The sequence below is a fragment of the Prinia subflava genome, chromosome Z (genome assembly GCF_021018805.1).
Source record: "Prinia subflava isolate CZ2003 ecotype Zambia chromosome Z, Cam_Psub_1.2, whole genome shotgun sequence".
Taxonomy (NCBI): Eukaryota; Metazoa; Chordata; class Aves; order Passeriformes; family Cisticolidae; genus Prinia; species Prinia subflava.
This window is the reverse complement of record NC_086283.1, coordinates 72964820-73108998: the sequence shown is the minus strand read 5'-3', so window position 1 is coordinate 73108998 and position 144179 is coordinate 72964820.

Genomic DNA, 144179 nt, shown 5'->3' with positions numbered 1-144179 from the left:
AAATGAAAAGTTGTAATAGGAATGAAATTTTCAGTATGCTGGTTACTTTAAAATATTTCTCAGATAAAAGATTGCAACTCTCAGAATCCTTATGTGAACTACTCAATCATGTAAGTTTTCTAGAAGGATTGAATAGTCTGACTATTGAAGGAATTTTGATTCATGACCCCATTTGAGTATATTTATCTTCGTCCTTCTTACCAGTTACTTACTTCTCTAAAAAAACCCCACAACATTTCAAAAACTCTAAAGTTTGGAAGAATGAGATTGCAAAACTTAAAATAGGATTAACTAGTAAAATGTGATTTTCTGTCCAAATAAGAAAAACTGGGTTTCCTGTAGTCAGAAAGCAAGACTAAACAGACCACTGACAATATTCTCCAACAAGTAGTATTCCTTCATTGTTGAACAGTTTCACAAGAAAAACAGCAACCACAATATCTTCATAATGTGAAAGAAGGCTTCTACAAGACAGAGTAATAGGAAATACACTATACTGACAAGAACTATAGTGATTAAAAAAATGAGAAGCACAAATATAGCATTGATGAGAAAATTAGTCTGAATTGGCAGGTTAGGTAGACAAGATGAATTATTATTTTTTCTTTGATGTGCAAGTTATTATTTTGGCAATTGAAAAACATTTGGGAGTAAGTGTTGAAAGCATTTCAACAGATGTATATTTTTTCTTAACTGCAGAATGGAGTGTATTAATGGAACTAGGGCATACATTCTTATCATGCACTCCTGCATATTGTTTATGTACATTTTTAAGAGAGTCCTTTGTAGCTTTAAAACAAACAGTAATTTTTATGTTCTAAAATGACCACTTCACACCTGCAAAGTTTATTGAGTTCTGTTTGTCTGAAGGCACTTTGTTCTCTATGCTTTTACCTTGTGTGTACAAAGAACTCCATAAAGAAATAAATGCATCCATAAATACATCCACCTTCATTCACTATGTTTTCAGGAGTCTGAAAAGGAAGGCAAAAAGAAGAGACAAGTTCTACAGAGTGTTTCTCTAAAGCCAGCAAAACTAAGCAGGGTGTTTTGGGTGGAAAGCAGATTCCTAACGGCAAGTGTCTCATGAGGTAAGCTTTTCTGAGGAAGACCCAGCAGGAATGCTTCTGCTCTTCACAGCTTTAACAGTGTGCTATGGGCAAGATGTTGATTTTTCAGATTATTTTATCCCCGTCCATAGAACCCTTTCTAGATTAAAGCTGTCAGGAGGGAAAGGTTGTTCTCCGATTACTGCCTATAGGGCTCAGAAAATTGTGTTAACAGCCCCACCAGAAACTGTCCAAGAAACTCCCCAGATCGTGTGCAGTTCTCAGCCTTGAAGAGCAAAATAATTAGTCTCCAGTCAATCACAGATATTTTAAGAGGATAAAAATAATAATAAAAAAAATCTTCTGCATTACTAAAAGTCTATTGAAATATTTACACAGGGAGAAACAGCTCTTCACAGTTTTCTATCAGCCCAAGAGTGAATTCCACTAATGAATGTTGAATATATCCTTCACAGGTTTCAGTTCTATTCATCTCTTAAATAACCAAACAGCTTCATATTCCTTATGAACTCTTTCCTAAGATTCTATTTTCCACATATTTCTTTCACTAATTCCCTTAGAAAGATTCCTTTACTTTTTTAAAATTAGGACAACATGGCCTACCTGGCATGTGAAGCAGGGTGAATTAAGAAATATTTGTGTCCATGGATCTCAGCCACAGTTATAGCTCTCTATAACTATAGCTCTCTATAGCTCTCTGTATATCATTCTACAAAAAAAAAAAAAAAAAAAAAAAAAAAAAATCATCTGAATTACAGAAAAAATGTCCTTTGTTAAAAATCCCCCAAAACCCATGAAATTTAGTTTTCCAGTCATAATTATCATCTGTTATAAAAACGAGTTTATAATATAATCATTCATAGATTACTTACACATTCATTTTACTCCTATTTCATTCTCCTAGCAAAGTAATTAGATATACATTGTAGCTGGGAATATGTTTTTAAATTTTGACTTTACTATCTAACTTTTTTTTCCCTTTCTTTTGATGCAATTTTCCGCTGGTTTCAGCTAGAGTAGGGTTACTTTTCTTCACAGTGGCTGATACAGGGCTCTCTTTTGGATTTGTACTGAACATAGGGTTGATAAATGAGATGTTTCTGTTGTTGGTGAACAGGGCTTGCACACAGCCAAGGCCTTTGCTGCTTCTTGTACTGCCTCGCCAACAAGGAAGTTGAGAGTGCTTGGGAGGCTGGGAGGAGACACAGCCAGGAGAGGTGTCCCCAACTGACCAAAGGGATATTCCAGACCATGTGGCATCATATCAGTATGTAAAGCGCAGGGAAGAAAGTGGAAGTGAGGGAACATTTGCATCAATGGTGATGGGTTTCCCAAGTCACCACGGCATACGATGGGGTGCTGCTCTCCTGGCTGAACACGTGCCTGCCCAGTATTCGAATTTAATTCCTTGTTTTGCTTTGCTTTTGTGCATAGACTCATTTTTCCATATTAAGATGTCTTTTATGCCAACACATGAGTTTTCTTCCTCTTTCCTTCTGATTCTCTCCCAGGTCCTGCTGGTGGGGTGAATGGCTGCAAGTGCCTTGGCTCCTGGCTAGGGTTAAACCATGGCAAACTGCTACAGAAATGTCATTGTCAACTTCAACCACAACACCAACAGCAGACAGTGGGATTACAAGTTACCCCTGAAATCATCCCAAAAAGTGAGGTTTTGAAGAGCCTGAATGCTTATGTGCAGGAACCATTTTGAATGTCCAAATGGTCTTTCTGACTGATATTTTCTTTTATTTCTTCCCATATAATTTCCTTGAATTACAAGTGTCTGGTTATGCACTCACCAAAAACCTTCCATTGATTTAGTTGGTTTTAACATATACGTGAAGAGCCTTGTAATAGTGAAAAGAAAAGCTGTCCAGTGAAGACAATTTTTCTACAATATCAACATACATATATATATATATGTTGATGTAAAGGGTAATCTCTGCCTGACTCTACACTTTGCTTTTATTTCTACTATTTTTCTTTAAATATCTGACTCACCCACTGAATAAAAAAGCTAAAAATTAAATTATTTATGTGACAAGCAATTTTATTTTTTGTTACCCAAAAGCTCTTCTAGGAATTTCTTCAAGCTCCATGAGCCACTGCTGAGGGTCATACATTGATAGATACCCATAGATTGTATTCTGTATCATGTCAAATACGTGTCTCAATAGTACTACAACCTTTGTCTCTAAAACACTGTAGAAATGGCCAATCAGCCTGAAAGACAGCTTGCTAGCACAGGAAATAAATGGGCTTATCAGTGCTCCTTCTAGTTATAACAGTACATATGATCAACTTCTATTCTCATAAAGTGTATTTTAACTTTGTAGAACTAATTTTAAAACTTAAAAAAAGAAAGAGCACCCTTTCCTTTTAATGTTTGATTAGAATGAACTTTCAGTTCTTGTAATGCATTGGATCTGCACATAAAATGTTTACATTTAATTTTGAGGAAGATAATTTACTTCAGGATCAAATTACAAAATTTATATATATACAATTATTATAATTTTAAAGCTGTGGTCTCAGACTTTTTGTCAAATTCCATATAGCTTATTCAGTCACTTATTCTAGAAAGGTAACATTTCATAGTTCTTGTAAAAATAAAGTAGCTTCTTTTAAAAGCAAATTAATTCTAATATTTTAGAGATGTACTATGCCACTATGACTAATAATCACTATGATTAATAATAGCAACATCTTTCTTACTGAGAAAAAAACAACTCTCAAAGATGATGAAGAAAGGTAAGATATTTCCAAATAGTTTTCAGTTTCTGAGAATATTCTCAGAACAGGTCATGAAGTTCTCAATTCCCATAAATTGTTCTGAAAAGAATAAACTTAACAAAGATCATTTTAATGATCTCTGGACTAAAATATCTGAGTAAGAGCATTAAAATAAATGTGAATGAGTCTTCACAGGTATTTATACATTTTATTTTTATTTTTGTAACTTGTTAAGATGTTGATTATTCTTCAGACTGAAGAAATGATTTTTTTATACTTTTACCAATATAAAATTATGGACGGCTTTTCTCAAAATTAATGTAAGGTGTTTCATTTAGGGGACATCAACATATAAGAACATACTTGGCTTTCATTAGAAGCCCATTAAGGAAATATTCAGATCTTTAACATAAGAAAAAGCAAAAGAATACTGCCACAGAGTTTCAGCACTCCAATATGTTGATGACTGCAGGTTCTGAACCTGCAGTCATCAACATGTATTGGTTGCATCTAAGGCACTAACTCCAAAGTGAAGTTTTCAGTGAAGAGAGCATATCTCTCTTCAGATAAGAGAGAAGGTAGGGCAGGACTGACCATAGCTGCACAGTGGGTCAAAGTAACTAAAACATTTATATTTGAAGCAATGACTTTTTCCTGATATTTTCCTTTTCCTTCCCCTCCCCCTTTTTTTTTCTTTTCTAATTTTCCCTTTTTCTTTCCTTTCCCCTTCCCCCCCATCCACCCCCTAGGGGCAATCAAACACTGGTAGCCTTCCTTTAGAAGGAATCTGGACTTTAGAAGAAAGCCGTCGTATATATATTCCAATTACATCTATTCATAAAAATTATATCCTTTTATTTACTGTTCATACTGCTCCTCTGTAGCAGTATGAACAGTAGTGAGATGGAAAGGTCCAAGAGGCCTTTTCACCCTAATATTTACCATTGGCTTGGTCTTTCTGACACACGTTTGTTACTAAAACATAAGAATTCAGCCAGCTGAAGAAAATGAATAATAGTTCAACACTGAAAAAAATAAACAAAAATAAAACTATAAAAAAGAAAAAAAAAAAAAAAAAAAAAGAAAAAAAAAAAAAAAAGAGGAAAAAAAACAAAGAAAAAAAAAAAAAAGGGAGAATTTCCACAACTGTAAGCACTCTCAAGATAGGACTGGTTTTAAATGGGAAAAGACTCCTGATATTTTTAAATATTAAAAGATATAACAAAATTTAAGCCAAGTTTTAGATGAAATCTAACAAAGGTTAGAAAAAGGAAAAGGTCAGAAAGCAAAATTGTTTGCCAAAATGATTAAAAGATTATAGGAAAAAGATAATAAGGACATTGATACTTGACATATTTGGTTGAAGGATTTGAAGAAGTATATACTACTGGAATCCAGTTTGATCCCTGGTTAACAATTAATGGAGATGATTGCATCCAGTCTGTACAAGTTTTCATGTTTACAGGGATGAAATGGTTTATTAAATGTTTGTTACCATCTATACATATATATATATATATACATACATACATACACACATATCTATATATATATACACACAAAACCAATATGTAATGCTTGGATGTGAACCTCATATTCATAAACACACAGTATACAAAAAAGCTCAATAAAGAACAGAACAGCTAATTCTTTCAGATTCTGCTATGACATTAAAAGCTCGCTTCTCTTTGTGATAAAAAGTATAAAGTAACAAGAATCAAGGCAGAGCAGCTGATTTATGCAGCTGCTACAGCAAGTGTTTCAATCACATTTATTCATTGTTTTACAGCAATTCACTTGTGGATAACATTGAGATTTACATGCTGAACTGCCAGTTTTTAGGAGGTTTTTTTCATCTTATGAATATCTAATACAAATTGAAGACCTTTCAAAAAATGTAATTATTTTCTACAAAATGATAGATTATATAGTTGGTATCATATTACAAACTTCATATACCAATTCAAATAGCAGATCTAACTGTTTTAACTGATTTGGCTTTGCTTCAAGACGTAGAATGTTCCATAAAATTATTGTTGGAAATAAAAAAAGGGAGAGAGAAGAGAAAATAGAGGAAATAAATTCTTAGAAATGAAGTGGTTAGGAACAAAGTGAAGTAGCTACAGATTCACAAAAGACCACCGTGACAAAATGAAGATCTATGATGTTAAAATATTTGAAAAGTTTAACAGTCCAAATACTGCACAGGTTTTTCAAACAAAGCAAAGGAAGTCCAGTTTGACCCACATTATAGAAGGCCACATTCCTTAGCATGTTGTTTATAGTTGCATTTAAAAAAAAAGAAAAAAATAGTTTCTCAAACATTTTAGACACATGACTTGCAAAACCATCTGTATCTTGGCACTAATATATATCTCAGTCTATGTGGCTTTAAAGCATCTGATATTGTGGTCAAAGGAACTTCTGTAGCATCAAAGTTTCACTTCATTATGTTAGTAAATGTAAGATAGCAAAAATAGCTGTTGACTAAGCAGAGTACTATATTTGAATAGCCACAGTCATTGTGCAACTCCAAAAATCATAGAACCACTGCATTTCTAATTGACCTTTATTAATGTGGCATGGCTCTCAGTATCAGAGACAAGTCTCTTTATAGCTGTGACATTTTTGACCTCAAATTCCTTATTTTGAGAGTAGCTCAAAATACTATTTTATGTTAGTCAGAACATGTGATAGCAAATAATCCAAATCATAATGTGTTGAGGAAAACATTTTTTGCAAAAGTAGCTGAAAGTACATTAAAAGTTGCATGAGCTGTAGAGACAATTTACCTTCATCTTTTATGAACCTTTCTCTTTTTTAGGGTATTTCTACAACACATTCGTAAGAAAACCTTAATATTAAAATAGTGATACAGAATTCATTGGAGTATGAAGAGAATGGAATCCAGTTGTTCTTCATATTGCCGATCATACACATCTGCCAAAACCAGATGCATGTTCTACCTTACCCACAAATAAAAACATGCAAAAGCATGGAGTACAATCAAGGCTAGAGACTGCAACACAGAGAAGAGAAGAGAAACTTTCTGCTTCGATTTTGCAAGTGTTCAAAGTCTTTTTAATCCTTATTTTTTGATTATTAAGTTAACATTTTGCCCATTGGCTATAGTTTGAACTTCTGATAGTATTTCCAAAAGCTTGTGTTCATTAGAAAAGCATTACAATTGCTATTTTAATATTTTAGTGAAATAAGTATTAGCAGTAAATAAAAACACAGTTGATTTTCAAATTAATGCAGAATTGTTTCTAACTTTATAAACAATAAAGGGGTTTATTTGATTTAAAGCTTATCTAATTTTGCTATCATGTACTTTACCACTAAACCTGATTTTAAAAAGGATTGCCTTGGGCCAATTTAACAGTCAAGTGAAGACAGAGAGAGGTGATTTGTACCGTGTCTCAAGTAGTGTTGAGCTGACACTGAATAAATCTGTCTTTTAACATTTAATGATTTTTTTTTTCTGTGCTTAAGTACTTTGTAATTGAAGTACACAATGGCACTCTTAAAAAAGCTTCCTAGCCTAGATTGCTTCAAGAGAAAAAGGGAAAAGACAACAGTTATTTAAATGTTGGGAAGAGAGTGTGAAGAAACAATTCATTGGTCATTTCTTTGCATCAAGTTCTTAACTGGAACATGACCTTTTTCTACTTTCATTGCAATATTTGCTATGGCATATATTTTTAGTTTTGCTCTTACTATCATGACTGTTGGAGCACCAGTGACTAATAAGCAGTCAAGAGGTTTCATATATTAATGCGATAGATATAGCTTTGAAAGTCAGCTTGAAAAAGCTAAAGGGAAGTTCTGGGAAGTTACCAATAGACAAAAAAAAGTATAATAAATAAGCTATATTAGAAATTCAAAAAGCAGCTACGTTTCAATGGATAATGACTAGAGCTAGTGTAAAGTTTGGCTGATTTTCAACTATGTGCGGTGGTTTGTCATCCGTGGTCAAGCTATGAAGTCATGGCACTTCACATTTGTCTGTATATTTGGACAGTATAAAGCAACTACTCAAGCCCCATGTGATGCTCTAGAATTGACTGGATAATACATGCCCATCTCTGAAGCTGGGCATCATTATGTCCTTGTTCCTGAGAAGATTGACAGCTCCCTCTGCTGTTCTAATTGTGAGCTGAACAAAGTCTTCCTAATTTTTCTGTAGACAATGTTGGACTCCTGGCAGTATGTCAATTAATGGCTATAAGACTGATACACTTTCAAACACTGGCAGGCATTCAAACGCTTCATAGCACCTTTAGGACAACTGCTTGGACAACCAATCTATTTCAAAACAGAGCTTGATTGTGTTATTAAAGCAAGGTATGAGAATCAAAACCTTTTATTTTTTTTCCTCTGGGTTGCTTGCTTTTTTTGTTGTTTGTTTGGGGTTTTTTTGGTTTTTTTCCTCCCAAGCTCTCCATTTCTGTTTGTACACATCTGGTCTATTTACCACAGATGCACACTTGTCAAAGCTGTGCTGCTTGGCAATTGAGTCTGACCAAAAGAACAGATATTAAAGCACTGCATAGATGCCACAATATGCTACTCCAATTTTCATTAAAAACAGAATGATATTCCTACTTTCCCCTGATTTTTATGTCTGCTTCACTATGTCTTTTCTTTTACATACTTTGTAGTTCATGAAGTTAAATTGGTAAAGTAAGTGTCTCGATTTAATTTCTCTGATTTCAGGTGTCATTTGCTCATTCCTTATGATAAAATGTTTAAGCTAGATTAGACAATATACTCCACAAAAAAAAAAAAAAAAAAAAAAAAAAAAAAAAAAAAAGGCAGAAAAAGAGGGTGAGTGATGCATGTTCTTTAGCATGATGCTTAAGCAGTAGTGTTACATGCTGGACCACATTTCTCAGCCTGCAATAATCTATGAAAGTTCAGACAGTACTGAGTAAAAAAAAGTCCCTGCAGTGATTGGGAATTTCTTTTTATTCTAACAAATCCTGAGCAAAGAGTAACAACAGCATGATTCTAAAGTTTGTCTGTTGAGAAATTCATGTATGATTTTTTTCCTTATCAAACTTACATATAATTATGCATAGTTCGAAAGTTACTAAAGCACTCAGCAGACACAGCAGGTTTAGAGTACTGCTACAGATGGCTCTACACAAATATACGTGCTGTGTAAATCTGTTGTACTACGTATAAGATTTTTTTGTACAGGAGTTTTGAAATAAAACCTCCTCCTTTTCTAAAAAAACTCAAGATGCAGGTCAGCTTTTTCAAAAAGTATTGTCTGAACAATCCTTTCCATGGACAAGTTTATCCTTTCCTTACCTTATCATGCAGAATCCTTCATGACGTTGACCATAAGAGAAAATAAGTTAATACAGCTAAGAACCATTAACATTTCTATGAGTTTTTTGCTTTAGTGAAACTAAAAGGCAGAACATTAATACAAAATACTACAGACACAGGAAGGGGTTGCCGCCTTCCTGTCTTACAGTCTCAGTCAATGAATGTATCTGGCAGCATATCCATTTAAAATATCAATAATTTTAAATTTTTGATCATTAGATCATTGTCCAAAGCATTTCAGGTTATTTGAAACATTATAGGAAATTTCAATTTTTCTTTTTAAGTTTTCTGTTGGAGATGTAAACTGGGCATTCATGGACTGAAATATGTTAACCTCGCCATTCTTTTTCAACAGTGACTTCTACGAATTAGGTATTTTGTCATTTACAGTGAATGACAAAAACGTTTCTTCTGGCACCCTGGAGGGTTGGTCTCTCCACTTGTTTTCTTGAGACCCACTGCATATAGGTTCACCAGAAGAAAGTATTATTACATCTGTTAAAGTTTTGTCTGTTTCCTTGGATATCACTGCTTCTGAGGGATACTTATGGGCAAGCTCTGTATTTACTGAATATCTTTTTCCCCCAAGCACAGCTACTGTTTACCAAAGAGGTGTTCTCAGTACCACTGCATCTCAATGATGTCCTAGCAGAAATGCTACGTTAGTTCTGACATCTAATGTAATTGCCTCTTTCCTAGGGTGAAAGTATAATCAGTAAAAGCCAAAACCTTTTACCATTATGTATTGCAAAAGAAGAGATATTACAATTATTATAAAACCAGAGCAGTTTTAATTTAAAAAGTTGTTTGAGTTGTTTGGGTTTTTTTGGGGGGCGGGGAGGGAGTTAGTTTGGGGTTTTGTTTTTGTTTTTTGGTTGGGTGGTTGGTTAGTTGGTTTTTTGTTGTTGTTGGTTTGTTTGTTTTGATAATGCATCTTTTTAAAAACTCCTTTTGGGCAAAAAAATTACATCTGTCAATAACTTTAAATATTTCCATAGATGTTAAAAACGCTGCATTAATCAAATAGCTGAATTCCCAGAACAAAAATTTATGTTCTTCACCCTGCTGCAGAAATTGGTAAGTTTAACATGCTCAATATATGCTTTGTCTCTATATGCACAGAGTGTGGATGTATACCCACTCATATACAGACATTCTTCACAAGTGGCACTGCACAAATTGCCTTCCATATTTTAATATTTTGGAGAGATCTTTTGTATAGAACTGTACCTGTAAACTCAGGTGCGGACTGACTCAGTGCTGAACCACTGGCTGATCCAGTTAAATTGACATGTTGCATATTCAAGAAAGCTGATTGAAAATGCTGTCAACATGGTACTACATCTCTGAAATTATTTCCTGAATTTTATTGATAATTTAGTAACTCGATGCTGTGCAGTTATGGCTTGTGTTATACTTTACGACTGCTTCTCGTGGTCCATGGTAAAATGCCTATTTCCTTAAAAGGCAAGGAAAACACACAGAGATCTCTTCTACTCTTTATTTCACTTTATGATGAATTCAAATTTTACACTGCTTTCCACTTTTGCAGGTTTGTTTCCTGTTGTAGCCTCCTTAGTTCGCACCTCTAGATAAGTTATGATGTGCTTGTATTTGATGAATACTTATTTACCCAATTATACTGAGTGATTCTAAACCAAAAGTGAGAGAATTATGCTTTTTAGATATGTCCCCTGTACCCCAAAATGGATCACTCTACTTTGAATTGTCTATTCTAATATCTAGTTCTGCTTACTCTGTTTTTGAATTCCTAATATTTTCAGAGTAGAAATATCTGCTGACCCCCTTTCTAATATTATGTCTCATTCTACTAGACAATTTTGGGTTTTTTTTTTTTTTCTTTTACATGCTTTTTCCTTTTCTGTAGTGAGATTACCTTGGGCTTTCTTTTTTTTCATTAATAAGGCTCTGGATAGTAATTTTTAAGTAGGCATTGTTAGCAAATACTTTCTTTTCAAAAGTACAAATTTGAAGCAATGAATACTCTCAGCCAACGTCAGTTTGTATCCACAGTTTACCATTATTGCTGTGTCACTATTATGGGATTATCCTGATTTCTATTCTGCATTGTAACTCTCATTAAGCCTTAGGGTCAGCATAAGCTTCCCATTAATCATGTTTTCTCAAGAACCTAATAAATCCTCTTTAATTTGCCTCTGGTTAAGTTTCATAAAATGTGAGGTGGCCAGTGACACATACATAATGTTGAAACCTTTACAACTCTTTATTAAATTTTTTTTAAGTCATAGTTAATTTGAGATCTCCGACAAAGACATCATGTAAATGCAAATGGAGACAATTGCAATATATAGCATCAGTATTTGAATTTTTTAGCAATTTGCTTCTAATTTAAATAAATAAACATAGGCAACTCTGGTTACACAAACAATGTTCTCTAGATGATTCGCTTTTCTTTAAATGGAAGGGCGTTTCAAAGTTCCCTGAATAAAACAGACCGACATTTATAATCCTTTTCTAACACAATGAAGTGTGTGTGCGTATGTGTTATGATTCTTGTCCTACTCTCCCTTACACCTCTGTTCAAAGTTGCAAAATTATCTTTTCTCTTTTCCTCCCATTTGCCTATTGTCTTAGGGACAGAGACAAGGAGGTGGAGTTTTCAGCAGAGGAAGAAGTAATAGAGAAAGAGTACTTAACAATTAGAATGTTAACATCCCTTACTGGACATTTTTTACATCATCTGTTTGTGTAAGATTTGTCACAACATATTGTTATTCTTAATGTAGCCGAAGTACTGAAGGAGAATAAATTTCCAGTCATGTGTCTCATTTATATGGTATCTCATTTTGTGTTTCAGTATCTTAGAGCGATACTTCAATACTTTTATACTAATGAAAGGAATTTGGGGATATGGGCAGGCTGATTATCTTTTAGTCAGTTTTATTTTAATCTAGCATGCAGAAACATGAAAAGAAAACCTTCTGTTTTGTCAAGGAAAAACTGCCTTTCACTGGACAATGTTAATTATATTACGAAAAAAGTAAGGAAAAATATTCCCATTCTAGAACCTGTGTCTAGATATGGAAAGTGATATGACTGGGAAGAATTTGAAATAAAGATTTAAAAAAAAAAACCTAACAAACCCCTCCACCCCCCAAATTGTTTAGTCATATACTTAAGAGAATACTGCCTTCTGTGGTAAAATGCTTCCATTAAATATTTTTGAAAAATTTATAGGTATGAATGAATGTCATTCTTAAATACTGATCTGTTATAGCAATGTTCAAGGATTTAGCATGCAACCTGTGATCCTTGCTGGTAGATGCTTTACTACAGCAAAAAGAAGACACGTACTATGTCATTTATGCCTTTCTATTTATTTCAATTTTTGATCTATTAAAGATGAGAAATAGGATGATATAAGCAAGTAGGACCCAGGCTAATGGAACAAAGTTTATTGAAAACACATTTTGCCTTTTGACTTAAGTGTTATGTCTCATTCCAATTGCTGGCTTTAGGAGAAGGTTGTTTGATGCACTCTGGGTGATGTGCATGAGAAACAATAAACTCTAAGGAGGTTCCATTACAAACTTTAGTTTGTAAACTTTAGAATACTAAGGTAAAATAAGGTATTTGTCAAATTTGAAAACAACATCCAAAGTAGAGGCGCTTCACCACCTTTAATTTAGCTAACTTCAACTCATCAATCTTTAATTTATCTAGATATAGCAAGGCACCTAATAAGGCATTGATTGGAATTTTTTAGTCAGTCTTACAATATATTTTGAAAAGAAGTTAGGGAAAGAAACAATGAGAGAAAGAGAAAGAAAAGATTTTGATAGAAAGATATTATCACCTGTGGGTCTGGCAATGAGACTTGATTGTGGCAACTTTGAAGCCATCCATGTTCAAAGCAATGGTCACAGTCTTTATTCATCAGGGTGTATGAAGCCCAGGAAACACATACCTTAATGAGTTAATGTACACGCAGGCTAGATGGGAATCTCCAGGTACCACCCCTGGCATGGGGAGTTACACTGCCTCATGCAACAATGTGGTTCACCTGCACTCCTCTGGTGGAAGGCTCACAAATGATTCTGGGTGTGCCTGGGGGGGTCTTTGATGGTTTATGACACCTTCTAAAATATGACAACTGTCTCTTGTGTGACCATCTGCATAGCCAAGCCAATAATATACATTTCTGTTTGCTCCATTTACAGTTTTGTACCTCTCAATCACAAGTGTCCCCAGAAGTCTTTCTTTCAGCTGTAGTATCCTGGTTTACTTACCCGTTCTTCGTACAAAGCCATTCCATTATTCTGAGCATCTTCAATATTTTTCTCTGGAAATTTGTCTGTTATACAAAGAAATTCTTGAAAGAGGACACAAGACGTGCACTTAGTGTTCAAAAGGCCAACAACAAAAAAATATTAAAAGCTATCACAATGAAGTCCTCAGTTATGTTTCCAATGATTTTCCTAATGATTCTCACAATTTCTCTTCCCCCCTGTTTTTTTTAAAATCATTATTCCTGCTCACCAAACCTTACATTTCCACGGAAGCATTCATTATACTGACAAGATTTTTTTGAGTGACTGTAGTAAAACAGAGATGATCACTTCCTACAGGAGATGTTTCGATTCTTGGCAAATCCATGATGCTGAATTTAATTTGCAATTTAATTTTCCAGCAATTTAATTTTTAAGATTCTTTTATCCTGAAGGAGTTAGTGTCTAAGCTGAAGTCAGTTCAGTTATCAGAATTTTCTAAGAAAACCGCTGGACTTTCTTGCTTGCCCTTTTCAATTCTCGTAGACCAAGGTACCTCTAAGTAAAATCTTATTTAGATTCTACACAGTCATAAGCAAAAAAAATAACCTACTCTCATCTTAGGAAAGAAGTCAAATAGCTTTTTCCAGCTTTTCTTATTTAAATATTCTTGATTGGAAGAATTATTAGTCCATGTTTCTTTTAAGCTGCAAGTGATATATACAGTTCAATACCATTCACATGTGAGGAAAGAATGACTTTTAGCTAGCCTCTGTGCATTATTATTACTAATTCTATTACTATTCGGGCATTTTTCCACTTTTTTTTTTTTTTGACATTGCAAATATACTAAGGAGTGAGTTAAAGTATTAGCTCCATGGTATCAGTCAAATATGGCTAACTACTGTTATTGTTATAAAAAGCCTTTGTTTAAATATTACATACTAATCTTAAGAGGAAATAATAAGTTGTATTTCTATTCAAATCAGGAATACCAGAATGGATACGAGATAATCCTATGCATTGATTTACTGAAGTAACAGCTGTTCCCCTCAACTGTGCCCAGATTTTAATGACTCTTCTTTGTGGAGGAACAGTCCTAAGTCCAGCAGGAAACAGGGAAGATCAGATAGTTTCATACCTATCTCTTCCTCTCATTACAATGGGATGTGTGATTGCTCATTTATCATAAAAAATAATTTTTTTTTTCCTATTCAGGGAATGTCCAGTTTAGAAAAGGCACAATACTTTGAGGTTTGTCATATAAAATTGAAATTTTCACGACCCATTTTTCATCCAATTATTCTTTATTGTTTCTGAATGTGGGGAAAGGGAAGTATTCCACAATAACATGACAGATATAACAGCTTAAGGGCTACAGGTTTTCCAACAGGAATTTATGAAAAATCAACCCAAGTTAAGTTTATGCTATCATTTTCATGTATTACTCACAGATCTTAGTCGTCAGCTTGTGAACATCCGCAGAAAAAATGTATGTGTAGAAAAAAGGAAAGCTGTTACAGCTAAAGCCCAAGTGACAGATATTCTTGTAATGAAAAGGAAATTGAGAGACTTTACTGGATTTTAGGAGTGTTGAAAGTGAATATTTGAAGTTAAATTCCTTGCTAATATAGCTCCAAAGGATTTAGTGGACTTCTGTAGATAAGTTATTTCTTAATCTACGGAAGTGCTTCCAGTAGGAATGGAACTAAACCACGAAAAAAATAATGAAACATTTTTAATACCTGCAAAAATTATTTATACAACTTAGATGTTTGATACTTGGGTTCACTTTCTGTTTTGATTTGAAATGAAGATTTTAATTATTTTAATTAAATGTATTTTTAAGCAATATTATGAAAACCAGACATAATTTCTGATGGGAAAAGAAAATTTAAACAAAAAGAAGACCTCCAAAATTTCTAATGTCACACTTAAAAAAGGAAGAAAAAAAGAGATAAGTCCCCAAAAGTCTTTAGCCAGTCTTGGTGAAAAGGTGTTTGAAGTCCTTTTTTCTTGGTTACCACACTTTCCTGATACACAGCATCTTTCCATTTAGTAGACAAGCTGCACAGGAAAGGATGTTCCAGAATAAGAAGTAAATACAAAGTCTGATGAACATAAAATACATTACTGTATTTACTGGCAAAATGCTGCAAGATACAATATTTGCCTTACAGCTCAAGATGTTTTCCATACTAAGGACTGTGTTTTTTTAAAAACATGTAAGATCTATATGTGAACTACATGTGAACTAATTATAAAAAAAGCACAATATTGATCAGGTTTTGGGGTTTCTTTCTTTGAAGAAGATTTTAAGAAACAATATTACTTCACAAATCAATGTGAAGACAGATAGTCAAATTGCTCATTACTCTAATGATCCCTAACTCTTGTTATCTAGTGATAAGAAGATCTTGAGGGACCATTGTAAACCAAGTTGTATATTAGCTATAGAAAATCCTGTGAGGTCTGGCTTACAGATCAATATGTACTCCTTTGTTATGGCTCTGAGTTAAGTGAATAAATTTATTGATTTGGAAAAATATGTGTTCTTTCACATTCATATCGGTAATTGGACACCAACTTGTCCAAGAGATAAGATGAGGTAACATGTTAAGAAAGTATTTTAATGACTGGAAAAATCTTCAACAATTTTTCCCATGCTCAGTGATGAATTCAGGCTCCTAACGAGAGTTGTGCATAATTACTTCTTTTTTCTAAGTTTTATTGTGAATATTGATTTCCAAGAGAAAAGAGGAGGAAGATTTGATACACTTCATTCAATTTTGATCCCAAATTTTGCACTTTTCTGCCAAGAAAAACGACCATTCATAAAAACCCCAGAACATAATAATGAAAAAGTAATATTTATGTATGTACATGCATATGCATATACATAGATGAAGAATGAATGCTCATATAGTACAATTTTTAGATAATCATTGGAAAACAACGTTTTTGGGTTTTTTTTACATTCTGAATCATTTCTGATTGATTAATTTTCGGAAAAAACAATGGATCTGATTTCTTACTTCCAGGATAAGAAAAATATAATTCTGTTAAAGCTACATGGTGAGAGTATGTAGAAAGAAGTGGCACTTGAAGCTTGGTCAAAATGTCATCACTTATTTAAAAAAATCTGATAAAGAATCATAGAACCATAAAATCATTGAGATTGGGATCATCAAGTCCATCTATCAACATTGCACAACCATCACATCCACCACTAAACCACATCCTCAAGTGCCAGCCATATCTACATATTTTTTAACACTTCCATTTCACCACTTCCCGGGGCAACCTGTTCCAATGCTTGACAACCCTTTCTACAAAGAAATTTTTCCTAAGGGAACAACTTGAGGCCATCTCCTCTTGTCCTGTTACATGTCACCAACCACCACCTTGTCACTACTTCCTTTCAAGAAATCTTTGAGAGTGGTAAGGTCTCACCAGAACCTCCTTTTCTTCAGGCTGAACATCCCCAACTCCCTGAGTCACTCCTTCTAAGACTTCTGCTCCAGACCCTTCACTAGCTCTGTTGCCCTGCTTTGGACACATTCCAGTGCCTTGATGTCGTTCTCGTAGTGAGAGACATGACACATTAAAAAAAAAATTGACTATTTCAACATTTATTAGAGCATTCTGTTGAATATCTTGTTTAAAAAGATGGTAAATTCATAAGGGAATTACAGAAGGTTTGTTATAATTTCTAAAAATAATTCTATTCTTGATACTAAAATCTGAAGAGGCAAGAAAAGCTCAGATGAGAATAAGCTAAACCTAAAAGATATTTTTTCACTGATACTTTTGCACAAAAGACATGCAGTTTTTGAATGACATAAAATATTTTACTTTACCATTGAATTATGGTACAAGGCTACATAAATACTAGAAGATATACGTCAAATGCTGCCACAGAAAGTTACCTGAGAAATCTATATGCAATAATTTTGTTTCTGTTTGTTTAATTATTTTCCTGTAAGAGGGGGAAAATCCACAGCAAAACAACAAACAAACAAACAAAATTTCTAAAACCAAAACAAGTATACTAATTCTAAAGTGAGAGAGAAGTAACAGCGTGTTAATGAGATTCAAACAATAAAGTTATGATGGACTGTGGATAAAAGAAAAATGGCAGTTTCTCTGCATTTTAATCAGTGAGATCACAATTCAGATGAACACACCAGAGGGACAGTTTTGTGCTCTGCTTCTACAGTGAATGATAAGAAAAAAATGACCAGTTTTTTATTGAACATTTAGTGACAGATGATGCATCCTTTGAGGTTAAGATTGGAACAACAGGGAAGTAGATGCTTTTGCAGCAAGAGAAGTGCTGCAATATAATTTGAAGGAAAGACAGCTATCCATCCAAGTGTAGTTATCAGCAACATTTATTAATACCTTTGAGAATCAGAATTTCTCATTTATAACTTTAAATCTGTTGTAATTTTGAGTGGTGAAGTGCATTTGTGCTTAAATAATTATGAAACAAGGGTAGAAAACATAGATGGGGGAAAAAAATCCTCATTCTGCCATTCTTCCCTGCATATCCCAGTTCATCCATGAAAAACATTCTGGATTTCACAGGTATGGAAAAACTTTACTTTAATAAGGGTAATTTGGATACAAAAAGGTAAAAATTTGTTTAAAAGTAAGCAGGTTAGTGTTTTAAGGAGTATAATAAAAAAATCTTTACATAGTAGTTGTCAACAAATGAGGAGAATATTGTTATATACTGAGAAAAACTCCATAGGTTCACAAGTATTGCTTGTTGTAAAATTCTACAGAGTATACTGAACCAGTATTCCCAAGAAAAAAACATATTTGTAGTTGAAAGTTAGATTAAGAAGCAGTATTTTTTATCAATTCACTACAAAGAGATCATACCTCTGCTCTGGAATTAGCCATTGTGCTCAGTAATTTATGGCTTATTTTACTAGGCCAATGTCTCGCTAAAAATAGTTAAAAAAAGGAAAACAGATCTGAAAACTTGAAATATAGGTAGAAGAAATGGAGTGATGAATAGTCAAAGCTCTGATATTAAGAAGGACACTAGCAAAAATCTAAACTTCAAAAGTAACACCATGACTTTGACTTTCTTGTATAAAAGTGAGGGAGAGCTTTGAAAATGACAGAGTTGTTTTTAATAAATGGCACTGCAAGAAACACTACTGAAATAGGTATTTAGTTGACATACTTTTAAAATATCTGAAAACATGGATGGGAAAACATGGAAAGGGAAGATGGATATGAGAATGATATTAAGCTTCTTTTACAATAAGATAATTAGAGAAATTATTAAAATATATTTTAGCTTTTTAGTGTCTAAGGAATTTATAATGAAAAGTCACTTCACCTATCATCAGTGTAGTGCTGCTTCTGAGGTAAAATAAGGCTTCATTTTAACAGCATAAGAAGTGTTATAAATCAATCACCTAATGACTTTGGCATGCAATCAAACACTTCACAGATGGAAATGAAGGGAAATATTTCAAGTTTAAGAGGACAGCTATGTCTGAGGCTAGGTGAAATTATTCAGAGTTTGATGTCTCTGTGAAACTGAATGGTAGGTTTCATTTGTGTCAATATAATGGAGATTACTTTATCTCCCTACCTTAAAAGCACGTTATAGTAGTTCAATACAATCCCAAAGAAATGTGTAGCACATTAGAGAAAGATGCTAACCTGAAGACTTAACTATCAGGTTTCAATTTTAGTTTAGTGTCTTTGGTTAAGGTTCTTGAAGCCCTTTGATAACTAAACAGTTGCGTGTACTATAGCAGTACAAGGTATTAGATGGTCAAATTGTAACTATGAATACTGAATTTTGACTGGGATTTCAGAGTTAGCACACTTTTTCTATGGACTAAATATTTTTGTATCCTGAAGAAATAAAAATAGCATGTTTAGTGTAAAATCAAAAAACATGTACTGTTAATGCAAGAGTGAACATGAACAGAAATTTGATTGTAAGTATTTTTAATGGGGAAAACAGTTGTTCAGGTGTGTGTCACTAATAATGTGGAGACAAGACAACATATATATATATATAATGGTGAAAAATACAAATATTTTTGCCATTTTAATTCATCAAAATTTTACAAAATGTAGTGGGTTTTATCCCTGTATTGGTCATTCACTTAACAGTTGGACTTGAAGATCCTCGTGCATCCCTTTTAATTCAACGTATTCTGTGAATATTCTGTGAAGTCAAATTAAGTATTGATTCCAGTACTAGAAAACTAAGCCTTGGGCAAAAGGCACAAAGTTCCCATATTTGCAAAATGTTCTGTGAGGTGTTACAGATTACTGAGAGATCATAAACTTACTCATAGATCTTGTTTGAAAGGTGGCCTCTCTGTTTGCACTGTGACTATCACTTGGCTTGTTTACTGATTGGCAGGGAAGTGTGTCACTAGCTGAATCACCCACACAGATGAGAAGGTTGCAGGAATGGAAATAATAAATTAGGTTGACCTGCAAGAATTGCAAGAGCCAACTAGACTGTGAAAATAAGATTCATATGAATTACAATACATTTCTGGTTACTTTCTGAAAGAACCTTAACAGAAGAGTTCCACTTGTTTAATGCAGTTGCTGTTATGACTGAGTAGATAGTCTGAACCTGTGAGCTCTTTAATGCTTTTCTTTTGCTGTTTCTTTGTGCTATACAACAATACTTAAAATTGTAAACATTAAGGAAGATTGGGTCAAAAGGTTATTTTCTGTATCATTCTAATTAAAACCAGGTTTTTTCTACTTAAAATGGCACCATAAATTTTCTGCATGAAAGAGGAAAACAGATTTTTAGGTATTTTAATTAGTAGTTCTGTTTGTCATATAAAGGGTATACTGACTAACTACTCCTAAAACATTTTAAGCAGAAGGGTAGTCACTATGGAAACAAATGATAACAAGTTAATCAATTAAATTACATCTTGGTGATATAAAACTTCCCATTCTACACATTTTAATGCTTGCATTTGTATGGTCCTTTACAATTATGAGGAGAAAACTCTTATTAATTTGGAGCACTTAGAATACAAAGACATAAAAATGTTTACTTTAGCAGCCATCTATGAAAAAATTCTCGTAAGAAAATCCTGTAAATCTTAAAAAAGGCAATGCCTGAGAATATAATGTTTAATATTTGCACTTGTAATCAAATCACTATTAGACGACCCTGCGTAAACTACAATCTTAACACAAATTCCTAGCACTATACCAATAAAGAGATCTTCAAGGGATCATGACAATAACCAGCATCCTATCCATAGAATAAAATCCCCTGGGAACTAATATGAAGTGAATCACTGAAAACCTCTGCAAAAGAAATGTGAGACCTGGGAAAGAGTCATATCTTTATGTTACATGGACACTGATGTAATCATTCACAACCTATCAATACAAACCTTCCCCCAAACAATAAACAGATGTTTACATTTCTGTATATATGTATGTCACTATATATAACTTAGAGAGATAAATATATGTATTTCCTCTAGCTGTTGAAAAACTGTGTGCATAAATACTGATCACATTGATGCTAAGCTTTGATTTTTTTTTGAACCACCACACTGCTTACTGTGAACCAAAGATAAATAATGAATAATCAAACAACTCTTTTATTATTGTCTTGTGAGGAATTAATTTAATGAGTTATAAACATACGGTATGTATGGCTGCATTTTCAACAAACCAAACAGTAAGTAAGAATGTCATGTGAAGAAAAGACCTTTACCCTTTCACCTGGGGGAAATTTGAGTCTCAGGCATAAACTTCAGAAAACAGAAAAACAGACGTTCTCATTGCTCAGATCCATATCAACACATGCGCACACACACACACACTCACTTTCTGAGTTGGTAATACTGCTTGTATTATTTACTTCACCATGATTGATTAGCAAATGTTGCTGTTTCAAGCTCAGTGTATTTTTGTTTCACCAGACTAGTTAAAAGCATTGCTCAACAGTAAATTATCCTGTCTGGAGGGAAAGAGGCTTGGAAAAATGAAGCCAGAGCTATTACAATTATTTGTACTGGTTCTTTTCCTCAGTAGCCATAAAAATATTTCAGAATTGACTAAAAATCCTTCACCTCAAAGGTATCTCTTCTTATAGATTAGAAGCAAGTGATTTAGTTCTTATGAATTATCATAAATATTACTTTTGGATTTGAAATCCATTATAATGATTGCCCAATTTTTTTTTTCTGGAGAAAATAAACTTCTGAGTCAAATGAGTCCCCATTTGCTCATATATGATGCTCATTTTCTTCTCAAGTGGACACTCCAGAATTCCCTCAGAGAAACCATCAACTAAAAATCATAGGATTGTTTCACAACAAACTGTGAACGGTTTCTGAAGAATTAGAATAATATGTGGGCACTCCACTGATAACTACTGTTACTACTGTCTGAGTCAGAAAAAAGAGCATATGCATACAAGAGCTTTCACTCATTCCTTTTCCCAAGTACTTTCTTTTTGCCGTTTCAGAAGATGTTTCTGCAGTCACATTGGAAGGTTGCAAACACCCTGACTCAAGTCATGTCCCTTTTGCATCCTGGAGTGCCTCACTCTAGGTGTGTTTATGAAGAACCTTTTCAAAGAAGCTGTTTCTCAGAGGTTTTACAGCACCTTCCTTCCTCTTTGTACTGTTGCTGTCACTATTGGAATGCAAGTGGCTGCATTTTTAAACAGTATTTTTATTTCTACTTTCTGTGTTTTAAAATTTTTTGAAAAAATTGCATAATAATCTTCATTATTTTATGTCAATACTCAAATACTGCTACGAAATAACATCTTTATAAATTATTACCAGTTGCCCCAGATTCATATCAGTAGTGAATTTTACAATCATGCTTTCATAATTCTATGGAAACAGAATCAGAATTTGATCAGTTAAACTTTATAGATTTGCTAATTTGCTACTGAACACTGGCAAGGTTAAGAACAAGGAATATTTTCATTACATTGACTACCCCATGGTAGTCAATGTAATATTACATGTTACATATTGCATATTACATATTACATATTATACATCATATAGATAACATATATAATATTTTATATAGATATAGATTATAGATATAGATAGATATAGATAAAATGTACTATACTTAGCACATAGCACAAACAATGGAACTAAAAAATGCAAACTTCCGTATGTTTTTCACCAGTATCTCCCTGGTAGCTGTACCACAGTTCCTCCTATATCGATGTTGTTGCTTGAAAATCTGCTGTACTAAAAGGAGATAGAAAATATATTTAAGCTTACTTACCCACAGCATTCTAGGATAGTTCACATTGTAAAAGTTACTCATAGGCTGTTTGCATCTTCATTAAATCTCTGAAATGCCAATACACTTTTACTTTTTATTAAATATATGTTTTACTTAAGAATACTGTAAGTTATCTGACACCCCACCTAAGGATAAATATAAATTTAACACCTGTGAGTGGCTCTTGAACAGTAGGTACCACAGGGAATGGACAGGCTGACAAATCAATTTCCTGTTTTTCAATGTATTTTAGTCTACAGTCTATATTTAATATATTTTATATAACAAATCTGCCAATTCGAAAGATATTTCATTACATCTACATTTGTTTTAGCAGTTTTTCAGACTAGTTCCTTATTAATGACTTTTTTTTCCCCAAATATAGTCTGGCTATCATAACTTATTTTTCTCTGATCAACCACTGTTTTAGCTTCAATGCTCTTACATGCAAATTTTGAAAGTGTGTCTCATTGTAAGCTAAATTTCTGGATATGCAGGATTTCAAAACTGAACTACTACTGAGCTAGGCAGATAACTTGCAATCCACCCAAAGTAGCCCTGTACAGTCAGTTCTACTGGTATCTGTTTTTACCTTTTCCTTTCCTGATCTTTCTCACTTCACAAAAAGTAGTACAGCACTGGTTTTGTTTTTTATTTTAATCTGCATTCATTTCCCATTGGAAGATTTGATGGCTCTGCTGGAGCTTTTTTTGGTATTCTTAGTTTTAGCTCATTGATTTGTTTCTTTATTTTCTTTGTGTTACTGACAGTATTTTTTTTCAGCGTACCAACCACACATTTATGTGTCAGATTATTCAGCAATTTGCAGACTATATTCCTGAAATGGAACATATACCCAAGCACAAAACAGAATCCAAAAATACAAATACAGTGTATATATACACGGATCTAAACGGACAAATCTCATTCCTGCTATTCAATGTTTTAATTAGTTTTCCTGGAAAATAGCGACACCATTTATTACTGATATTCATTCCAACTGGCTTTATATATTTTCTGACACTGGGCCTTCCTTTTGCCTCAGCAGGCGGCCCCAGCTGGCTCCAGACCCAGTGGTTGGCTGGGGACACTCCTCAGTACCCTGGGGTACCAAGGGGCGGCTACAGGCATTACCCCGTGTCACAGGAAGGACAGGTCCACAGGAGGTAAAGGAAGAGAGAGGACTCTTCAGAGGGGCAGGGGCCCAAGCTTTATCAGAAGCTCCACAGAGCTCCCAACTCAGGGGATGCAAACTCAGAAGAGTCCCAAATAGCAGCTGTGCAGGTCTTCTTGTTCAGGGGAGGTTACAGGGGAGGGGAAAATCCAGCTGCCCATGAGGTGAAGCGAGGGAGTGGTTACAACACAGGATTGGCAACCGGGGAACACCAAATAAGGGAAATGCAGGAGGGGTCTCTGACCCTCAGCCATCACTCCACAGCTCTCCCTGAGCCTTCTGAAAGGAGCAGAGGAGGAGCCGAGTGACAGACAGGGGATCAGGGAGGAGACAGGAGGATCGACAAGGAAGCTTCTAGTCGGGAAGGAGTGGTAAAGGGAGATTGATACATAAAGGAGTGGTACAAATTAGGGCAAACCCATCAGGGAGAGAGAACATAGGAACAAACTATGCAACGAGAAACAAACCACAACAATTTTCCTTTTTGCAAGGCTCAGAATTTTGAAAACGGTTTTTGGTAGAAGGTTTGTAAATTTAAAAATGCTGTTGTAGTAAATTTTTGGTCAGTGATCACCCTAACAACCAGATTTCAATAACTAATTCAAGTTACATCAGGATAATTTCAATTCTGTCAATTCATTATATTCCATAGGTTTCAAGTCCCAAAGTTCACTTACTCTCACTGTAGTCTTTCTGGTGTTTGCCCTATTCCATTATGGCACCCTGTACATACTGAATTGTTGCAATGGATAAAACTTAAAAGTCAAGTAAATGTGTTAATAAAAATTAACAATGAAAAAAGAAATTGCAATCCTACATTTGAAAAATAAGTAATACTTCACTGTAAAAGTGTTCTATTAGGTTTAAGGATTCTAATGGTTAGAAAACAATAAAGCATAGTTCCTTTTTTTTTTTTTTTTTTTTTTGAGCTTTCCCTTGACTAAAGCAGTAAATGACTTGATTTTAGTATAAGCTGATCCTACAGTCCAAAAAAATAAAGAATTATGTCTTATCCAACAAGGGTCTTTCAAGATATATTCCTACTTCAGCAGAACAATCTAGTTTTAGGCAAAACCATGGACAATGTTTCTGATCTTTTACAGAGTGACATGGGTTGAATATACTCATGATTCACTCCATTAGTTCAAATATATAGTTTGCAGTACTTAACTGTGCAGGGTTTGATGAATTTCATCACAGAATTTTAGCTGAAAAAATGCATGATGCAAGCTATATTTGCATAACAACAATTTCCAATGCCTTCTTCATGACCTTGCTCCTCTTGGTCTTTTTCATTTCTGCTGGACAATTTTTGCAACTCTGCTTGCCCCAACTTTCTGATGATTTTGTACTATTCAAGATAACAGGACATATTGTAAATGCCCTGACTCACTGACCCACTCTAAATGTCAGCAAATACAGCTGTTTTAAATGTGTTACCCAGTACCATTTGCTTTAGATGGGCGTTCTCCAACAGCATTGCCACAAAATGAAATTTTTTTCCCTTATGGAAAAGCTCACATTTGTGCAAAAAAGACTCAAAAGAGATTGAACACAATTTCAGCTCAGGGATAAATGTCTTCTCTTCTTTATTCTGAAGAATTTGAAGTTCAGGAGTGCATGACTAAGGCTTCAAATTTAATTTTTGTCCCTTTCCTAGAAATAAAAGAATTATACTTGTTTAATGAAGGAACAAATCTGTTTACTGATGTGCAAAAGATTTTCATATTACAACTATTGTGTAAGTTTTTTGCTATTCTTTAATTTTAATGAATGGTTAGGTAATTCATACTTAGCAATTTCCATATTTAGCTGAGTTTACAAATTTCAGTGTTTCTACAACTATTCTTGTTTTAGTCTTCAGTGATGAATTCATCTTGGAATCTTTATTTTGGGAAGGGTAGGGCTGGGAAGAGACAAGTAGTGTTTTTTAGGGTTGGGCAGAGGGAGGAGCAGATGTCAGTTCTGTGCCTTTACTGATTGATTTTCATTCTCTCCTTGGTGAATATTCACTTTTCTAAAGCTATATTGTTGATAGCAATGTTTGTGTATTTCACCTTTGAATTGTGCCTTACTATTTTGATCTTTCAAGAACACAACAAATTAGGTGACATTTGTCTATTCATAATTTGGTGAGGATGAAATTTGCTCCCAAGGTTTACAGCTGGATCAAGGCTTATTCTTCACTAAGATATCAGAAAGACTTTATTGTTGCTTGACTGTCTGCCTGCAAAACTCTACTTTCAATTTCTGTATAGAAATTATGTCTTTTTTTTCTTTTTCTTTTTCTTTTTCTTTTTCTTTTTCTTTTTCTTTTTCTTTTTCTTTTTCTTTTTCTTTTTCTTTTTCTTTTTCTTTTTCTTTTTCTTTTTCCCCAGTAAAGGCTGACATGTAGTATGAATATCCAAGGTGCTACTTCTTCAAATCCAAGAGACAGAACAATGTTACCTCTGTTAAGTCAGTCTTATTCAACCTGAATTATATTAACAATGCTACTGGTATGCCAGGCATGTGGATCAGGTGGTGCTGCACCGTATTTTTTCATCTGCAAGAAGAAACAGGAAGAGTGTTTATCTTAGAGCATGATGTATATTTCAAGATATTTGGCTTGTCCCCCTGCATTTACACTGCTGCGTATCATTTCTCCAGATGCCCCATTTTTCTTCTTTTTTTTTGTTTTATTTCTACTATATTTTCATAAATCAAAGTATCAGACTCACTTTCAGACGTCATACTCTTTACCATCTAACTCAAGGAGTTATGAAAGTCAGATATACAGATTACTGATGTAAGCAGATGTTTCTTATCACAGAAGGCTTTAGATTTGCAATAGATTTCTAACACCTTAAAAGTCTTACTTTTCAAGGCATTTAGAAACATTTCCTAATCATAAATCTAGCAACTTACTAATATTTGTAGTTAATGATTATTATTATGAACTGTTATATGGTCACTGAAGTGACTTTATTGTTATTTCAAGTTAATGTCGCTTCTAGTTTAATTCCTCTCTAAATATGTTAAAAATTTATAATGATCCCCTATTGGAATGTCATGACATACATATATTTATGTTTATTAGATGCCTTGATAAAAGAAAGCATTTCTTTTGAATTTAACTTGTTGTCAGCTTCAGAATGAAGCATTATACACAATATTATGGTCTGAATAGACAACTGTATTAATATAAACCAATCATCTTCTTCATTAGAAGATCTGTGCTATCCTGTGTGTGAACATTTGGAAATTGCAGCATCTCTAATATACTTGATAAATCACTAAATTTTAAGCACAAGTATTTTAATTTGTAAAAAAAAAGTGTTAACGAATTATTATAAATAGTGCTTAAAATCTATTCCTAAAGAAAAAAAAATTAGGGCCTTTAGGAAACAGCAACAAAAAACCCCCAAATATATGGTTCAATATAGGCCTTATTTAAGCCCCAGAGCACGTTACCAAATCTAGTGCCTTAAATTAGCTAACCATCTGGAACTTAGATTTTGTTTCTCCAGGAGATATGGCTACTATGGCATGTTTGCAATTTGCTCTTACCTTTTCAATTGTGCAGGTTGTGTCTAACTATTTCTATAGTAAAAGGTTTTAAAAAAGTCTAGACAGTGATTTCTGAGGAGCTGACCCAAGCTGCCTCAACTATGTATTTCTCAGAGATGATACTGAGTTCTACTCAAGTCCAACACAAGCATCAGGCACAATCAACATGGGTTCAGAAAGGGAAAATCCTATCTAATTTGATATCTTTCTATAATAAGATATCACCATCCTGCTGGTGGATGAAGGGAGCACAGTGAATGTAGTTAATCTGGATTTAAGTAATGTTTTTCATACTGTTTGTCAGTCGTCTTCTGAGCGACCGGTTGTCCACCAGTGAAGAACTGGCTGCATCTGGCCAGCAACTAGCCAGTGGTGTTTCTCGAGTTTTAATTTTGAGGACAGTTCTGTTCAACATTTTTATAAATGGTCTATATGCAAAACAGGAATGCTCCATCAGCAAGGTTATCAATGATACTTACCTGGAAGGTGCTGAAGGGACAGGAGTCTTTGCAGAGAGCATTGAGTAGATCAGGACATTGGGTAATCATCAATGACATGAATCTTTGTAAGTTTCAGATTCTGCATTTAAGACAGAGTAACACTGAACCCAAGTTTAAATAGGGAGAGGAGTGGCTGGAGAGCAGCCCTGGAGTTATCAAATGCAGCATCCCCAGCTGATCAAAATAATTGATTGTATTGTAATATGTAATTGATGTGTCCTCACCTTGAGTGCTGTGTGTACTGTGGTTCTGGGCCTCATAGTTTAAGAATTACAAGATCTTTGAATGCATCTGGAGAAATGCCACAAAGCTGGTGAAAGCACTGGAAAAGCATGTCCTGTGAGGAGTGACCAAGTCTCATCATTTCAGCTTGTCTAGTTTGGAAAAAAGAAGCCTGAGAGGTGACATCATTGGTCTCTGCAGCTTCCTCAGAAGGGAAAATAGACAAGATAGTGCTGATATCTTCTCCCTTTATCCAGGCACAGTACACATGAGAGGATCCGACTTGACATTTGGAATCATCAAGGGAGTCCTCAAATACTGGAAAAGTTTTCAAGGAGAAGTGGTTGATGGCCAAGGCCTGTCAGAGTTCAAGAGATATTTGGACCATGTCCTTCAAAACATGCCTTAACTTTGATCAGTCTTGAAGTGATCAGACAGCTGGAGCAAATGAAAATCCTAGCTCTGGAACTATTCTATTCTATTCTATTCTATTCTATTCTATTCTATTCTATTCTATTCTATTCTATTCTATTCTATTCTATTCTATTCTATTCTATTCTATTCCATTCCATTCCATTCCATTCCATTCCATTCCATTCCATTCCATTCCATTCCATTCCATTCCATTCTATCCCAACTTTAACCCAACAGGATAAAGTCAAGTCAAAACAGGGAGCCCTCAGCAGAGCAGGCTGTCTAAGAAGTGTTTGAAGAGTAATTAGGTAAGTAAAGCTACAGACATCCAATTCTTCTTCAAGAATTCTATGGTGCTCATCCAGGAACACTGTGATAAAACACTGTTTGAACATTTCTATCATTTTTTTTCCAAGACTACAAGGAAGTTTACTGTATTCTCATATTTTGTCTAATGAAAACTTCTCAAAGAAGGTAGGTTCAGTGTATTTAATTATCTGAATGACCTGTGCACAAATCAGAAGTCCAAACTTGTAACAGGATACCTGAAATAATTTTTCTGGGTGGGAAATAGAATGAGGAGGGTAGTAGAGATGCTGTGGGCCAGATGCCAAGCTCCCACGAAAACCACTCCCTTGCTCCCCTCTGCAGCAGGACAGAGGACAGGAAATTTAATGAAGGATTCATGGATTGACAAAGGCCAGGAGGGATCACTCATCAATTACCATCAAGGGCAACACAGGCTTGACTTAGAGATATGAAGTAAATTTATCGCTAACAACATCAGAGCAGGATAATGAGATAGTAATGAGAAGTAAAGTAAGCTCTTAACAACACCTTCCCCCCACTCCTCCCTCTTTCAGCTGTACCTTCTAGCACAGGGAGATGGCATGGGTGTTACAGTCAGATCATCACCTGTGGCTTCTCCTGCTGCTCAGGGAGGGGAGTCATTCCCCTGCTGCTCCACAGGGTCTCTCTCACGGGAGACAGTTCACTGAGAACTTCTCCAACATGAGTCCATCCCACAAACAACAGTCTTCCTCAAACTGCTTCAGTGTAGGTCGGTCTTCCATGGGGTGCAATTCTTTCAGGACAGGCTGCTCCAGAGCAGGGCCCTCTCTCCACAGGCCAGGATCCCGCAGGGTCACAGCCTCCTCTCAGACATCCTCCTGCTGCAGGTGGATCTCTGCATCCCTCTGGTCCTCCATGGGCTGCAGGAGCACAACTGCCTCACCATGGCTGCACCACGGGCTACTGGGTCAATGTCAGCTCTGGCTCAATCTGGAGCACCTCCTGTCCCTTCTTCTCCACTGTTCCTCTCATTTGTTCTCACTTTGGTCTTCTCAGGTCACAATTTCCAATGCACAACAACTATTTATTTATCTTTCTTCTTAATTATGTTATCACTGAGGCATTGCCACTGTTTCCAATTGGCTCAGACCTGCCAGCAGCACCTCCATCCTTGGAGCCACCAGGTATTGGCTCTGCTGGATATCGAAAAAATTTCTAGCAGCTTCCTACAGAAGCCAGCCCTGTAGCCTCCCTGCTACTAAAACCAGTAGTCATGCAAAACCAATATGGGAGAAAGGAAATATTTGAGACAGACTTTACTCTGGTGAGATTGTTTGTGCTATTACACAAAGACTTCTTTCAAACACTGAAGTGTTGTTCGTGCTTTTATGCTTAGTGTTTTTAAGTACATATCAAATAAGCAGTATATATGAAAATAGGAACTTACAGTTTCTTCAGTATATTAGAAAATATATTATTGAAAAGGTAGTAGGCTGCACTTTTGCTATGCTTGGGGAAGGACAAATAAAAAATACTGTGCCATATGAGTACTGCTATTAAATTCTGACTAGCAAAATAACAGAAGAAAAAGCAGAAAAGGAAGGAGTCCTTTCAGATATGGATAGCTAAGAGTTATAGCCTAACTTTCAACAGGAATATGAGTTTTATCTTTTTTTTTTTTCTGAACTTGGCTAGACAGAGAAAAATAATATATGCAATGACACCAATTCTTTGTTTCTCCTATTGTACTCTTTGCATCCTGGATAGAAAATAAAATGAGTTACACTCATAACTCAAAATTAACTGGCAAAGCCATTATGACTATGACATACAGTAAAGCTGTCTAACTAAATAATAATGCTAAGTATTTCCATAAACATATAAGACCCTCCTAGAACTGAAAGTTTAAAAGGAGACATGAGCAGTAAGACAAAAGAAATTAAGAGAATGTCTTGTTTTATTTTGGTTTTGGGGGTTTTGTGTGTTTGTTTGTTTTTTAATTGTATGAAGTTTGAATGTGTTTTGAAGGGTAGGGTAGGCAATATCATACAGAAAAAAAACTTTCTAGCATCTGCCTCAGAATTTGTCATTATAAATTTCTGTGTTGGTTACATCTCTTAATGTTTTATTTTTAAGTGATTTCAGCTGAAATTACCTGAACTTGTAATTTACCTAAGAAACATTTGCAGGAAATGTGTCCTGCAGTGAATTATGAGAAAAAGGAAAAAAAAAATGGAAAAAAGTAAAAAGGCATTTCCAGCTTCTTGTTTCCTTGCTCTAACATTTTGAAGGAAATCACAGAATATTTGCGTAACTACTCTAAGTCCTAATACATTTGAATTACTTCTCTGTCACATTTCAGATTGAAGGCATATTTTTTAGTGTAAAAATTTGAACACCATATTTTTTTAAATGTGTTTTTTTAGTACTTCTGTTGAAAGCATTCCAACATCCCCCTGCCCCTGTCTACCCACTGTTCGAATTGGAAGCATGAGGATTCCCAACTTTTTTTCCCACAATTTCTGCAGTAGTACAGCTTGAATTAAAGTCTGACATGGTTTTAGAGGGTGCAGCATCCAAAAGGAAGGGTCTTTGGGCAGAGGAAGATGAGTGACAATTAAAACTTTTTGTTAACCTTTTGGTTTGTTTTCTTTTCATTGAAGGACAGACAGAGAAATTATATTTTAAAAGGCGAATAGAATTGAATTTCACTATTTTAAGTGTCTTTTCACTGTAATTTGCCTGATTTTGGGAAATCCGTGTTGTTTAGTCTAAAATGTAAATTCCTTGTATCTTTCCTGCTCTATGCCAGAGCCACAGTTTAGCTGAAGAAGGTCACCCTAAACTTAGTTAAAACTGAGTTTAAATTCTATAAAACTTACTTACAGTGCTTTGGGAGGGACATTATTTTTTGAATAATGTAGAATAAACAATAATCTGTAACTCTTGTAATGCTCAAGCGCATAGAATAAAATCTGTGAAATTTATACTCCATTTACTACACACACTCAATCGTCTTTTGTGCGTGTTTTAGGGCATCACATTGACTATGTGTCTGAAAGCCCCGGGACTCTTGACAGTCAAAGATATTTTAAAGTCTGCAAGTGTCAGAAGAACATCATTTAAGTTCACTTAAAACAAGAGTACATGGTAAAATATGCATAAAGGTGTACATGCTGGTACACAAGGGATGCTTATTTCAAAATGGATAGATTATGTGAAGGCTCTTGGCTGGCAGAGGCATGCAAGGTGCTTTACAAAAATGACATGCACATGGTCTGTCGGGTAATATAGGTCAGATAACTCTCTTGGTTTATTGCGTATTCCAGTGCACTTTGGTTCTGAGGACAGAGAGTGGCATGTTAAGCTTGCCAGATGTAAGGCACAGCCAGGACTGTAATGAGAGCTGGGAGCAGGACTGCATGTGAAAATGAGAGAGCATTTATCTTTTGGGAGGAAGAGAAAGTAAGGAAGAGGAAAATGGGCTAATGCCATATACTTACAGAAAATAACAGGAAAGGGTACACTTCTCTGCTACACAGGAAACATAAGAAGATAACTATGAATTATTTTGTGGGAATGACTACATTATTTTCTGGACTAATATTTTCTGGACAGGAGAAGGATGTCCCACTTCTACCCACAGAAACACATCAGTGAGTGTCCAGGTTCACATTCACAATACCCAATCTCCCACACATGCACCATTTGAAGTACAGACTGTATCTAAATGTTTGCTCACTGTTGCCTTTAGAGCCCATCATGCTACACCTTATAGGCTTTCAAATGTTGTGAATATCTGAATTTCTGATCTTGCTCCTGCTTTTTGTCTATCAGTTGACACTGACATTTGTCTAGCAGAAGACCCAGAAGACCCCAGTGTGTTCTATTAAGGTCTTTTTTTCTAAGGCTCTCCAGCAGATTAAGCAGCTATATCAAAGACACAGTTACTTGTCACAGGACAGAGCGTAGGTATTTCTGACAAATAGAATTTGTGCAAAACTGTAAAACAAATTTTTTATTCCTGCATGTAAGAAAAGTAGACATCTAGACAATGCAAACTTAACTAAGCATTATTTCTGTCTCAGTTTCTTAATGATGATAGAAAGTCACTGGGGTTTAGCAACGAATTTTATAAAGTATCTGTGACATTTCTCTAATACAGATAGTTTCTCTTTGGAAATGTGTAGTATGTCCCTGCTCAGCTTGCAGTCACTATTTTAAAAGAAAATGCTATTCTACATACCATGATAATGCAGTCATTCTGCTTAAAAAAAATACCTGTTTTTGCTAGGATTCATTTTTTGAGAGTTTCCAAACAACTGCTGTTTTTTACAGTACACCATGATTCTCCTCTCTTCATCCAATCATCTTTCCGAGTGTTCTTCATCTGACTGCATAACAATTAAGATCTACTAAATGAATAAGCTACTTTTATGTTCATTTGAAATACCATGATTTAACAACTCCTGAGTGGGAGACCCTCTCAAATTAACTGACTGTTTTTCAAAAATTAGCTGTGACCTACATTTCCTACATTCCCTACATTTTTTGAATAGTCTGATGATAATTCTCTAGGTTTATGTTTTACTAAGCCAGGATTCATGGAGGAAAATAAAGCCACAGAAATGTGAATATGCACTACAAATTGAAGAGTTTACCCTTCTCCTCTGTATTAAGAAATTTTTAATAAAGAATAAATGAAAATGGACAACAATCTTTTGAAAATAAGGTATATAAAAATGTTTCAAGCATTTAATTTGTTCTTTCAGTGCAAATTAAAGGCAAGCTTTACAAAGTCAAATCAAAAATGGCTGATGTTATTTGGTGTTGACTGGTGCAAAATAGTTAGCTATTTCCCTTCTACTTCTGAGAATGTATTGGCAATTATGAACTTAACTATGTATTTCACAGAAATCAATCTATATCTATATCTATCCAAATGTCTCAGTGACCTGTTGTCCTGGTCCAATCCCAACTGGCAATGAAGCACCACCCAGATGCCCCTCCACACAGTTATGCTGCATTCTTATTAGAACACATCTTGTAACACAGAAAAGAATCGAAGGACTTGCAAGGTAGGAGTACTGACAAATTCTCTTGATTTTGTTTACAAGCAGGTAGTGATGCTGGTACCTTTTGTTAGGCAGTGGTATCTCTTCCTAAACAAATCCTTATGTATTTTGATCTACTCTTTCTTTTGTAAATCATTAGCTGAAACTTAACTTCCATGTCTGTAAATTTTAATTGAATAAAGCTTTCTTTCATTAATCTCACTCCAGCAATGAAATAATTATTAACTGCATAAACTTAACTGTATTCTGGACATGAGCTATCAAAAGCTTATTCACAATTCAGTTTGGGTTTTTTCCTGTGGCAATTACTCCCTTCTAGAGAGCAATACTGCGCACAGGAAAGGGTCTTCAGCTATACTGGTGTAACAGTGAAAGCAGGATAAAGAATTAACCTGTCAGAAAAGGAAAACAGCAGCTAAAAATGTCCACAATGCCACTGTATTTGCTATGCTGGCTCAATAAATTCTTATTCCAGACTACATTGACCTTACTGAAGAATGATCTTCACCAGTTTCTATGACACTTCGCCAGGTCTGAGCCTTAACTGGGGAGGAGGATGCTGCTGATTTAGATTCCAGAATATTCAGTCAGTCTGCTTCACTCTGCATTACCCTGCATGTACTGTATCTAATCTGTTACTTTGGAAGGACCTGCAGCTGCTGTTAAGTGATTTATCTCAAGTAACCTCTGTGCTATGACAGCTCTGAGATACTAGATGGTCCCAGCAGTGATAAGAGCAGCCACACTCAGCACAAAGTGCACAACTGCATATTCATGTCAGAGTGGGGTTTGCCAAATAAAATCTGCAGTGCTGTGATTAATCAGAAAATTTCTTTTCATACAAAAAATTCATTAAGAGAACAATGCAATCTTTAATATCTTTTGCGGTAGCATAAATGTTATTTCATGAATGGGCATAAATTTATAAGACATATAGAAAAAGAGAGAAAAGTTTCCTTTTTTTGGTTAAACATATTGTTATTCAAATGCATAGGCTTGTACTAGGAAAATTGATCTCAGTTTATTTTACAGCCTTGAGACATATCCTAAAAGCAACGATGTGAAGTAAAGCATTATTAGTTGAGATCCCAGAGATCCATGATCCTTGAATATGTTATTTCACATGACACACTTTTTTTTGGTGAATTTCGTATCTCATGACCATGTTAAAATAACCTTTACTGCATTAGAAAATCTTTCCAAAGTTCTTAATCAATTAAAATAAAGGGACATGATGATAAGAAGATACTAAAAATTCCTCAGTTGAATATAAAATATTGAAAAAAAAATTAAAAACCCCAAACAGTTTTCAATATGTCTGAATTCCCAAAGAAAATTTTTTTTTTTTCTTTTTTTTTTTTTTTTTTGGCTCAGTTGAAATGGATGTAAGGGATGGTTTACAGTCGATGTTACTTCAGGATGAACCTCCAAGAATCAGTTTGTCCCTTAACTAGAAGTACTGAATCTAGTACTGTATCTGTTCCATCAAAACTAAGTAGACCTGTCCAGGTTTCTGGGAAAGTATATCCTTGCAACATTAAATGCCAAATTATGCTGTACTTTGTGTCAATGGATTAATAGCATTTACAAATGAGCTGAAATTATACTGAAGTTTTTCTAGGAATTATGATCTGGGCTTTGAACTGATATTTAGACTAGGGAAGAAATTTACATTTAGCCTTTTATTGAACATCACATCTCCCTGCTTTCCGACTTCATTGATGACTGTATTGGGTTAAATGGCAAGGTTTTCATGGCAAAGGACTGCAGAGGTGGCTTTTGTGAGAGGATGCCAAAAGCTTACACTGTGTCTGACACAGACAGTGCTGGCTGCCTCCAAGAAGGACCGATGACTGGCTAAGGATAAGCTATCAGTGGTGATGGTAACACCGCTGCGATAACACAATTTGAGAAGAGGGAAAAAATTGCTGTGAAGCAGCAGCTGGAAATGAGGTGTGAGCATATCTGCGAGAAACAGCTCTGCAGACACCAAGGTCAGTGCAGAAGGAGGGGGAAAGAGGTGCTCCAGGCAGTGGGGCTGAGAGTCCCCTACAGCCCGTGCTGAAGACTGTGGTGAGGAAGGATGCCCACCCTGCAGTCCATGGAGGTCCATGCAGGGGCTGACATGCACAGAATAGGCTGTTACCCCGTGGAGAGACGACACTGGAGAAGGTTTGCTGGCAGGACTGGTGACTCTGCAGGGCGTTCACACTGGAGCAGTCTGTTCCTGAAGGACTGCATCCTGTGGGAAGAGACCCTCACTAAAGCAATTCCTGGAGGACTGCCAGGAAGCTGCACAGGAGGAGGGGAAGAATGTGGGAAGAAGGACCAGGGACAATGATCTGACCGCAACCTCCATTTCCTATTTCCCTGTGCCACTGTAGAAAAAGAAATAGTGAAATTGAGAGTGAAGCTGAGCTTGAGAAGAAGGATCCAGGAGGGGAGGACCATGTTTCTAGATTTGTTTTTACTTCTAATTACCCTGCTCTGGCAACAAATTAAATTAATGTTTGCAAGTCAAGTCTGTTTTGCCTGTGACAGTAAATGGTGAATGATCTTTCCCTGTCTTTATTGTGACTTTTTTTATTTTCTCTCCCCTGTCCAGCTGAGGATGGAGCAGTCTAAAGGATATTTGCCCTCCAGCCAAGGTCAACCCACCACAATGTCTTAAGCAAAAATTCTGAAACAGGAAACTTTAAGTTTTTAGTTAAAGTTTAGTAGAAACCTAGGGTCAGATTTAGTGAGGTGGTATCTACTGGTACAGCAAAAATACAATAACTTTAAATCTGAAATACTAAGACAAAGCAGCAGAGTTCACAGATGTCTTTAGGCTTTCTTTTTAGATAATGGAGAAAAACCTTGCCCATCAAGAAAGAGAGTGCATTCAGTGAAGGGTATAACTTCAAGGAAAGAAAAATAAAAGTTTTAAATCCCGTTTCTATTCTGAAGTTAAGCATCCCCTGCATTAAGCATCTACATGAAAATAGAATTTGCAACCTAAATCTACTTTTTTAGGGTATATGATTTTGTCACTATTTGTGAAACAAATGCCTCAGCCACTGTGCGAATCAGTTGCCTCAAAACTTCTGTGTGTCCAGGTCTCAGTTTTCAAATGTATCAATACACAAATTCTATTCTGCATCAGTCTGTTTGCAGTGATGAATATTTTTGTCACTGAATTTTGTGAAGATACATCTTTTTCTCTTTGGTCTTTCAGTTTAAAAGTGCTGCAGATTATTTTCCTCATTCTCATAAATGTGTATATTCAAAAATTGTGATGAATTATTTGATCTCTTTCAACAGCAGTTGCAGCAAAGAAGTGATTATGCAAAAATCCATTTGCTAAAATGATAGAACTCTACTTGCATATTTCAACTAATTAACTGCATTCTTTTTTAGTGTCTAAAATGCCCTCTCAATGAAAACATTTTTTGAAATGAAAGTGTTTTTAACTGTAGCAGACTGAAATTTCCTTTTCTGTCATCTTTAAGTCAGCCATCAACTTAATTTTTTAAAATTTTTTTTCTGGCAGAGTTCCATCTCTAGCAATCATGAATGTTAATTTTAAAGCTAAGTCAAATAAAAACTGTAGAAAGAAAAGTCAATAAGTAAATAGCACTGCAGAAAATGTTGTGAATTGAATGTCTGACTTCTAAAATTTTTCATGCCAGACATCTGTGGCTCAATCTTTCTAGATATACTACAAGTTCAGGACCCTTGTCAACTTTGTTTGTGTACATTTAAGTGATGAATGTTTAAATAGAGAATTTCAGTATTGCTTGGTAGTGGTAAAAGAGGCTAAGTTTTGTTGTTGAATCTGTCAAAAGGCACTAGATACCAACCCAAATTGCAGTATCATTCTTTCTGCATATACATGCCTTTAAAGTTTAGATAAAGTGAATTGTTGTAAAGATGCTCTGCCATAAATTATAGTTGACAGTGGAAGTGATTAAGGCACATAGTTTGATTGCATGCATTAATCTCTACAACTGTCATCAAGTCTAATTTAATTACCTACAGGTATAAGTTTCTTTTTAATTCATTAGCTTTGTCAGTAATCAGTTGCACTGTATGCTATTGCAAAATGTGAAACCCAGCTACATTCATGGAAAAATCAGAAATTGAACAGCAAAACAAAAAAAGTTAGGTGTCACAACCACCAAGTGTACAGTAAAAATGTTAAACTCACATATGAAATGAGACTTTAATCATAAAGGACTGACAGAGGTCTTGATTGAGACCAGTGCAAGCTCCCGGGAAAAAAAACATTTGAGAAGGCTGAATTATTTTCAGAATGCTGAAACAGCTGCTGTTGTTAGAGTATGCTTCTCAGGTATCATCAAACACACAGATTTATATATTTTTAACTAATTTTATGCCACTATTTGGACCTGGCCATTTGTGGCTTAGCTGACAGTGTTTTCCTCATGATCAGGTGATCTTGAACACAGATGTTAATTTTATTAGACTATTATTAGGCACCAAATATTCAGAATGGCCATCATTTTAGGTCTAATGTACACACAATGCATGCTATCTTGAATTTTATTTGTAATGCAGATCAGATGTTTTAAGGATTTTTGTACAACAAAAATGTACTCTTTGGTGTTTGTAGACAGTAACATTTGCAACACTACTCAGAAGCATTGTTCAGTCAGTCCTTAGAATTTAATATTACACAGTCTCATAAAGATCCATGTCTTTTACTTACAAAATCCCTAACCAAAAGGAAGACTGTATGGGTTTTGGGTTGGGAGATTGTGGGGGGATTTCTTTTAATGGTTTTTTATTTGGTTGGGGTTTTTTTGTGTTTTAGTGCTTGGTTTGTTTATTTGGTTGTTTTTATTTTGATTTTAATTTTGATTTTATTTTTTTTCTTTGTTCTGGTTTGAGAGTTTTTTGTTTCCTTGTCTTTGGAGGTTTTTTGGGTCTTTTTTGCTTGTTTCCCTCTGCATTCTACTCTTCTAATAACATAGACCTGCAGGAGATTTGTGTGTTATGTTATTAAAACGCATTTTAATTGTGATTAAAACATTGGGGAGAAGATTGGTTCATATTATTGTGTCCACAATGACACGGAGAAAACAAAGGAAACACAAATCCCTGTGTACTAGTATGTGTATAACTGTCAATATCTTAGAGCCAAACTCTGTTTCCTTTACGTCAATTCATAAAATTTTATACTGTGAAAGTCCTCAAATAAATGTATTGCTGACAGAGGAACTACCTCTTTTTTTATATAAGTCAAGAATTTTTTAGTGCTTACTGGCCCTTAAATAATGCACAGTAAACCATTTCAAACAAATATCATGTTGAAAAGATACACAAGGGAAATAAAAGAGTCTTCCTAAATTGCGAAGTACATGCAATTATTATTAAACTTGTTTAGTAAAACATGAAAATAAACTGCTTACTCATGTCAAATGGATTTAATTACTACATTAGCTGTCAGACAAAAACACGCTTTCCTATGAAGTAAATATGTTGTACTGCTATGGCTATAAATTTAAGAAAATATTTTTTAATCTAGTGCAGGTACATTATTACTTTGATGAGCAATAAGCGCAGTAGGTCCCAGTGTCTGGGAAAAAATACAACTAATTAGGACTTGCAAAGGAGTGCATGAGTGCATTCTGTGGCATGCCAAACCGCATAAAAGAATATGTGGCGTGATTCTAGAGTAATGCACGCACAAGGGCTGAAGGGAAGCTTTCAGTATGGAAACTGTCCACAAACCATACGATGTACCCAGCAAATAGTAGGGAGTGATATGTCTATACTTTATTGTTTCTTTCTTTACTCTTTTTTTCTTTAATAAAGACATTATGCCATGGAGCTTACTCTAAAAATGCTGTTACTTTCTGTGAGGCTAAAGGGTGTTGAGTATTGTGCCAGACGGAGTGAGAAAAGAGCAGTTCCAGGCAGGGGCAGGACAGGCTTTCCCCTGTTACTCAGAAGGCAAATCCCAGGCCAAGTGGAAGTGCAGAGGAAGGTGCCATGGGGACAACAAGAATTCATATTGGACAACCAAATTAAAGAAAATACTCATGAAAGCCAAAACACTCATTTGGCCTAGGGCCCTGCTGCATAGGAAGAGAATCCATAAGTTCAGAACAAGATAGAAAGTCTAAAATGGCTAAAACTGGTGAATGGACACTACCATTCTCAAACTAAAAATCAGCATAAGACAAATAAAAGTACATAAAGAGGAAGGTTCTTCATAAACCCATATAATCCTGTAATAACTTGCATTTCTATATTTTTTAACTGTCTCATGCAGAAAATTAGTGCTGCATTGGGACACCAAAAAAAGAAAGAAATATTGTTTATTCATGAAAGCTTTTAATACTTTTAATCAATTTACAGAAGTCAACTTGCAATATTGCAAGATATTAAGAGACAACTTTAAACCTACCTGAACAAGAAGTTAAAATGTTTATATTGATTGGCATAGCAATTAAAAGCCAATATATTCTACAATAGCATTTCTGTTCAATTTCTCCATGTAGTCCAAACATCTAAATCCATTATCTTTAAGCCACCATGGATTATGTGGGTTGTTATAAAGCTGTACTGTTGGCCAAGAAAGTTTTTCACAATTCAGGTATCTTCTCTTTATCTCTTTTCCTTTCTTGTCTGTACAGAATGTTGCCAGGAGCATTGTGGGTTTTGACATTAATATTAATTAAAGGCAAATAATGAGGGATAATGAAAATAAATGTGAGGGGAGAGGGAAACTCTCTGTTTTCTGCAAGAAACTGCAGAGCTTTAAAAGACACATCTCAAACTTTGCAATATCACTGAGAGAAATAAACAATCTGTTCACTCAGACAATAGAGTTGTGACTCTACAGTCACAATTTTTGCTCTCATATTGTGCTGGTTTTGGCTGCAGTAGAATTTTTTCTTCACACTGGCCAGTATGGGTGTATGTTTTGTGTTTGTGTTGGACACAGTAATGACAACAGAGATATTTTTATTTTCTCTGAGCAGACCATTTTCTCTGAGCAGACCGTTTTCTCTGAGCAGACCATTCTTCTGAGCAGAGCCAAGGCCTTTTCTGTTTTTGTTTTTTTTTTTTCTTTTTCCCTGTACTGCTACACTGATGAGGAGACCAGGGGTGCATGAGAAACTGGAAGGAGACACAGTCTGGACAGGTGACCACAACCAACCAAAGAGTTCTTCCAGACTATATGACATCATGATAATTATATAAAGTGAGGAGAACAAGGGGAAAGGGGGAAACAATTGGAGTGATGATGTCTAACATCCCAAATCATTTTTAGGAGCTAAGACAAATACTGTGTAATACAAAAATTGAATAATGATTAAAATTTGAAGTAGAAAGCTATTTGCCCCATCCCTGTGCAACATAAGATGTTCTTTTTGGCTAGATATATGAAATCTTCAGCATGATGGAGGTCCTGCTGTCCTGGAGATGGGCTGAATACCTGCCTCCCCATGGAATGCACTGAATGAATTCCTTGTTTCGTTTGGCTTTGTGTGCAGCTTTTGCTTTCCCTATTAATCTGTCTTTATCCCAACCCATGAATGTTCTTCCATTTACCTTCCGATTTTTTCTCACTTGTGGAGGAGTGAGAAAAAGGCTACATGAGGCTTGGATTCTGGCTAATGAAGGTTTAGATTAGGTTGAATACATGAATACAGTATAAAGAATAGGATTTTTACTCTTCAGGTATCAGAACTGAATAACAATGAAGAGCCAGATGAAACACTGCTTATTGGATCAAGTTATTGCCTGTTTACCAGAGATGGGCTTAGATTGGTCTCATTTTACATTCAATGGAATGAAATAGGTGATTCTCGCATCCAAGAAACAGATGAGGAATGTTTACTGTGATGCAGGTTCTTCCTTTCTCCTTTGCATAGTTATTTAAACACCACAATAAACTAACTGTACTGCAAGATTATTTCTCAGATTAAATACCACTCAGAAGTAACATTAATTATAGAAGAAAAGCATTTCACATACTGAAGAGCAAAAGTTTTCTTGTACTTTTATTACTCTAACAAAGTTTTAAAATAGAAGGAAAATGAGGATATGCAGATATTCTAGCAAGGACCCACATTAGCCATCTAACTAGTACTGCCAATTCTCTTCAGAGACCTTCCCTGAATCAAGACAGAATGAGCATCTTATTCTGTACAGTGCCAAGTCAGGTTCTGTTGTCTCATTCAGAGACAATGCAGTGATATCTCTCATCCCTCTAATGTATACATTCATGCTATAACGGTGACAATCTCCAGGTCAACGTAGAAAGGTCAGTAAGAGAAACTAGATATAGGTGACTAGCAAGTTAAATACTGACACTGTATGTACAAAAGGAATATTTTTAATTTACCATGTATTTTGTACCTCTAATAAAAAAGAATGAAAAATAAGTCATTTTTTAGGAGCAAAGGAGATAAATAGTGTGAAATACAGAATCTGAATAATGCTAAAACTCAAACGTGTTTGTACTAGCTCTGTGCAGCACAGTATGTTCTTACTGGTTAGACATATACAAAAATTTTTGCTTCACTGAAAATAGAAGGAGGTGCTTTGGTAACTGACCATATTGATTTATAACGGGTAAAAACTTTTAAGAACTCTTCCCCAGAACAACTGACCACTCTCTATCTTAGTATCTCTTAAACACATCTTCCAGATTATTCTACAAATAAGATACAATACCTTCATTTGAAGTATTAAAATATTTTCTTTATAAAGGAAATTGATGTGTTTAGAAAGGATGAAGCACTCTCCCATTAAAATGGAGGCCTCATGGAGAAGTGTGTGGATCTTACTAAGCATAAAACTTCCTCTTGCTCAGAGTAAATGTCTATGGAAATAGTACAACTCCTACGTAAAACATAAAATTAGCAAGATATAGACTCATTAAGAAGTTTCTTTTTTCAGTTCCTTGCTGTAACTTCAGAGGGAATGAATGGTCTTTTTCCATCACCATTCTTTTCCACTGCAGAATTTTAAATCTGCTCAGTTTTCAGGATGCCTTGTTGTTGGCACATGTTTTCAAATCACTGTGTTCTCAAACAGGTTGTGCACTGAAAATGGAAAATATGAAAACTGGAAATTGACATGCTTTACAGAAGCCTGAGACAGAATGTTTCTCTGCTTAGTAGCTCAGACAGAACATGTAATTATTTTCACATCTTCCAGGAACATTGGTTTAGTGTTAGATTGCCATAGCTCTGTCCATGTGCACTGCACTTTAGTTCTGTCATTCCGAACTAGCTTAGTGAGTAGGTTAGATTTACTTTGAAATTTCATATAAGATTATTGAACAATTCTATTCATGTAGAAAACAATTACTTTTCAGTTAAATTTGCCATAAAGTTTTCTCGCTTCTTGTCTCCCTATGCTTTACAGGTTACCTTCAAAGAGAGTATTGCTGCAAGGGTCAGGAAGTTTGGTTGCTGCCCTCACAAAGCTGTTTAAATAAATCCAATTGTTTGGATATTTTTCAGAATATCATCTTTCACAAAAATTGGATATAGATGAATATATTCTGTAAGCAGTCATACTTCTGCTGGGAGACTACAAAGTTAATCACAATTTCTAAGAGAAAATTTGTTTTACCAATGAAATATTTAAAATACTAGATTTTGTATTAATGGCTATATATTCTCTTCATAAGCACTTACATCTACTTTGTAATTCATCTGTGATGAATGAAATTTTTTATCTAAAATTTATAGACAGAAAAAGGCAAATGGAAGATTAAGGTCAAAAAGTGAAATGCCCTTAGACGCTGTCAACATTGCAATGCTGTCATGACAATACACGTTTTGGTGCCTATCTTTCAGAAAATATCTTTCTGGGATAGCTAAGTCAGTCATGAGGCACAAAGATGATAAATTCGGAGAAATAAAAATAGCTTCTGGCACATAAAGGATGAGAAATCACCTCGAAAGTTTAAAAAATGCAGAACAAGACATGGATGTCTACATTCCCTATGTAATTGATATTACATGTCCTTCATGGGACCCCTTATAAAAATACTTAGAAGTTCATACTTCTACACATATTTCATGAGCATTCTATATCATGATTTTTATATTTTTCATTTTAGCTTAACTTATTGTTCTCTCTTAGAAAATGAGGGGTTTAACAAATATAGCATCCTGCAGTATTTAATATTTTCAATGTAGTATCACAGAGTGACTTTTAAGTAAAGTGCTGAGGTATCATTAGGTTAGATAGAGTGTAATGTGAATTGAGAATTGGCAAGACTATGAGGATCAAAGGTCTATGAACAGTGGCACAGTCCAGCTGGAGGCCAGTTACAATGGGATTCTGTCACAGAGCTGATCTGGGATCAGTATTGTTTCACTACTCTTTAATTATTTGTCTCATTGTCTTAATTACAACCTAGATGGCTGGATAAACTGCAGCCTCAGCAAATCTGTGGGTAATACCTAGTCTGGAAAAGTGGTCAATGCACTGGAGGAGAGAGCTGATATGCAGAGGGGCACAGAAAGGCTGGAGAAGCAAGCTGAAGGAACTACATGAAAATCACCTACAGCAAACAAAGCAAACAAAGCCCACCCCTGGGACAGACAAAGCCCTGCAGCAGAACAGGCTGGGGCTGACTGGGTGGAAGCAGTTCTGCAAAACTAGCTCTGAGGACAGCAGGTTGGCAGTGTCACCGTGCAGGAATGTAGCCTTCTGTGTGGGGCTGCACAAGCAGGAATGGAGCCAGCAGGCCTGGGAAGGGGTCTTGCCCTGGCTGGATCACCCCTGCATGACACAGACATTGACATATTGGTGTGTGTCCCTCAGAGACCACTGAAGCAATCAGGATGGAGCACTGGACATCCAAGGAGAGGACTGCAAGATCTGGATGTGTTCAGCCTTTAGAAAAAGGAAAGGTGAGAAGAAACATTGCTAACCTCAGGTACATGTGAAAGTACAGAGAAGATAACCTCTTGTTCCCCATTTATCGAGCAAATGAACAGCAGAATGGAGACTGCAGGACCAACATTTTTTCCACTGGGAATAAGTCAAGTTCATGACCACCTAGAGAACATGAATGTATGTAAGTCTGTGAGACCCAATGAGATGCACCCCAGAATTATGAGGGAATTGGCTGATTTAGTTGCCAAGTCACTCTCCATGATATTGGAAAAGTCATGGAAGTCAGATGACTGGAAAAAAAAAAGGAAAACTTTCTCCCATCTTTAAAAAGGGTAGAAGGGAGAATCCTGGAACCAATGACTTGTCAGCTTGCCCTCTGTGCCTGGGAAGATCATGGAGCAGATACTCCCAGATACTATGCTAAGGCACACGGGGGACAGTGAGAATTATGGATGTCAGGTATCTGTATTCTGGTAAAGCCTTTGGAATGGTCATCCACAACCTCCTTCGCTCTTAAATTGAAGAGATGTTGAGTCTGTGCCACGACCTCAGAACTGGACCAGCCGGGAGTGGCAAAATGAAACAGGGACGGGAATGATGGAGTAGCCCGAAAAAGTAAACTTTAGTAACAAGAAAAATAACAAAGGGCATGCATACAGGACAATCTCCAAAGAGCCCACAATAGGGTGAACTCAACAATATATAGGGTTACATCTGAGGATAGGGAACCAATCATAAACATGAACTCGGAACATAACCTTTTAATAGCAAATGTTACAAACCAATCACAGACAAGAACTAGAAACATTGCTAATATGGAATCACCTGATCAATATTTCTAATCCCATAATCCTGTTCTTCTCTCTGTAACATAGCTAGATGTTTTCCCTCTCAATATCTCACTTCCCATAGCCTTAAGTTGATGCCTCTTGTGTTACCTGTCTAGGCCAGCCCACTGTCCACCCCAGCCAGCTGACCCCCACAGAGATAGGCATTTGATAGGTGGATTGTTCATTGGATGAGAAATTGTTCAGAAAGTGACATCCAGAGGGTGGCAGTCAATGGTTCACTCTCTAAATGGAGATCAGTAAGAGGTGGTGTCCCACAGGGGTCTGCATTGAGAGAAATCTTTTATGACATATTTGTTAATGACACAGACAATGGGTTTAAGTGCACCATCTGCAAAATTGCAGATGACAACAAGCTGAGTTGTATATTTGACATACCCAAAGATGGTATGCCATTCAAAGGGACTTGGACAAGCTTTAGAAATTGGACCATGAGAATCTCACAAAATTTATGAAGACCAAGTGCAAGGTCCTGTACCCGGGTTGGGGCAACCCATGGTTTTGCTAAAGCCTGGGAGATAAACAGATTGAGAACATGCTGATGAGAAAGTCATGAGGGTGACAGTGGATGAGAGGCTGGACTGAGAGGCTGGACATGGGCACTCGTGGCCCAGAGAGCCAAACGTGTCCTGGGCTGCATCCAGAGCACCCTGGGCAGCAGGGCCTGGAAGGGGATTCTGCCCCTCTGCTCTGCTCTGCTGAGACCCCACCTGCAGTGCTACATCCAGCTCTGGGGTCCAGCACAGGAAGGACAGGGACCTGTTGGAGAGGGTCACCAAATATTATTAGAGGGATGGAGCTCCTCTCATAGAAAGAAAGGCTAAGAGAAATGTGATTGTTCAGCCTGCAAAAGTGAAGGCTTCGGGGTGACCTAATTATGTCTTGTGGTATTTAGAGCATGCCTACAAGAAAGATGGAGAGAAACTTTACAAGTATGTGTAATGACAGGAGAAGGGGAATTGGTTTTAAACTGAAACAGGATAGTTTTAGATTAGATGTTAAGAAGAAATCCTTTACTGTGCATGTGGGGAAGCATTGGAGCAGATTGCCCAGAGAAAAACTGGACTCTCAGTTTCTGGATGTGTTCAAGGCCAGGTTCAATGAGGCTGTGGTCTAGCAAAAGGTAGCTACACTCCTGTGGCAGGAGTGTTGAAACTATATATTTATTTAGGTCCTTTTCAATTCAACCCACTCTATGCTTCTTTGATTCTATGAACACAGAGCTGTACAGTGAAACCAGAATAGAGGACATACAAAGGTGAGGTTTTCACCTAGGTATAAAAAGAAATTATTTGCACATTACAGGTAGTCAGAGATTTGAAGACGTCAGTCATGGCTTTGAAACAGCCATCTTTGATTTTATGCAAAAATCAGTGGGAAAAAAGTGCTAAAGAACTTGAATGAGTTGTCCTTTCTTTGAGCATGGGACCAGACGACCACCAGAAAAAATTCCTGAAGTGTATTTTTCCATGGTTCCGTATTACAAAAAAGTTATCTCCAGTGTGGTTATTTTCTTTGGCTTGTTTGCAACATATTGCACTGTCTAGAATTGCATCTACATCTGACAACCACACGAAAATTTTTTATTTTCAAATAACAGGTCTCCAAGGCTTACATTTCTCTTAATTCTCTTTCAAAAGCTACTTGGGCTGTACACACAAATCTGGGACTAAAGTCACTGATCATAAAGTGACGTGATATGGATTTACAAATAAGGGAAGAGATCCTTTTGGAGATGAATCTTGTCTATTTTTTTGCATATTTTAAGTGTTATGGGGTTTATTCCCATATTATACTTTCTCAGGTATTCCTGCCTGATTGTTGCTAGCTCAATGACACCCTAAATACCCAAGATGTTTTCTAATCATGTGAATGCATAATGAAACAGTAAGATTACTGCCTTTTGAAATAGAGTAAAATGCATTTATTTTTTAAGAGACAAGACAAGAAATATGTACCATGCTGCAAATTTTCAAATTTTAGGCATCTGAGCCTGACACTATGTTGATAAATTATTAAGTAATATAATCAGATGATTTTCTTGTTACCTAAACTGGGAACTAATTTAAAAAACAATGAAACCACAGATAAACTTTCAAGCTGGAGAAAATTAGGTCCATTTTGCAAGGCATGTGGTCTGAAAAATGCCATCTATATTAAGAAGTCAGACTCACTGCATAACATAAAATGAATTCCCCAAGTTATAATTAAACACTGCACTCATTGGTGATTTCTGTATTGACAGCTCAACAGAAATATGACCACATAGACTCTTGATTCCTGTGATTACCTTTGGGTGCCCCTTTGCAACGTAATTTTAGAATACTGCCAGCCATTAATCAAACCACATCATGTCAAGGAGCTTTTAAGTATCATAAAACAGATGAACTTGAAAATGTCAGTATTTGGTGCGATATGGGGATATGAGGCCTTAAAGGATTAAAAGATATTAAGCAGAGAAGAATGAAAGATAAATGGATACATGTATGTGTGAAGAGACTGAAGCCCCTGTCTATCCCACTGCATACAAGTTATTTATGTATTATATTAACTCTTCACTATTTTTTCTGCTTCTGCTAAGTTTGTTTTGGGAGAAGTGTTCAGCAGTATTAAACTATGCATATTACGATCAATCAAATGTAAGATATCATTGAAAGAAACACTGACAAGGCAATTAATGATTTAACTCTTTGTGAGTTTTCAATAATAAATAATAAGTAGAACTTTACTTCTCTTGCAGGGGAAACACACATTGACAGTTGCATTTTGCTGCTGCAAGTTGAAAGACTGGGCTATTTGCTCTCTCTCTCTCTCTTTCCTTCTCTGGAAATAGCTTAATGAAATGAAAACAGCAATGGCATGACTGTTCTCTGACATATCAAAATGTGATACAGAAAAGTTTGCTTCTGGGTATTTCACTACTTATTTGGCTGAAGAAAAGATGCATGATGTCAAACACAAGACCTAATCACCTTGTGCTCAGGTATCTTCTCTTCTTACTGATCAGCATCCTATGAGATAGAAAAAAAGCTTTGAGAGATATCTGCTGAAAATTATTTGTGGCAGAATACTGTTTCCTCTGGTGGATTTGCACAACAGTTTAGTAACATTTTCAAGCATTTCCCTTTCCTTATGCAGAGGTTCCTTCAAAGCTCTGGCATTGCATTGTTCTTACTTTACAGCAAGGGACAAACCTCTAGTGATTTGAAGCTGCTGACATCTTCTTTCAGCAGCCCTGTGATGGTGATTATTTTGCATCACAAAGAAAGTCCATATTCATTATAATTTATACAAAAGGCTGCATCATTGTCTGTGGATTTGTGGAAGAATTTAAGAATTCAAACTGCATATAGGAAAAACATTTCATGGACTTAATATACCATATCCATAAAGGGGAAAATCTTAGCACTTTAGAGCAACTGGATATTTTTAACCCATTTTATAAGAAACCAATAGAATTGCCTGCCTTGGGGAAATGAAAAAAATAGAGGACAGAGGAAAAGAAACCTATCAAAGATGCCTTTTCAATACCTGAACTCACACAGTATTTTTCATAGTATTTCTACCCCAAAAGCATAATCAAAGTTAAAAGTATTTCCTGTATTTCTACATTTTAATTGAATTATATTTATAGTCTCTGCCTTCATCAACTATAAAAAATACTATATATCAAAATAAAATAAAAATGTTCCGACCACCTGAAATGGCATCAGTAGCTGGTGGTCTGAAAACAATCATCTTCCTACATAAACTTTATACTGTTTTAAATTGTTCCCCCATGCTAGTCTTTGTTTTGTCTATAAGATACCAATTGAAACATCTTATATAAGCAGCGCATTCAAAGAAAAGAAAAGCCATGAGAAAACTAGAGATTACTCTGCTGGGCTGAGACATTTCTTAACTACCAATTGACTGTTTGTTGAATATGGGGTAGGAGTAGGTTGCTCACCTCCTTATAATTTGAAGAGACTGCAGTAGCAACTAGTGTAAATAAAGATATGACCTCTATTTTAAAAATTTATATAGTACTATTGACGAGGTCATTTCCATGGTGTTTTCTTCAAAAATAAATGTAAGGCTTACAGATGTCATCAAAATATTTACAACAAATTAGTGCTAATAATCAAGCTATTAAAACTGCACATCAGCATAGTATTTGCTAAAGGTAAACAAAGCAGCACTTTATTCCAACACTATGATTGCCAAATGTTTATCTGAAATTAATCAAAAGTAAGCTTCTGATAAATACTGAAAAGGGAAATTACAACTATATCTTATGTTAAATGCGTATTTTAAATTCTCCAGATTTCTAATGCTGAACACTTCACCCAGTCTGACAGCATAGTATAAAATTCTAGATATCCTGTGCTTTTATAATAAATGCTTACAGATCATCTGTTCATCTGTAATGCTCTTTATTTATCTTTCTTCCCCTACTTTTCTGCATCTCAGGTGCCTATACATATCAAGAACCAAGAAAGCAAAACACGAGAATTTTGAAATAAAGAACAAAAAGAAAATATGTAACTTTACACATTTTTAAGAAAGTTTATTGTAGCTCTAACACAGCAAACATGGCTGAGGAGTCTCAAAGTCAGCTGAGAAAATGAAGATAAATCAAAAATGCTTTTATCTGGCCAAACTCTCCATTTTGTTTAATATTTTGATGCAAAATATTGTTATCACTCCTTGATCTGAGGAATTCCTTTAGGCTTGTGCATTTTCTGTCTCTAATAAAAGAGTATGCTGATGGTGGAATATGTATGTCTCTAGATAAGGTGGAAAACGATGAAGTGCGAATAAAGACTTCCTGCTCCACCAACACATGAAGTACCAAGTGGCATTTACTTCACTAGTGGCTCTATCTATATCTCATAAAGCAAGAAATTTAGAAGTCCTTTTTTGTCAGATTCATGAAACCATGATTCTATGTCTTGTAATGCTTTACACTTTCTCTCTCTGCTCACAGTTATTCTTTGGTGGTGGTTTTCTGATAGACCTATCACAGAATGGCTGATACTGACCAGCACACCTTCACATTGTCTAGACACTTCCAGGGAGGTTTCAGTGTCTCCACGGACAGGAATACTACACCCTTTTGAGGAAACTGACTCCATTGTTTGATAACCCTCACAGTGAAATCCATTTTTCTTCTGTTTAGAATTATTTCAATTATTTAGAATTATATCTCAGTTTGTGTCACTTGCCGCTTCTTGTCTTGTCTCTGGATACCACTGGGAAGTTTGGTTCTTTCTTCTTAATGCAGTCCCCTAATATGTATACCCCTGAAGAAGAGCCTCCTAAGCCTTGCATCCTGGTTGTACACATGCGGACTCACAGGTCTCCCAGCCTCTCTGCCTTGTAACAGATGATCCAGTCACTTCATCATCTTCATGGTTTCCCAGAGCCATGGTTCCCCAGAACCCCATACTCTCTCTGGTCTAAAAGAATGTAGAATAGTTTCAGGCGGAAGGGAGCTTTTAAAGGTCATCCAGCAGTGATCAGGGACATCTTTGACTAGATCAGGTTGCTCAAAGGTCAACCTGAACTTGAAAGTTTCCAGAGATGGGGCACACATCTGAGCATCTGTGGTGCCACATCTCTGGACAACCACTGCCAGTTCTTCATCATCCTCATTGTGAAATACTTTTTTCTTATATTTAATTTAAATCAAAATTGCCTTTTATCCTGTCACTACAGGACCTTGTTAGAAGTTCCTCTCCAGCTTTCTTTTAGGTCCCCCTTAAATTCTGGGAGGCTGCTATAATGATTCCATCACCCTGGAATCATCAGTTCTCCAGGCTGAACAACCTTAGCTCACTCCATGTTCAGTAAGAAGTGCTCCAGCCCTCAGATTATCTGTGTGGGCCTCCTCTGGACTTGCTCCAGCTGGCCCATGTCTTGTATTGGAGATTCAGGACACAATGTTTCAAATGGAATCTCCTGATAGTGGAGGAGGAGGGGAGAATCACCTCCTTCAACCTGCTGGCCAGGCTTTTTGATGCCTAAGTATGAGACTGGCTTTCTGGCCTTCGAGCCATACAATGCTGACTCATGTCCAGCCTCCCATCCACGAGCACCCCCAAGTCCTTCCTGGCAGGACTGTGCATAATCTGTTCAGCCTCCAGACTGAGTTCGTGCTTGGAGTTGCCTCAACCCAGGTTCAGGACATTGCACTTGGTCTTGTAAAACCTTGTGATGTTGCCAGAGGTCTCCTGTCCCTCCGGTGTGCCAAATGCACCACTCAGCTTGGTACCACCTTTGAATTTGCTGAGAGTTTCAGCAGATCTCTCTGTGTCATTGATGAAGACATTAAAAAGTACTGGCCTTGAACTCCAGAGGGACAACCCTTTCCACTTACTTCCATCTGGATATTGACCCACTGACCACTAGCCTCCGTGTATCATTTTCCAAACAATTTCTCATCCAGTCTATCTGAACAGTCTATCCATCAAATACATATCTCATCAATTTAAGAGAGAAGGAGGTTGTGGGGGATCATTTCAAAGGCTTTACAGAAGTTCAGATATATGACATCCGTAGTTCTCAAATCACCTCCCTGTCACCCATGTGCCTTAGCATAACTTCTAGGAGTGTCTGTTCCATGAATTTCCCAAACACAGAGGGCAGGGAACAGGTCATTGGTTCCCAGGGTTCTCCCTTCTACCCTTTCTAAAGATGGGTGAAATTTTTGGGTTTTTTTCTCTTCCAGTCACCTGGGTTTTCACCAGACTACCATGACTTTTCCAATATCATGGAGAGTGACTTGGCAAATACACCAGCCAATTCCCTCATTACTCTGGGATGCATCTCATCAGGTTTTATACAATTGTGTATGTTCAGGTTCCTCAAGTGGCTGTGGAACTGATCTTGTCCTACAGTGAGAGGACCTTTGCTCCACCAGTTCCTATTCTGAGATCCATTCATTCTAGAGGTGTGGGAAAAGAAGCTGCAATTGTAGAATAAAGCAAGAAATGTGTTGAGTACCTCATCCTACTCCATGACGGTTTTTACCTGTTTACCTGCCTTGCTCATAAGGGGGATTATTTTCTTTAACCTTCTTTTTCTGGCTAACATACATGTTATTCTTTGCATCCCTTACCAAGTTCAGCTCCAGCTTCACCTTGACATTTCTCTACCTTATACATACACAACTGCACTGCCTCCCTATACTCTTCTCAGTATACCTGTCCCTACTCCCACTGCCTGTGCCTTCACTTCTTCCCCTTTAGTTTGACCAATAGGGATATCCATGTCCCTCTTGTGTGAGGGACATGGAAATACCAGCACTGAACACTGCACCCAGATGTGTCTCATTTGAGTGGAGTACTGGAAAAGGACTGCCTCTTTTGATCTGCTTGCAGTGGTCTTCTCATGTGTCAGGGTGCTGGTGTTCCACTTTGCTGCTGGAGTATATTGCTGACTCAGGTTAACTTACTGATCCCAAAGACCATATGTCTTTCTAAGCACAGCTGTGCATGAGCTTAAAGGCCACCAGCATGGGTTTATTTCTCCTCAGCTGCAAGGGGTGTCCCTATATTTTGTTGAATTTAGTGAAGTTGGTGTCTACTTGTCACGGGGCCTGCTTGAGGTGCTGTCTCAAGCCTGCCTGGCTAGCCCTGGCACCAGGGCGTCTTTAAGTACAGTCAGCACGTGTGAGCTGAGTCGATCCTGTGAATCCTTGTCCTGGGCAACACTGGAGGACACAGATGGAGAGCTACAACAGCGGCGAGAACAGAAGGAAGGCCTCTGCAGAGTTGCCACAAGGATTTATTGAGGCTCCCTGCAGAACTCCTCACCACCTGAGACCTGCTTCAACCACAGCACCCCAAACTGGCTTACAGCAGCTTTTATAGAGGGGGAAGGGGGTGGAGAGAAGGGAGGAGGCAAGAGGTCAGCTTATCGGAAATAACTTGGGTGGGGGGTGCTCTGAAGCGTAAAGGACACGTCTAGAAACCAATCACTCAGGAGAGGAAGAGACCTGCCCTGGTTCTGGCCTGTCATTCGACACCCTCTGTAGAACTTTCTAGCTCCAGGGAAGGGCCCTGAGATGACAGACAGACCGGCAAGGCGGGGAGACAGGGGATTGACAGGCAACTGAGGGAGGAGGAATTCCAGGGAAAAAACATAGGGAAAATTGGGACAGGGCACATGGGACCGACCATCTAACATCATAAACATACATAAGAAACATACATAATGTAACTGAACAAAACTGCACCACAATATCTACTCATGTTCCCAGCTTCTCCTGAGTTCTCTGAGAGACAATGCATGCATCTGGGATATCATCTTCTCCTTCCAGTTTTGTTCATTCCAAAAGAGAGTGCCTTTCTAATATAATCAGTGACTTCATCTCAGTGATTGTTGTGCTGCTTCTTGCAAAAGCTTGTGGTACTGCATATTTCAGCTTCTACCTAAATACATGAGCTTGTGTTCTCACTTATGGCTATTATAGTTTCGTCTGTCTCATTACACAAAGGCATTATATGGCTTCTGCTAGTTTACACTGACAGAAAGACAGCTGTTATGCTACCAGCTCTGAAGAAATCAAATCCAACTCATTCCAAATCACAATCCACTATTTTACTGCAGCCTTTTGAAACTGACTTGTATCTTCTGTTCAAGACTGTCAAGAATGACACTCAAAATCTTGGCTTTAAGTTTGCTTGCATTGAAATTACCAGACATCTTACCATTAATTCCACTGGAACAACTAAGCCAATGGTGAGGGCTTAGGAAAAATCCTACCATATGCGACTTCTAAATATTCATAACGGACATAAGTAGAAAGCTATTTTCTCTTCAAGACTGTGTTAGTGGGGTATTTCCTGCATGAAAGCCTAGTTTGCTCCAATATTCTGTATTAAAACAGAAAGATTTTCACCATTCTAGAAATTCTCAGAATATGACCATTTGTTTTGCTTTTTAAAAAAATATTTAAGAACAGAAAAAAACTTTTTTATTTTTTAAAGAACAAGCAAAAAGTCTCGGGAGTTTTAGATAAAATGTGATGTGAAATTTGAGCATGAAACTGCAATTTATGCTTTTATACAACACATATGATTGTACATGTTGGGAACACATTCAAGATACAGTTGCTATTTCCTTCTCTATCTGAGATTTTTAGAGAAAATCTAATCATCTATCATGTCTTAAGAATACCATTACCTATGCCCAATTCTACATACAGCCTTTAAAAATATTCTTTTGTAGTATAATCCAAATAAAGAAAAATCAAAATTTTAAATAAAAAACTATAAGCAGTGTTTATCAATTTTAATGCTTTATTCCATGTTACTTTTGAAGCATGTTTCACACTTGAAGCAATAACTACAAATCTAATTTCTAAACATTAAAAACATTTGTTAGAAGAATATATTTACTTTCAACATATGAACACCAAAGTAATTTTTCAGTATCAGAATACCTCAGCTTATATTTTGGTAATATGATTTTATCAACTTATTGATGAGTAACCAAAGTATATGTTTCAGTCCTGTTATTTTCCTGCATTTTGGGGTCTGCCTTATTTTCCTTGAGGAATAGGAGGAACAGCAACTACACATCTTATTCAACAGGTATTTCACAAGCACTTTAAAAACCACTAAAACATAATTAATAAATTATAAATATAATGGAATTTTACTTTATGAATTTTACATTCTCAGACTTGGATTAGTAGATTTTTTAACTCTCAGTTAGGAGAGAAACAGAATGTCCATTAAGTTTATCCGTACTGCTTATTATTTTATTGCATTGAGTTGTGACAGTTTTACCTATTTTTGAATGTCATTGCAGGTCAATCAGTGTCCAAACAGAGTATTGACAGTAACTACATTCTTCTTTTTCAGCATCTATCAGATCCTTCCAAGGAAAGGTCACCCTTTGCTGATTTCTTCTTACTATTTTGAAGAAGATGCATTTATCTAGAAGCTGAGGTAAAATACTCTTTACTAATAAAACAAGAAATTTCTGATAGTAAGAAGACTTTGTTCCAAACACTTTGTTTTAGGACCAGTGCCTGGAGTCATTATTTACTCATAGTGTTCTAAACACTCAGCCAAAGTAACCCCCCATTTTGTTTCTTATAGCCATAAGTTCAAACTGGTGCAATCTCTTTATATAAAGTATTGCGAGTTTTTCGCATGTATTAAGGGGCAGAAAACAGCTGCACTCCAGCCTTACTGATTTTAGAGCAATGTTTCTCTTTAGTTTTGAAGTTTTGAAGAGAAAATCACTACATCAAACTCATATTTATACAATAGTGCAGAATTGTTCAATATTTTTGCTTTCTTCATGCTTTGCCTCTGCTTATCTCAGTTTTAGTTTTTCTGCCACTTGAAAACATACGATTGACTGATACAAGGCATGAAAGAATGTGACAAAGAAAGACATCAAGTGCCTTTACATCAGCATCTTTTCCAGATGACGTGCTAAAAAAGGTTCTGCGTCAGGAATAGTTTCTTGAAGAGAGTATATAATCCATATTTACACTTTTACTCACATTTTAAGTTCTGCATTTTGCAGAAGTAACATGTCTTATTTCCTTTCACTACTTTCCATGCCCCTCCCTTCTTTTTTTCACACTCCTGAAATTAGAAAGACAAAAAAATACATATTTGTTATCTTTGGTTGATAAAGACATACAATTTGGATATATAGGGAGTGATAATTTAGCTGTCTTTGTGTAAACTGGAAAACAGCAATTTCTTTCTTCAGAATTCAATAAACACCTCAGACTCTTAAATGCAGAGACAATTTTTTCTTTTTTATATTTGTATGCTATAGATTGTTGTTTGTTGTTTAAACTAAAGCTTTTGCAAAACAAACCTCTATTTTAAACTCTAGATATAAGGAAAATATATTTGAATGAAAAAAAAATTGCAGATTACATGAATTTGACAATGTTCTTTTGTATCCTTTATGAGTAGGTAACCACAAAGTGGATATATTTTAGTTACCAGCAGATTGAAGTCTGTGCCAACAGTTAGTGTGACAAAGGACTGCACTGTAGGTTGCATTGGATGGACAGCAAGTACCACCACTACCAGAGATGTTCAAAGGGTCATACAGAATGGAAAGATTCACTTTGGATTTGGATTCAGACAGGATAGATAAACAACAAATGGCAGACATTTTTTGGCTTTACTGCAGAGTGAGTGGCATGTATAGGCCACACAAAGTACCCACCACAGTTGAAAAATCAGGGGTAGATTTTCTTCTTTCATGTAGATTTTATTGCATTCAGAATTTCCTAAGTGATTGGCTGTCAGATGGCACACAAAACAATTACTCAGGACTACTTAATGATGTCCTGTTACTTGGGTGCATGTTCCTTTTCAAATGTTGCAAAATCTTGCGTTATGAATTGCTTATGGAATGATGAGCTCTATTTCTAGTTTACTGATTCATCAATGTTGCTTTGTATGTATGACCTTTTACTTTTACACTGTTCACTTGCTTTTAAACTTGTGTTTCTTCATACTAGGGATTAGGGTTCAGCAGATGGCTGAGTGAATCTAAGATGTTTGCAGAGGGAGGTTTTTTTATGCTGCTTGTGGCTTGGTAATTCGAGTATTCCTCTGTCTTTACTCTAGTACTATGTTAGCCAACATAGCTCATTAATTTTTCAGAATTCTGTGTCAGAAAAGACAAAACTCTACTTTTTCTTTATTTCTTTATGAAATAAAGAAATAGTTGCATATATACTATCAAGTATATTTGCTTGTTCTGATTATATTATTTGCATATATACTTGATAGTATATATGCAAATAATATAATCAGAACAAGCAAGAGACCATTGAGATAGAGAAGATTAAAAAAAGGGAAAATTCATACCTATGTCTCTTAACTGATATGAAACAGATTCATGAACATAACTGACCAAACTTACTGAAGATCATGTGAGCAGAAAGGAGAATGCCTTACACATCCTACAGAAAGCATATTTTAGAGTAGAAAACCAGCATCACACAACTTGAAGTGGTTATATATAATCTATCTCTGTGACTGGTGACTTTCGTTTTTTCCTCCTTACTGATTTCCAGTAAATTAAGATTTTAAAAGTAATAGTTTAATAATATCTAATTTCCAAATAGCAAATACGGATTAGATGCTTGAACTACAAGTATCAACTTGTAGTTCAACTATACAACTATACTTTACCAACCGATCAGGATTGGAAAAAATCATATTCAAGATTTATCTATTATCAACATGGGTGGAATTATACCCTTTTATCTCAAAAAATTTTAAAGCATATTAAAAAGTGTTCAGTACTGATTATAAGAATAGAATAAAACTTACGAGTGTTCCACAGAAGAAAGATAATTCTACTGTTATTTACCTCACCTTGTATTGCATTTTTTAGTTAGGAAGTATTGCAAAGGGACTATGTACTGTCATTAGGTCAAAGAGAAGATATTCTGGTAATGACCCGAATTAATATATTTCTGTTTAATAACATTGTCACTGCAAAATCCACTAACATGAGTTTATCACAAATATCAGTTAAATAATTTTTTTTCAGAGGAAAAAGTAAATACATTGTCTAGTTCTACACATAACTGTTGTAACACTTCCGTTGGATTTGGTATATTCTAATTTTATGAAGAGACAGTTATTAGAAAAGGAGTTGCTTTTCCCTAAAGCCAACACAATGAACAAAAAAAATATTAATAATATTTAAGTAATCAGCAACATTTTTTTGAGTCAGCTGAAAAACCATTAATAACACAGGCAAACCGTGAAAATTAGATACCAAAAGTGATAACAGCTATATGACGTAAAAATAGTGTGGCAGATCAAAACTATACTGACTTCTCATTAAAACTATTTTACTGAAACACTTATGTTTCAACAACTTTTTTCAGTAGTAATATTCTTCAGCTACACACTGGTTTTACTTCAAGACTACTACTTATTATGGAATAGCCAGTAAATATGGATGGAATATTTAAAATTATGATTCCGAACCAGAGAATAAACTCTATTAGTCTACTGACACATTGGATGCACAGGTATTACACATTCCTTTAAAATATTTTAAAGTGCTTTCCTTGAGTTTTGGTTGGTTTTTTTTTTTAAATAGACCAAGAGCTATTTCAAAACCTTAGAGGGTTTTATTGAGGGAAATGATGTTTCATGGTGGTTGCAGGGCACAAAACCTAAATAAAAATAAAAATGAGTATGAATATGAAAATTAATAACAATAACAACAAGAACAACAACAATAATAATTATTATTATTTTTATTATTATTAGAAACAGCCAAACTGCCAAACCTACCCCAAATCCTGATCCAATATAAAAATCAGCAGCTAATTCTATGCCATAAAATTATTATTGCTAAAATGTAGAGATAACTGAGAGACAGACTCCTTTGAATAACATACAGAAAGCATACACAGATACTCTGAAAAGTGTGTTAAGCCACCAAACAGAGATAGAGTAAATAGAAAACCAAACATTAACACAGCAAATGGTGACAAGATGCTGGAAGAACAGCGGTCAGCTATGGTAAAGGTGATCCCTCTCTGACGTATAAGTAGGAGCAAGTAACCTTTCACCAATTACTTTGGTGCACTGCAATGGGCCAAAGTGGTACTAGAATATCCAGAATGAGACTATGGAAAATAACTGAAATACCCAGTAAGGCATTAATATGCTCAGTGCATATATGTGTACAAGGTATTCTACATGTACAGTTTCTGAAACCTGTATTGTTGAACAGTTCATCTCTGTAGGTGTTGGTCTCTTGTGGATGTAAATCAAAGCTAAGTCTCTTACTAGCTTCCATAACATGGAACTTTCCAGGGTTTTTTAATATCTGAATTTTATGAAGTGCCTGTACGTGGAGTATAATGATCGATGTGCCAGAAAAAAGATTAAATAAGATAAAGGAGTCTCACAGAGATTTTTTTATAACTTTCAGTTGTTCAGGGGTTTTTTGTGTTTTGTTTTGGGTGTTTTTTGGTTTTGGTGGGGTTTTTTGGCTTTATACCCATTTGTATGCTTATGTGAATAAAGAAAAGGGATAAAGAATTCCAACATTGAGATTACTTTAACTAATCTCATTGCATAGCTCCATAAAATCTGTCAGGATTCCATCAGAAAAGGCCTGAACACCTGTGCCATGTGGGCACAGAGAGGCTGCTGTGGACCATATGCTGGGAAAATGGCCTGGGAAAGATTACCAGTCATTGGATAGGTAGCATTAGAAGCTGTGCAAGAAGAATGTCTATCAGCCACAGCCTCACAACCCAGAATTGTCAGCATTTGAGCTAACTGCTGAAATAATCTAGTATGTACAGCCTGGTAAGGAAGAAAGACCTATTGAACCAAATGGTATCTGAATACATAATTCATAGACTTTAATCGTGAAATATTAGTGCAGTCAAAGTAATTTATAAATAATGACTTTTAAACTAAAATCAACTACACATGAGCTAAATGACCAATAATTTTCTTACAAATTATGCAACCTATAAAATATTTATATTACTCAAGGAGAACAGGAAGGGTGAAGATAAGGCTGTAAGGAAAATAGTAAAATTCTGATGCAAAGACTGCAAACTCTTATGCAATCTTTTAAAATGTAATCTGTCAGTTCTTTGCAAATGCAACTGAAAAGGTAAGATCCACTTATTTCTTTTAAATATGGTGTATTCTTATGCAATAATTTCAGGGAAGTGTGAAGTTCTGGTAGCAGGAATTTCCTGTTTCTGAAGCCTAACCCAGAATAAAGCCTGTGTCCTGGCATCCACATAAGCTGTGAGACCTAGATCCAGAAAAAGCAGCTGAATGACCAGCTGCCACTGCAAGTTTAAGGAGATTTACACCTTTAAATTAGTTAGGTTTTAGGAAATTCTATATTCACTGAGTTTAGTGACCATTGAATGACAGCTCTTTCCTTGAGAAAATGAAGGAAATGGTCTCTTCATTTGATACAGAAATAATAATTTAATCCTCTGCCAATGTGTGGATCATTATAGAGGGAACGGAAATGTATTTGCTTTCATTATGATCATGCCAAAGGGAAAGTGTCTAAAAAACCCACTCACCTCACATTATTAAGTAGCAGAAGGAAACTCATAAATCACTATTCATTTCAAACCACATAAAGTAATCATGTCTAATTGGGACCTTATTATTTCATTATTCATCTTGTTATTGGGAGCAGTCCAAAACATTAAGTCATAACATATAGTCTATCACAAAACACTCTGCTATGTGCTGGCACATATACTGGTTTCAAAGAGTTCCTTCCTGTTTTTCATTTGCATAGTAGAGAAGTTATTTAAAAATAAGTCACTGGAAAAGTACCTCTGTTGTGGGCAATAGTGTGTTCTGTGTGTTGTGTCAACATAAATGCCTTTTGCTTTGGACTTTAGGATTGTTTGATATTGTATGAAATTTCCATTAAATTGTTCTTAAAAGTTTGGAATCCTAATTAATAAATATTATTTATTTTTGTGTATCTTTTTTTCCCCTAAAAATGTATAGTCAATTTTGTAGCCATTACTGTTAGCATTTGAAATAAGTGATTGAACATGATTCTTTATGAAAAAGTTATACTGTCCTTCTCATTTGGCTGTGGCTTGGAGTGAGATGCAAGAGTTTGTTTCAAAGCTCTTGACTCCTGCCATGGTTTCTGAAATCCTTCATCTGTATTGCAATTAGATAGTGCATTTCTGAGAGGCACCATTCAGACTCTTTAAAAAGTCTGACCTATGTTCTGTAACTCAAATGATCCTTTTGAAGTCTGTTCCTCAAGATCACCAAGGTCTAGTGTCTTAAGAGAAATGTTTTCTTATGGTTACTGCTTACAAATTATTTTCCTCACACCATATTTTCTTGAGCATCAAAAATGAAAAAAAAAAGAGAGAAGATACAATAAAAGTGCACAATAATATTCAGCTAAAAAGGACAATAAGCAGTATTTCAGCATTCACAATGGGAACTGAAAATAATCCCTGTTTCATTCACTCAGTAGGAGTGTAGAAAGTATTTTCAGAATTGATATAAAATTGGCAGAGCTTCACTGAAATCAGTGGAATTTTGCCCAATTACATCACCTAAGAATTTGCTTTCCTGGCTGAGGGGAATAAAAAGTATTTTAAACTTAAAATATTAATGGATGGGTTTTCTTAGAAAGGACAGTAGCTTTTCAAGAAAAATCTTCTATCTTTTTTTTTTCTAATACATGTCAGCTGAATCAATCATGTGAAATGTTCTAACTTGTAAAAAATTAAATAAGATACTGAGGCAAAAATAGGATAGCTAGTTATAGAGCAAAATGTAGTTGTCCATTGGAAAATCTAATGAATGGATTTCTCTACCTGAAACATCCTTGGTTAATATAATAAATGTTGCAAAAAGAAAAGAAAGAAACTACAGAACTAATGTCATGTAGAGTGCAAACTCTTCAGATCAATTAATAAAAACACCATGAAAAATGAAATTCTCAGGTGAGGTATAAACTTCCTAGTGATGACAAAAAATCTTCTGCTGCATCTAGCAATTACATGCTGTATTAAGTCATCAAATGCATCCAATATTATTTAAAGCAAAGTTAGAAAAGTTAAATAATTATAAAGATGAAACCATTATATATGTTTCAAATTCATCTTCAGGAAATGTCATGTTGAAAAAGATCACATACCATATTGAAGTGTTGTATCAAATATGTCTGTAGGCACATTTGATTGTTAAAATAATTGCCTGATCTTCCATGGTAACATGAATAATGTACTGTATCTATATTTTCACAAAAAATCATATGCTTCTGGAAGATCTCTGTAGCTGTCCCTGACTTTTAGTAGTCAAAAAACTAGTTAGTGCAAAGCCAGGAACTTATGCACAAATGTTCACTGGAGGAATGTTCCTTAGTCCTTATCAGCCTTTGCATACTGCTTTAAAATATTGCTGATATTTGTCACATGTCCAATGCAGCGGTATTTTCAGGGGCATACTTACTGTGACAAAGACTTTTCCAAAGCCACAGGAGCTTCAAGATGTTCTAGCGCTGATGTTTTAAATTGTACTGGTTCCAATATGAATTTTTGCTTGCTCCACAATCCTTTCAGGGCGTACTTGCTGTGATGTGCACATACCCGTGGCCACAGATGCTTTGAAGCATAGCTCTTCCCATGTGGACGTACATCACAGTTCACATCAGCCTGTCCTGTACAGCAGCACACAAAAAGCAGTAGAGCCCTAGTCATCTGTCAATCAAGGCAACAACTTATTAAAATTATCCCAGTCACAGTAGAGCAGGTAACAAGGACTACAGCAATCAGCAAAAGCAGAAAGTATCTGGGCTTCAATATACAGTCCAGCAAGCAATCCCCATGGCAAGTACAGGAACCTTTCAGTTACAAGCTAAAGTTATAGATTTGGGCTAGTACACTCCAATCAAATCTGTTATCTTTAACTCTTAAGCCCTGTTGGGTTCCTAAAATAGACTGCTATGGTTTAAGCTCCATTGAGAGCTTAGCACCACACAAATGCTTACTACCCTAGCAGCTGGGATAGACAACTGGAAGGGTAAAAGTGACAAAACTCATGGGTTGAGTTAAAATAGATTAATAGGTAAAGTAAAAGCTGCAGAGCAAAGTAAGGAATTCTTTCACCACTTCTCATGGGCAGGCAGATGTTCAGGCATCAGGAACACAGGGCTCCAGCATGTGTTAAAGGTGACCTGGGGAGGAAAATGCCATGATTCCAATTGTGCTCCTCTCTCTTCTTCTTCCCTAGCTTTATTTATTGAGCTTGATGCCATGTGGCATGGAATAATAGCCTTTGGGTCAGTCTGGTCAGCTGTCCTGGGTCTGTCCCCTACCAATCTCCTGTGCACCACCAGTCTCCTTGTTGCAGGGAAGCATGAAAAACAGCCTTGATGCTGTGTATGAATTGTTCAGCAGTAACTAAAGCATGACAAAACACAAAGCCATGTAAGCTACTATGAAGAAAATCAGCCATATCCCACCCTTAAGTCCAGAACAAGAAAGAAAGAACAGTAGTGAAGAAAAGAGTGTAGAGAAGAGAAGGTACCATGGATTGATGATATATATTCCACATAGACCAATTGAATAGAATATTTATTCAACGATCTTTCCCTACTTTGTTTTCCTTCATTCATCACTTTCTTCCTGATGCTGTGTTTATGTTCATTTTACAGTTACTGTTCAATGTACGGTCCTTCCCGCCTCCCATCCATGCTCTGTAACCTTACCTTCTTTTTCCTTACCATTTCTTTTTTGTTCAAAATGCCACTGAGAAAACTTCACGGGCAATCTCATAGACCACTGTGTTTAATGGATGCCAGGAAAAGAAGGCTTCTCCTACTTTTCCTACCAAAAAAAAATTTTATTTCAACTGAAATATCCTGTGGATGTCCTCATGTTGTCAAAGAATGTGCCTATTGTGGCCTTGGATATGACTAATGGTAAGAAGTTTTATTTCTTTTTAAAACTCAAGTAAATAGAACCTCCTCTTCTTTATCTCCATTTGAAGGTGATTCCCCTGGTAAAAAAGGCAAGAAAATCTTCAAAATTCCTGTAAAATTTTCTTTCAAAAACAAAGATGGTAGTGGTGGTTTGGTAAAAGAACCTAAATTGTGGCATCTTTAGTGTTTCATACTGTACTAATTTAGGCTTTATTTGCCAAATATCTATTTAATATCTTTGGAGTCCACTAATGAATATGAAGTCTGAGGGCATGTGATCTTATTTTTGGGGTTAAATGAACTAGTTTTTTGTGGCTTCTACACCTTCATTTCCATGTGAGGGATTAATGAGTCTTTTATCTCCTCTGACCTATCTTTTTGCTCATCATTGATACTCATGACTTCCAATTTGCTTCATTCTCTTTAAATGCTTTATTATATATATGTTACTAATTTATCTAGTAATATATTTCCCTTCTTTTATTTTATAGAAATTATTTTATTCCTTAAGGTTTATTTTACTGTTTAAACGTCAAAACTTTTTTCCCCCACTTGGGACTCATAAATACACTTAAGAATCTCAATAAATTCATGAAAAATAGCTCCTAAAAAAGCTGGATTTCCTTCTTTTTTTCCCCATCAAGATGTTGCTTTGTTTTCAACTTTTGTACATACTCAAAAACATTTTCTGTGAAACTCTGAGAATTAAAGTAATTAAGGAAAATATCCAGCTGAATGAGAAACTATTATGACCATTGTCAAATCTCAGTCTTTGCATTGCAATTGATCATGATACTGAAGAAGGGAGTGAAGTAACACTGCAATATTCACATGTGGGGTTGGTATTTTCTGAGAAAAGTTTAATGTGTAAGATGTGTTTGTTAAATTGTCTCTCAGTTACAACCAAAAGAAAGTAGTACGAAAAAAGTGTGTCTGGCTGAGCTGGAGTTCATTTTCCCGTAGCAGCCCTCTCCAGCTTCACATTGGCAGCTGAAAGAATGTGGGCAATACACCAGTGTTTTGGCTACTGCTGAGCAGCACTGGCACATCATCAGCTCTGTCCTTCCAACAGTGCATCAGTAGGCAGGAGTTTGGCAAGATCCTGGAAAGGGACACAACAGGGAGAGCTGACCAAATTGACCAAAAGGATATTCCATACCATATTATATCTACTCAGCCATAAAAAGCCAAGAGAGAGGAGTGGGGGCTTTGGGGAATGGAATTGAGGGTTGCATCTGTTACTGACATTTGCCTTCCAGAGCAATTAATATGTTTACTCACGTCCTACTTCCCAGGAAGCAGAAGGACAACACCTACTGATGGGAAATAGAAAATAATAGTTTTATTTTTCTTTGCTTCTGCATGCATCCTTTATTTCTGCTTTGTTAAACTGACTTTATCTTGACTCATTGGCTTTTTCCATTTTATTTCCTCCCTGTCTGTCCTGCTGGTAGGCATATGCCAAGGAATGCCAGGAGACGCATACAATAATTTATTAGCAAAGAATTTGGAGTGGTAAGCACTGCAAGGATAATACAATGTGATATTCTTTTCTATGCACTATCATAAGCTGCCTGTTTAGTTTTCATTCCAGAATCGTTATTGTGGGTGATGAGGCAGGAGACAAGAAGAAGTCAGTTTGCTTTTTAGAGAAAGGACAAGCATGTATCTCTGACAGTTAGAAAAAGGTGGATTTAGCTTACAAATGAGTGAATTTGATAAAAATTCAGTGAAGGAAACAAACAGGAAAAGCAGGATCTCTTTTTAGAGCTGCTGTTTTTCTCCCCTCCCTCTGTCTCTACCATGCTTGAAGAGTAACAGTAAAAGTTTGAATGAGTGTCAATTTATCCTTTTCCCTCATAGCCATCTGATCAAAATGAAGAGGGCTGGGCAAAAACATTAAGAAAGTGACATAGTGGAAATTGAGTGACAAATACATATGCTGTTATATCCAAAGAAGAAATTAAAATAGATGCAACTAGAAAGAGTTGGGAAGATACAGACCTCATATTTAATAGTCGCTGATGGTTTAGAGGTTTTTAACTTTGTTATTTAAACTAGAAATTAGAGCACCTAACCAGAGCAGATAATATTTGTGAGGAAGTTATGTATCTACCAAGTGGACTGCAGTTTGACAGTAAGGTTAGCCAGCACAGCTTCCACAAGAGATCTAGCTGTGACAACAGCCAGATGAATTAGTCTGTGTTGCTTCTTCTGCACTGCCTCCAGTACTAGAGCTGGTGTGTATGACTGCTTTGGATACATGTGCAATTTTACTGGAACCTGAAATACAGCGACCTTGAGAGCACACACACAGGGAATAATGGCAACTCTTCAATTCAAAACATAAAACCAACCAAGAAAAGACAATCTTCCCTTACTACACTTGCAAAGCCTCCCCTAGTCCAGTGCAATTAGGACAGAAGAGATATTAGAATGAAATAGATATTTTTCACAACAGTGAAGACTTTCTTATAATCTTTTAATTATAATTCCCTGATGTGAATGTTTCGCAATTTTATTGTGAAAAATGTGAATTGGGAGCAGAGCTCCTTAATATAGAAGCTTTCATTTACATGTAACAGCTAAGATAACTATATGTGTGAAGGCATCTTCCTCTTCTCCCCATTGAAAGCCTGAGATTCCACAGTGTTACTGCTACCTAAATTAAGACAGGTGTTCTAAAAATACATTTCTAGGTCACATACTCTTGCTAAGACCATTGCTGTGTGAATTCTTCAAGTTTAAAATTCTAGAAGCTCAGAATAAAGATGGTGTAATTAAGCTTGTTAGAGGCCTGAGATATAGAATTAAATATATGTAATTGTTATCATAAGGCAAGATAAAAAACCTTACTCATAACTTCTTGTTTACACGCCTGTTTCAAAATACTAAAATATGAAATTACAGGTTGGGAAGCACACTGATTTGCAGAGGTGATTCATTTCAGCAAGTGTCAATTTCTTAAGTGGTATTTCATTGCCTTTTCACTCTGGGTATCATAAAAATAACTATTTGTGGCAGACATGTTAAGGTAACTTACACATGCACACTTAACCTACCTATTTGGGACTTTCTTGATAGAGTCCTTTCTGACATGATAGTGTATAAATATTTAACATATTGTCTTTGATTTTTCTTGTTTTTCCTCACACAGTAACCTGAAATGTCCACATTTCTGCTAGTCATCTAGTCATTCACACTAAGTCATCTCTTCATACATAAATATTCTTCTTCTGAATATTACTGAAGTACTAAGAAACCTATAAGTATAAACTACAACAGAACTGTGGAATTCCAAAAGTACTGGAAAGTAGCACACAATAAAATTGCTCTCAGAAACCAAATAATTAGCAAAGCCATTTAAGTTTATGGTATCTAGCAAACAAGGGTTTTTCTAGATATTTCTGAGCTGAAATTTTTGTCTCAACAACCCCTCATCCTTCATGTATTTGCTTTCATTGAAATCTACTTTGAAATATTCAGATTTAAAAAAGACTGCTGTACAACAGCAGTTTAGAACCTCTTTGTGAGTCTTTATTTTTATTTGCTTGTTTAAAGGTAAATATCAGAAAATTTTAAATAACACATAAAACAAATCAAGTAAAATGACAGTAAGCATTACTTAAGGACACCCACTGTTAGATCACAGAATGCCAAGGTAACGATAAGATGTTAATAGTTTCTTCATGCTATGGCCCATCCATGTCCCACAGAGATAATGAAGAGATTTTAAATTATTCCTCTGTTATGATTTAAATCTATTCCCCTTTTGTGAGAAAATGTTATGATTTCTAAAAAGTGAAATAATATCAATAATGAAAATTCATGCAGAAGTAGTACATGAGATCAAAAATCCTAGCATGATTTCATTTCAGAGATGGCATTCATATAAGTACATCCTAATTCTTCTACAAATATCAAACAGATTATGAAGAATTTGAGAAAATTAGCCGTCATCACCTAATGAAAGGAGCTGAGAACTCCAATTTAATTTAGAAAGTTGAGACTTAGTAATGAAATAGTGGCATCATTCTAATGAATTCTGATATAACACTTGACATGGAACACTGGAACTACCTGTGAAATATCAGACTTGTCATTTGGAAAGCCAAATAAGCAATTCAAAACTTACTGCTTTTTAAAGTTTATTTTCCCTAATTTGAAGCCAGTTTTTAAAAGGAAAGGTTATAATCACTTCTTGGTTACTTATAATTTTTACATAGATTAAAATAAATTTTATTTACTGATTAACAAGTTAATCATTATTTTCTGAAGTTATTACTTGCAAATAGGTTTCAAGATTTATATTTCATGTGGATGAGTTCTGTAGAAAGACTCTGTTACAAACTGTCCAGAATCCAATAAGAAAAATAAGTCTTCTGTGTATCACTTATGGCAATTAAATCTGGGACACTAGAATGAAGGCTTTAGCCCTTTAATATGAATATGAATTCTCAGCAGCAGCTCAGCAGCACTTTCACTAACAACACACACATACATACACACACACACACATATGAACAAAACAAGCAGTTAAAAATAAATAAAGCAAATACATTTCAGGTTTACTCCAGTCATGTATTATCAAGTACAGGCTTGACTGATATGGAGATTTAGGAAGAGTTTGTGACGCTTCATTATGGAAAAAGAGTATTTTATTTTTATCTCTTTTTGAATAAACATGACAATCTATTCCCTTTTAGGAAGCTTTTGTATTCCTGGAGCGGGGCAGGGGAAGAGAAGTAGTTATAAACAAAGAAAAAAAAATAAGTGAATACATTTGAAATTTAATTTAAAAGTGAATTACTGGTAGTAGCAATTGCTGGACCTAAGTGTTCTGTTTCTCAGAGCTTCACAGGTAAAATAGAGAACCCTGGAGACAAGGTGGTACAATATACCCAATATTTTAATGCATAATTATTTTTGACACTCTTACATGCATTAGAAATTATCTACATTGCTATTTAACTCACGGGGTTTTTTTTTTTGAGTAACTGATTTAACATTGAAGTTAGGCTACATTGTCGTATCATCAAATCTCAGTAGGGAAGCATTCTCATTGAAATGAATGCACATTCATTCAAGATAAGAATGAGAAGTGGCAAAAAATTCATGCTTCATGGTATTACTGCACTGAGGGAGAAGAATGGGACTCAAACGATTTTATCACAAATTTGGCAAAATCTTACTGCTGGCAATATATATACAAATCCTGCAGTGAGAGTGCAAATGTCTGAGACAACAAAACTTAAAATAAAAAGTAAAATTAGATAGAGAAGAAAAAAAGGAGTATAAAATCACAGTGACTTCTTAAGATTTTCTCCTCTTTTTGCCAGGAATCAGCAGATCTTCATAAGCAACACCCCCGAAAAAAAGAAAAAAAAATGCACTTTTAGTGCTTTTAGTAAATTTTAGCGTGATAGTCAGATTCTAACTTCTGCAGTGAGATGGCTGACATGAAATCAATACATGGTTACAAAATACACCAGATGTTCAATTTATGGGAAAATATCCGGAGATGAGACTTTTGACCTCCTAATTCAATAAATTAAACTAATAGAAGACTAAAATTCTGGCATGCATAAAGATTATCACCATCAAATAGTCACACTAAATGTATGGCACTGAGAATTACTTCAATACTTAGTTGATTATGAGGTGTTGAAATATCAGTGGTTAAACAGTTTAAGACTCATTTGATTACAGCACATATTGGATGAAAAAGCATATGCAAGTGATTCTACAGTAGCTTCACAGAACTGGTGGGTTTTGGCTCTCCCAACAAGAAATTGGATGACATCCTCTCTCAGGTCTGAAGATGATATCCTTCTCTGGGAATAAAATGTGTTGAAATTACACTTGCCCTCCTATTTTTGTCTCAGAGACTAAGAAATCTGATGTCTTAATGCCATTATTTTTGCAGCAAACTTGAATTGGATTTTTCCAAAACAAATGATTAATGTATAAGAGTTTGCAATTTAATACTAGGTTTTTTTTCCCCTGCACAAGCATCTTGGATCCTGTTTTCAGCAACCGATTTAACATATAAATTGGCCAAACTTGGCAAAAGTCAAGAATATTTAATAGGATACAGATGGTACGGCAGAAAGCAATATCTAGAGATTTGGGTGACTTGAATGCTCTTTAGCCCTCTACCAGCTGCTTTGGCTCAAGTGTGAATGAAGACCTTTTAAGAATCAATAAGTGTATCTTATGTTGTGCCTAAGCATTGCCCACCCAACTAAGCTGACACCAAAAACAAAAGCAACCATATGGTTTTAAGTATATTAATGAACAGGGCACTACAGCTTGATACTCAAGTTTAAATATGTTAATTTAATACCATTAATTCCTTTCACATTGCTAATTTCCATCGGCCATCTAATACAAAGAAATGTAATTCTCTCCAGATTTTCAGTTTCAATGGTAACAGAAAATAAAATAGACAGCAATTGCCTGGGGCTAGAGGAAAATGGAAGAGACACACAATTTCTTTCTTTACAAACCATAATAAAATCACAGTCAATAGATTTTAGTTATTGGAATCATAAAACAACACTAGCTGCAGTTAAGAATTAAGTCCTTTGGGGCTGTAAGTGCTCTATATGGTGTTTTCAGCTTGTAATGAATGATTACTAATTACAAGTCTCAGATTATATTGCAAGCATTTAAGTGCTGATGTCCCACTATAATAAAGCAGAGAACCTCGAGCAGTGTCCTCTTTTCTTTTTTATGCAGCAGCACACTGCGTTTGATGAATTGATCTTCAAGTTCCCAATAAAAGCTAAAACATAAGTGATGGAGTGGATTCCAATTGTAAATGGATTCCTAGGGCATTAGATGCTGGAGGCAATATCCAAACAATACTCCATGCTTTCCTCTAGCATTGACTCATTATTACGTTCAGAGGCTCTTGTGGTTGTGTATATCAAGAGCAGCATTACTGCCACAGTTCAAACTATATACAGCTGTGAAATCTTCTTGGCAAAAATAAAAGAAAAAAACTGGAAGACAAAAAAGATACTAATCTACCCCATCACCACAGTACCAACAATCATGATCAAACAAGCAAACAAATAAATAAAAGCGGGAACATGGAAAATTATGGCTTAATTCTAGAAAGAGAACTGCAGAGGTGATTAAAAATGGCAATACTCAAGGGGGTAAACTGATCATAACCCTAACCCACCTGCTATCATTGGACCTGCTTCAAGCAGGTTACTGACCTAGTTGGTGATGTGAAGATCCCTTCCCACCCACATTATGACTGTGGTGAAATTTGCAAATTTCTGTTACAAATAAAGGCCTAATAGCTTGGATTATGGACCAGATATCATATTCTTCATCAGTAGGTCTGTGTCCTCACCATAGGAAGGGGGCACAGCACTCAGATACAACTATGTACACAGATATCTCTGAGGTAACAAACAATGCGGAGGTGTGCCTTTCAGCAAGCAAGGGGGTACTTTGCTGCCTGGAGGCATTCCTGCCTCAAGTCCAACCTGGTGCCCTGAGGCACCAGATCTATTTATTTATAGAACAGTTTCTGACTGGTCAGCACCACCTGACAGGCTGCAAGGCTTTATTCATCCCAGGTATCAAGCTTTGCATTCAGTTTTCGTGGATCTTGTAAGGTTCCTGACTACCCACTTCTCCAGCCTGTTCAGGACCCCCTACAGTCCTGCCTTCCTGCATATTAACTCTTTCTATCAACTTGAACTAATCACAGACCTTTACATGAACTCAGAATTTCATTATTCATGCTGTTGTCAACTTGTCCCACCCATATCTCACTAATTTGGTTATAACATTCTAAAATATAGAAGATACAGGATGCTCACTACTTTTAATCTCAATTTAGACACAGTCACTTCTTTTATGACAAAAGAGAGAGAGTGTAGGCATGTTTGCATATTTTAAAATGGGTTCAAACAGAATGATTGTAAGATAAAATAAACATAAAATATTATTTAAGAAATTTTAAAAATCATAAATAGATCAGTAATTTTGAATTTTATTAAGTTTCTTTTATTAGACATATAAGTAATTTTTATACAAACATTTATACAAACATATACAAACATATACAAACATAAAGACATTTTTACACAAACTAGCTTCAAAGAGTAAGTATTAAACTTTTTCAGAAAATGTGATTGAAAGCATACCATTATAATCACAACTCTCAAATTTACATAGATTAGTTAAAAATGTCTGAGCAGTTAAGCAAAGACAACTTTTGATAGATAAAGCTGCAAGAGACATTTCTGCATTGTTTAATTTTTTCCTCGCATCCAGCATGAGTGTCTAGGGTTATTCCCACTGCCCCTCATTGTCATGCCCTGTACCACTACTACTATGCAATACAGCTAAAAAAAAATCACATGAATTTCACAAGAAGTACCTTCATCTAAAACATCTAATATACATTTTAAATAACTAAAGACACAGAATGGGCTTAAACACATTGTGTCCCAGATGAAAATCCATTATAAAATCTCGTTTGTAGAAGCTCATGTTTAAACTTGCAATTCCTAAGGGACTGTTTTTGTGTTGGTGCCTTTCCAGCAGTCACCATTCATGGATGAAAGAGGATCTAGGAATCCTTATGGCTCTGTCAGTCTATTCAGAATAGAGTCAGGTAACAGAACTGTCAAAAAAGTCCAATGATTCTTCAGATCACAACTGTCATTATGAACAGTTGTTGGTGGCTTATTAGCCCTGGTTTTCCTAGTAAAAATAGAGGCATTATAAAGTGCTGCTGATAGCACTGCATTCATGTTGACACTACATGTCAAATATCATCAACACACCTGCACCTGTCATGAGCTACAAAGTGTGCTTCTCGAAAGTTATGAAAAAACTTTTCTGATTTCATTACATCATACATTATATTCTGAAAACAAATCTTTGCAACCTTTTTTTTGTCCTTTTCATCATCTCTTAAATCAAAATTCACTTAAAGGAAAATTTCTTTCATTTTCCTGCCTTCTGTTTTCTGTAAGTCCTCTGATTTTATTTGAAACATCATCTTCTCATCTACAGTATTTAATTTATTTCATTTTTTAAAATTAACTTCTTACTCTCTGCTTCTCTGTTGTGTTCTGCTTGATCTGAACTGACTTCATCTAGGCTTCTCCCTTATACCACCAAAGATATTTGTGAAAACAAATTCTGAAAGCCCTTTTGTTCCCAGCTAAAGAAAAATCTACTGTTGTTGTCTGCTCCCCTTCATCTCCTAATAATTTTTGATGTTCAAAATAATTTTAATTTTAACTTTTTAACCATTCTTCAAAATACAGTGAAAATCACAGACATAAACCTTTGTATAAGCTAGCATTGCCATATGACTAATACAGCTTTGAAAAATAAAACCTTGCTATGTGTTTCACTATTGTTTCCTGATCACATCTAGCTCACACTTTCCCCTTTTAGCCATGGCCATCACTGGGGATATAATCAATGGACTAGCCTAATATAACAGAAGGGAAAGTTTAGAATTTTGCTGGTGCCAATATCTTTTAATAAATTTTTATTTATTTTTCTCAGATTAAGGTTAAAAAAATACAGAAGAACAAGCCCATGCTAAAGGATGTTTAAATATTCCAGATTAAATATTGTGAAATTTAGTTCACTGAGCCTATGTAGAGCCATCTCTGAAATTAAGAGGCAGGTCAGCTACATTTTAATACATATATATATATATTCAGGAGATGTAAAGATTTAATGGCCAGATCACCTGTACTCTTTTGTTGTGGAAATAAAATTGCAGATTAAAAGATATATTAAGGATAGAAAGAAACTTCCTTCTTTGAAGAAGAGCATTCACCATTAATGGAAGCAAATAATGATTACCAAAATATTAAACCATTCAGCTGCAGATATTTAGGAGGTTGTGTTCATAAATACTTAGACAAATAGATATGCCAATTAAATAGATATGGTAGGTATAACTACTGGTATTCATCACATACTGTGGCATTAGTATCATATTAGATATGCTAATTTGATACAATTAACCTTTTGTAATTGCTTTAAAGACCTTGTCTAACCATGCAGAATATTACTTCATTGAAGAAATAACTGATCAAGTACAAAACAAGAAGCAAGACTTCAAGAAACTAATTACACTGCCTGTATATTGAACACTTTTCCTGCTAAGGTTTAAGTCACCTTTATATATTCATATATTCTTCCAGACAATCTTAGTAATGGAGAATGATTGCTCAAAGTTAAATATTTGGCTTTCATTTCTGTCTTCTGAATTTGAGCTGTGAAATGCAACCGAATACTTACATGGGTTAGGGCAGAGGGAAGAAAGATAACAACAACAGAGTTTAGTTTACAATTGTGTATTAAAATTAAGGATACTATTTGCAAATTTTGTGCTTCATTGCCCAACATATGCTGATGCAGACAAAAAGAACTAGCACAGATGTTTTCCCAGTAATAGGTTCTGTAGTAACTGGCCAAGTGGCAGAATGCTAGAGATCAATCACTTGAGTCAAAGTGACTGTGTGCTAGTATGGGTTTTAAAAGATGTAAGCTACATGGATCAGATTTCCTGAATCAGAATCTTACTCTGTATAACCAAAAAGGGAACACAGTTATTGAAGAAAGTTAGTCTGAGTTTTGCTTTTTTATAGTACGTCACAGCTTTATTCATTACTAGACTGTTATTATTGAGGGGTAGCTCTGCTCTTTAATCTGTGGTAAAACCTTTGACATTTAGATTCTTATTGCCTGAATAATTTATTAGTTTAATAAGCAGACAGTTCATAATTCTACTTCTGCACATTTTGTCTAAAATGCTTTAGACTATTTCAGTGCCATGTGCTCACTTGAGAAATGAAGAAATTCATCTGAGAGATATGTTCAGACTGTAAGTATAAATTTAACTTCAGAAGTTGGGAGACTTCCACTTTTCTAGGTATAGTATATACTTAGAGAGTATCCATTGAGTGTGTCTATGTTTGCAAAGACAGAAGACTAATAAAAGATGTGCAACATTAGTATGAAACACATTTCCTATCTATTATTAACATTATTTAAAAACTTTACGAGGAATGTCATATGACCTTGTTACTGAGCCCTTGCTCTGCTGGTAACTACACAAACATGAGTAAGTGCCAGTACTGAATCTTGAGCCCTAATAAAAGTAGTCAAACAAATAAGTGCAAAAGTACAACAGTAAAGCAAGAAAAATGTTTTTTGAGGTTTACTGTTGCATTGCTATTTAATTTGAGACACATCTTGCTAAATGCAGAACAAACTTTCACGAGAAAGTGGTAATATTTTTCTTGGAAGAAGATTTCCAAGTAACTTTTCTGTTAAAAATTTCATATGACTCACAAGAACCACCTGAATTTATTTGTAACATAAAGCATAGCACAAAAGCAAGCCCAGCTGGGTGAACTGATACTTAGTCATTCCTCAAGAGTGTAATTGAACCTTGAACTGACATTCCAGAAAAAATTAACCTAAAATAAAACATTTCCATGAAACTTTTAACCTGTTCTAAAGGAATCTATTAAAGACAAGAACATGCTGAAAAATAGAAAAGTAGCATTCACAATGTAATTTGAATTCTGAGAAACCCAAACTTTTCTGAACTTTTAAATTATTTTTTTCAGCCTTGATTGGTGTTGCACAGAAGATAAAACTGTTGCAGCAAATCTGTTCTTTACATCATCACTTTCTAGTGGTACATCCAAATGAGCAAATAGGAAAAAAATATGATTCATATGACTGTTCACTTAATCTTAATCTTGTGTACTCATATTTCAACAAAAATTGGTGAAAATAGCTTTTCAACCCATCTATTCCTGCAAGTCTACAGCTGCCTTGTAGAGACATGAAGAACAGGGATACAGTGTACAACATCTGCACAGCTACTTACTGTGTAATAGTAAGCTTGGAAAAGTACTTGGAGGAGTAGATCATATTCCAGTTACACTTACAGGTTCTCTCTCTGTGAAGAGTCAGTACATAATTACCTTTAGATTTCCAATACTGACGCCATGAGCGAGCATCAGAATTTCAGAAAATTTTACTGAAGAGCAACATGCCATTGTATTTGAAAAGTCACGGCAATCAGATAAATTCAGTGCCTGGAAAAGAGAAGACAATGCCCATTATTATAAGGGGTATAAAAAGGAACTTTGGAAACTACTGATTAGTCAGTCTGACCTGCATGCCTCACAGCATCATGGAACAGACCAGCCTGGAAGCCAGGCAAAGCACTTAAAACAGCTAATATGGGTTCACCACAGAAAATCATATCTGAGAAAGCTGGTGGCCTTCTGTGCAGAATGATGGAGCTGGCAAATAAGGAAAGAGCTACTGATGTCCTCTATCTCGATTTGAAGTGATGCCATGCACATTTTGTCATTGTGTTGGAGTGCTATGGGTTTGATGGAAGAACTGAGAGATGGATAAGGAATCGACAGGATGGGCCTATCCAAAAGTGTTGCAATCTCAATGTCCAAAATGAGTCAGTGATATATGGTGTCTCTCAGGAGTCTGTACTTGGGCCAGTGCCATTCAATGTCTTTACTAATGACACAAACAGCTAGCTATACTTATCACTACATTTCTTCCTTGATATTTTCCATACTTTGTGAAAATATTTTTTCTGAAAATTTAAAGTATTCAATGCAACATAACTTTAATATTAAACAAATCAAAGTTAATTCAGTTAGGAGGTTCACTACTAGAGTTCACCATCATGTATTGAATTGAAAAATATACACACAAACAGATGAGTCAGAATTATATTTTCAACTGCACCAGTATCTGCTTAAAGGAACTTGAAAGGGAAGCAAAAAACATTAACAAAACACTCTAAAATTTAAAAAAGAAAAATGAATGTGATGAATTATCTGGCCACAGGCTATTCTAATTTCTTATTATGCTTTGGACAATGTAGCATAGAAGATAAAGACAGGGCATATAACAGAACTACAGAAACTCCAGAAACTTACCAGACTGGATAAAGCCAGAACACTTCTGCAGAAGTCCTGACTTCAAGGGCTTTAACATATGGCATCAGAGTCAGCTCAAAACATGGGATTTACTGACTTAGCTGCAATGTGAGTTCTAGGTGCAAGATAGTTCTTCCATGCCAAAAGTCCAATATTTCAAACATAGATACTAAAGGAAGGTTTATGATGTGGGTACTGATGGTTTCTAATTTACAGCACTTTACAAGAGTGTATTTTTGCAAAATCAAATGAACCATAAACACATTTTGGACAATCTTCCTAATTCATTCACTAAAGTAATCTCAGGCTGTACACTTAATAGAAATAAATGCAACAGAGAATTATCTAATATTGCAATATTAAATGTAAATCTGTCATTAAATGAAAATGTGAATGTAAATCTACCAGACCTCCTTAAAATTCAGTACTTTTTAAAAATCAATGTTTCTCTGACAATGCAACATATATTTCCTGCCTTTTGTGATGCATTAAAGTATTCACTAAAAGTATTCAATATATTCAGTTAGAGCAGTCTGGTTTTGTGTTTGATAGCTGCTTATATGTGCAATTCAATTTCTTTTAGGATAATAGATTTCTAATTTCTTGATTATTGATACTAAAGATTCTTCTAATGGCAGCAACTGGAAGAATTGCACTGGGTGCAGCCAATGCATTTAGCTGAAAACAGATTCTAACAGGCTTCAGAAGAAAAGAGGGGATGGAAAGTGAAATGGAAGTTCATTTTGTGAGTGGCGGGTTGTGGCACAAAATGATAGGCGACAAAGGCCAAGGCCAGATTTCTGAGAAAACAGGTTCTGTGGCGGGTAGCACTCAAAGATAATAGTCTCTAATGGTTTGCTCTGTGAAATGTAAGGCCTGGTTTTCAGAGTAGTTCAGCATCCAAGGAAGAAAATGACCCTTCCTTTATTCTATATCTCAAAAGTGTAAGCCAAAGCTTATGAAAAATCTAACTTTAGTGATGAATCCTGACTACTTTATCAAATCTATCTCCATGTCACTTTGTACAAGGTCACATAAGAAGTCTATCAAAGTGCCTGGAACTGAACCTACATCTCTAGAATTTTGGCATAGTACTTCTTTTTGACATGCACAGAAATTCAGGGTAAGCACAACACCATAAACTACTCTCAGTGAATGCATTATTTTGCTATGAGACAGTGAAAAGATAAAAAATCAGACGAGTGATGTTGCATCAGCATTTTTAAAAAGAATTTATGCATCTTATTTTTATTTTAGATTCAATTTGCCTTTACAAGTTGGGGTGAAGAAAATGATTTTTCTTGTTTGTTTTCTAAGAGATGTGCTAAATGGCCAGGAAATATGGAATACACTAGAGAGTATGGAGACTTCTTAATTCATTGCCCTGCTGTACAGTAAATCTATTCCTTCAACAGCTTTATTTCTTTTATCCAGCAGGATTTCAGCTAATGGATGGCATGGATATCAGATGGTGACTGTATAGTGAGTGATGTTACTAGGGGCAAGACTTATCACTGTGATTCAATGTAAAGAGAAGCAGCCCTTTACAAATAAGTGCTTTGTAAAGAAAATGGGTTTTAAACCAAACATGTCTTTCATACCTGCAAACAAAGTCATTGCTATGAAGGATGTAAACTTACAACATTGCTTTGACCGAGTCATTCCACTTCACTCCTACCCAACAACTCCAACCCTGGGTTCATTCCAGCCCTGAGTGGAGAAAGTAGAGGCAGCAAGCTAGTAGCCCTGACATGGTAGTGATATCTATAAATTGTTTCAAATATACCTATGTACTAGCCCAAACTGAATTGAAGGTTAGCTAGTCACATTTTAACTGATGTGCTCTTTGATGGCATTTGCCTTCTAGTTTAAGCTAAGACATCAGGCTTTAAGAATAAGATAGGTGTTCAAGAAAAATGGGAGGATCAGGAATTCTTTGGGGTTTTTGTTTGTTTGTTTGTTTGTGGGTTTTTCTTGTTTTGTTTTGTTTTGTTTTTTCTCTAGACAAACAAGGGACATTCTGCATGTAAATACAATATAAAAAAGAACCAAGATATTTGCCTCCATCTGTAAATAGGAAATTCTGGCTCTGAATTCTCAGCATCTTTTTTTTTTTTTCTCCTTGAAAAATTATTACAATTACAAAGCTTCAAAGTCAATAATACTAACTATTCAAAAATAAAAGAAGAAAGGTAGCACGAACGATGCCTTAAAGTTTACAGTTTAGAACTGGCTGAAGGAAACAAATTCCAAAGAAACATGGGGCAGAGAGGGCTGTGGGGAAAGAATGGATAGAAAGACAAAAGACAGTTACAGTAGAAATGAAAAGGAAAAAGGGATAAAGAGATGCTAGATGGGCAATAACGGTGGTTATTGCCTGGAGGACAGGCAGGCAGGCAGGTACTTTTTACTAGTCAAAGCTTAATGTGACATTGTCATATAACCTAAACATACTGAGATAATTCAAGAATTACCTTCTGCCTTAGTGTGTAAATCTGATGACAGTCTCAGAAGACTATCAAATCCTCAATTTTATTCTCAAGAAACTGTAGAGACAAGTTGTCCTTGAAAGAGGTTTTATTTCTTGTTTAGTGACAATGACATCCATGTGATTAATTAATTTCTGGGCTAAGTTTAAGTTATTGTAACAACCTGGCACCTCCCTCAGTGCACACACACATACACACATACATAGAAAGCATAAGGTTTTACTGCTTGCACTCAAGGCCATCTTTGACAAGGTAAGGCTGCCTGGACCTGGTTTACAGCTGTGAAAAAAGGCTATGAATAATGCCCCCACTCCCTCACCCTGTGTAGGAGCTTTTGCAGCTGTGCCAGCACGTGGTGGCCTACTGTGCTGATCCAGACTGTGACTCACAGATTCAACTCCCTGACTCGACCTCTTGGTCTCAGTGAGAGTCCTGGCCATCCCTGGGTCACCATGAGGGACCTGGCTTAGTCATCCTGTTCCCTTGAGAGTGAACTGCACCTGCTAGGGTCATTTCCTGCCCTGCCCTGCCCTGGTTGACAAAATCTCCTCTGCCTTGGCTGACAAAAAATTTGTCTTTCTGCTTGAAATATGAAGCATGAAATATGTTAGCATATGAAATATGAATATTGGTTCGTCCCAGCTTACAGTATTTCTTACCCAGCAGGAATTTCAAGGGTTGGTTTTGCTTCACAGTGTACTTCAGCCTGGTGAAGAAATTTATAAGAATCATAGCATGTATCTCTCAAAGGTTGTCCCTGATGGTAAAACATGGGCAACATTGAACTATAGTCACGATAATATGAATTCCTAAACTCTGACAAAAAATGGCAGGCATGCTTGAAAACTGACTACTCAGACCACTGGAAAGATATTGAAAAACAAAGAATCCAAGAACAGAAGAACCCAGGGATGATTTTAAAAAAAATCAGTATATTCACAGTAGAAGTATCTTACAGATGAATATAATTCATGGGCTGTAATGTTTTCATCAGTTTTCTGTCATTATTCAGTTCAACAAAACTTGCCTTTTATAACATGTGATAAAAACAAGAATGGATGCTAAGCTGTTGTGGTAACTATGAGTTTATTGACCTTAGTTTAAATCCAGAATAAATGCCATGACATATGTATCCACTGAAATCTTATTAAAACAAAGTCACCAACAGTGAAATTAGGAACAGTGATGCATAAGTTCCCAAATATCCCTTCATGAATGTGGTCATCGGAAGAATTCAGAAGGAGCTGACTGGTGATAGTTATGGCTTTTGGCACATCTAGGGTGCCTTCATCTCCAGATTTTCAAACAATATCTCATACGGTTTGTAAAACCTAATTTAACCGACCTTTATAGCTTTATAACAGAGAGCTAAAGTATACAGAGAACATTTTAGCCATCACACACAGACAACAGCTGCCAATCAGTAAACCAAACTAGTGCTTCAGAACATCTCTAGACCAGAAATCCATGAAATAGTGAGGAAGGATAAGATGAAGAAGGAAGAAGAAAGAAAGAGGCAAAGGGGAAGGGGAAGGGGAAGGGGAAGGGGAAGGGGAAGGGAAAGGGAAAGGGAAAGGGAAAGGGAAAGGGAAAGGGAAAGGGAAAGGGAAAGGGAAAGGGAAAGGGAAAGGGAAAGGGAAAGGGAAAGGGAAAGGGAAAGGGAAAGGGGAAAAGGTAACAGTAAAAGGAAGGGAAAGGGGAAGGAGGAGGAGAAGGGAAAAGGGAAGCAGAAGTGAAACAGAAAGGGAAAATGGAAAACCTAATATCCTTCCACAGGTTCCTGCTTTCTGGAAATACTTCTTTGTGTTGAAGCCATGTGGGATACACTTGCACTCTATCTATTGTTTCAATTTCACTGGTAGTACAAGTACAGAGTCTCAAAGAGCCTTGGCTTGTCAGACACGAGTATCACACAAAATTGCAGATATAATGCTGGCTAGTGAGAACATCAGAACATAGATCTCACCTGGAATATTCACACAGATATAATCAAGAGTTGAACTGGTACTAGTGACCATTACAGCTATGGCTAGAAATGTCACATAGACATTGTCACATTCCAAATATTTACATCAATGGCTCAATGGAAGGAGTTTTCCTTTTCCTGGTGTTTTCAGCAATTTCACTTTTTTAAATTACTTGGCAATGTCTAGTCATGACCCCTTAACCTTTCCTTTTCACATGGGAGACCCTTAGAGAACAATCTTCCTCCACAGATTTTAATTAAGTTTAAAATTTTAAGAGAAAGATCAGTCTTATGCTGTGTTAAATACAGAAAATTCAGAAAAGTACAGGAAGAACAAATAGGTTCAGTAAAATAAGAATGATACTTTGAACACTTGGGAGAGGGAAGGGTCATAATGGATAGGACCTTAGAAATCCCTTATCTTGCTTTCATTAAAATACCTTTCTCCCACCTAGTTACTGGATGGAATGGTGCTAACAATCTGGGATTTCAAATCTGTTCTTTTACAACCATCAGCTTCAATACATTTCATGCCCTTCCATAACTATATTCCTGGTTAATTAAAAGCCTTTGAAACTGATCCCTTCCAGTATAAAGTTAAGTAATATATTGACAATAATTTACTCTTCCTGTCAGCATTGACAGGAAGAGTAAATTATTGCTATTATATTACTTAACTCCTAGGGTAAAATTATGTACCCTTTTCCCAACATCTGCCCACAGAAAACTTGGAAAAGCCTTGGAAAAGGGCTATATCAGAGTAGTACCTTCCCAGTATGACCTGTTGATGAGTCCAGAAAGTCCTGAATTTTACTCAATGCATTGTTAATAAAGCTCTCCAGGTATCTTTACAAATGAGAGTCACTTTGCCTATGGAAAGGAAGATTTCTATAGCAGTACGTTATTTTTCAAAACTGGATGTAAGAGAGCTTTTCAACTGCAAAATATTTGTCATTAGGATTTGTGTTAGCATGAAACCTTCTTGGAAATCTTTGCACAAAAAAAGCCTACAAAGATTCTATTTTTTCTTCTTTGTTCTGTTTTTTGTTTGGTTCAGTTTGGTTTTGCTTGGGTTTGGTTTTTTGGGTTTTTTTGTTTGGAGTTTTGTTTTCCATTTTTTTTTTTATTTTAAACCTGAACAAATGTGTCTATTTCTCTAATATATTGCTAGAAACTTTTTCAGGGGATTTTTCCTCTTGTGGTGGTTTTTTTGGGGGGTTTTTTGGTTTGTTTTTTTTTTGTTTGTTTGTTTGGTTTTGGTTTTGTTTTTTTTTTGTGTGTGGTTTTTTTTTTAATTTATTTTTCTTTTGTCTCATTAAAAAAAAAAGGAAACTTGCAAAAGAAGATACAGGTAATCTTTCACAGTTTCATTTTGCTATACGAGATTTTATTTTATCTTTATCCTTTTTTTTTTTTTTTTTTTCTGATTTTCTTCTGGAAAATAACTCACAAACCTAAGAAATCCATATCTTATATCTAAAATACTGAGGGGCTGTCTCAGTCCAGTATGTGAGTTATTTGGTGGATTTGGGTTCTATTAGAAATGGTTATATAAGGAGTTTATTTACCAATAATAGTAATATAGGATTTGTAGTTTCAAATACGTATAGCTCATAAAGATTGCAATGTCTAAGGGCTTTATTTCCTAGAATTACTGATTAAATGATTCGTTGTTTCTAGAAAATAATTCTACATGTACACAAACCAAACAAACAAAAACCCCAAACTCAAGTAACCTTCACAATAATACCACAAATTTTAGGTGATTTTTCAGTATTTTTTCTGGAAATAATATGTTCTTTTATATTTTTATATATCTGCAGAAGATTTTATAATTCAAATGACACAAAGAACGGCATAAAATGGTGCCTCCAGTCATGTAGGCAATTGCTCAGTACTAGGCCTTTCCTTGTGGGATGAAGAATGCTTGAGGTGTTATTCTTATGTACATTACAATAAAAGTAAATATGGAATAAAAGTTAAAATGCATATGGCATATTAAATATGTCACTAAATATGTATATTACACATACCAAATATATAAATTACTGGAATCCCTAAAAATAATAAAAATGGTGTTGTTTGAAAGATGTCTATCTATTGAAAGCACATTCTGGTCTTACAAGAACTTTCACTGCCATTGCACTTGCTGATGCTTCTCTAGGCAAAAACCAAAAAACAATGCCACCACCAATAAGTAATAATTACTTGAAAGCAGCTGCCTCAGTAAGCACTCTTTCCTAAAGTTACTATAATTTTGCCAGACGCTTAAGGTTAGTTTTAGCTTTTTATAACCTCAATACCTGATAGATGCCTTTTATATTATTTATATTGTTACAGATGTCTTTCTATTTGACATAGAAAAGGGAGGTATGTCTTCATGAAGTTAGACTGCCTTTTTGCCAATCTAAATATAACATGGTACTATTAACTGGATCTCCTCAGTATTTCGCATACAAAGCAGAAGGTGTTACTTCACAATATATGTCCAAGGGCTAAAATAGTTAATAAATTCTTATTTGCTTTTAGGAATTGGAAGGGAATGTAATATGTAATGCAATGTAATGTACTCTTAAGAAACCTAGGCAATCATTATGCCTAAACCAAAGTTACTCTGAACCTGAAATCTTTAGCAATTTAAAAATGTTTATTTTCATGCAAATCCTAGTAATTCTGGATAAAAGTTTGCATTAGCTAAGGATTTAGAATTAGTTTAAATACACACAGATTCTGGCATAAAGAAACGAACCTTAGGTGATTTTGAGATAAAATATTCTGTCCTTAAGTAGGCATAAAGTTAAAAAAAAAATAAGCAAATAAAAAGTAGAGTATTTATCTTGATAAAGGCACAGTTTTAAAATATTATCAAGCTGAAATATTGTAAAACAGGATTTACTGCAACAATAATTTAAGGTAATAGCAAAGATGTCATTTAAGCAATTTGCAAATCGTATATTTCCTTGCTGTGTTTGCAAGATTACCTTGTGAATCATCAGGAACCATAACTCAAAAAGCTTTTGATTTACATTTTCTTGAGACCTAAAGGCAAGAAAGGACACTATGGATAAGATGAATAACTTGATGATCTACTAGCTTTAATAAAAAAAGGCTGCCTTTTCCCAACTGGCTCAAGTTAGCACTTGATACATTCTTGCAAACTATCATATAGATATACTGCACGATAAAAGACTGTCTGTATCAGTCTAGGAGAAGTTTTTAAATTATATTTATGAACAAATATAATTATGGTCCTGAGAGTGCAAAACCTGAGACCTATAAAAGATATGGATCATTAATGCACTGGTTAAAATAATTTCAATAATTAAAATATGTTTTTCAAACCAACTTTGTTGAGTATTTCTGTCTATACCATGGGTTTATTTCTGTGGAGGCTGCACGATTCTGCTGAATGTCTGCTTCATTCCATTCAGGTTCAGCTCTGTCTGCAATTACTGAAACATCAGCGTGCCTTCTTGTAGCATATTAAATAGTGTGGCTAACATCTGTTCTGTACTTATTTCTTCTTCTGTTTTTTAGTCTCAAAGAGAAAGAAAATGAACACTGGAGGTTTATTTATTTAATAATTATGTAATTTCTCCCCTGTCTTTGTGGAGATTTCCAGAATGTGCTACTATGGATTTGCATTAGAAATCAGGTTCAGGAAAGAAAGCACCCCTGTACCTGGATTAGATAAGAGTAGGGATCTTGTTGATCCTCAGTTCCCAAGGGACACTATTTATAAGAATAAATAAACCCCAGGATTCAGTCAGAGAACAAACATACACTGTGCTAAAGCTATGGAAGTGCTGACATGAGCTTTCACTGTAGGATTAAAGATTATTTTTTCAGTAGTTTTTCATAGTCTACTGAGTTCCATAAAGACAAGGAAAGCATCTGCAAATTTGTCTATCTTCCATATGGCAACCATGTAAAAAGGGAAAGCCAGGTGTGATGCTTTCACGTAATTTATGCTGTAGGGAAATCTGTTATGTGGGTACATAAAGCCCAACAATTTGCTTCAGGTAACTGTTGCAAATGTACACATCACAGAAAAAGCACAAACATGTTTATTCTGAAAAATAGTCCAAAATTGGTTTTGATAAAAACCTGTGCTCAAGAATACAATCTATGTGAAATACCTATGCTAGCAAATGTCAACCAGCAGTCTTCAGAAAAGAGGTTTCCGGTTGAGATTTAGAATACTTTTTACCTCTGGTTGGACTAGAATAATCTTTGAGTAACGTATTCTACTATGGTTGGATGCTTAGGACACACATACATTGATAGCACACAGTGCTTGTCTAATCCCTTCTCATTTCCCTACAATTCAATTTTCTCATCTTTCAATTTCTTGCAGTTCTTTCTCATTCTTGGGTAGGAAAATACAGTTCCAGTATAAATATACCATATCTTTCACTGGAATCCAGCAATCTCTGATGCTCAACTAACTCCAGTATGAATCTCTTCTGCAGGGTGTACAAGGGTTTGGTATTGTTTTCAGATGGTCTAAAATTCCTATAGGAATTGGTTATGACAACAAATATCTCCACAATCATATGAAACTCAAAGATTCCCTTGTGACCCTGCTTCTTAAACAGTAACAAATTTAATAATCCTGCTATTCCTACTACTCTCTGTTACAGAAGGGAATAATTTTTAAAAAATTGCATTTCACAAGTGTAATCTTATTTCATTGTGAATTTGAAAGCTGCAGAATTATTACAGTTATAGATTTATTGCAAGAACATTCTTGCACAAATTGTAATGTAAATGTAAATAATTGTGAGTTATCTACTCTTGGAAAGCCCTACATCATGCAAGTTCCTAGTCCTAGATGTTCATGGTCCACCTCCCACAGAGCAAAACTTTTTGACGCCTATCGATAGGAAAAGAAAGGAAGGAAATGGACTCTGCAATTCAGGTTATCCAAAAAAAAGAAAAACAAAAACCCACCCTAAAAAAAATAAAAAATAAAAAATTAACAAACCCAAAAAACCCTCTAAACTAAACCCACAAAACCAAAACAAAAAACCCCACAACAACAAACACCACCAGAAAACCCTCCCTAAAGAAAACAAGAACATTAAAAATCCAAGCACTACTGTCTTTCATCAAAAGGATGGTACTCACTATTAAGTTTGAAACTACAAGATTAAAATACTACTTATTGATATTTAGATCTTGATTCCCTCAAATATTTTCCAACACTCTCTACAGGAAAACATCAGAATGTAGATTGCTTTCAGAAAATAACGTGGAGTATTCTGGGCATTTCTTTTTCAACAAGGATGATTAAAGGACCATTTATTATGAAATTTATTATGTCAGGAGATGAAAAATTATTTTCCATTATAAAAATGAATCTTCCAATATTTCTTTCACAACAAAATACTACACTTCAGTCTTTTGTTAGGAGGTTTTTTTGCAGCTATTCTTTTTTTAATTTTTTTTCTCCTAAGCCTCTTCCCTTACTAGACATGTTTTACATAATCATTCTAGCAAGGAGATATACTGCTCAAATGCTTCATGGTAGCACTTAACAAAGTCATAACAGTGAATGAGAAGCAGCGATTACATGCTAACTTAAGACTAATAAATGAGACTCCTACTCCTTAAATTGAAGAATTCCTCCATTTCCAAACAGAAGCTTAACAAGAAAGGCTGACAAGTACAAAAATATCCAGTAATTGTCCACAGATGTCATTGTGGATGATGTCTTACACTTCAGATCATCAAGAGACCTCCCAGTAACTAGAAGCTTAACAGAAAAACTGACTGACTGCTCCAAAGGAGTTAGTGGAAATAATTTTTTCATGCAACGATGTGTTAGCTGCAGGCGTCTCAAAATACCTGGCACTCAGTCAAAAGCACTTTGAACTCCAAGTTCTATTATCACTTTGGCAAGCACTAACTTTTGGGAGTGAGGTCTTAGAACAAGAAAAATCTAAGTTTCTCTGCATAAATGTCACTTCTAATGGAATGTTTCTGACATAAAACTGGTTTTAGAGAATTCATTTCTATGAATAATACTCAAGCCTCTAAAGCAAACTGTTGTACTAGAGGCATAGGTTAAAGATCTTGGATAAATTTTACAAAAAGAAATGCATCAAATCAATTATATCATCAAGAGTTTGGAGTAATGTTTTTCCAGATTTATGCTATCTGGCTAGCCATTTGTTATTTCTTCCCAACAGGCCCATGAATGCAGATTATGTGAAAGAAAACACAAAAGTGAGTGGGTTGCAAGAAACTGGATTTTTATTTTTCATGGATTATTGACCTGGAGCTGTCTGAATATCAAGAAATTTATCCAGAATTTTTAATGTAAAACCAAATTTCCTATGGTTGTCTCCTTTTACTATGAAGCTGAACATGTGTTATGGGTTAACACAGTTTGGTTTTTAGTTTAAGAAGAATATGCACTATTGTCCTGTTAGGACCTTAGACTTCTTTGGAAAAGCCAAGAACCTATCAAGGGCCAGTTCTGGACTACTGGCATGTGGTTTGACCACTGATAAAACAGAATGTGACTTTTGGTAATACCCAGCTAGACCTGAGGCTTTGTTCGAGCCCTCCGTCTCTTTTCTCCCGGTAACGCCGGGAAACCAGGTAACGCCGGAAGCCACCAGGTAACGCCGTGGGCCGCGGCGGGGCCCGGCTTAGGCCCGCTCTGCCTTGGGCGGCCGGGCCGGGCCTGGCCGGGCCTGCGGGAGCCGCTGCCGCGGGGAGCGGCCCGGCCGGCTGAGCCCCTCTTCTCCCCGGCTGAGCCCCTTTTCTCCCGGCTGAGCCCCTCTTCTCCCCGGCTGAGCCCCTCTTCTCCCGGCTGAGCCCCTTTTCTCCCGGCTGAGCCCCTCTTCTCCCGGCTGAGCCCCTTTTCTCCCGGCTGAGCCCCTCTTCTCCCGGCTGAGCCCCTTTTCTCCCGGCTGAGCCCCTTTTCTCCCCGGCTGAGCCCCTTTTCTCCCGGCTGAGCCCCTTTTCTCCCGGCTGTCCCGGGGCAGACGGGGGCTCTGGCTCGGCAGGGCCGGCCGTGTGCTGGAGGCCCCGGCAGAGGGGCCAGGCCATGGCCGGGCCCGGGAGCAGCCGGCAGCGAGGAAAAGGAGCTTGCGGACTCTGCTGGCAGCCCCGAGCTGAGCTACCTTGGATCAGATCGAGGGGTGGAAAAGGCGGCATCCACCCGCCTCCTTCACCGGCGTGGCTTTGGGATCTTCGCGGCTGCCGCCCACCCGGCATGAGCACCGCATGAGCACCGCAGGCTTGGGCAAGTTTTAACTCTTCCCTGCCAGCAGATGAAATTCCCAGAGCACTGGCCCTTCGCAAAGTGAGAACTGACAAAGTGATTGAGATATAAAGAGACATGAAACATGAAGAGACATGAAACTTAAAATCGGCGAAGAGTGAGTGAAAAGACTATTTGAGACAAAGGAGAAGGAGTGGCCTAATTTGTCTGGACGTTTCTAGTAAACTGGATAATGGATTGTTTTTCCTGTAACATATGAATACTGTTGGGGGGGGATGTAAAGCTCTAGTTAAAAGGGATATGAAGCTCTTTGCTCCTAAGGAAAAGGAGATTTTTAGCTTTTGAGATGAAGATGATTTTTGGAAATTGAAGAGAATCTTTGTTTTATACTAGAAGAGGCATCCTTAAACAGTACCCCTAATAAGCAGACATGGCCCATATGCAGTGTTGTCAAAGCTGCAATTGGGAAGGACCTCACAAAGGCAGGATCCTGGGCGGCTGTCTTTGTGAGAGATGAGACCCACAAGAAAACTTCTATGTTGTCAGTGGAGACATTCCACAGAAAAAGAGAGACTCCTTTCCTAGAAGAACTGATGAAAGATTATTTTTGAATGGTGAAACTGACTAAAAATTACAAGTTTTGTCTCTTTATGTTGTATGTGAAAAAGTAAACCATTAGTGGGGGCGAGAGGAATGCTTTGAAAGTATTCATTTTAATTATTTTTCTTTCCCTCTATTTTTTGGGATGTGTTAATAAATCTATTTTTTATCTTTAAACTGAGCCTGTTATGCCTTTTCTTCTAATCTTATTTTCACAGCAAGAAAATATTTAAACCACTACACTAAATCTAATAAGCAAAGTTCAGCGAACATGAAACCTGTACATAATTTGGTGTTTCTGCCTGGTTTTGAATTTAAAACCATTGCAACATGTCTGAAATTTTCTTGTGTGCACGTGCAACAAATACTAAGCTACCGAAAACCTGATCAACAGTCTGACCAGATGTATAAACTGAATATCAGGAGACATAATAAAGTTACTGTATTTTTTTAGGATTTCCTTGAAATTCCTCTCCTTCCCTGTGGTATGACAGGATTCAAGTGTTAAAACTATACACTGGTTATCATTGTGCATAAACTTTCCAGAAAGGTTAATGCAGGCAAGATTTAATTTTAAACACTCCAGTTGGGTAGGAGAGTCAGTATTTTTGACAATAGAATTAAACTGATGCATTTACTACTTTTTAAGTGTTCAATAAAAGAAGGAAGAATACTCGCCATTCCCCTTACCCATTCCTCTTCCCACCCCTCTGATTTGAAAAAACAAAGAAAAAATAAGAAAAAAAACAGAGACCTGCATCATAAACAGTGAGAGTGAAGACTGGAAGGTAAGAAAGGTGAAAGATTTTTTAAAAATCCACTAACATTGAAAATTACCAAACATTCAACCATTTATTTGAACGTTCTGCTCTATTTGGAAACATGGTGACAAGCTACAAGGATAAGGAAAACAAAAGAATAGTAGTAAAAAGAAAGTCTTTTCCTCAGTTGCATGTTGTTAAACTAACAAGTGAGTATTGACCATGATTTTGATTAATGACATTTTTTATGACATTGAAATACGCTCTTCTCTTTTCTGTATTGGAGATATGTAACATAAACCTGAAATCTGCAGTTAATTAGTTTAAATTTCTAATAGGAAACTTTTCAACTACTAAGTAATTAGATTTTTTTTTTCAGCTGTAAGATACTGAAGCCCTCTGACAAATCTCAACAAAAAGTTCTTTAAAAAGTTAGGTGAAACTACAAAAATTAAAATGCTCCAGAAAGCAGGACTGATACAGGGAAGAAGGGGGATATGAAAGGCACATATGACATGCATCTGGTGACCTCATGATTTTAGATTGACAGCAGTAGGCAAACTGGGTGGAAATGAAGCCTTCAGCAGCTCTGCAGAAGTACAAGAGCTTCTGTGCCATTATTTGCACAAAATAGTTCTCAGTCTTCTGTTAAGAATACAACCATAATTTATGGCAGAGGATCTCGGAAGCTTCAGAAAGCCTTTGGAAAATTTCTTTACTATTGTAGGGGATATTATGACAACTGTGAAATAAAGCATAAGCATAGGAAAAGAGTTTAGTATTAATCACTGAAACAGTCTTTCTCAGATATATTTTAAAGAGAGATCACAATAAACCAGAAATGGCTGTATTTATGACTTAGATCTTTTATGGATCAGATGCTCCAGAGCTTCAGAAGGTTAAATATAAAAGAGGAAGACTAGAGAAACTTATATACTTACTTAAAAAGGTTCAGAAGATTTGCAAATAAGAAACACATATGGAAGGAAAATATGTAATGGAGCTTAAGAATCATTCTACGATCTGAGCTCTTAATTATTTTGGAATTAGCTCTGGGAGTGCTCTTTCCAGCAAATGGTTCTCTTCTGCAGCCTTGTTGGTTCTAAAAGGGGCATCAACATGAAGCTGATGTTTGAAGTTTTCTTACACCATGTTTTACAAATTCATAAAATGTCAGAGACTGCTCCTAGTCGTCCAGAGAAGCAGCCTGAGCTCAATCTAGCGTTTCCCATATTACAGCATTCAAAAAAAAAAAGCAAAGATGGAATCAAACAATAAAGTACATAACTAGGCATTTCCTTAAGGTTTGTCCTCTTTAATTTTTCAGACTTAGCTGTTAGATTAGATGCACAGCTTTCCCAGATGAAGTCTTACCTCTCCATCTTTGAGTCCTTTGTCACTTTATTCTGACCACAAGGGAAGAAGATAGTAATTTTAGAAAATTTATGTTGTTGGTACATGTTCACACCAAAGATGCCATCACAAAGCCATTATCTATCAATTGTATCTTTAAAATTGAATAGTTAACCTCATTAGATGTTTCAGATTGCTAGTTGGTAAACATGGAAAATGTCACATGACAATGAAGTTTGTCATCCTCTGGCTTAATGGACAGAAAAAAGGAGGGACACATCAATATTATTTTTGTATTTAATCAGGGACTGGACAAAACACATCATCTAATACCTTCTCCTATGAGAAAGTGGAAAAAAATATCAGATCACTCAGTGTTTAGGAATCCAAACAAGGGACAGTCATTTTACCTAGTGATTACTTACCCAGAGGAAATTCTTACACTTTAGGGCATTTTTTTCCACTGAGTTCTGCTCCCTGACTATACACAAGGTAAGTCTGTGATTTCCAGTGAAAAACTCTGCTTGTTTGGTCTTATTTCTTCCTATCACAGCAGTCTCCAAATTTGCATGAACACATAAGACACTGTACCCTGAGTCCTCTCATGATGCAGGCTACCTGCAGAACGTGAGGAAGCCATCTAAAAGTCAGTTGTGTTCTATTTTTTATTTCTGGGTAAAATATGGGAGAGAGTCTAATTTCCTTCTTATCTTGAAAATAGACAGTGGCTTAGCAAATCTATGCGACAAATTTAGATTTTCGTATGTGGGTCAATTTATGTAAAAAACAGACCATTGTAAAAGGAAGAAGTATCCTCTCTAGCTCATTGTGATTGCCTCAAGCAAGCGAAAGCTTGCTGCATTTAAATTGGAGGCTTTTACCTCTACCTCTAAAAAGCTTTATTTTAAGGTGTGAGAACAGAGAGTGTCTGTAGGGAAAGAAGAAAGATAATTTTTCTGGGTCTTCAGGAGACTCTGTAAACCTTTGGATGTGGAATGAACTAATATCACCTATTCATGAATTTTTAATAGAGTTCCTTAAGCACCAGAGCACACACAGCATTTACCATGAACATCCAGAGACCTAGCCCTTGATGGGAATTCATCCCAATACTTTCAGCAAGTGCACTGCACCTGTAATGTGCAATTTTGGCAACTTGATTCTGCTGTTACCAATAAAGGAACTACATTTTAAAAGTGCACATTTACTGAGGTACACTGGTTAACTCCTTGTCTGACTTCTGATGAACAGAAGTTGAGCTTCATGACAAATTTGTAACATAGTTGTGAAATAGTGACTATATCTCTTGTGTGAGCTGGCCCGTACTGCATGCAAAAAACACCACCAACTTTCAAGTAACATAAAAAAGAGACCAGTCTACTTTTTGGTTCAACTGTTACCTTAAAAATTAAAAATTTAAAAGAAGAAAATAAAAACCTGTTCTTTCTATGCATCATGAATGATGAAGAAAATCAATCAAAGAACCCCACAGGTCTGGGAAACAAATAAGAAGGAAAAATTCCCTTCATCCCCTGTCTATCACAATGCTCAATGAGTTAAAATCAGTCCATTAGAATTAGCACCTCTACATTGGGTTTTTGGTTACCAGTTCTAAGAAGACAAATCCACTGTGAGTTGCAGAAGCATCCTGCACTGTCATTGAAAACTTGAACCTGTTTGCCTAACTGAAACAGCTCTGTCCCAAAGAAGGAAGTCCTGACTAAAGAGTATTTTGAATTAACAAAAATGGTGACATATATAAGGGTTTCTTTTTATAAAAGGGCTTTCCTATATAATACCAAAATGCTCATGTATATTCAATCCCAAACCATGTGATGATCTACTATGACAGCTGTTTTCAGCAAAACTTCAGAGAACTATGTCTATTCTATTCATTATGTAGTATCTGGCTTCAATCTAAGACTTTGAGTCAATGAAATATTTCAACCATCTTTCAATGTATAGTTCCTTAAGTTCCTTTTTGAAGTTTCATATTTGCCTTTCGTTACTTAATCGCTGTAGACATTAATTTTCCTAATGACTGTATCTCTTAAACTTCCCATTCTATGTTATTTTATTTATTATTATTAAAATTAAAAATGTTTATATCTATCAAATAGATTTTAAATGTTTATTGTTTTATGAATTTAAGTGTTAGAATTTTATAGATATGTCTACATAATATTATTTTTAAAAGTAGATACATATCAGAATATTTAAGGAAAGAGGACCTAGGTGCTTGAAAAATGTTGACTTGTTTTCCTACAAAGCAAAGAAAATTCAAAATCATATGGCAATGTGAGATATCACTTAGTCAAAATGGTGTCTTGTCTGTAAATACAATTTTGCAGCAGTCTCTGGAGAGCTAGACAAGCTGGCCTGTGCTATGTGAAAGGATGGAGAAAAAATCCAGGGCAATCACAATTTAAAGTTTTGTCAGGAGAGAATTATGATTCCTAAAGTATTAGAAAAAGTTAACAGAATTACGGAGGGGGAAAGATAATAACCAAACTGTAGATGAAAATACATGTTTACTTAATGACTTGTGTAGAGCTATGGTTTTCAGTGCTTGAGGATTAGATCTTCTGTTCTCATTTACTAAAATAGTTTATTTCTGTAATAATTAACAGGCATCAGAAATTAAAAATTACTTAATATGAGAATACAAGATTCTCCCATCAGGATATTTGATCATATTTCATCAGTATATTTTCAGGAACAAATCTAGACTTCCAAACCTTCTTGAGTTTTCCACTAACTCAGTTCCATTTCTGCGTTATTTCTGTTAAAGAGTGCTGAGACATCTGCAGCCAGGACACCCAGAACCTGGGTGCAATGAGAGTAGCAGCCAGGAAAGGGAAGTCAAACACGTGCTGCCAAAAAGATGACAGTTGCCTAAGTGATGTTAAAGTTGTGATAAATTAATTCTGTTTACCAAGGTGTTCTGGGGACGGAGAAGAATCCCACCCCTTTTTTTCCCATGTAGCATGACAGAGGAATTAAGTACACATATAACATAAATTTCTATCAAGATTCCCTAGGAGATTAAAACAGATGTATTTCTCATCTTGGATTTTTGTGTCTTAATCCTGTAGTCTCTTTAATTCCACCCTTAAAACTTCAGGTGGCCATATTCTAAATTTACCAACATATTTTCATATCTGTTTTATATCAAATTTGGTGTCATTTGGTAATTCAAGTAAAAATGAGAGTCCATTTTGAAATTTTAGTGCTATATATTTCAGAGGCTGTTAATAGCTGCCTTGAGAGTGCCATCTATGAACTGAAATTAAAGAGAACATACATTATATCAGACCTTATTAGGCACAAACCATTCCCTAATATAGCTCTAACACATGAATATTTTGGAATGAAATAAGACAACCTTTATTAATTCTGTCGCTTTATTTGTAGCTCACATCTCCCTTATGGAGAAAGGCTATACTTTATTTACCCATATTCTCAGCAAATCCTTTGTGTACCTATGCACACATACATTTCACTTCTTTTCAGTGCTATGCTATTACATTATTTTCCTATCAAGAGATGGCTAAACATATTACATAGATAATTGCTCAGTCATTATCAAAAAGAAAATAATAAAAGCAATTTTCTTGAACTACTATTCATGTCAATAATCAGCACCCTATGGCTGCTGCACATTAACATTTCATTATTGCTCATCTCTGTGCGCTTAAGTGTAATAATGTGTGTATTTTCCCTGGAACAATTAACTGAACCAGTGGCTGTGCCCGAGACCACTTAACAGTGGAAAGCCAACGCAGTAAGCATTAGCAATTTCCAACCTGGATTCCACTCTTACAGGACCCAAATTTGGGGATTTTTCCAAGTAAGGCATGTGAAAATGAGGAAAGCAGGGCCATGGATGCATTCTGTTTTCTTTGCCATTCTGCACACATTTAAAAATGAGGAGGAAGTCAGTGTTCTTATTTTGTATAAAACACAGGAGTTGTTGGTCCTACTTAACATCAGTTTAGCAAAAGATTAGTTTCTCCACAGAGCTGATCTAAACGTGTGATGTTTGTGTTACAGCGTGAGGGAGCACCACAGAAATGGTCTTGACAATGTGTGTGGGAACTCCTGTAAGACTCTAAGAGCTGTTTCAGTGTCTACTGGATCCTGCCTGTAAAAAGTTCTTTACAATTTACCACTGATTAAGAGGTATTAATTTGTGTTTTGCCCTTGTCGTATTTCAAGTGGACGATATAATGTTTCAGTCCTCTACATCCAATCCCTACTAGCATTAAAATAAATTGACTCAAGTGTTGGGTGCAATATAGCTGTAGGACCAAATTTCTACATTCAGGGTTTGGGATTTTCTGTGGGTTTTTTTACTTGTTTCTTTTAAGATTTACTGCTTGCTATTCATGCTAATGAATGATAACCTTGACAAGACCTTTGCATTCATTCCTCTGATTATTTGGATAAAAAACACAAAATGCCCTTCTTTCTATTCTGGCTAGCCATACAGCCAAACCATGAGCAGCATACCTCCATCTGTACAGGACACATGCTTTGGTGGCAGAGAAAAGCAAAGCATTATAGACATTCCAGCTGTAGTAAGCTGGAATTTTAACTCAGGGGAGCCCATGTCAAAGGTAGTACAAACAATACTCTGTCCTAGAAGGCTGAGAGACAGTGCATAGTATTTTGTTTTGCAAGCTCAGTACACCATTTAGTTTGCATTTCCTAAGAGGAAAATGGCAACAGAGAGGTGACCAACAACATATAGTTATAATGCAAAAGTTGTCACTACCAAATGGTGAGAAAGCTAAGTAAGAATCATATTCAGGACCAACTCCAAGTGAAAAGTTAATACACAGGAAAAACTCCTAAAACTTGTATTGTTGCAAAAATATTATTTAGCCCTTCATGGACTAGGTTGAGTCCAAGAGTTCTTAAGAAGATAGTGGAGCTCACAGGAAGAGTCTGGAACTGATCCATTTTTACACATAATTATTTTTCAAACCATTTCACTATTTCCTTTTGCAAGAAAGATTACCTGTCTCCCATGGAAGCTTTGTAAATGTCACAATTTTTGTATTGGCAGAAAAATTTGGAATGCATGTGGGAGCTCATGTGGGATATGGAGTGTGTTTGGAAATCCATGTATACTCTTATAATTAAAACAAAAGTAAAGAACACTGGCTTTTTAATCCAGTTTTGTTTTGGGAAGTAATGTTTTGTTTAAGAAGAATGGATAATGTTTAAGGAGATAATTAATGTTCCTATTTTCATATGTCTTGAAAAGGTTAATTAAATCAGAACTATATCTTGACAAAACAAAGCACCTCCAAATCACAGCAAATTTTATGTACTCTATCTCATTAACAAGGCATGAAGTAAAGAAATGAGAATGTTAAGCATGAGATTTTTCCTAAATGAAAGTTTATCTAAACTGTCATGTAACATTTAAAAAAATCTTTTTAAAATTCTCATGGTTGATAGAGCTCTCTGGAAAATTCATTCAATAAGCTCGAGTATTTTGGCTATTAGTATAGTGTAAGGTTCAATTTATTATCTTAATAAGAAATAAGTCAATTTTTCACTTTCTTTAGCTTATTTGAGAAGTCAGGATTTATATTTGTTCACTAATATGAAATTATTTCATTCAGTATTTAAAATTATTTCACCAATTATTTGTGTTAAAAAGAGTTTTCCTAGTGGTCTTTCATCAACTATTTAATATGAATATTTTATATTCACTACAGCTGGCCTTAAAAGTTACATTGTAGTTATTCTGTGCTTTGGTGGAAAGGCCTAATGCTTCACAAGCTTTAAAAAACTTGTTCTGCTGTTGTTGTTTATTTATTATTGAAAATAAAGTCACTTAACTAATACAATTATTCTTGATCCATTGCATTTATTCCCTATCCAAACAATAATTTCAAAGTGAAGTGTGGTCATGGGCCTTTGCAGAAATAGTTGTTTTAAGCTTCAAAAAAATAGCCTTTTCCCCTTCCTTTAGCATGGAAGAGAGAATCTTACAAAGCTTCTAAATTGGTAAAATTACCCTGGGTTTGTAGTTGTAGGATCCTTCCTAGTTAAATAATTATCTTCTTCATAATGACAGCTCATATAACAACTGTGTAGCAATATGAAAAGAAGGTAGGATCAAGAAGAAAATTTCTAGAGCAGTAGATTATTCTTTTCAATAAATATGGAGCCCATCAATTCCTTCTCTCTGTCCCCTCTTTCATGAGTAATTTGTCTTGAATAGGCTTGCTATTACCAGCAGTACCTTCTTTTAAGTACAGTTATATGATGTTTTCCAAACTACGGAATAGACACAATGGCAAGGAACAGATACCTTTTGTAAAGGATAAACAGCACAATGTGGTGTTTAAGTAATGAATTATTGAAACTCTGTTTCCCAAAGAGCCAGCCAATTCAAGTAATTAGTGACTGGTTTGTTAGTTTACTATCCTGAGGTCAAGCTGACAATGGATAACTATATCTAATAAAGCTTTTTGCCACGAAAATGGTTTTATTTTGAACATTTAGTAAATAATTTACTGTAACAATGTTTAATTTTTGAAAAATCTGGACAAGAAGTATAAGAGTTGCAGCTATTAGGAACCAATTATGATGGAAAATTAGTTATGTTTACTAGTCTTTGTGGACTGGCTTTCTAGTATTCAGAACAAAGAGTACTTTTTATTTGAGAAATCATTAATAGGTAGCATAGCTTCATCTTTCTTGCTGCTCTGTGGTGTTTTGTTTTCTTGCAGCCATATATGCATTTCTTTAACAGACCAAGGTTATCTCTTGCTAGTCCATTTTTAGTTAAGCATCGTGTAATTCAATTCTTGATCTACTAAAACAGGGCAGAAGGAGTAGCTAGGGGTGGTTCTTTACATTAAAAAGCAATTTCACCTTTTAAAGACAGTTATGAATATTCAGAACAGAAAGAGGTATCTAAATAATCCATCTTTGAAAATATTATTTTGGTAAGCCAATGGGTGAGAGTGTGAACTGAATGAAAATAAGCACATTAGAAGAGAAGGAAACCAATAGCTTGTAGACAAATTAGTTCATTTAACTATACTTAAATATCTGCCTACATGTTTGTCATAAAAAGAAACATATGGTAATATCCTCATGTTCTATGGCAATATGACAAAATTAGACACTCATTCCATAACCATAAAATAAAATACTGGAAATTTCTAAAAAGTCCTGAGAGCATTGTATTTTTCTGTTTTATTAATCTTGTTTTAAATTAATATATGCTGTACTTGTAATTACTGCTTGAGACTAACATCAGCCACTAACCAACTGTTAACCTTTCATATCAAAGTGTGCTTAAGAAATCCCTCTTTTGCAAAAGTTATGTAGTATAATTGAATACTTGTATACTTAGGACTAAACAAGGAAGCAAACAGTAGAAAACAATATTGAAAATAACTGTGCTGAGAGTAAGGCATTGGCACAGCCTGAGATCCAAGAACACTATACAATTTTGACAATAATGTATCTTTTAAATTTATTTCCAAATTGTTGAAGTGAAGAATTCTTTAGTTTGTCAAAAGAAAGTGTCATCACAGACTCTTGAAGAAATTTGGTTTCATGTGTGTAAAAGTATTGATTTAAATATATAAAATGTGTAAATTCCTACATGCAGGTATTTCTTTTTTGTGTTCTTCATGCTTTTTCAAGGTTTTTTATATCCAATAACAAAAGAGAAGCATATTACCTAATAAAAATAACAAGATATTAGGAAATCTAAATCATAAATAACATAGGAGGAATTAATGAGTAATCATTGGCTACAATTTGTATGTCTAAAGTAATGAACTATCTTTTTCTAATCTTTTCAAGTATACAAAAAGATTGCATACAAATTTTTAATAGGAAAGTCAACTAATAATTTTTAGTAAGTCAGTCATATTAAAGGGTGCACCTAGCTGTGATAACTGTCTGTCCTCATTTCCTTGAGATTAAAACAAACAAGGTCAGAGAAGCCTATGAACCATTAAGCAGGCAAAAGACAAATTGAAATTCAGACCCCTTTGAATGTATGGCCTTTATGGCAGGAAAGGACCTTCTATATAACGAGCTTTTATATCCAGGAAGACAATGAATAAACTCCTCAGGACTGTTTTTCCTTCTAAACAGCAGCTAAAAGGAGGAACAACTTTTCTCACACTCTTACAGACACCAGTTTTCAAATTCTGCTGCCATATGTGCTGGAAACTTTTTTAACTTGCATTTTACATAATCATCTAGTTTCACTAAGGAGAATCTGCTGTCTGCCTAACCCTTTGCAATGTGCTTACTTCGAAGGGATTGGCTTCATTTTGATATGCTGACATTAATTCATATTTGGAAGCTTGGAAGGGGTTACTTTAATCACTACGGGAAAGCATTCATAATTTTTTTTGAGTTTAAAATCTGGTCTAAATTTTATATTTCTTGTACAAATGCTTCTTTTTCATTGATCATAGTTCATGACAGCAGTAAACAAGCACCTCTACAACACCCACAAGAAATTGTAAGCTTTTAGCTTTCATATCCACAGTTAAAATAGACAGGTTCTAGGTAATTTAGAAGGATGTGGGTTTTCATGTAGAACTGTGCAAGAAGTATCTGACTTTGATATTACTGATTCTACTTTCAATTAATATTGGAAGATGAGTGTTCTTTAGAATCTTCATTCAGTTCTTTCATCAAAACACTGGTTCTGATGTAAACACTTTTCTGCCTTATATAATGTCAAATAAAGGCTCACTTCTGGGTGATAGTGATTTCTGAGATCTTAAAATGTGCAATGGGGTTTTTGTATTACAGCTTACTCTCTGATATATTGACTTAGAAAGTAGATCTCTTCAAAATGAGCCCCTCAAAATACGTGCACTCTTCCACTCATACATTTACCATCTTTGATAAATCCAAGTGAGAACTGATGGAAGTCATTCTAAGAATATATTTATTTGTTCCATGCCTGTACGTAGGGTCTGCTGAATATATACTCTACAAGAGATAGCACAGGGGTAAGTTTATGATAGTTCAGATAGTTTTGATCTAACTTTGAGAGTAAAAAAGAATATACCTGACTCCCCATGGTTGAAGCTGTAATTCTTGCAGTAGGTGAATTTGGATGCTAGCGGTTTTTACCTTTTTATGATCTATTTCTTTTGAATAGACTTTTTCTTTCACTTTGGAGATAACATAGTCTGGTCACATTACCTCATTGGAAGTCAAATAGAATACAATAGTTGTTATCCTGGACTTGATAAGACATCTCTCAGTTAAGGAGGAAAATGTTGGTCGTCAGTGAGGAGAACCTGAAGGTTTGGTAAAGCATCAGGCAAGCATACTCTGAAAATTTACTCTGTCAATGTGTCATGTACACATGGACATAAAAATCTCCTAGACTTACAAAACCTATTTGTAGACAGAATTTTATTTTCCAGTCTCTTGTCCTCATGTGGAAGGAGGTCTGCCTCAGTCATCTAATGCATTCTAAGTAGGCATATTACTAAGAGGTTCATATCAGGCAGGTTTCCAGAAATATCCCTCTGCACATTTCCTTTCCCACAAACATGAGCATTAACTGAGTGAACTAGTGGAAGGTACAATAATTGTCTTGATGTGCCTTGCGGTTCAGTACTTTCAGATCTCCCAGCACTGAGGCCCTCATTCCAAGTTGCCCAACTGTAAACAAAAACAAGTTCCCAGTGGGAACACCTGTGTGCCTTATTCCCCCTAACACTATGTTGACAATTAGAGCCTTCCATGACTTGAAATCTCCAGGAGCATCTACATGTTTTTTTAAATCTTCCCCTAAATCATTTGGGGTCCAGCTCTCCACAGGTTCCCCAGAAATTCACAGCTAGAGCTTCCAAGCAAACATTTCACATGTATTTATTCAGCACTTACTGAGAGAAGATGATCCAGCAGTTTCTTATTCAGCTCATGACATTCTTCTGTACAGCCATCCAAAATGTTAAATTATCCTGATACAACCCTTCTGCATTTGTTTCTCAGTCAGTAGATCTAGGGCAGTCTTTCTTGACAGATAATGATGCCCTATTTTCCAGCTGCACAGGAGATCTTGTAGGTAAAATGTTCTCATTTTCATGTTTCTCTCATAGAAAGGGGATGTTTTCTTGTTCAGGGGATCATGTTCAACATTTCTGATCAGTACAAAGTGAAGCACTAGAGGAAGCAGAATTCTGTTAAGACTCTTTGGCTCTGAGTAATCATGAAGAGCCAATGCTGCCAGGAATAAATCACATGAAGAGAAATACTTTGAGCATAGGAATGAAGCTGTGAAAAACTCACTAGAATTGGAATGCTCCAGAAACACAGAGAACAACTGGAGAAGATTTAAACAGCACCCAACTTTTGGGTACAGGCAGGGCACTACAGAATAAGGGAATAATTGCAGTTTAAAAAAGCTAAAAAGCTTCACTTATAAATGGCTGCCTGCTCCTAGCTCATGCAAAACACATTAAACTATGTTAACGTAGCAGTGTTTGGGAGAAAAAAAAAAAAGAGAAAAAAAAAATCCAAACTAACAAATCCCAATGTTTTTTCTGTTTATATCAGCCATACAAACTTTTTGAAGAACAATTCAGGGATATTCTATCCTATAATAGGATACTATTATATATATCTAATACTCCAATACTATCTAATACTCCATATTCCATTGCATTTACAAAGACTTAGGTGCATACACAGAGACATTGAAATGCAGCTCACCTGTCAATGGTGGCCAATGCTACCAAACAAGTTATAGTAATCTATTGTATATTGAGCTATAGAGACCCTCAGCAATGGGACCCTGGAGGCACTCAAAATATCTGATTTTGAAGACATTCTCTATCTTAGAGTTTCTCAGCTTATTGCAAGTAAACTAGTTATGAAATTACTACCTGGTTCTATGAGTAGGAAATACATATGTTAAATATGTAAGCAACATCCATCTCCTTGCCAAGAACAGCAAACCCACATCAAAACAGAAAAAAAACAATCAAAAGGCAAGGAGAGAATAAAGATTCAAACTTGCTGTTTTGAATCTGATGAAATCCTATATACGTGGAAGGTTTTGTTTGGAAATTCATGCTGTATACCCAACCTATGGGAAAATACATATACACATTTGAATAAGCTATATCATATTGTGGTTGGAATAATTTGATTGAAATCATTCAATCAAATCAGCTGAGTGAAAAAAAAAAAGAAAAAAAAAAGGAATGAAAACAGGCAAGTTAAATCTCCTTAGTCTTGAAGGGCTGAAATTAGTAGCTGCTTTTACAGGATGCTTAACATCCAAGCTATGAAGTGGGCTCAACTATGGCAATACTTTTCAGCATTTGCTATAGAGAGGATATAAACCTACAGCTGAAAAGCAAGTGTTTGCATTTCTGCAGGAAGACCATCCTTCTCCTGCTTTTCTTTATGACACTGAAAAGTGCTAACCATCCATTTAATGCAAATTTGTAGTTTTCTATGTGTCTTAGGCTTTAATATAAGATGTAACAAAAAAAAATTCTATTCCCATCTTCATAAGTATTAAAAACATGTGGGGCAGTGTTCTTTATCTCTTCCATGACATTCCTGATAACACCCTCTGGGGGCTATCTCTGCTAAGGGGCCATCAGGTCTCACTGTATGACTCAAAAATTACATCACCCCATTGTGAGATGCTCTGCCCAGGGGGAGGAAGCATTCCTTACATGGATATAATCTGAGGCTGGAACACCAGGAGCAGCACTACCTGCTGGATTCCCAGAGAAGGGCTTCATAATCAATACTGAACCTCCAGAAAGGGACCAGACTTCACTACAGGATCACCACTTCAACAGAATCACTCCAACGGGATTGCAGCCTCCATTTAATCTGACTTCTACAACCACCATGACCAACAGGGTGTCAGGTCACATCCTGACTCTGTCAGTTTAAGTCAAAAACCTGTATTATTGCCTTTATCCTAATTTTCTTAGTAAATTCTAATTCTGACTTGGGATCTCCCACTGGTTTACTTTCAAACTAGTACACTATGACATCTGATATAGTCCAGCTATCAATTGTAATACTTTGGCAGTTCCAATTCAATGAAATTTGGGTTTCTGAATCAAATCAAACTAAGCCAAACAAAGCCAAGAGCAGTCTGTCTATGTCCCTAAGGACAAGCTGTACAACTGAAACAACTTCAGAGATGGACAAATGAGGAACTGGTAATTATATTTTTCCTGAATAGGTTGCAAAATATAGAAATACTAGTTTTTTGAATAAAATAAATGACTACAAAAGTTACGTCAGGTGGATAGCGGAGCAGGGTTTCTTTGGCCTTCGGGTATTAGCATTTAAAAAAGGAAATAAGAATAAAACCCAAAATAGTGTACATAAGGCAAGACAAAAAAGATGTAGAAATTTTTCAAAGTTTATTTCATTCTGTTTTATGTTTCTGTCTGGTTGACAAGATTTAAATAGGACATCTGGATGAAAATAAGAAAAGTTAGAAAAGCTTTGCTTCTTATCCTTTATTCAGAAAAGAGGAAAAAAAAGTTTGAAATGAGAAGGAAGATGTAGAAACAGTATTATCTACTGATAGCAAGACAGAATAGGGTATCTTAAGGATAGCTTTTTTTTTTTACCATCTGTTGAACCAGGAAATATAGGGTAGAGACTTTACATTTATTTGGCAGAGTTTTTCAGGTTAAGAAAGGAAATTATATGTATACAAATTTTTCTGAAGACTTTAAAAGGAAAATTAAAATGCACTTCAAACAGAAAACATTTGCCTCCTGAAGATGTTTCTTTCATCTAAATAAGGTAAGGAGATATAAAATGCTAACAACAGGTTTCATTATCTAAGGTGATTATTAGTTGCTCAATGGATTATACTTTATTAGAAACTTCACAGAACACATTAAACACCAACTCAGTAATAGCGTAGTAGAGACCAGACACAGTAGAAAGTGTCTGTTTTCATAATATTCAATTCTGGGATGGACAAAAAGTTCATGCCCTCAGTCATGGTTCTTAATCAGCCTGAGAAAACTTTTCCTTGTGCCATAGGTTGAAACCCAGGAAAATTATGAAAAGACAAGGGAGAAGGACCTGCATCTGCAATTAGGACCATTCCTATGTGAGTTTTCAACTAAGTAGAAAGGTGCAACTTCAGGCATAACTGTGTCACACTAGACACACAAACTATATTCTCTACATAAACCCTGCATCTTCTACAACTTCTTTAGCATAAACTCTTAGATATTCAACACCTTTTCTGTCACATAAAAGTTATCTCTGATTAGTGTTGATCACAGAGAAGGAAAATTGCATTGTCACTCTATATTACCATTGGGACCACTGATGATAAAAAAACCTGCCGGCTTTTCAAGAAACCTAAGAAACAGTTTTCCATAAGATGACCATCATGGTATTACTGCTTACAAATCGCCAGATTCAGGTTGTCAAGCATCCTGTCCTTCCAGACTTGTCATCTACCACTGTCATAGGCCAAGGAACTGTAAGTGTGGTACAGAAATTATCGGATCAGTTCTGATGCTTCTGTTTGAAAGTGGATATTTCAGCTTACTGCTGAACACCTTCTGAGTTCTATTAAAAGAATGAGGACACATGCCAGACTAGATCAGAACTGCAAAGAATCCGTAAGAGTGATTTAGAACTAGGAATTTCTATTATGGCTATGTTCTTAACCTTGTCTTGAAACCAAAGAGCTATATGCAAAACAAAACAGGAATAAAGAAAAGCAGTCTGAAGATAAAAAATGTAGAACTCATTAATTTCACAAAAGAATGTATTAATTCCTTCGAGAAAATTATACTGCAAGTAACTTCCATTTCAGTATATATTCAGTTTCTAAAGTACACAGAGGTCATAGGAAAAGACAAATATTCCAACACCAGTTGGAAGCACAAGGAATGGTGCTGTGAAGTATGCATGTTGCTTCAACATAGTTTCTTGATGAATGAGGTCTATCAGTACTTGAGATGTCTCTGCAGGAGTCTAATAATATTTCAGTCACTAGGATATCAATGGTAAAGAGGAGACTAGAATAGAAGAACATTTAAGCTAAAACACTTGAGTTTGGTGAGGACTTCTTTTAGTGTCTATGCTAAACTATGCAGGTAATGTTTTAAATCACAGTACAGGAAGAGCATTAGGCATCAATTTCATATATACTTAATGACAGGAAGAACAGGATCTTTTGAAGAGATCTAGCAGTTAATGCAAGCCCTTCCTTCAGCTTTAAAATGAGGAAATAGTTGCAGCCTAGAGGACGTTAGTTGTTGGAAGCTGTGTCCTTGACAGCTTACATACTAGTATCTATCACTTAGATATCTGCCGTCAGGGACTGGCAGGCATAGAAAATAAGGTGTTCAGGCAGTTTTTAATGCTTCTGGCAAGTACAAACTCTTTTTGGTTTATGTCCACTGAGGACTTAAACCAGTAACATCCACAATGCAGACAGTCCTGACAGTTCAAGTAGCTGATACTGTGATTTAATGTATTTTTGGCATAGTTGAGAAACCAATACTTCTGTGGTATTTTTGTTTTATTGTTGTTGGTTCGTTGCTTGGGAGAAGAGCTTGTTTAGGGTTATTTTAGGGGTTAGGAGAATCTGATTTGTTTTGTGTTTGTTTTTTGGTGGTGGCAATTCGATTTGGTTGTTTGGGGGCTTTTTTGGGTTTTTTTGGGGGTGGGTTTGGGAGGAAATGTTTGTTGTTTGGTTGGTTGGTTTTTGTTTGGATTGGAATTTTTTTGTTGCTGTTGATTGTTTGTTGTTTTATATAAGCCTTTAGACACTGGAATGGCTCTCTTGATAATTCTGCATATATCTATAGATTTTCTGGTTCCATAAGATAAACTAATGCTTTAGGAAAGTGTCATTTAGATGCCTTTGAGGCAGGTGTTCTTGTAGCAGCTCTTCCCTCAGTACCTTTCTCTCACATGTTTCAGTTTCACAGAATCATTTAGGTTGGAAAAGACCTCTGAGATCATCGAATCCAATCTTTGACCAATCTTCGACCAATCAACGTCTTGCCAACTATAGCATGGCACTAGATGCCATATCCAGTCATTTCTTGGACACCTCCAGGGATGATGACTTCACCACCTACCTAAGCAGTCTCTTCTGATGCTTAACAACCCTTTCAGTAAAACAATTCTTTTTGAGAGCTGTAAAGAGATAAAGCAGTATTTGTCATTTTCCATGACTGTTGAGTTAGTTTGGTATGAGAAATAATTTCTTTTAATTTCATAGATTGCTCCCCAGATCCTATCAGCTCAAAAGGATTTAAAAATCTGACTCTTTTTAAAATCAGATAATAAAATATAAATTATGATGAATTACTGTCTCTAATCTGCAGGATCTGAATTTGTCCACTGTTAGACAATATCCCAGCAACATTGTATTGATTGCAGTAATTCAAATTCCCAATCAATTCCTTAAAAAGTTCTTTTTTTTGTGTGTGTGTATATGTTTGATGTTTTTAAACAGTGACATTATTAGGAATGACATAGATAGGAATAGTGTTCTTATAAACCATACTGTAAAATCTTTGTTTGTTTTGGCATGTGGTTTCAGCTTGTTTGCCAGATCTTTCTGTGGAGAAATTTTCTAGTTAAAGAAAACTAGTTACATAGTTACATAGAATTTTGGTGTATATTTTGTTTGCTGTTCAGTTATATTCGTACTGTTCTGGTGATTAGAGGCAAATGGTAGAGGTCAAAACCTTTCAGGTCCTTTGGACACAAAAAGTTCATTCAGTCTAGATAGAAATTCTGTTAGGAACAAGTCTCAAGCACAGAAACATTTTTTCAAACTCTCTAAAAGTTTTGTGTTTGCTCAGTAGATTGTGCTTAAGGATTTTGATATAAATCTACGCCTTCTTTCAAATGAAGATTGTTTTGAATATATGTATGTGGTTCTTGGTATTGCAGCATCTAAGAAATGAGACAGAGCATCTGCTTTTTCTGATTTGTTTATTCAGTTCAATGATTATGTCTTGATGTTCATTGTAAATGTGAAATTGATTACTCTAATCCCATACATTTACTAGACTATTTAAATGCAGCAAACTTTCTTCTCTGGTAAATGATCATTTCTGCAAGAGATGGAAGAAGTTGCAGGAAGATATGTGCTGAAGACTTCTAATCTTTGCTTATCTCATTGCAAAAGTAATTTGTTGGAGACCTTCTCTAGAAGTAGAAGCAGGTTCAGTTAATAGTTCCTTCCAGTATTTCGAAACTGATTGATTTTATGAAGCAGCTGCATGTCCCTAATCTTTTAACTGCCACAGGATACTACAACAAGGGGAAACTAAAATTGTTGCTCACCTTGCTCAATTCACTGTTGGTGACTAAGGCTGCATCGCCAATGGGAAAAGTTTTAAACTACACTTTCTACTTGTCTTACAAAAATGTGAACTACAAAAAAAATCAGTTTCTTTATCAGAGCAACAGTTAACAAAGACAGATAGAAGAAAATCTGTCACATAATACTGCACAGCTTTCACTGTCTTTACATTTGACAGTTCTATGCCCACCATTTTCTACAGAGTATTTCTTGCATACATAGGAGGTAGCTACAAATCTTCACTCTGAATAAAAATGGATTTGGAGAAATTTGGATCAAATTTTTGGTATAGAAGTATTTATAGTAATTAGAGGAATACAAAACTGTGTCTTGAAGAAATCCTTCCTTTTCAGCACACTTTCTTTAATGCTTTTTAAGCTTTTTGTAAGGTAGGAAAATTTGGATAGCAATCTCTTTCAATCTCCAGATTCTCACAGGTATATATCCTTATCTGATATTTCAAGAGCTTTAACAATATTCTCACACTGTGTTCTCTGGGAAATATTGCTGTATACATAATGAACTTGAGGAATTAGCCTGACCTATACATTGTTATGAACACTTAAAGGTTTTGTTGTTTTCTTAAATCTTTTTCGAGGACAGATTGGTAATCTTTTGTGGTACCTTCCTCTACTAGTCTTCAAAATTAGAACTTCAGTTCTGACCAGCTAAAATGATAAAACTAAGCCAAACTGTGAACTCAAGTTGTATGCGTCAAGGACTTTTCCTAATTATAGGAAGGTATGAATCTAAAAGCAATAGCAGTAAATAAAATAACACAAGCTTGATATGTCTGCAAAGAAAACTGAAAAGGTAGAAAAAAAATAAATACATTGCAAGGCAGTGAATGACACTTGGAGGCAGAATTATAAGGAAGAATGTTCTCTCAGTGCACAGAGCACAGATATGAGGGTAAAGACCTGATAATTTTCTCTCTAGCACAAATTCCCAGGGCAATAGGTGCAAGTTGCAGGACACCCTTTGAATATGGGGGTGGGAGGGAGAGAGAAGGGGAGTAAGAGGATTTGTGATCAATAATCAGGAGCATATCAAGTTTTTGTAGTGGAAGAGAGGGATGAGGAATAAGAAAACAAGACTGGTATGGCTCACTGCCAGACCACAAAAGCCTTGGGACCTGAAAGCAACTCTATTTGATGGGCACTCAGTACTAAGAGACCACAAGTGTCTCTTTTAGATTTATCCAAGTCCAGTTAAGAGGCAATTAGGGTAATTAATGAGGCTAAATAATTACTTTATCCTTGGCAAGATTTTCAGCACAATAAGAAATAGCTCAATTTAATTCAGAGCAGTGATGTAATTTCCCAAGTTCTGTACAATCTTGGGGTTCACATAATTTTATTTTATGAATAGTCCCTAGTGTCTCATACCTGCTCTGATTCTGCTAGATACCTCTAAAACACAATCAAACACCTTTCAGTACAATATCTTAATTTTCTTCCTTTACTTTTCTTTTTTCACCTGCAGTCAGAGGCCATATATAGGAAAAAAAAATCTATCATAAACAAATATATTTATAGAGAATTCTTCTCCAATAGTCTATGGTAAGTCAGTTCTAGAAATAAGTTTACTGGAGTGTTTCACTGTTTCGTGGAAAAATACCTGCCGGACAAATTCTTATTTCTATTGCATCTCTTAATTTTATTAAAATTCCACCAGGCTTATATGTGTAGTATTCTAGAATAAACTTAATGATATCATAATTCTTTCTGTGATAACATGTTAAATTAGCTTTTCTTGAACTAAATATGCTAATATTCAAGAAAAAATTCAAACTAACTGTATATTTTTATCAGTACAATTTCACTTGTTCTGCACACTAAAATTTATGCTGAAAACAAATGGGCCTTTGCAAAAGAAAATAGTTTGGGCCTTTGCAAAGAAAAAAGTAACAGCCAGTAAAGAAGAAGTGAAGAGTGAATGAAGACTTTTGTCAGCTTGGTCAGAAATATTTTCCAAGAGTAGGGAGAGTAATTGGATTGTCTCTAGTTACACCATTAGCATTGTGAGAAACAGGTTTTCTGTTTCTGAACAACACCCCATTGCTGCCAATATCCTTTCTCTCTCCCGCACACCTCTGGCTGCTCAATATGGAAAATCAGTAAGACCTAAGTCTTCACAGAGGTAGAGGACTTCTGAACACATCCACAGAGAAACTGCAAATTTATGCAGACTAGCACATCTAGAATGAAGAAAGGAGAAGAGAGACAAGAGGCTTCTTTGAACCTCGATAAATATTAACCACTGATATCCTGTTTGGGTCTGGTCTGTGACCATTAGGGGAAACTCTTCTTCATATTAATTATTTTTTGCCCATCAAAGAAATCCTTTTACTTTCCATCACCACTATGGAGCCCAGTATGCATGCAAAGTCATGCCTGAAATATCAGTTTCAATATAATTATAGTTCAACATAAAGAAAACTGATATTTCAGTTTTTAGACACAGACATACACAAAGAAACACGCACACACATACAGATTTGAAGTGACAGAAACATTCCTCTTTCTGCACCAACTCTTTCTAAGGGATATTAGTCAGAGACTATCGTAGCAGAGAAGAAGCTCCATCCTGTAGTGGTTGTCATTTAAGGCAGATTGACAGATTGTAGGTTTGCTTGGTTTCTCTGATCAAGTCAACCTGGTACACATGGTTGCCTTGATCAGAGAACTATACCTAGTATACCTGGTAGATATGCTTTGTAATATAGTTGTACAACATTGTTTAATTTTATTTTTTTTAGATCTATGCATAAGATTCAAAAAATATTTCATACTTCTTGTCATTGTATACATACTTTTTCAGAACTACTAGATTAATTTTCCCATGCTGTCTTCTGAAGAAGTCCCATAATTGGACCAACATATTCCAAACTTGCATGTATTCAGTTAGCTAAAAACTGCGTGCTGTTCACTAACTGTGAATATATTCAGATAGCTATAACCTAGATGTAAATTTTAATAATCTTTCTTTTTCCTGTTACATGAGAGGAAGAATAGAAGAAAAGAAAATTTCTAGTATAGTTCTAGTTAATTTCTTCTCCTCACATTTAGGCATATCTCTCTCACTCTTTCTCTCTCAATCTCTTTTTCTCCCCCCAACCTCACCCCATTCCAGAACTTCACTAAGGGATTTTAAGGGGGTTCCTAGTCTAGTCTCTTCCTCTATACTAATTTCTGTTGTTTCTCAGGCTTGTAGCAGCGTATCTGAATGGCAAGTCAAAGGTCTGAAAGCTACTCTTTTCCATAAATGTTTCTTAAATTCATTTTGTAGGTTTTTTTATACATCTAATCATACCAGAATCAGTCCTTGTAGATTCTGTATGATTCATATTCTAAAATATGTTACCTTTTTCTCATGCAATATAGTCAGAGCAGTGGTTCCATTCCCCCCAAATAGAAAATAATTTCAAAGCTTGAACATAACTTTCCTAAATCCTGCCTAGATCTCTGCATTTTCCATCTAATGTCCCTCAATGTCTTTTGCAAAGTGGATATTAAAAAAGCTAGCAGCAGTACTCTACAAAAATACAATATCCTTTCTTCATGTATCCTTATGAAGGTTCTCAAGATTTAAATTTTAGGATTTAGAAACTTTTAGTTGAAAAGCTAAAGGTATGGGACCTGCAATAAAAGCAACCCTTTAACTTCTACTGTCTTTTTTGTGTCATGTGTTACAAAGTGTTAGTAAGGGACTACTTTCTCAAATATTAAGAATATAAACTAACTTTCTGTGAGTATTGCAACCCATGAAACTGGCATGACATTTCCTTCTGTTTTCTAGTTCTTGGGGAGCTATGTGTGCTATAGGCTCTAGAAGAAGAACACCTGCCTCTTTCCCATGATAGATGCACTGGGTAACAGCAGCTCTGTAACTCTCATTGTTCCGTAAGCATCAGTGGTCAATACAAGACTCACACTCACAAGGGGAAAAATGAAGAAGCAAAAGGGGAGAATTTATTTTTCTTTTCTTTCCTGAATGCTGTGCTACAAACTCCTGCTCTGAAAGAATTTCAGTTAATCCCAGGAGTCCTTAAGAACAGATTGTTATGCATTTGTGTCTTCTCATTTAGTCAGTACCCTCATCTATTTTAAAGACAAAACATTCTTATGCTTGGAGGTGAAATGAGCTATCCAAAGTCTAGTTCAGGGTGGAGCTGGGAAGATGAAGCTGAACATAATAGTTATAAGGTAGATTTGCCTCCCATTTTTGTATCCATCCTTTAACACAAAATACTAATTCTAATACATGCTGAGAATGAAACAAAATGCTACACGATGGGTTGTTTAGTTATTAAGTTACATATTTCTGAATGCATCTGTAACAGCTGTCTTCTATCCCTCGTTCTAATAAGTAGGATTTATTTTTGGTAAGGCAACTCTTAGACTAAATTTTAGTGTCACTTATGCAAAGAGAACTGAACATAATATTCTGAAAAGTTCAACACAGTATGAATTGATTTTTCTTCTCAACATTTCAAGACCAACAAAGAGAAAAAGTGACCTCATGAAAAGTTTGATGCAAAAACAAAATACAAAATAAACCCCAAAAATCTACAAGTTAGCATTTTGTTAAAATAGGAAGCTTGGAAAATTAGATGCCTGTGTAATTCTGTGCATTACAATAGCAACTTTCTATTGTAGTTTTATGCTACTGCAGTGCCCTCTGTCTTTTAACCTACCTATATACACTTAATTATCCCATGATTTACAGTGGTTTTTTTTTTTTTTCTTCAGAGTCAGGGCAAATTTGGCTAATATTTTTGCTCTTGAAACTAATCTCTTTATCAAATAAATAATCACTTATTAACTCTTCCCATAAACTGGGATTCATTTTCTGTCTTCTTTTATAAATTCACAAAATGTTTAAGCCATTTCTTTTCCTTGAGCCTTCTGGTTAAGTTCTAATGTTCATACTATCATAACTTAAATGTATCCAGTTCATCAACTGAGAAAAGTTCTACAGACTGGAAAAGAAATTTCACTGACGCTGTTAATTAAACACTATCAGATGATTTATTAATATAATTAAATGATCAGTTCAGTTGATAAGTACAACAATGTTCAGAAGTGTTATTACACTAATTATTGCTTAATAATTAATACTGTTACCAGTAAATCCAGAGAGCTTTATGTTGTTTAATATACCTCAGAGAAATTCCTACCCTAATTGTTCATATCACAAACAATATTCTGAGAATTTGAAATTCTAGTCTCAGACATCCCATCTGTAAGATCTTGACAGTATAATTATTGAAAATAGAGAGCACCAGGATATATGAATTAGTTGAGGCAAAAACCTGTTTTCAGTGGAGAAGAGGGTCCCCTGCTATATATGGAAAGGAAAAGGTTAGAAAAGGCAGTGCTGAAAATACCTTAAAATGGCAACATTCTAAAAATATCTATGCACTTTGCTTTTCCATAAACTGTTAGCTTTGAATTCTCTTATAAAAAAACATATGTTCCACTTTTGCTTGAGAAGACTCTGTTAGTGTGTCAAAATGCTGCATGCTGTTTTGTATAAGCCCTGTGCTTTTGTATGTAACACATACAGGTGATATATACAACATGCCACCAGTTATTTTGTTCCTTTTTTATGGGAATTAATTCCTTTTTTCCTCCACCCTTTTCTCTCTGCCATTTCCTCAGTATTACAGTTTCACCCGAGAGAGCTCTAAATGATGCATGGCTAGAACAAAGACAAGGGAATCTAGGGCAGAGCCATAAGACTAGACAGCCTTAGATTCTGCTGTAGCATGTAACAATGCAGAGTATTAAGCATTTACACATCTGGTTTTTATCAGAATTGCTTATCCTGTAATTTTTTTAAAAATAACTCTTTTGATTTTACTGTAGCATGCAATCTGCTCCTAGCAGGAAAAAAAAAAGCAAAAAAGTAGTATTTCCAACAGCAGATTTTTTTTTTTTCTATAGAGATGTATATATTAAAAAAAAGTCACAAAAATAAAAATAATAAAAAGGTAGACATCACTGAAAAATTTATCTTGCTTCTCATTCCTTCTCATTCTCCAAAATCTGTTTATACAGGGTTGTTTGAAAGAATTACACAGGCAGAGGAAACAACATAAAATTTGAGAGGTTCTATAGCTAAGATTAAACAACTACCTAGATTTTCCTTTTCTGAAGCATTTATTTTTATTAATATCAAAGAATTCTCATTGTGCAACATGTCAAATAATATGAAAACCTCTTGCTAGCTGTGTGGTTCATCAATTTTTCCCATATGTCTTCAAAAAAAAGGTGACGAGTAAAATTTCGAAAACTAGTAACGTGGAAGTTCAACATATCAAAATGCCTTGTGACAACATATTTTCAGTACTGGCCCACCATAACTAAAAAGACAACTAAAGCTGCACTAAACCACCTATTTGGCTGGCAAATTTCCATAAGCATGACAGAGATGGTGCTAGTAGTGATTCAGTACATATCTCACTGCCACCTGTGTGATAGTAATGAACTAATGGCATCACACGGTACAGTGCAGTGCTGTGCTGAAACACTCTGCTAGTTACCCTGGAGTAGCTAGTAGCTGGAATTTGTCTGCCAGGGTGCTTTCATGACACATATGACTGTTGGGAGTCTTGTGTGCAGCACAACACCTGAACTCCAGTCCACTGACTTCTCTTCCTACATAGTGGGAGGAAATGGTACCACAAATGGATGGCACACACCAAGAGGTTTCAGTGACAGATATGTGCAGATCTCCCTAGCACTCATAGTCTAGGCTCAATGTTTGCTGCCTTTCCAATGGTCTACAATATAGGTATTAATCTGTGCCATGGAATTAAAAAATTGTATTACTGTGAAATGAATTCTCTTCTGGATGCAGCGTTTAGATTCCGATTCCAACACCTCCAGGTGTGTTATGGAGCAAAACAGACCAATACAATGAGAATGTTTTCCAGATCCTCTATAGCTTGGGGAAATTGATTCAAGTCCATTCATTCAATTCAAACTGTTAGTCTAAAATCCAAGGAAGCAAAACAAAATCAATATAGCCATTTTAGAAGCTGCCAATGCTGGCACCTGAATTCAGGGATACTAGAGTACATGGTCAGCAGGTATTGATGTATGTGCAAAGATCATTGATATGATGCAGTTCCTTCATCCTTACGAGGATTTTAAAATTTCAAGAAGCATACAAGATTTTATTTCCCTTTGTGTATAAAAAAATGTCAGGTCAAAAAGGTTATGCTGAACAGTCCCTTTTAGATATTGAAGTTACACCTAAAATATTATTCTGTGCCTAGATTTTCTTTCTGGATAACATCTCCAGCAAGAAAAGCAAAACAACAAAAGCCACAACCAGCAAACAAACAACAACAAAAAACTCTTAAAAGATGTGGCAAAATATCTCTTGACTGGGCAGAATATTATGTATTGACAACATTGGTGCTCAAATATGTTGATACATTTATTAGAGATAACCAAATAAAATCCCAACTGCACAAAAATAAAAAGAAAATAAAACTATTTACCCAAAATAAAGTTTGTTTAGAACAAAGCTTGCTGCAATGTCTCTTTAACAAAATCAGTGCAACTTTGTTGGCTGTAGTTGAGTTGTTCCCTCATCACAATACAGTAATAGAAAAGCAGGCCAAGTATCTTTGACAAAAAAGATATATTCAAAGACATTAATGTTTTTCTTACAGTATGTGCTGATATATCCCTTAAAGGAAGGTCAAATGCTCTCATTTTTTTTCCCTCTAATAAAAAGTTCATTCCATTCCCTTCCACTTTACATCAATGTGAAAGAATCCTCCTTACTATAGTCAAACTGAAAATGAAGTTTGCTTGAAAATTACACCAGACTTTCTTTTTTTAAATAAAATGAGGGTGTTTTGTTTTGTTTTGTTTTGTGTTTTGTTTTGTGTTTTGTTTTGTTTTTTTAATTATTATTATAAAGCACTTTCAGAAGTGAGTGTTGGAGTTTTATCTCAAGAAAAGTCCATGGTAAACTCTGGTTTCCTTTGATGCTATAAGGAAAAAGAATGTATTTTTACTCTGATACAGTGAATGGTCAAATATCTTCATTTAAATGGAGTATCTTTAAAACTGTTTATAAAAAAGAGCTAAGGGGTTCTGGCTTCCTTGAGTGCCAGGAAATAGAGGTTGTTTATTTTATAGAGCTCATTTGTGCTACTGCTCTTGGATATGAGACAAGAAAGTTAAAAATTAGAACTGCACAGGAAGGAAAGCTCAGAAGTGTATAAATACCAACTTAAAATGAGTTATCTGAAAGTCTCATGAAAGATCTTGCAGTGTAGCTGGCTGTTCAAAATTTTATAACTACAACCAAAAAATCAACAAACACCAAATTCAACCAACCAACCAACTAAACAAACAAACAAATTAAAAGCAATAAACAACCAGCAATCTTAGAAAATCTGAACAGAAATAGCTGGTTTTACATAAAGTCACATGTTTCCATTTTGTTAATTCAATGAGTTTTTTATTGTTTGTTACCCTTTTTGGTCTGAGTCATTAATGTAAAGCAGAGCACTAAGATCTCATTTGTTGAAACTGCAATCAGTGAGAGATAACATAGTAAGGAAATACATAAATTCTTAAGTTCTCATTAAATTAAGTTAATATTATGAAATTGGAAAGTATCTTTAGATATGTAATTTCTTGTCAACAACACAGAATGAATCCTGAATGGAATGAGGCCAGCAGACCACACCAAAGTGTACAGGGCATCTAGCACAGTAACACTCTTGTTATTTACCAGTAGGTAATGACAAGTGAATATAACGACTGGTATTGTACTGGGCTGAGAATAGTAAAACACTGGACTCAAAAAGACAAATTCATAGAAGAAATGGAGCCTTTCATGTCCTTTAAGGAAAGTCTCAGTGGTGCAGTAAAGAAGATGAATGATAAAGCAGATTTCAGTAGAAAGTCTGACATGGTCAAATGGAGAAGGAAGGAATGGGATTTCAATGTTTGATTTATTTTTATCTGTTGTACATACTTAAGGGTGCTTCCATCCATGCAGAGGCCATATGAAAATGAGGTCTCAAACATCAATCAGTTTTGGATTTTCCTATTTCAGAAATAGAAGTTTCTATCTAAATATTTTGTAAAAAAATCATTTTAATCTGACAGAGAAGTGTTATGAAGGTCAGATGCTTGGCAACAGAAAAGAGATATCAGAGGGATTTCATCTCCTGTTATTAAATGTTATATTTCCCCTTTGTCCATTCAGTGATGTTCCATGGTAATTTTTTTTGGTTTTGCTAACTGAAAGCGTAACAAGCAAAGAGTTTAAAATATGCTCATTTTTTCTCATTTTGTCAAAGAAGTATCAAATCATCAGGAAAAAGTTTTCAGTTTATTCAACATAAAAAAGAAGTGAAATTGTTACACAGTTTTACTCTTCTGGAATTCAAATTCCATTCTCACACCAGGCTGGATGCTGAGCCTATTAAGTGTTAAAACTGTACAGTAATGAATACAAACATATTTAACAAACTATCTTCTACTAGCAATTGACAAGATGGCTGAGTATATGAAATGCACTCCCAGTGAAGTTATGGGCATGAAGGCAATAAGGCCTTTAGTGAAATAAAGTTAAATACGCTGCAGTGGTCTGTTCCATCTGGCTTTAGTTTGGTTGTTGGAGTTTGTTTTTTTTTTTTTTTTTTTCTCCTCCAAACCTTTCCCTTTCCTTTCTCCAACAAATATAATTGCTATAGTCCTTGAGGGAAGCATAGTTCGAGTCAAGGTCATAGACTTCAAAGAGGAAATGGAGAAGTGACAAAGGTCTGGGAGACTTTATGTATCAGTAAGGTCAGATCATTTATGGAAACACAGGGGAATAAGTGTTTGCAGAAGAACAAACAGATCTGCATGGTCTGTCACTGACACACCATTGCACAGCCAGGAGCCATTCACTTGGTACCTGACTTTAGATACTTCCTTTCTTCTACCATGTTTTTCTCATAGTCTTAACTTTCATTATCTAGATGAACTTCTTTGATTTTAAAGATTATAGAAATTTTAGCAAGAGCTATATGGACTGCTTTGATCTTAAGGACTATAGGAATTTTGAAAAGGTTTATATAGACTTCTTTGATTTTAAAATGTATGGAAATTTTAAAAAGGTCTCTTCTTATCTCTTTTTTTAGAAAATTTTCTAAAATATTTAGAAAATTTTAGAAAATTTCAGAAAATCTTCAGTTTCTCTACTGCCTTAAATCCTTTGTTAATGGTCCTCAGAAATCATATTCATGCTGATATTTATTAACCAGCTTTTGAATGTCCATCCCACTTGCCATGCATAGTTCATTAGTAAAATTAAATTTATTGCATGCTTTTAAGTTACACCTTATTCACTATAACTCCCATTTCCAGATCACTGTTGTTGCAAAACACTAATTCTAGAACAGTATTTTTTTGTTTTCATTAGATCCTACTGGCTCCTATCTGTGCCAAAGTGCAATCATTTTTTCCTCTAAGTTCCTTGTTACATCTCTTTATATATAGTACAAATGCAGAATTGTGTATTTTATTTGTAAGTCTCTAATTATTAATGCATATTCTCACATATAAGCCCATGTATTGCCCTGTAGATTTTGAAGCAGTAATTGAATCAATCATAGTGAGTGAGTTTTTGCTTGTTCATTTATTCTGTGATATGGCTCACCAAAACAAAGAGAGGAATAAGGAGCAGAGATGTTTCACCAAAGATAAATCTGGACAGCTGTGAACTAAAAACACAAAGTCCTTTAAGGCACCTAGGACTATTACTAGTAGGAGAAGCACATATGGCTTCTAATTACAATGGCTCTCTGCACCATGACAGGCAAACCGTGAAATACAACAGTATTTCAAGTCCAAGCAAGTCCAAGACAGCTGTAAAACACTGTTGTGACTCTGGTTTTAGGTCTCTGTTTTTTCACATGGATGTTATTGCTTTAGTTACCTAGCTTTAAAAAAAAAAAAAAAAAAAAAAAAAAAAAAAAAAAAAAAAAAAAAAAAAGCACAATTGGCTTCAGCTAACAGAGCACTATTGCTTTCTTGCCCACAATTTATCTTTTCCCCCAGAAGCAATTTTCATTACATAACTTCAAAATGCACACCGATATTCCCATGGGGTCTTGGCAAGAAGTTCTACAGTACTTCAATCAGTTTTATTTTACAGATATGTATGGAGTATGACCAAGAAGACTAATGATTTTAGCAAGCCAGATCCCAAGACTGCTCTTCCCTCAGACTAGGCCTTGGGACAGACTCTGACTGGCATTGCTACCAAAGAAGAGGAAAAGGCCATAATGGTATTCTCTTCCTACACACTCCCTCCCATGAGGATCAGACAGAATTGCAGATCTTGTGTTAGGCAAGATCTGGAGCATGAGCTCAATTCTACAGGAGCTAGTATGGGTAGTTATTTTAGGAAGGAAACAAAACGAGGGCATTACGCTTGTTCGTTCACTTTAGACTTTGTCCGTCTAGCTTGGAAATTCAGCTGGAGAATATGTCATGCTATATATGTATCTGCAATGTTCATTCCAACAGGGCAATGGTTCCTGTGGCAGCCCTTAGCAGTCATATAGTCCCCACCTAAATGACCCCTTGTACTCCTCTTTGCTGTTTTCTAGTCACAATTCTTATCTCTCTATTCAACAGCCTTGAGAGTTTTTTATTTTACTGCATGGAGAGGTATAATCCTGAAGTGATTTTTGTGAAAAATGATGAATGTTCTGTAAATGCAGAAAAGTACTGCTTCTTGTAAGTGCAGGCAGAAGAGGAAAATTACCTGTGGGTACAATGAATTCTGCTGCTACTTGTGGGTTCAGCCAGAAGCAAGTAGTCTATTACCATACTGATGGATTCACTAGACTTTAAGGAAAAGATACTACGGAAAATTTTTAAGACTGAACTAATGTCAACTCTAGAATTTCATATCTTGTATTTCTGGGTGTATTTCAGGAGAAGGCTTTCTTAATGTTGGGGGCAGGGGGTTGGTTTTGGGCTTTCTCAATTATTATTATTGTTTAATTCTTCATTATTGCAAATTAACGTAAAAAAAATAAATCAATTATCCAATTGAGTACTCCAGTATTCTTCCATGTAACTAGTCTGTTTACTTCCCTGCTCAGGGGCAAATGAAAGATACAATCACAGAACTGTTATTCTGTCTCCGTTACAAAAATATCTGGCATAGAAACATTGATGCAGGATAAACAGATGGAAAATGTTATTCATCTAGCATCTCCTGTCACTGGAAGCTAGAATGCCTGACTCTCACAAATAGCTTCTCTAAGGGAGCAAAACTATGTTCAGCTTGGTGCAGATCCTAGAGGGGCAACCAGGAAAGGATATGAACTAATGAGATAAAGGTGGTCCCAATCCCAATAGGGAAAAAGACAAAATTCTTAGATTACTTTCAGGGAGAAAAAATAATAGCAATACCACATACACAAATTTTCAGGTGTGCAGTCTACAGACAAATCTGTTGAAGTAGCCAGAATCTTCCAGTATTTAGTTTGGGGTTTTTTTGTTTATTTGCTTGTTTGTTGGTTTGTTTGGTTTTTTTTTTTAATTTCAGTACTCTCTCTGTCTTTTCTCAATTTTGTATTTTCCTCTGGCTTTTTATTGTTAAAAACTGAAGCAAGTTTCTTATCTCAAGTACTACCTCCAGAAGAGAGCTGACTGCAGGCTTCTGGGACATGCTTCCAGGACAATGAAAAGATAAACTGAGTGAGAAGACTTTTTCCTTTATTTAATAAACAAAATTGATTTCCAAACATTTTTGTTTGACCCTGTTGGAACACTAGTGTTACAGAATTTAAAGGAGAAATCAATTTTCTGATTTTCTGAAGTGACTGTTCTGAGAAATGACATACAGAGGTCTTCTCCTCCTCCTCCTCCTCCTCCTCCTTCTCCCCCTCCTCCTCCTCCTCCTTCTCCTTCTCCTTCTCCTTCTCCTTCTCCTTCTCCTTCTCCTTCTCCTTCTCCTTCTCCTTCTCCTTCTCCTTCTCCTTCTCCTTCTCCTTCTCCTTCTCCTTCTCCTTCTCCTTCTCCTTCTCCTTCTCCTTCTCCTTCTCCTTCTCCTTCTCCTTCTCCTTCTCCTTCTCCTTCTCCTTCTCCTTCTTTATTTTCTTCTACTTTTCTATTTATGACATGTTCAAAATATATAAATTTTGAATCAGATAAAGAGCAACACTTAGATCTGTCTTCTTCCTTTCTAACACAAATATCTCTTGTCCTGATTTGCTATAACTAACATTTTTAAGTATATGGAGTTTCGACCCTTTCTATGTACACAATCCTACTCCCCAACAAATGGTATAGAAGCCTTTAACTGTCCCTACTCTCACAGAGTAGGGACAGTATCATTCACTTATAATCACAGTAAAAAAAAAAAAAAAAAAAGTGTATCTGAGCTGCCTTAGTGTATCTGGTCAGAATATTCTGAAGATTGCACTAGGTCTATTCGTGCAAATAGATTAAGAGTTTTTCCAATATTTATTAAAGTATTCCCCTCTTTTGATATTACCAAGAGATAATTACTGCACCTTTAACCACGAGCATTTGAATTGCAAAGTAGGAAAGGAGCTTTTCTGAATAATATCTTCTAAGTCCTTGATTTAGTTCTGCATAAACTGATTTTTATACAGAGAACACAAATTGTTGCCACTTCATCAATGCCTCATTTTTCTCTTAACAATGAACCAGCAGTGATTAATTTCTGAAGACCAGTAAACAAAAACATAGCCTTGAAAGTGATTAAAGCTTAGATGTAAAATATGTGCATGCACATACTTACAAATGACTGTTATTATGAAGTCAAGCACTGCTTCAAAAAAGAACATTCAAATCGAAAGGAGTATGCAACAATAGCAGAAACTGTGCAGTGCCAAAGGGGTTCTTAGGGATTATCATTAATGCCAAGCATACATGAGTATGATCTATTGAGAAGTAAGAATCTTCTTTGGAGTGACATTGGGAGGTAACTATAAGAATAAATTAGTTCCTGATGAATTTGGTAGAACTCTGGAATCATATTGCATGAATGTTGCATGCGTTTTTGTACCTGGATTCCACTAAAGTAAATACATTAGCCTATATAACCACAATGACCCTTGCTTTTGTAAACTACAATCCTAAAAAGCCAGGGCTTGTAAGGCTTTGTGTACCTCTTGAGTCTGAATTTCAATCTAATATTTTGAAGTGTATTTTCAATAGTATCAGTGGTATTTGATAGAATGTTATGATTAAAATCGTAAAAATACTTGTTTAAGTATATGAAATAGCTTTTATACTATTTCACATCTAATTTTTCAGTATTGAACCAAAATTATATAAAATATAGTGATTGTGAACATAACATCCCATTTGATTTTATATGGTCAAGAACAATTTGGAGTTGAAGGAGTAAGAACCTGAAGAATATGAAGATACAAAGAGAAAAGAATGCTGAAGACACTTAAGAAGAAATACTTGAGTCCCAATGGCAGTATTCTGTACAAGCACAAGTTGTTCAGAGAGAGATAATGAAGTGCAAAAACAGCCTACTTCAAAAACCATAGAGCTGTGGTATCTTTTGTCATTTGAAAAGACCACTTTGTCTTAACAAGTTCATGCATAGGTTCTCTAAAATGTTTCTATGCAAAATTAATAGGATTTAGCAAATTGTGAATTCAACAAATCTAGCTAAAAAGAGAGCTTCTTTTGATTTTTGCTACCAATGATCTACACTGTCATGGAATATAAAAAAAAGTGAAGAATATATAATAAAATTTTTGCTTAAACAAGTCAGTGAAGATAAGCAGGCAACAGAAAGAAGAAAAAAAAATCCATCTCTTATTACAGTAATTCCATATTTTGTTTTCTTGTTTGCTTGATGAGACAGTGTTGACATTGAAAATTTAGATGCTCATTTTTTAACTGTCAGACTTGTTATTTGAAAATTTGCTTGGTGATAATGTTAGGCAGGAGATATTTTCTAGTAATGTATACGTAAAAATATGGAATTTGATCTAAAATAAAATTAAATCCCCAGTAAAATACTATTACATTTGGACTTTCATTCCAATTTCATAATTCTCATTATTAGTTTTAAAGAAAAGCATGACTATTTTAGAATGTGTCACAAATTTGTGATGATTGCATATGAATCTTTCTCTGAATCTTGCCATTCAGGCAGATATTCAACTGAAGAGCAACCATCAGTATCAGAGGACAAAAGAAAGAGTCATTTTTAGAATAGATCAGGAGAAAAGGCATTATCTTTCCAAAAAAAAAAATTAAAAATTACATTTGTCAAAATCACCTACCCAAACCCTTAATTTTTTACTTTTTTTTTTTACATTTTCAGAGTTTTATTTCTTTCCAGTGGTCTGTTCCAGAAAGCAGTGATTATATGAAATGAATTCGTGATATAACACCAAAACAACTGTGCATTAATCCTAAACTTCATGCAGAAGAATAAGTCTCCAATTCTATGTATGATTATGTTGTTCAGAATTTTTAGAAGTGTATGATTTCAGAGAGCATTCACAGTACTTAGCAACACAGCTGCTCAGGCACAATACACCCACTCACATATTCTACAGAAGGCATTTATTTTTTTATTTCCCCCCTCCCAAATTGCCCTCTTTAATTTGTTCTAGGAAGTAATTAGTTTCAATTAGTCATCATGAGACTTGTTACCATAGTTTAAATCAAGGACTAAAAACTCCAAAACCATAAGGATTGTATAGAAATGAATTATTGAATATTTTGTATCAGTACCAGTGTAATAGAGTTGAACATTCTAGGTTCTACAGCAACTGAGATTTGGCTTTCTTGCAGAAGTGCATTGCTTGAACATCAGGCAGGCTATTACTTTTTTCCATTGGGAATGAATTGTTTTCTCTAGTCAAAGATTCAATAAAGAACTCCCTCAGGCTATCTATGGCGTGCTTGCAAGGAGCTATGAGCTGCATCAGAGGGAGAAAAAATAATTTAGAAGTGCCACAAACTCAGGAGTGTTCTGAGTAAGGTAATATTTGATTCTTTTAATGATGTAAAGGTTACTTCCCTCACAATGTTCATCCAAATTAGAAGCTTAAGTGTAGTCTGCTGTGCCCCTTGTAAGAGATGTGAGCCAACCTGCTAGTGAATTCTTGTCTTCACTGACAGTCATATGGGTTTTGCCTTTTGGCTAATCTGCAATATTTCTACACTCTTACAGGTTTCTCAGAGGACTGGTTTGCAATATTTTGACTCCTGCATCCCTACATTCTTCCAGAGTAGGCTGAGACTATTTTCATTTTGTGTATACAGTAGGAATAAGTTAATAAGCCTAACTTTCCTCCATAACTTTTAGTAGTTCAGGAATTACTTTACCTATGAATTCCTGAAAGTCCTCATGCCACAGAAACAATATCCTAACAGATGTTAGGGAAAGGAGCAAAGTCTGACCAAATCCCAGCTTTGGGGTACAATTTCTGCCTTTGCAGATAAAAAAATGCAACTGCATTGCCTCGATTTTACTTCAAGGTTTATCATCAAAGAGTCTGTGAAAGCAACTCGAAACTCCAAGACAAATGTCCTTTCCACAATAGATTTGATTTGTGTACCCACAAATCTCCCTGTTGTTGGAAAACCACAAACGTTTCACAGGAAAAGACAGTAAAATCACTCTGCATGCTCCATCTGCAAATGGTGATCCATCTCACTAGCACGATTGCACAGTAATGTTCAGTCTGCACCCTAATGAGTCCCAGATCAATGCCTGTGACATCCCTGTTTCAATATTGGTGAGTCTGACCCTGGAACTGCTGCTTATTTACACTGTCTTAAGTGATGCCACTGTCATAGGACTGGCAACAATCAATATTTCATCAGCAAAACCTTTGGCTTTTTCTGACTGGTCAGAAAACCCAATGGTTTCTGTATTGAAAACACGTTTTTTTTAATTATCTATATGATTTGGTACCTTGAATTTTGATCTACGCAACATAAGCCAACTATAATTTCAACTGTCCTGAGTGTAATCTACAGGAGTTATGGGCAAATATTGCAAGATATCAAGGAGAACCAGAGTTATCTAAGGCATCTCATGCTGAAAGGATAAAGTGAAACATAAATAAATAAATAAATAAATACAATCTAAAAATATTTTATGAAAAAGTCAAGTAAATTACCAAGCATTTAAATGCATATCTGCACATTTGTTCAAATATCAACACATAAAACCCAAAGATACAAATCTCAGTAAGTTTACACTTGTAACATATTCCTGCCTCAATCCTTCCCTGCTTCTCGTTTACTGTAAAAATTGGGTTTTGGTTTTAATTTTGGAATATATAAGTCAGTGCAGTGATAACTATGATTTTTTTTTAATTACCTTAAAATCTGTTATTTGCATTAATATCTTTATGGGTTCTCTGTTGAGAACTACTTAGTCCTTGGCAGTAATATCAAAAAACATTTTCAGATGTAAGGCTATGATTATGGAGAAAATGTATCAATGCCATGATTATTCAAACATCTAGAAGTTAGTTGTTCATTATGTAGATGTTATCTATTGAATGCAAATTCTGGCAGATTAATGAATATTTTTGCTATTGTGACAAACTCTTGAACTATTTACTATGAAGAATTTAAACTAATACAAGAGCTTTTTTCCCTGTCTAAGGTTTGAGGAGAAATCATTTATTGCAGTTTTTCAGTACATATGCTGTGGTTTTAAAACTATGTAACTTAATTACTAATAATCAAACAATATTAAAATAGCAAACCCTTTAAGTACAATAAAGATGAAAAAATAAGGTATGTGTCTGAAGTGATGGCTTTTAGAGAATGAAAATATTTTTTTTAGGATTTTTTAGGACACTACTAAAAAATGCATGACTAAAGAGAATTTTTTTTAAAAAAGAAGACAATATTTGCAGATTTTCTGTGTGTCTTTTTCTTTTTAACTATAAGAAAAAATATTTAGCTTACTTTATTTCATTTTTGGGTATAAAACAATTTGCATTCTTTGTTTAAAATTTAAAAACCCAAACAATCAGATCTTAAAATGTCATTAAAGCATTTGCATATGCTGGGACAGATTTTTCACAAACTTTAAAATAACAAGCTATAAGTGTATGTTTTCAGTTTCTCATTCACCTAAATTATTAAAACTGAAATACTTTTTCAGGGAAGAAAAAAATCCCCTAAAACTCAAAAAGTTACCACTCTTTCTCAATCCTGATTTTGAAATTTATGTGAGATGGTACTAGGTGTTACATGTTTGTCTCGATTAAACAACTTGTTCTAACTTTGTTAGCTATTAGTGGATAATCACAACTATTTACCTGTTAAACATTGAACAAAAGTGAGAAAAGGAGCTCTGAGGTACTCCGAAAGAAGCTTTTCTGACCAATATGAGGAACAAAAAACTATGGAAGGGATTATTTTACACACCAGTAATGGTAACATAGAGGATGTAGGAAGGCATGGAAAAACAATCCTGTAGTAAGAATTAGTATTGCAAATGCAAATAAAAGTAAAATATTTATGCTATGGTGAGAAAGACATGCACAGTATAAATTTGTTATGCTGAAAACATGGATAAAATACTTAAATGATCACAGAAACAGACTCCAACCAATTATTTTTAATTGTTGTCTGAGAAAGTAATGAGAAAAAGAGTGACATTAACATCTATTACGTTTAATTGATAATTTGCAATTACTGAAAGGGTAAACCATGTGAAATCGTTTGAAACAGCATCAATGTATGTTAAAAATGTGTGGTTGTATCCTGCTGGAGTAAACTAGCTTAAAATGTGAATCTTTAATGAAGATGCCTTGGCAAAAAGACACTCCCTGTGCATGCATTTTGTGGAAGACAAGTCAATAGAATAGAACATATGCTATTGAGAGCAAGGAAATGTTCAGCAATGTAACCTTGATATTTTCTCTTTTTTTTTCAACGAGTAATACCTGAAGGCAGGTGCAAGTCTCTCTTCTATACATAATGAAAACTATTTTCCTTACCCATTGGTAATTGAATAATTGAAGTAAAATTGATAGCTTTAATTCCTTATCTTTAAACTACAGCTCTGATATTCAGTAACATGATTTACATGATTTATAGGTGTCTCTCTATAACTTCAATGAGGATAAGCAATGAATTACATAAGCCATTTAAGCAAAGCCGTGGAGAACACCTAGGTATTATATTAGCAGTGTATAATGTCTAACATTGTGACACCCTGTCTTCCCACAGCCCCCTGTGGTATCAGCAGCACAGACAGACGGCCAACACAGTTCTTCTGACACTCAGTCCACAGACTGACATTGTCAACAGAGACAAGATGCTGCCCACATTGCTCAAGTAAGGTACAACCAAGCCTTTAATCACACTGCTTTTGGTAGAGCCAAGAGGTTGCACAACTCCTACCTGTACTCACGAAATTTTTGTATGATTGGCTGTTGGTGTCAAATGACCCCAGATATTAAGTGTCCCTGTCAGTCTACCAGAACCATGGCTTCACTTACAATCCCCTGTTTCCTGTCATTGATCACTGTAGGGGTGCATTGTTGCTCATCTTTCTTGCTACCTCAATAAATGTTTGGTTTTTAACACATTGTTGAATTCCATTACTGCTCAGACCACACATTAAGTGCTAGATCTTTCTGGATGAGTAACGTTTTAGAAGAAAACCTAAGCTTAGTAGTCTGGTGCTTTAAGCTGGATTTCATTGCCATTTTACATATCAGATTGCTACATTTAAAATTCTCATGCTGAACTGAAAAAAGTTTTCTATAATAATCTGAAAGATACTTTACTAAGCAGGATGCAGATTTGCCTAGGTCAGTTAGCTTGCGTCTTCCCCATCTGTTTTTTCCTGAACGGCCTCCTTTTTCCTCTCACCATGAAGATTCCAGTCTAGGTCTTCCTTTTACAGAAGGCATCAAATAAGAATAATATTAATTTCTTTCCTTTTCCTTAATGCTGAGAATAGCAATCAAAGCATGAAGGAGCTGCAAACTGATTCTAGATAAGCAGCCAGATTTAGAGGAATAATTTGTCTGATGACAAGCTATGGTGTTGCCACTGCAGTTTTTGGCTGCACCAGAAAGGAAATGGATATGATTTCCTGCATCTTAGGTACAACTTCACTTTAAAATTGCCCAGTGAATATTAAAATTGAAAGAAATTGTTTGATTTTTTTGAAAACCTCATACTATTATCATCATACTATTTATACCATTGTTTATTTCCTGTTTACCAGCCAAGCACTGCAATGTAACTTTCAAGCTATTCACAAGGAATGTAACTACGATTGGAATAAAATAGCAATAATATGTTTAGGAATGTGATATTTGACTCAAGCAGCGTTTCAAATATTTTCAACTTCAGTATTTAAAAATTAAGCCATTTTAATTACATTATTTTCACTATAACAAGCTCTCTTTACTGAAAGTGTCTCCTGATTTTATTCCAGAAACATTCTGATGAAGCAAATTCTCAACTGCTCAGTAGAACAGTATAATTTGACTAGTGACCACAATTGTGTATTTTGTGGACATTAGAACACTTCAGGTAAATCAGACATAAATTGAAAATGAAAAGCTTAAAATTGCAGTCTTCTGATACAATTAAAATCTGGAACTTAATTTCTGAGTTATCTGCAGTCATATCATATCTTTCCTACCACAGATAATGATATGATCCTTAGCACTAGCAGGAAAAAGGTTTAAATGTATACTTACTTGTTAGCATATAATCAAGTACTCTTGACTCCAAAAGGATTTGTGTCTGCTTAAAGTGCTTGTCTGAACGAAGGTCCAATAAAACAACGTTAAAAAAAATCTAAAATATGTTTGTAATGACGCAACCTTAGTATAGAAGCAAACATCTGTCAACCAGAGATTTGATTATTTTCTGGTTAATGTAATTTGTAACTTTGTCACTGATCAGTAATGTTGCTCAGAATCAAAAAGTGGCCCATCAGACATGGCAGCTCAGTGTAATATCCCTTTCTCATATCATCTTAACTAATTTTCCCCTGCTTAGTGCTTTGAAAAAGGTTCTTTCTTCACAGATCACAACTGAGTAGCTAATACTATGGTTACGATATTCAAATGATCTTATAACACAGTTTCTGGAGTGCAAGCAGATCAACTCTCCATCCATTTTTTAACAAGTCTATACCATCTTTGATGCATGAATGCAGTTGTAAATAAATTATGAACTAAATAAATTATAAGATTGCTTATCAGATAAAGCCAGTGTCTATTCTTTTCACTCTCTGTGACCTACTTTTTGTATTTTATAAACTCACTCTACCATAGTTCCTTTCTCCCTTCTGCTTATTTACATTCTATTTGCATGGCATTTTCATCCACACACAGACTATTTATTTTAAGATATGTTTAATTTTTGTGTTGAAATGCACATTTAATATCTGAATTTTTATGGTTCCAGCAAGGCATATTGAAAACACTGGCTACTTCAGAGGAAAAATTCTAAAGGCTTTAAGAGGTGTTTAGAACAACAGAGCAGAAATGCAATATACAGTAAATCCTATAAATATTGGAAGTCTAGAATCCATGCCAATATGTCCTGTGAAAGTGATGTAAGCCCATTCAATAAGTACTTAATTACTCACTATTTCTGTCTGAAAAAAAAAAAAAAGTTTGCAAGTTTTAACTATGAATTCCCAATACACTTCAAGTTAGACAGAAGAGTGCAAAATCATTGGGGCATCATATAGTTCAAAAAGAAGGTAAGAGTACCACAATATAAAACTAACATAATCACTGTAGAATTGTGTCCTTAGGGTTTATTTGTCCTTTACAGCAAAGTAAGAGAAAAGCAAACCTTTGTGATTCAAAGTGCAGGAGTATAATTACTGAGTTATTGCAGGTTTACAAAAATTTGCAAGGTAAATTACTTGCAGGAAATATAGCCCCTGAGTTATATCCCACAGGTTACAGACACACAGTAACAGGCAAGTAGAACACAGAGGGAAGACACTGTGAAATTTCACGTGTCATGACATACGAAGTACCTAAAACTGTTAAAGAGCACCTGAGGAAGGGCTGTAACAACAGTGAAAGGCCCAGAAAAGAAAGTGTACAAGGAGCAGCTGAGGTCATTTGGCCTCATTGCAGTCTACAACTTTCTCATGAGAGGAAGAGAAGAGGAGGACACTGATCTCTCCTCTGTGATGATCTGTGACAGGACCTGAGGGAATGCCCTGAAGTTGTGTCAGGGGATGTTTAAGTTCTTTGTCCAGAGTGTGGTTGGGCACTGGAACAGCTCCCCAGGGAAGTGGTCACAGGACTAAGCTGACAGAGTTCAAGGACCCTTTGGACAACAGTCTCAGGCACGTGGTGTGACTCATGGAGTGTCTCGTGCAGCACTAGGGGTTGGACTCAGTATATTATAAGGCCTTATGATACTGCAGTTTTTAGGTGATTTTGAAATAAAAACATTTCTCTAAATTTAACATAACGATTAGAGAGAATTATGGTTTGTGTTTCTTCACTTTTCTGCATTTTATAAGAGGTTAGATACCTCCCTTTGCTAAACCTTTATGGAATAAGACATCTTTTTAAAAAATGCTTTCCTCACGAGGTGTCAGGTATATCAAGTTGCATAGACTGTGCATCTGATATCTGCATTTTAAGTCATGCTGAATGTTCTTATTCATTTATTTAATTGACAAAGTAGATTTTCAGAGTCTTAACAAAGTGTTATAGCTCCAGTGATAAATTACATATATACAACCATATTAATATTTCAGTATGAACGTGTTATTTAATGGCTACTTTTGATGGAGTGAAAAGTATTAAAATTCTTCCAAACTCATGGAAGACTTAAAAAGGAAAATCTCTTTCAACAGAAAAAAAAAAAAAAAAAAAAAAAAAGGAACATTTTTTTCTTATCCAAACTCTTGAGATTAAAATCAAGGCTGGTTTTACATACCCAATCCTAGTAATTCACATATCTTTTATTTACTTTGACACTATAGATTTTTCTTCCTTAAAATTTTACAGTGCTCCAAAAAAGAAAGTAGATTTTTTAATATTTTAAGTTGTGCGTAGTCATAAAATATTTTTTAAGCTGTTACTTCTGCAGAGTGTTGAACTTGTTTTTAGCAGCTCCTATGTGTTGGACAGTTTTTGTTATCTTCTAGAAAAGGAACAAGTTCACAGGTTCTTTCATGTGTTCCCATACAGCCCTTCCTCAGATGCCATTCAGGGGAGGCACGGTCAATGTCAGTCCTGGGTACCACTGCAGTACTGCAAAACATCCCTAGCAACAGCCCATGACAGGAGGAAGTGCTGCTGGTCTGTCACGGAATGATGAGTTACACTAACAAGATGGAAAGGGACTACTGTCACTACTTTTTGCTTCATAGTCACAGTCCTTGAAAGTAAAGAAATATAGACAAGAGTTCACTGTACTGTGACTGAAACACTCTAGACTCTGCAGGGCTGTTTAGCTTCTGTTTTTTTCTGTGTATTTTTGTTGTTGTTTTGGCTCTTTTGTGGGGTTTTTTGTTTGTTTGTGGTTTGGAGGTTTGGTTGGTTGGTTGGTTTTTGGTTTGGTTTGCTTTGCTTTTTTTAAAGTTGCTGCATGAATTAGGCACTTCACAGACAAAGTAAGTTCTCGTTGTAATGGTTCACACAACAGAAGTTCCTATGTTCACAAAATGTGCATCCAAAATAATTTGCATCCCACTGGATTTTATAAGAATCAAAATCCTGTAAGTAGGCTGGCAGCTTCAAGGTATGTGCAAAACAGCCTATGAGAAATTTCCATGAAGAGTAGGAGTGCTGTAATCCTGCCATCAACTGAAATAACCCTTGAAAAAATATTGAGGAGACTAAAGTGGCCAGGAGTCACTTGAATTCCTCTGATTTCCATGTTTCTACATATTTTTCCAATTACTGCTAAGCATAATGTGCTTTAAAAGAAAGGGGTGGGTACTTAACGTACCAATGCTGTTAAAGCACTAATTCTTTACCCATCTAAAAATTATTTTCAGTTGGACTAAAAATGTAATTCTGTTCTTTCTCATTTATTACTAACCAGTTATGGATGTAATCAAGATTTCACTGAATTGATCAAAGATATATTTTTAAGTTATTTCTTTTCTGTCAAAATTAATGTAAATATTCCTTTGACAGTCATGGAAAGAAGGTCAGTTCACAAGAAAGGGGTGCAATTCTATTTTTTTTAATAATCTTCTAATGTCTTATTATGGTTTTCATCCTCCAGCTTTATATAATTCTCTCATCTTTCATAACTGGTTTAATAAGTGAAATTAAATTTCATTGTTTTCATCAATTAACACTTCATTATATTCATGGATTAACTAAATGGTTTTAAATTGCTTGAAGTTATCTAAAAATCACAACTTGTAAGAAGTAATGAACACTTTGCCATGTCACATGATAAAGGGAAACTTAGTTTCTCCTTAGCAGGAGGTCTGTGTGATAAGGATAGCAGAGCATGATAATTTTTTTTTTTCATATCAAGGAAAGGGAACAATATAGCCCTGGAGAAGCAGATTAAGTTTGATAAAAAGGAAGTCATGCAAAAGGGTAGCTGAATACCAGCTCAGCTCTGCAAGGCTGACAAGGCACAAAGTATGCAAAACAACAATAAGTGCAATATTGCACTCATTCAAAAGAGGGGGTCAAGGAACAGCCACCTAAAAAGGGCACTGGATTTTGAAGACCACAAAAGGAGACCCCCAAAGAACCAGATTCCAGTAAGGGGTATGACTATGTAAAATAAAGTAGTATATATGCATCAAGTAAGCAGGGATAGCCAGTGAACATGTAATCAGTGTGTATGATGAAAGCTCTGTTTTCCTAACATTTGGGACACTTGATTAGAGGAAGGACCCTCTGAGTGACCAGCATGCTGCAGTAATTAATTCCTGCTTTCCAATACTCAAACCTGTGTTAGAAAGTTTCCATCTGGCCAATTTTGGTATCGGTGACATTCCATTGCTGCTGACTGTCCTTGTCACACTGCTTATTTGGGCAGTCATTTTAAAGGCTGTTTCCTCCTAGATATGAAGAACCACGTAAGTATTTATTGAATTTTAATGACCGGTTTAAAATGAAACATAATGAAACATCCTATTTTAGTCTTTTTGATATCCTTATGGTGCATACACAAGGCCTCCGTACTTATAAATTCTATATTAGTTAGGTCCCCAAATATTTGGGCAGTAGAAAGGTGAGCAAGACATAACATATAATTTTTATGAGAACTGTGAAAACCTATTAAATATGAGTCATCTGCCTACAATGAAGTTGTATTAGTTAACACAAAGAATCCAGGGATTTCAAGACAATAATGACTTGCTTTTGCTTTTATTCCCTGGTTCTTGCTAGAGTGTCTTTTGTACTGTAGATAATTCCTACATCCATTTCCTGTAATGGTGGCTGAAATTAACCTACAACAATATGAAAGGTGACCATATGTGTTTTCCACATAGTGAAAAGATCTATGGGTGTATCTTATTGCAGAGGGGGAGATTATTCCATTTCATTTCATGTCTTTGTTTTAAAGTGATCTCTAACTACTTTATATGTGTGTATGCCAGAACTGTTGCTATAATTGCTTTAAGGATCATTGTCATATCAGACAATTAAGCACGTACCTTCTGTTTTAGCATCAGGATCATTCTTTGGTAGCCTACCATGTGTATAGGTAAATTATGCATTGTAAGCTGGTTTGCCTCCTCCTTCTCCCTTTCCATTTTAATATATAGCAGTTCATTTGCTTTTATCATTGTCTTCCTTTTGCTTTTTTCTACATCCTCTCTTCTATTACTCTTTTTCAACATTAATGGACTAACACTGGAAATCTCATATGGATCCAAATGAATTGCCAGTATTGATCTGCATTGAAAAGTTCCTACATAATGTCACCTCAGTGACCACTGAATTCCCACAATAATAACCAGCTACATTTCCTGAGGAAACATTTTTATACTTAGTGGCAGATAGACACTTTAAATACAATACTTTACAGACTGTGATACTCTACTCTGATGCATTTACAGAACACAGCTTGCTGCAAAACTTTTGAGCTGCATTCCAGGCTCTCCAATATTGAGATATACAACCATTACAGTCTACAAAGTTTCTCCTTTGCCACATCCAGTCTCAAATCCTCTATGTTTATAGCCAGGAAAGCTGAAAGTTGGTACCCTTCCCAGTGTTCTAGGTTCAATCAGCATTACATTTGCTTATTATCCACTTTTCCCTATTGTATTGTGGCAATAAGAGAAGACTACTGAAAAATTAATCCTCCATGCTACTCTAGACCTAATCACGGCAAGTATGCTTCATGACAATTACCGAGAGTTAGGAAGAGTGGATACACCTCATACTGGGTGAAAGAATAAGTGATCAGCAGTAAAGGAAAAGACAAAAGGAAATTAAAGACTCACAGCATAAAATCACTGCTGTAAATATTCCAGGGGATTCCAGTTGCTCAGTTGTACTTAAATAAAAAAAATACAAGCTGATGTAAAAGGATTACCACTATGTGAGTGGACAGATAATTTGAGAGTCAGAGCATTGAGAGCTTTCAATTTATTCACAGCCATAGATGCTGTGAAATGTCTCTGGCTAAAGGAAGAGTACTTTTGATTCATACCTAATAAATAGATATTCTGGGATAGGTTGGCTGACCTAAAGGGCTAAAATTTGCTTGATAATCAAGAACATAGGATCTTAGAACATATCATCACAACAGTCCTTAAGTGCTTTCCCAAAAGAGTGAGCAAAACTCCAGCACAGCTTTATCCATTACCAATAGCAATTAATCAAGTAGTAAAATCTCACTATCATAAATTCTCAAGTTCTTCTCAAGTTCAAACCATTGCAGTGCAACAACCTTCAACAGAGCCTGGTGTAGTTAGTCCAGCCCTGTTGTCCCAACTAGAGTTAATAAGATTTCCAATTACTACCCAGATGTGACCAAATTATTCGCAGCAGTGTCTTCAGAAAGTTTCATTTCCTTCTCTCACATAAGAACAAAATGTTTTTCATTTTGTTGTAAATATTTGTCACATGTAACTAACTTCTGACTGTGTTCTTTTCAGGGATTCTAAATGTGGAGATAACTGCATGTTTAATAAATTCCTGCCAATAAATCATGAATGTCTGATTTTCCCACTCTTAGTGGTTTTATCAAAGGCCATGAAAAATAAATACTTAGAGTGTAAAAATAAGCATTTTAAAATGATTAGCATGATTGTCATGCTAGTTTGTTCTGCCTGACTCAAGGTACATCACCGTTAGAGCCAGGATTTAGGTTGAAATACTAAATCATACATGTACACTTAGCATAATAAGACTACAGTATTTCCTTTAAACAAAGGCTATTATGAAATGTACACAATCCTTTGGTCAGCCTAGAAATTAGGCAGAATTTATTCATTATAAATAGTCTTAAGAAGTCCTGTCTTGTTCTAATTCTCTGCATAAGATACATTTTGGGGAATTCTGCTATTTGACTAGTCTTTCTGATGTTAATGTCTTTCACACCTAAGCTCTCCATTTTAAATTTATTGAAAATGTCTTTCTTTCTGGTAACTAATCAGAATAAATAATTTTAAAAATCAAAAATAAAAAGGAGAAAGTAATCTGAATGCATTTTTTACACACCCACAAGAAATTTCCTACAGAAGATATATAGTTCTGTTTTGCATACAAAATTTTTCCCAGAGTCCTGTTGCCAACTTTGTTTAATTATTGCTTGGCAGTGATAGATCCCAGCTGTTACATGCCTTTGCAACACATGCATTGAACTATTCAGCATATACAGACCTTTTTTTTGTTTGTTTCAGGCAAATGGAAGACGAATTTACAAAATACATTTTAAAGTTTTTTTAAAGTAATTTTAACAAGGAAAATGAATTGAGTAACCCTAAAGAATCATTTTAATTATCTCATTAAGAAAAAAATAAATAAAATAATTAGTTGAAACCAAATTATACTAAAACTTGAGGCTGTAAAGAAAATGGACTTCACAAACTGTTATTGTTGCTGGTTGTACTGTATATGTGACTTGCATAAAGTGTATGTCATTCTTCAATACTATTAAATCAGCATCTATTACTAATACACCATCCAAACTGTGTTGAAAACAGTTCTAAGAACTAGTGAAAAAAATTTTGCTTTCTTCTTCATTAAACAAATTCCCAGAATTTATTTTGTTACTGAAGACTCCCCAGCTTCTGCCAGCTCTAGGATTTTATCAACCTGATCTAAATTCAAGTCTCCTGCTTTGCTGTATATTGTGTTTGTAGACAAGCAGGCTGATACCTTAGAAATCTGTGTTAAGGAGTTCCCCAACGATGTGTATTACACACAGCACTGTTGTTAAGGGGGTATTTATGGGCTTCTATGTCAATAACTGAATCCAGTTTCCATATGCCAAATATAACCCTGCACCAGCTGGTTGAAAAGCTGTTTCTCTCCCTCTCAGGGAGAGCTCTGGGTAAAATATTCATGACTTGAAAGGAGGGCCTGGAATTTAATGCTTTTATAAATAGAGAGAAAATTAATTCTATGCTTAAAGGATAAAAGAATCCCTGTAAATTTATGTTTTTCCTTCTTCCATACTAGTCCAACTCAAATAGTCACTCTGTAGCTTTATGCTACTCATGTCATTTGTCTAGAAATTACTTCCTTTTTCCTCCCAATTTATGAAATAAACACTTGTCATTCAAATATTTTCCTCAAAGTACAAAAAGACAGTATTAGATAAGGCTAAATATCTAAAGGCTCAGATAGATTTCAGATCTGCAGATGCTTCATTAGAAACATTTAGCCTACCAGGCTACCAGCTAACCAGGAGGATAAAAGTATGTGGATATTTTTGTTTGTGTACGTGTGCATGCATGTGTGTGTGTGTGTGTGTTTGTATTTTGAGTTCAAAGTTGCTCAAACAGCAACACACTGGACAACACCATGTATTGTTCCACGAAGAGGCAGCTCTGTTTTGAGTTAAAAATCAAATACTAAACTGTTCCTTATTTTTTAGTAAAAATGCAAGGTCACTGTAAGGTTTTGATTTATAATAATGTTCACACTACACAGGAACTGGGGGAGTGAGAGAAAGGCAAGGCAAACCAAGGTAAGCTAAGACAATATAATTCAGCTGATCTTAACTGGAGAAAATAGCTTTAAATATAAAGTGGTTAAACTCCCAAAATTTTGATGTGGGTATATATTTTCCTCTTTTTTACTCCATTATTTAGTAATAAAAACCCCCAAACATGTAAATTCCAATACCAACCCTACCCACCCAAATTATTTGGGGACAAAATAGTTTAAGTTCTGAAAACTGTTTACTCTCCATTTGTGTCTTAAAAATGTTTAACATCATAAAGGAATGGCAGAACATCTCCTCTATTCCATTTTGAAAGCTATAAAAAATATTTTTAATAGCTTATCTCAGTAAAGCAAAAATAACAGTAAATTTCAAGAGCTCTAATTTTTCTGTAATTTCTGAATTTTCTCAACCTTCAAATGGAAATAATTTCCTCCAACTAGATAAAAAACAACTATTCTGCTGTTTGAAAACAATATCAAAGGTCTGCATGCAGTAAAAAAACCCAAAAAACCAAATAAAAACACCTTGTAAATATTACGTACCAAGAAATTATCTCAGCATTTTTCAAAAGCAATGAAATGCTTTTCTTTCACTCTTTAAGGGCCTAATGATTTAGTTCTAGGTTTTATTATTTCTAGGCCTAATTTCATTTAGTTGCATACGACATAGCTATTGATCACTGTGAAATTATATTTTTTTCTATTATGGATTTTTGAGATAAATTCTTAGAAATGTTTTAAATTATAAAACTATCAATGGGCCAGATTTGAAATCTGCTGAGTACAGAGCACCCTTTGGCAGAAATGGTATCGCTGATACTAAACACAGGTATCACATGATCAATTGCCTTTTACCTTGTGATGCAATGTTTGTGCTTTAATGAAAAAGGTAATCCTGTGGTCCATGTCCCTTCTCACATCCTAGATGATAGAGTTACCCTACTTACAGGATTACAGCCTTAAAACTCATCTCACAAGCTATAATAGCTGCCATGCCACGTGTGAATGAGCAGTTCCAGTTTCACCTGCAGCAGCCTTCGTAGCTGCGGCAGATGGATGCAGAGCTGCTTCCTTCCAGGTGATAACATGTTGCTTCTTTGTCCAAGAAGATGTCCAAGATATTTTCTAGCTGTTTTCAGTATAATAGAGACAATGTGGGCAAGACTTGCCTTCCACATAGGTGCAGTGGTCTCATTTTTGACTAAAATAAATACAATTTCTGTAGATGAAGCTTCGCAGCTGTCAGGTCTGAGGCACTGGTTGTGAGAAGCTGTGGGCAATAACTTTGGCATAGCTGTTACAGAAGAGGATGTATGCTGACAGCTTTGCTCCTCTAAAATAACAGGGGAGGAACTTCAAGTAATGAAAATGGTAGAATTTGACTAGAGGAAAGGTCCCTGGAAGATTACAGAACACCATTACTGAGATAAAATGCTCTTGCCCAAATGAAACTTCATTCTAAATTAGAAATGAAAGAAAATGGGTGGAGGTGGGTAGAAGAGAGGGAATGTCAAGCCAGCAACAAGGAAACAAAGAATTAACAGTGCCTGAAAGAGGTCTAAGTACTGTACAGCATTCTCAGGCTGAGTAAGATTGGAGTTAATGATCTTTGGCTATCACATGGATTCTGATCTAGCGTGGTGAATCTTATCTGTTTTAGACAGATAGCTAAGGGTGCTTCACAGAACCCTGTTGTCTTTATCATTTCAGCTAATTGCTCATTCTTTATTGTAGTCCCAACTTTTATCACAAGGACAAAGCTACTATCAGTGCAGAAAAGTATATAAATAAGAGGGACTCAATCCACAATTAATTAGAGTATGTCATGTAAGAAATTCTAATCTGCAATGAAAGATTAGCATATTAGTATAAAGTGGTACAGAGGCAAGATTCAGTTAAACATTTTCAAGACTACTTTTTCATGGGGAAGAAAATAATGGTTTAAACCTATTTTAGATTATGCTTATAAAATATTAGACCCAATGATGATGGAAGTGTATTATATCTGAACTCTACAGAGCAGAAATAAAGACGAGCGATTCAATAATGAAACAACAAGAACTAGTATGCATAGAAACATAGAATCACAGAATGGGTGAGGTTGGAAAGGATCATTGAAGGTCTTCTGATCTAACTTCCCTGCTAAAGCAGGATCCCCTAGACCACATTAGTCTGGGTCATGTTCAGTCAAATTTTGAATATCTCCAAAGAACAAGGCTACACAACCTTTCTGCACAGCAAGTAAATTTCTGGGAAAACTGTAAACCCATGAATCACTTCAATAATCAAACAAAATCTAATGGGTTTTTAGTACCATTGCTTGAAGAAAGACCTATTTCACAGAAAAAACTTGCTGAAATATGAAATGATAAATTTCATATTAAAATGGAAAGGTAAGTCTACAAGAAAACTGTTAGTAAATGTGAATGAGATACTAAGGTGTAAATTTCTACAATAATTGTCCTGAGAATTTTACATACTTCTCCTGAAAAATTAAATGAAATTAAGATGAAAAATGAAAAGAAATGAAATATAATTTCTATTATAAAGAAAAATCTAAGGTAAAGAATTGAGTCTGCAAGTCTGCTTTCCCCACTATATTTCAAGTGGGGAAAATACCCCAAACAACAAGAAACCCAACAAATTTCCCAAATTAAAATTAAAAAGCAAAAGATAATAAAAAAGAAAAGACAGATAATGTCTTAGTTTTTTAAATTGAGGTCAAAAAAATTAGAAGTCAACTCTTCAATCAAAAAGGAAGACATCCCTCATTTTCTCATTCCAGTAAGCAGCAACATCCCCCAGGGTACAGTAATGTGTCCAGTCCTGTTTAACATCTTCATTAAACACTGGGAGCCTCCAGCCTGAAATGCAGCTCAGTAGCATAGGACTTTCCGAGCACAAAGAGAAACACTGGAGGTTTCTCTGAAATTAAGAAAACACTTGCTCATTGTGAGCACGACTGAGCCCTGCCACAGGGTGTCCCGAGGCTGTGGTGTCTCCATCCTTGGAAATGATCAAAAGCCATTTGAACATGGTCCTGAACAATTGACTCTAAGTGGACATGCTTGAGCAGGGGGGCTTAGAACAGAGGACCTCCAGTGAGCCCTCCCAAACTCAGTATAATAACCTGCTATTATTTATATAAATAAATAAAGTAAATCATTATAATATAATTTATAAAATGATGAATCACTTGATGTGATTTCTAACAATCTAAGTTTTAAGAGAGTATTTAAATTTACAATATATATGAATATTGACAAAATTTTGAAGATACATCCATGTTTGTATTCTGAAAGTTTGCTCTGAAAAAATGCTTTTTTGTTGTCATATCAAAAATGTTACATGTTGGAGTCCATGTTTCCATGGATCCTCCGCAGAGTGAGAAGTACAGAGATAGAATTAAAACTTCTAGAAAAATTAGAATATATAAAGCTTTAAATACATAAAGTAGAAATCTAACCCTCAGCTTTAAGTTTTACATGCCCTAAGTCCTAGCTGTCAGTGTAGAAGGACACAGCTTCAGGCCTAGTGATAGAGTATAGACACAACAAAAATAGAGTAGAGTACTGTTTATAATTTTTAGTATGAATTTTATGTACAACAAGCTAGAACCTTATGCTAGTAAGATAGAGTTTTACGTTAATAGATATGCTATGTGCGTAGGTTTTGATACTGATTTTCGTAGTTTTACGAACTTTAGAATTGTACCTAGATTGGTTAGTGTGTAGATAAAAAATATGAATATGCATTTTGCAATTTGGGATAAAAAGCCTCTGTGTCGGTCAGTTGGTCAGTGGATTGATTGATCAATCCAATCTATCGATCCAACCTCCACCTCCTGCAGCCTGAGGAAGGAGCCTTGACAGGGAGCCGGATGGGATTCTAAAGGTACCATCTATTGTAGCCTGGGATCTGGGCCCTGGGGTCCCGTCCCTTCCCCTTGCGAGGGTGTGGGACCCTGGGACCCCTCCTTGCCCCTGTGATCCCGTCCCTTCCCTTTCCCCCTGCGGTGTTTGCCCCGGGACTCTGTTCGGGGCTGCTGGGGAGTCTGCGAGGGTCTGGGACCCCGGGACCTCCTTCCTGTCTCTGCAACCAGGAACTGCAGGGGTTTGGGACCCCGGGACCCCTCCTTGTCCCTGCGGCCCTGGGTTCGGGAACTCTGCCGAGTTCAGGACCCCCCCATTGCCACTGTGATCCCCGCGGCCGGGACCCCTGTCTGGGATCTGTGATCTTGTGTTCCCTTTCTGTTATTGTGACCCCACGGTTGGAAAACCCTGCTTGGGGTCAGATGGGAGGCTGATTTACCTAGAGGCTGTAATGTCAGATTTATGCTTGCTTATAGTCTTACTAGAGTTTTGCTTGTTAGGAATTCTATGCTTTGTTTGCTGTTTCATTAGAGCTTTGTGTGTCAAGATTTCTATGCTTTGGTTATTGTTTTATTTGGACTTTGCTTGTTTATGTTTATAACTGATCGTATTGTAAAGCCGCTCTTAGAACTCTCGCACCTTCAGATACATGCTTCGTAAATAAACCACTCTGCTTAGATACTAAAAGGATATAAGACCTTATAGAGACTTTATACCAGTACAACGACCTTGACATTACATTACGGGCTAATGTGAAAAATTTAAACTGCTAAATCAAGAGTTGTGTTGATGGAATACAGTCATTATTCAGTCTTCCCTTTTGGAACAACTCAAACCATCATTTTCAGTACTTATGTAATATCTTAAACACACAAAACTCACATGGGAGATTGAAGTAGGAGCCAGAAAATAGGAACATTATCCAAGCAAATGGTCAACTATATTACATCAGAAGACACAGATAACAAACCCTAGGATTTCAACCCACAAAGATATATTGCAAGATATTGTGGTTGGTGCCATAATAATGTTTTGTTTCTTTATGTTGGCTTTGTTATGTCAAAGGGATACAACTGTGGTGGCTTGGCCACAGCTAGTGAGCCCTCTTCTAGTACCCCAGTCACTTCCCTCCATCTGGATAGGGGAGAGAGTCAGAAGGGCAAAAATTAAAAAAACTTACTGGTCAGGAAAAGGAAAATTTAACAAGAGGAGGGAAACAACAACAACAACAAGAAGAAGGAAAAAGTGAAGGAGAGGTGAGACAAAATTAATCACTTCATACTAAATGAATGATTAGCAATGCTCAGCTACTCCAAGAGTACCTAACTTGGACCCCAGTCCCCTTTCCAATATTATCAATTTTACTTCTGAAACTGATTTCATACCATAGAGAATATTCTTTTTGTGAATTCAGGTTAGTTCTCCCAGCTGCATCCCCTCCCAGCCTCCTGCCCACCCCCAGCCTATTTGCTAGCCAAACAGAGTGCGAAACATGTTGTGAAGCACTGTTCAGCAACAGCTGAAAACATGCATGTGTTATCAACACAGTTTTGGTCACAAAAACAAAACAAACATCATGAGATCAGCAGAAAAATGAAGTAAATTAATCTGTCCCAGCAAAACTGTGGCTGCTTTGCTATCTGATACACTTCTTGCAGCAACCAGTAAGCAGGCACAACTATACTAAGAGAAGGACAAGGGGGGAAGTAGAAGAAAGACAAAATAAATAAAGAGAAGAGGAAAAAGCTGAGGAGGAAAAGTGAGGAAAGAGGGGAAATCCAAAAGAGGGAAAGGGAAAGGGAAAGGGAAAGGGAAAGGGAAAGGGAAAGGGAAAGGGAAAGGGAAAGGGAAAGGGAAAGGGAAAGGGAAAGGGAAAGGGAAAGGGAAAGGGAAAGGGAAAGGGAAAGGGAAAGGGAAAGGGAAAGGGAAAGGGAAAGGGAAAGGGAAAGGGAAAGGGAAAGGGAAAGGGAAAGGAATTTTTTCAGTAACTCCAAGAATTGTTTGAAAAAAATAGATAAATAATTCCTTTTTAAAACTGGAACCAGAAAGAAGCAGAGAGCCATTTTCATTAATACCTTCTATCGTATTGGTTGATCTCTAAAAAGACAGGACCATTTTACTCTTGGGATATTTTTCTTACTGTTTTGATTTTGCTGTTGGTATTTCAGTTAACATACTCGAGTGTTTCCTTTTAAGAATCAGCTGAGATTCTGCAAAACAATAAAACCATCTACATCTTATTATATACTATGTATTGATAGAATGAGACCAAACATTACAGTACAACTTTATTACAAGTATAAACTTGGTTAAGAAAGCATCACAAACTAGCTGATACAATGATGTCTATTTTTAAGAGGAAATTATTTAAAGATACATCTTCTATAGATCAATATTTTTGATAAAATTTGATTCTCTGTATTTTGACGTTTTCCTTTTACATGTTTTCTATGAGATCTGAAACAGCTTTTTTAGTCGTTTATGTGCTGCATGTTTTCTTTAGTGTGTTGCTGGTCACTTTTCTTCACCAAAGTTCTCATAGCATTTTATTTTTTACTTTCACAGCTTTTCTTTCATGTTCTGGGATTTCAAATTCAACATGACATTTTCTGTTAGGAAGGGTTGATGTTATTACAAGACACCCTCTGGGTGTTCCCCTGCTGAGGTTTGGAAGAGCGCTCATGGTATGCCCTCAATAGCACTGGGGAGAAACCTGCCCAGCTTTCCCAACTGTCTGACATCAGTATGTTCAGAAAAAGCAAAGGGTTATAGTCCTGTACAAGCTGCAGTGATAACGAGTAAGGCTGATCTCCTACTGGCACCTCTTATATACCCTTTTTTCCCAAAACAGAAATATCTCTACATTTTCAACATTCCTACTCTCATAATTTCCTAAATAAACACACCACCATTTTTATTCTTCTTTGACTGCTTTGATACCATTTTTTTTTTTTAATTTAGGGCTGCCTTGGTAGTCTCTGTTTAGCTTGCAAACCACGAAGTTCTTGTCCGCTTTCTTGTAATCACACCATTAGCTTGTTAGTATAACTAGATGGCCAAGATTAGCTGTCTACTGTGATATCAGGAGCAAGTCTGTGATATCAGGAGCATTTGGCAGTTTCTCATGTTGCTATCTAGCTAAAGTAGCCATATAGTCAGGACAGACTCTTTTTATTATTATTTAATAGCTCTGACAAAGTGTCTGATACTGTATTCTGCTGTCTTCCAGAGCCTGAAGCAGCCACTGAACAATTATCTGCCGTACTTTAACCCCAGATGACAACTAAGTACCATGCAGACATCCACTCACCATCCCTGCCCCCTCTGAATTTCAATGTCAACTCA